The 144,179-nt window shown below is 46.9% G+C and overlaps 2 protein-coding genes across 4 annotated transcripts; both read right to left on the bottom strand.

Moving 5' to 3' along the window:
- Nucleotides 1-24,346: 24,346 nt before the first annotated feature.
- Nucleotides 24,347-62,848, bottom strand: LOC115461805 (C-type lectin domain family 2 member E-like). Of its 3 annotated transcripts, none has more exons than XM_030191849.1 (7): nucleotides 62,654-62,848; nucleotides 58,278-58,313; nucleotides 52,034-52,132; nucleotides 46,987-47,052; nucleotides 42,946-43,097; nucleotides 25,970-26,067; nucleotides 24,347-24,824 (listed from the first exon to the last, which is right to left on the bottom strand). In XM_030191849.1, the coding sequence occupies exons 1-7, from the start codon at nucleotides 62,766-62,768 to the stop codon at nucleotides 24,626-24,628; spliced, it is 765 nt and encodes a 254-aa protein (XP_030047709.1). In that variant the 5' UTR covers nucleotides 62,769-62,848; the 3' UTR covers nucleotides 24,347-24,625. The 3 variants fall into 3 exon arrangements, with proteins under 3 accessions (XP_030047709.1, XP_030047708.1, XP_030047710.1); XM_030191848.1 differs by having other exon boundaries at nucleotides 58,278-58,319; XM_030191850.1 differs by lacking the exon at nucleotides 58,278-58,313.
- A 5,259-nt stretch (nucleotides 62,849-68,107) lies between these two features.
- Nucleotides 68,108-115,960, bottom strand: LOC115461778 (killer cell lectin-like receptor subfamily F member 1). Its single transcript, XM_030191824.1, has 4 exons — nucleotides 115,954-115,960; nucleotides 115,686-115,834; nucleotides 95,531-95,628; nucleotides 68,108-68,396 (listed from the first exon to the last, which is right to left on the bottom strand). Exons 1-4 carry the CDS (start codon nucleotides 115,958-115,960, stop codon nucleotides 68,231-68,233), a joined length of 420 nt encoding a protein of 139 aa, XP_030047684.1. The 3' UTR covers nucleotides 68,108-68,230.
- Between the last annotated feature and the right edge of the window lie 28,219 nt (nucleotides 115,961-144,179).

Consider the following 144,179-nt stretch of genomic DNA (forward strand, 5'->3'; position numbering starts at 1 on the left):
AAAGGGGGCCTTGACGCATGTGAAAACCATGTACCGACGCAGTGGCGTAGCAAGGGCGGGGCGGTGGACTCCGCTGGGGGGTGTTGGCTCCGCTGGTTCCCTGCTCCCTCTGCCCCAGAACAGGTTACTTCCTGTTCCGGGGCAGAGGGAGCACAGAACGAACGTAGCGGACAGGCGCGCGGCACCCCCCCCCCCCCCAGCGGCGTGCACCCGGGGCAGACCGCACCCCCAGGAACGCCACTGCCTCGGCGCATCACCCAAGCCCCCCCCCCCGAGTGCATTCTTGCCTGCCGTGTGTACGGCGCTTGGGGGGGGGGGGGGGTCGGTACCGCTGGTTCACTGCTCCCTCTGCCCCGGAACAGGAAGTAACCTGTTCTGGGGCAGAGGGAGCAGGGAACCAGTGGAGCCAACACCTCCCAGCGGAGTCCACCGCCCCGCCCTTGCTACGTCACTGCGTCGGTACATGGTTTTCACATGCGTCAAGGCCCCCTTTTACTGCAGTGGGTAAAAGGCAAGTCTCTCTTTCCTACAGGAAATGGCTGTGCAGCAAGTAAAGCTCTCGCTTGCCCCGAAGCCATTTTGCGGGGGGAGCCCTTGCCGCCACCCATTGAGGTGGCGGTAAGGGCTCCTGTGCTAACCCAGCGATAACCGGTCATCACATGACACTGCCCGATTACCACCATGTACACTCCAGTGGTACAAAAATAAACATTTTGTAGCGCTGGATATGATGGCGCGCTAGGGGTAGGAAGTACCGCCAGGCCGCCTGGCAGTACTTCCTGTTTAGCGAGTGGTAAGCCCACTTTGGACTTTCTGCCACTTAGTAAAAGGGGCCCTCGAGTGACTTGTGGTGAAATGTTTGTGCAGTGAATATCCTCTGGTACTGTCATATATTTCAGTGCTGCGCCCCTCAGGCTGGAGATCAGGAAGATTTCTCCTCCCCTCCTCTTCTGGAGGAGGGGTTCCTAGAGGATGAGGAGTGGGCTCAGAATGCTCTTGAGGAGGGGTCTGAGCTACCTCTGGGGGAGGACCCCTCCATGGTCAGGGTTTTTCGTAGGCACCTAACATTATGTGCATATGTTGGGGCTTAAGATAGTATTCTGTAAAGGCACCTGTTTACACAGATACCATAATAGGTTTTCTGTTCAAAACTCCCCATTGTGGCACTTAGAGAATTGCCCTTTTAGAGATTGTCCCATCTGTCTACTTATATCTCTGCTATATGAGGGGAGCTCACTAAACTCAAACAGGAATAGACTTTAGTTAAAATACGTATGGATTTACTTATTCTGGTTTATTGTTAAGATTTATTTGCTGCCTTGGTGAAGAAATTCAACCAAGGTGCTTGTGACATAGTAGCAGGCGCTCCTAGAAACACTCCCTCACTGAGGTTACAGCTCAGCCACCTTTCAGCAGATGGTGCTAATCTGCTAAAACTCAAGCTGTCAGAGGGGTAGGGCTCAGACAGAAAGGGTGTTAAATCCCTGAGTCAGTGAAAGAGAGAGATCCTGAAGCAAGAGGCTTTCCATGGTAAGATCCTGAGGCAACAGGTCTCTGGAAGGGAAAGTCCTGAGGGAAGGAGGATAACCAGTGGGACACTATCATACCAGGGTATAAATTATATCGCAGTGATGGGGTAGGACAGCGATGAATGTCAGGATGAACAGACAGATGCAGTAATGTTATCAGAGATTAGGGAGGCAAACAAACTGGGCAACACAAAAATAATGGGCAATTTCAATTATCTTGATATTGACTGGGTAAATGTAACATTGGGGCATGCTAGGGAGGTAAAATTCCTTGACAAAATCAAGGACTGATTTATGGAGCACCTGGTTCATGAACAAACAAGAGGGGGAACAGCTGTAGACTTAGTCCTTAGTAGAGCACATGATCTGGTACAGGAGGCAGTAGTGCTGGGGCCCCTTGATAACAGTGATCATAACATGATCAAATTTAATATAATCTCTGAACTAAGTACACACAGGAAATCCAATACGTTAGCATTTAACTTTCAAAAGGGTGACTGTGAAAATGAGAGGAACGGTGTGAAAAAAAAAGGAGGAGCAGATGGGCTCAGATAGGAGAAGGGGGCTGGAGCTGGAACTGGGGTCTGAGAAGAGGCAGGTGGGAGAATGGGTCTGAGGCTGAAAAGGGGGGTCGTAGCACTATAGAAATGATAAGTAGTAGTAGTAAGTCTGTACTGTAATGAGTTGAGTGGAACGGGTAGACAAATCGCTTGTTTACTCCTTCCAAAAATATTAGCACTAGGGTGCATGTAATGTAATGAAGCTGTAAAGTAGTAAATTTAAAACAAATTGGTGAAAATATTTCTTCACCCAATGTGTAATTAAACTCTGGATTCCATTGCTAGAGAACGTGGTAAATGCAGTTAGCATAGCGGGGTTTAAATAAAGGTTTGGATGGCTTCCTAAAAGAAAAGTTCATAGACCATTATTAAGATGGACTTGGAGAAAATCCACTACTTATTTCTAGCAGCATAAAATGTATTGTATTGTTTTGGGATATTGTCAGGTACTTGTAACCTGGATTGGCCACTGTTGGAAATAGGATGCTGGGCTTGATGGACCTTCAGTATGTCCCAGTATGGCAACACTTGTGTAGTTATGTAGGAGGTCTACTTGTCCTCCTTTTTGGCAGAAGGTTGAGCTCTTGGGGATTGAAAGCTCCACTAGTTGAACAGGGTACCTAGTGGTGTATCTCATCTGCATTTGTCAAAATTAATTGATTTTGACAAGTGACACACCCACTTTTGGTTTCTCAGGCAATCAGAAGTGAGGACACGCCCAAACCCTTGCTCCTGTGATGTCACCACCCAAGCCATGCCCACTCCTCATCCCTTGTGATGATGTCACCGGATATGACGTCTTCACCCACCCCACCCAAACACTGCCCCTTTTGCATAGCCACACCCTTTCTCTGATTTGCATAGCCCTGCCCCCTTTTTGGCTACTCTAGCCTCAAACCCCTGTAATGATTGGCTACATCTTTGTGTGACAGGAAAAAGGATCCTTGGAGACAAAGTCAGACAGAATATTACTTAAATGCTGCGCAATTTGGAACTTGATCTTCCTTCTCGTCTGACCTATATAATGTTTTTGGCACGGACGTTTAACACAATGGATGAGCTGAGATGAATCGCATGTTGTTCTATACGTTAAGTAAAAACAAACAACTTGTTACTAGATGGTATAGGAACTGCCCAAAACATGGCAACCAGACTTATTTTTGGCAAATTGAAATTCGAAAGTGCATCACCTCTTCGAGTGAAGCTTCACTGGCTCCCCATCAAAGAAAGAATACATTTTAAAGGTCCACACAATGATCCACAAGATCATACACGGTGAATCCCCCAGCTACATGAGTGATTTGATCGACCTCCCTGCCAGAAACAGATCTATTTCCTCACAAACTTATCTCAACCTACACCTTCCCAACTGCAGAGGAATTAAATACAAGACCTACTATGCATCTAGTTTCTCCTTTTTAGGCAGCCAGCTTTGGAATGCACTACCAAGCTCTATCCGATTAATTAACGACTACTTGCCCTTTAGATAAATGCTGAAAGCTCATTTCTTTAAGCAAACCTACTCTAATGTCCCAACCTAGTCTTATCAACCTCCACTCCCAATTCTGTTCTGACACTGATAATGACCTCATCATTGGTTTTACTTACCCCATCTCCCCATTCCCCCTCTACTCATCCCAACCTTCTCTTCTCCATCTCTCCTTTACTATATCCCTCCTTACCCCATTTCCCCCAACCTATACTATCCTATCCTGTTTACCCTCCCTTAACCTAATTATACATTATCAAGCTTCAATTTTATCATGTTTCATTACAGTTTGAAATTTCTCTCCTTATAAGACTTTGTATTTCGAATTACTATGTAAGCCACATTGAACCTGCATTGTGTGGGAAAGTGCGGGGTACAAATGTAATAAATAAAAAATAAAAACTTGAGTGGTGCACCAAGCATATTTCCAATAGGTACAGTGTCCACAAGCATAATGACCCAACTCCTCTCGTGTTGTATCCTGCTCGAGTGCCCATATATGAGGTCATCAGCATTTCTGCTAAATTCCTGTTCCGCCGATATGCAAATTGAAGTGGTCTATGTAATACAGGAAAGTATTGCATCATCTCCCAATGCTTATGTATTATCCTTCTTATTTTTTTTTTATTTTTAATGCATTTAAATTTTTACAAGTCATGTACAAACTTGAACCAGCAATACGGAACTTAAAATTGTAATCACAATTATATTTTTGTAAGAAAAACATTTTCCCCCCCTCTTTAGACCACTAAAGGGAAGGCCACATGAAAGAAAATACATGGAGAAATGCTAAGGAAAACTTTAAGAATAATATAGCTTAGCACCCATCTATCCAAACTAAATATACCCGATTAATTGGTTCTAGCCAGCAGCCAATTTCTTCATTTTTATAAATTCACTAAGATGTTCAGGCTGAAAAAAAATGTATTTTATCCCCAAAAATTTAATCACACATTTACAAGGATAGTTGAGATAAAATGATGCTCCCAGAGCCAAAGTTTCAGCCCTAAGAGTTAGAAAAGCTCTCCTTCTTTCCTGGGTTGATCTAGTTACGTCTGGGAACATCCAAATCTTTTTACCCAGGAAGAGTATCTTTGAGTTTCTAAAGTATAGGCGTTTAATTGCCTCCAGATCTTGCTCAAATACAAACGTCACCATCAAAGTCAACCTTTCAGATTCTTCAGATATAGAGGCCTCTAAGAAATCAGTCAAATTCAGAGTATCTTTATTTATTCTTGGTAAGTCAGGAACCTCCGGAAGTTGTTGTAAATCTTTCTTTGGTAGAATATAGTAGATTTTACTTATTGGCGGAAACGTTTCTGGGGAATAATGTAAGATCTCCATTAAATATTTCTTAAATGCGTCCAGAGGACTGACTCCCATAGATTTTGGAAAGTTCAAAAAACGTAGAGTTAATCTATGCTGAAAATTTTCAATTTGTTCTATTTTCCGGTGAATAAAGGTTCTATCTTTGACTGTAGTTATGTTGAACTCCTGGAGAGTTTTCAATTCTGATTTTAAATCTTTAACCTGCGAACCAAATTCTTGTTTTATATTTTCCATATTTATAGAAAGTGAATCCACTTTACTTACAAGAGATGAAACTTCTTTTGTTGAATTGACCACTGACATGTTCAAACGCTGGAGAGTTTCCCAGATTCTCTCCAGCGTCACCGTCCCAGATCTGGTGATTGAAGCACTTGGCTGAGGAAGGGGAACATTCTCTTCCTTCCCTCCGTCGGTCTTCGCCACCTCCACTCCTCGCTCCGAGGGCCCCTGCAAAACCACTTCCGGTCCCGGGAACCCTCTCTGAGGGTAGCGTCCTTCGGGCTGGGGCGGTGGTTCGAGTTCCGGAGGAGATAAGGTAACATCAAGTCCAAGGCTCCATTGGTCTCCTCCCAATGGGGCTGCTGGACTGTCTCCGGATATCGGGGTAGATGTAGTCGTGGTGTATCGCTCCATTGTTTGTTGCCTAGCGGGCGGTCTGGGCAGCGAGGGCTCGCCCCTGACCGATCCTTTGCGCTTTGTATGCGGCATCGCTTATAAGAAGAAAAAATTTGGCAAACTAAACTCTGGAGTTCTCAACCCACAAACTTGCGTGCCGCCATCTTGTCACATGACCTCTGTATTATCCTTCTTAGATCAAAAACTTTAGTTGAATGTGGAAGGACACATGTAGCTTTTGTCAATTGTGCTTTTTGAGTATCACACAACAGCCATGTACGATGTGCCTATAGCGCTCACTTATAAGCTGTTTTTATGACATGGATCAGATATCCTCAATCTCTAAACTTTTGAGACATAAATGTAGCTTGATATTTATATTCAGTCACTGATGAACACAATCTCCTTAGTCGCAAAAATTTTACCACTGGGATATTGTCTAGCAAATGACGTGGATGATAGCTACGATAATGTAGGAATGAATTACAATCCGTAGGCTTACAAAAAATGGTAGATCCAAATGCACCTGATCAAAATACACTTTAATATCCAAACACAATATCAATTTCCTCTCATACTGAGCTTCTGACTGAATATTAGGATCACAAGTATTTATCCACATCAAAAATTGTTGCAATCTTTCCAACCCAGCTGGCCAAACAAAAGAAATGTCATCAAAGAAATCAAAATATCTTCAAAAAACTCCAAGAGATAAATGTATGGGTTTTTTTTTTCAAAATCCATGTACAAACAAGCCACTGAAGGGGCTACTGTAGAGCCTATAGCCGTATACTAGGAACTTGGTATTGAAACTTTCTCTGTTGGTACTCCCCTGCTCTCTGCAACCCTCGCTCGCGTGGTTTCCTTGTTCCCCTATCACCTGCCCTCTCACAATATACAGTACTATAAAACATGTAAGAAAAAAAAAAACTAGGGGCCCCTTTTACCAAGCTGCGGGAAAAGGGGACTGGCGTCCGCTCGTGTTTTACACTCACACCGAGACCCCCTTTTACTGCAGCTGGTAAAAGGGAAGTCTCACCTTCCTGCAGGAAATGGTCGTGTGGCAAGTAAAGCACTTGCCATGCGGCCATTTCGGGGAGGGGAGCCCTTACTACCACCCATTGAGGAGGATAGAATATATTATTGATGACTGAATATATGTTCATTGGAATCAAACCTTTCTGCATTTTGGACTTGTGGATTTTTTTAATGTTTGGTGATTGGATTCACTTGGAAGTACTGCAGAAAAAAAGCATTGCACATATTGGACTGAGGAATGTGATACCTCTTGAGAATGATGCTCCGTAGTGCCTTAAGATAAGAGTTTTGTACTATTCTGCTCTTGGTATATATGAACATAAATGCTAGATGCCATTGGTTGGTAGGGCAGGAGTAAGGTGCTATGATGTGGGAAATGTGTTATTACAGCTACTCAAGACTCCGGTCTGTGTAATGCACTATAAAAACTGAGCACCCATCACACTTATATTTTTTGTATTTTATTATTGTTTACTAGTAAAAAAAGGCCCGTTTCTGTTTTAAAGGAAACGGGCGCTAGCAAGGTTTTCCTCGGAGTGTGTATGTTTGAGAGAGTGTGTGTGAGAGTGAGTGTGTGAGTGTGTGTGTGTAACAGAGAGAGAGTGAGACTGGGTGCGAGTGTGTGTGAGAATGAGAGTATGTGCCAGGGTCCCCCCCCAGTCTGTGTCCCAGTTGCAGGGGGGTCCCCCCTCCCTCCCAGTTCCAGGGGGGTCCCCCTCCCTCCCTTTTTCCCAGTTGCAGGGTCCCCCCTCCCTCCCAGTTAAAGGACCTCCCGGTCTCCCTTCCTCCCAGTTGCAGGGTCTCTCTGCCTCCCTCCCAGTTGCAGGGTCTGCCTGCCTCCCTCCTTCCCTCCCTCCCAGTTGCAGGGTCTGTCTCCCTCTCTCCCTCCCAGTTGCAGGGTCTCTCTCCCTCCCTCCCTCCCAGTTGCAGGGCCTCCCTCCCAGTTGCAGGGTCTGTCTGTATCCCTCCTCCTTTTGTCCTCCAAGTTTTAAGGCACAGTCTTTCCAGTTGAAACAGCTTTAGACTTGTTTCAGATGGAACAACAATTTAAAAACGACAATGTGAAGCAGCAGCTCCTAGGTTTGCTGGGTTTTTTGAGTGCATACGAATGACGGCTGCGTAGGGTAGTGGAAACAGAGATTAACCAAAGGGCTTCGTTGCTTACCTTACACTTACTTTGCTCACTTCCACTCCTGTGTCTGAAACGTCCTGCAGCATCTCATAGGTTTGCTTGTTGTTTTTTTGAGTGAACGGGGATAACAGCTGCACTGGATTCGGACCCGCTGCCCTTTCCCTCCCCCGTCTTCCGAGTCGGCAGTGGACCCCAACCCCCGCCCTGAGCCCTCACTCGCCTCCTCGACATTGTACAGTCGCCGCAGCCGCTTGCTCGCCGTCCTCCCTCTTCGTCCTCTCCGACAGTCCAAATCCGGACTTGAAGAGGAGAGGGAGGGTGGCGGCGGTGTTTTGAGGGCAGTTAGTGTGCGCGGGTGGTTTGGGAGGTTGGCAGCCAGTCTTGAGCGATTCCTAGGCAGGGGGAGGAGTAGGGAAACACGCTCCGTGTGTTTCCCTACTCCTCCCCCTGCCTGGGTCGCTGTTTGCTGCTGGCTGGGTCGTGCTTTGTTGCTGTGCGTCGGGCTGGTGACTTCACCTGAGGCGCAGCCAATCAGTGGGATTCCTGACGTCATCTTGATCTACAGCACCTAGCAGACCACGGCGGAAGCCAGGATCCCAGGCAGCTTCCGAACGTTGGAGGTGAGAATTATTATATAGGATTATTTTCTCTTTATATAGATTTGTTTGAGTTTTTGTGTTTCTTGTTTTTTGTATTTAATAATCATTTTTGAGGTTTCTGGAGTTGTTTAGTTTCTCTAATATAGAAGCCGATTAATTAAGTAACCCAGCATTTGGCTATAGAGTTAGAATTCAATGCCAAGAAGTGCAGAGAGATACACTTAGGGTACAGAAACCCAAAAGAGAGATACCGAATAGGAGGGGAGAGATTAGTATGCTCAACTAAGGAGAGAGACCTTGGGGTGTTGGTGTCTGAGGATCTAAAGGTGAAGAAACAAGGCGACAGCCATGGCCAGAAGGATGCTAGGCTACATAGAGAGGGGTATAACCAACAGAAGAAAGGAGGTGTTGATGCCCCTCTACAAGTCGTTGGTGAGGCCCCACTTGGAATATTGTGTTCAGTTTTGGCGGCCGTATCTTGCTAAAGATGTAAAAAGACTGGAAGCGGTTCAAAGAAAAGCTACAAAAATGATATGGGATTTGTGTTGTAAACCGTACGAGGAGAGACTTGCTGACCTGAACATGTATACCTTGGAGGAAAGGAGAAACAGGGGGGGGGGGGGCATGATACAGACATTCAAATATTTGAAAGGTATTAATCCACAAATGAACCTTTTGCGGAGACTGGAAGGCGGTAGAACTAGAGGACATGAATTGAGGTTGAAGGGGGCAGACTCAGGAGTAATGTCGGGAAGTATTTTTTCACGGAAAGGGTGGTAGATATGTGGAATGTCCTCCTGTGGGAGGTGGTGGAGATGAAAATGGTAATGGAATTCAAACACGTGTGGGATAAACACAAAGGAATCCTGTTTAGAAGGAATGGATCCACGGAATCTTAGCATAGATTGGGTGGCAACACTAGTAATTGGGAAGCAAAACCAGTGTTGGCAGACTTCTATGGTCTACGGGTATACATATAAAGTATCGCATACCATGTAAAATGAGTTTATCTTGTTGGGCAGACTAGATGGACTGTACAGGTCTTTATCTGCCGTCATTTACTGTGTTATGTTATCTATTTCTGTCTTTCTGTCCATTATACTATTTGTTGCAGTCCATGGGGGTATCATATCACATGTGGATGATATTCCGTTATTTTCCCCCTTAACAGATTCTGCTTCAGTTATGGCGCAGAAGCTGCAGTCTGTTTTTTTGATAATTTGCTTGCATGGTTAACTATAGATCGTTTGACATTAAATGCTGACAAAACTGAACTGTTGTATGTTACTATGGACTCGTCCTTTGAATTTCCGGACATTGTTCATTTGTCTGAGGAGTCTGTGAAGGTGTTGTCTCAAGTACAGACTCTGTGGATTTTGTTTGATTCTCATTTTTCTTTTAGGCCCCAGATTCAGCAGTTGATTCGCAGTTCCTACTTTAAACTGCATTTGAAGAGTAGGCTGTGGTGATTATTACCATGGATTTTGTTAGGGCGATAAGAGGCCATGGTTTTAAGCGGCCCGGACTTGTGTAACATCATTTACCTGGGCTTGCCAGCGGCCTGCGTTCAATCACTTCCAGCTTGTTTGGAATTCGGCAGTGCAATTGTTGTACAGGCTGCCAAAGTTTGAACGTATCTTCTCTATATATAAAAGGTACCACCAACGTTCTAAATGAAGCCTCCAGCCGGAAGTGTGAAGCGGCAGAGATATCCGGTTTCCCCATGAGTGTCTGCCCCGCCCTCGCTCTCTCTGTAACACAAACAGTAAAGGAAAACACAGCACAGCACGAAATCGAAATCGCTCTCTCTGTAACAGTGAATGGGGAGGGGAGAGAGGGCAGACGCCCTCACTCTCTCTGTAACACAAACACAGCACAGCAGCAAACTTAACACTGAAGGACTCGACTGGGAGGGGACAGAGAGCAGAGGGGACAGACAGCACAGGGGAAGGGAGAGAGGGCAGAGGGCAGGGGGACACACACACTTCCACATGCACACTCTGAAGAAAACCTTGCTAGCCCCCCCCCCCCCCCCGTTTCATTTGCATCAGAAACGGGGCTTTTTTACTAGTTTCTGTATATTTGAGAAGGTTGCAGTGGTTGCCAATCACATTTCGTGTGAAATTTAAATTGTTACTGATGATTCACTGCATGTTTTATCAAGATTCCTCTTTCTTTTTGAAATATGTGGTTTATAAATATGACAGTTGTGGTCAATGGTGACTTGGGACATAGTGGGGATGATAGCGAGAATCTGTATGAAAATGATAGTTCCTCCCCCCCCCCCCCCCCCCTAGCTCAGAAGGGAATATCAAGAGTTAAAGTTACTTTGAAAATAGAGCAGGACAGATGGATTTAACCGAGTTTACAGTGCTGTGCTGACAGCTGGCTCAAGCAATGAATGTCCTGTCCATACAGGGCTGGTCAAACCCGGTAAGTGGGGTAAGCGCCGCAGGGGGGAGCCTGCTTTCAAGGGCGCCGCTGCGGCGCCATACCGCACCGCTCTTGGTGCTTTAAATCTTTAATTTACCTCCATTCCAGCAGCGGCATCATTTGAAAGCCCTTCCCCGTCTCTAGCCTTCCCTCCCTTCTTGAGTTCATTCCGCAGTCCCGCCTTCTGATGTCATTTCCTCAAGGGCGGGACTTCGGAACGAACTCACGAAGGGAGGGAAGGCTAGAGACAGGGCAGGGCTTTCAAATGACGCCGCTGCTGGAACGGAGGTAAATTAAAGATTTAAAGCACCAAGGGCGGCGCATCGCTGGACAGGGGCAGGGTGGGAGAAGAGAGAAAGGTAGTTAGTGGGGTTCCTCAGGGGTCTGTGCTAGGACCGCTGCTTTTTAATATATTTATAAATGATTTAGAGATGGGAGTAACTAGCGAGGTAATTAAATTTGCTGATGACACAAAGTTATTCAAAGTTGTTAAATCGCGACAGGATTGTGAAAAATTACAAGAGGACCTTACAAGACTGGGAGACTGGGCGGCTAAATGGCAGATGACGTTTAATGTGAGCAAGTGCAAGGTGATGCATGTGGGAAAAAAGAACCCGAATTATAGCTACATCATGCAAGGTTCCACGTTAGGAGTTACGGACCAAGAAAGGGATCTGGGTGTCGTCGTCGATAACACGCTGAAACCTTCTGCTCAGTGTGCTGCTGCGGCTAGGAAAGCGAATAGAATGTTGGGTATTATTAGGAAAGGTATGGAAAACAGGTGTGAGGATGTTATAATGCCGTTGTATCGCTCCATGGTGCGACAGCACCTTGAGTATTGTGTTCAATTCTGGTCGCCGCATCTCAAGAAAGATATAGTAGAATTGGAAAAGGTGCAGCGAATTGCGACTAAAATGATAGCGGGGATGGGACGACTTCCCTATGAAGAAAGACTAAGGAGACTAGGGCTATTCAGCTTGGAGAAGAGACGACTGAGGGGAGACATGATAGAGGTATATAAAATAATGAGTGGAGTGGAACAGGTGGATGTGAAGCGTCTGTTCACGCTTTCCAAAAATACTAGGACTAGGGGGCATGCGATGAAACTACAGTGTAGTAAACTTAAAACAAATCGGAGAAAAGGTTTCTTCACCCAACGCGTAATTAAACTCTGGAATTCGTTGCCGGAGAACGTGGTGAAGGCGGTTAGTTTAGCAGAGTTTAAAAAGGGGTTAGACGGTTTCCTAAAGGACAAGTCCATAAACCGTTACTAAATGGACTTGGGAAAAATCCACAATTCCAGGAATAACATGTATAGAATGTTTGTACGTTTGGGAAGCTTGCCAGGTGCCCTTGGCCTGGATTGGCCGCTGTCGTGGACAGGATGCTGGGCTCGATGGACCCTTGGTCTTTTCCCAGTATGGCATTACTTATGTACTTATGGAGTCAAGGGGAAAGAGGATAGTAAATTGTCCTGTACAATCATTGATTATGTTGTGTTGCTGGTTGTGGAGATCTATGGAACAAGCTGCCTTGTGGTTTGAAAAATGAATGCCATTTACTGACATTTAAAAGTCATTTGAAGGCTCACATCTGAGGTGGAGGCTTGGAGGCCTCCAGCAGCCACAAGAAACTCACATCTGAGGTGAAGGCTTGGAAGGCCTCCAGGAGTCAAACATCATAATCTGAGAAATAGATCTAGGTGGCTCTGAAGCCACTGTCTGATGCGGTACTGTAGGTGTGTCAGTGCAATAAGACTTGCAAGATACACAACAAGCTGCTTAAATTCTGAGGATACCTGTTTACAATATATTACTACAACTATACTACTACTACTACTACTATTTAGCATTTCTATAGCGCTACAAGGCGTATGCAGCGCTGCACAAACATAGAAGAAAGACAGTCCCTGCTCAAAGAGCTTACAATCTAATAGACAAAAAATAAAGTAAGCAAATCAAATCAATTAATGTGTACAGGAAGGAGGAGAGGAGGGTAGGTGGAGTTGTCCCAAGAGGGAGAAGTGGCTGTGATTGAACCTATGTATATCTTTGCACTGGCCTAGGTACAAGGGAAAAGGCTAAAAGGGTTTATAAGAGCCCTGTTTTCCAGCTTGGGTAGGAAGTGGAAGACTGCTTGATAGCACAAACTCTGGACGTATGAAAAGGGGTCGGGGTGAAGCTCCAGGAGCAGTGCCTGAAGTGGGTATTTGTGCTGAGTGGCTCAAACCTGTCCTAGGTGGATGGAGTCCATGTGTTAGAGGCCGGTAGTAAGGGTGGGGGTCCCTTCAGCCTCGGCATGCATGATACAACTATATGTCATTATATACAAGCTATAGGATCTCCATCCATAATATGCAAACGACAGAAATCTTTTTCTCACGTATTCATTAGAAGGAGGTGGAGCCAAGGACTCAATGAACCTGGGTTTCAGTCCCAGGTTAGTTTCCCATTCCCCAGGCAGGCCAGAGCCTGGTCTATGTAGGTTTTCCAAGATGTTAACTACTTATTTTCTCATAATGGTCAGTTTACATAGATAAATGTATGCCACTGGTTAGCAACTCAGTTCTTGGGACACACCCAGATGATTAGGTATTCTGGATATCTACAATGAATATGCATGAGAGAGATTTGCATACAATGGAGGCAATGCAAGCAAATAGATCTCATGCATATTTGCGATCAGGCAGGGAGCGTGGATGGGGAATCTGGGGGAGCAAGGAGGGGAAAGTCCCTTTTGTACCCTAAAACCCCACGGGAGTACAGAGCCAGAAGGTCCAGAACCAAAAGATCCAGGCCAGTCCGGGAAAGCAGCTTGCCTCCTTCCCCGTTGAGGTCCTTGGGATCAAAAGACTACAAGTCCCAGCAGCCCTTGAGGGTAGAACCAGGAAGTGCTACCCACACTACGAGGCCCAGAATCCTAGGGGAAAGGAGGAGGATCGGAGAGGGCTTGATGAGGATGATAGGAGACAGTTGGGTGGAGGTGATCAGGAGGATGGAAGGAGAGACTTGAGAAGAGCAGGCAGTGGAAGGTGGAGGAGGGTTGGAGAGGAGATTCCAGAGGGAGAGCCCATGGACATTTCTGCTCTAGCTCAGTCTAAGGTGGGCAGCTGAGACGGTTCATGGCAACATGGTTCTGTGACTTAATGAAAGGAGGGAAGAGGTGGCTACAGCAGCACTCTTAACAATAGCTGAAAGTCTCAACCAGGGTTGTGTGGGAGGTTGTCAGGTGTTTAGAGCTGAATGGGTGGGACCCTTTCATTGCCCAGGCTGCAATAGAAGGGAGTGAAGCCAGGGTTGAAACTGTTCCAGCTGATTGTGTGTACCAAGGACTGTGATAAAAAAAAAGTAAAGGGAAAAACTGTTTGCCCAGAGTTTGTGAATAAGGGGAACTTTGATTACACTACAAGGGTAACAGTACCTGAGGAGTGGGGAGGGGATACAAGCAACCTCTTCCCCATACGGGGAAGAGGAGAGAAAGAGGGCTGAAGTGGGTTCCTTTCAGCCTGAGAGTGACTTTTTCCGTGACAGTAAGGACGGACTTTGTAGAGTGCTCAGAGACCCAAGCAGCTAGATGAGCTGCAGTCCGAGTGGGGGGAAAGGGAAACGAGAGCTAGAAAGAGGTGGATACAGGAGCCCCAGCGGCTGCCTAGGTCTGAGCTGAGGGTGCCCATTTGGGGGGCGGAAACTAGACACCGAGGCCAGAAGGAACAAAAAGCACAAAGGACCGACCGTCTTTCTTCTTGTAAGAGGATTGCTCTGCTGGGTGATCCGGAGGGCGATATCCTGTGGATTACAAGCCTGTCTGTACCTCGTGGATTACAATATTCAGTGTGGACATCCTAAGAACCTGACTTAACATTAAGGGGTCAATATTGTCGCGCTCTGCGTCTGCTCAACCGTGCTCTCCTCTGTCCAGTCCAGGTGCATGACGCCCCTCTGGGTTTTCTATAGAACTTTTCACCAACTCAAAAATTATAGCAACTAACAAATGGGGAGTTTTTCTTTCCCTTTTATTCTGGAACAATCTTATTGCTTTCCACAGTTTAGTTCATAGAGACTGCCAGCTTACAGTCTCTAGACTTATCAAAGGGAGCTTAAAAAAAAAACAACCCTTCTGGCAGCAGCAAAATCCTCAGCTCCCCCAGTTCCTCTCATATTCAGTCTTTTAAAGAAAGTTCATTCAATGTAATTGTCCTCCTTCAGACTCGAGCTTTCTGTACCCTCCTCTCAGTAAATGGCTGAGAAAAGGGGACCTCCCCCACCCTTTAACGTACCAGCCACTGAATCTCTTGTATCCACCCCAAGATCAAACTTGAGTCCAGGGACACGCTTCTGTTATATTCCCAACAAGTTCAAGTGCTCCCAGTAAGCTGCTTCTCCACATATTGAATCAAATTAACCACTAGGGTTGCTAGCATTCCCTTAGAATTCCCACTCATTACCTTGGCTAGGGCAGAGGCATCCATGGGCTCCAGTTCACTCTCCACCCTTTGAAACTCTGAAATCCCCTCTGAGGGCAGCCACTCCATCGGAACTCCTTCGCCTCTGCTCTCCTGCAGCTGATAATCATTACCATCAGCTGGCATGGAAAGATGCTTCGTCCCACCCTTGGGAACCTGGGATTTGTAGTCAGGCTTATCAGCATTAAAAGAGTCATGTGACCACCTCCCGGGATCTTGTGAATCGTAGTGCGGACTACCCTCTCTAAAGGAGTCAGGAGATCTACCCCGGGGAAGCTGGGAGTTGTAGTCCCTCAAATGTTCCTGAAGATGGCTGCCCCTCCTCCTACTTCTTCTCCCAGAGTCCCTTCCTCTAGGTCTATTCCGGGGAAGCTGGGAGTTGTAGTCCCTCACTTGTTGTGATGAATATCTGTATTCCTTAGCATCCCTCCGGACCGGCCCAGGATTGGACTGATGGGTTGTGCTCGCCTTCCAGCAGGTTGGAGACTGAGAAAAAAACTCTGACTCTAGCGAGCCAATAGGAGCCCTGGTCACGTGACCCTAGCCTCAGTATTTTCTCAGTCTCCCAGCAGGTAGGAAGTGAGCCCATTAGTCTCTCTTTATTTTCTGACTTGTCTGAATTTTTTGTCTAGTTGGTACTTTATTCTGTACTTTATTCTGTGCCACAGGAATTGTTTGGAGGCTTGTTAGAATTTCAATTTTGCCTCAGGGGTGTTATACTCGGGTGTCCCGGGTCCCTCCCCCTTTTTTCCTCCCCACCTCCCTGCTAACGAGTAAAATTTTTCAGGGAAGGGCCCCCCGTTTGGCAAGCAAAGGGGTGTTGCCTTTGGGAGAGGCAACCAGATTTAAAATATAAAAAAAAAAAAAAAAAAAAAAAAAGAGAAAGCTAAGCAGAAGCAGTGCTTCCCCATAGACCTAACGAGCAGACAGCTCCGTTTAGTGTTTATTTTTCTTCTGTCTGTGTGCATGTTAACAGCTCCTTAAAAAAAAAAAAAAAAAAAAAAACGCTGAGAACTTTTCAATTTTTGTTTCTGGTTCTCCTATGGTTGACTTTCGTGGGTGTGTAGTTTTCTAAGCGCTATTTTTGTCTTCGGAGCGTCCTTTGCTTTAAAAGAATTTAGGCGCCAACCAACTCATCGCGTGCACGCGCGTTCCCGCGATGTCGGCAAAGCTTAAGCAGTGCGCTGTATGTCAGCGTCGGGGGGTTGGCTCCTCCGGCGCTTGCAAATTTTGTACGACGGTGATTGGAGCGTCGGGCTGTACGGTTCCTTCTGCTTCGGGGATTCAGTCTTCAGCTTCCGTTCCTTCGCCGTCACGGTACGCGCGCCGCCGCCATGTCAGAGATGCTGAATCGATGTGCTGTCCGCCAGTGTCAGGGGGTTTTCTTCCGGCTCCTGTAAGTACTGTACCGCTCTGGCGGGTGCGTCGAGGCCTTCTTTGCTTTCGTCGTTGGCGGTTCAAAGTTTATCGCCGTCGATGCCGGTGTCAGTTCTGAGGGGTCAGGCGCCGCCAGAGGCCGTTCCCGCGGTTTTGGCGCGAACGGCGGCCATTTTGAATTTTGCTCCATCTTCGCCATCGCGTGCACAGACTTCGGACATCAATGTCTCCAATCCGGATTCTGGTATTTTGGGAGCGCTGGTGCAATCTGGGCCTACTCAGGCAGGGGGTTTTCCTCCTGAGTTTGTGCTCCAGATGTACCAGGCCTTTTTTTTGATGCAGCAGCTGGGGCAGGGAATTTTGTCAAGCCTGCTCTTCCACCTCCAAAAAGATTTAGGGAAGGTGATTTGTCTGGAGATTTTTATGGCAATCAGGAGAGGTCCTATTTAATAGAGCAGAAAGAGCTTGTAGAAGATTTCTGGGATGGTCTCTCCTCCGCAGATACAACTTAAGCGCCATAGTGGCTCCATACATGTCTATTCACCTATTCTTAGGGCATAGGTTAAAGCATTTTTGTGCTTGCTTAAACAATGGTTATACAAAATATTACTTTTTCCATCAAGCCATATACTTTGCATGGCTTTACATGCAGCAGTTTTTCTACAAGAACTGCTTTCTTTTGGAAGGAAAGCCCTGTGTAAATTGACATGGCTCTTTAGGCCTATCATGCTGTATGTTATCTTTGCACACTGGGATGCAGCTGTTACAAGCATGTTTTTTCTGTTGGAACTTCACAGGCCCATGTCCTCCGAAGTAGTAAAGAGAGTCATTTTAGAATAATGCAGTTTATTGTTTTTCTTTTCAATGCATCTTTAAAAAAAAAAAAAAAGCTCCATTTCCCTTCTCCTCCTCCTTCCCCCTCCCCTCCCCCAGTTTATTATTTTACTGGACATTCCCACAGGAAAGCTTTAGGAACAGTAGGGAGAGTAGCACTGCTACTTTCAACAGCTATTTACAACGTCTTAGCGGGAATACTAGTCTACTATTTTTACATGTTCATAGATCTTTAAATACAAAGAAAATACAGAAACTGTTTTTTCATAAACCACTCGGTGCAAACCAATTGAGCATAGTTTTTGGGCAGTTCACTGGCTGTGCACAATGCTTCATTTGTGGACACATTTCCAACTTTACTTCAAGCTGAAGCCATCTTTTGTTCCCCTCTCCTTCTCAGAATGTCAAGATGCTCATAATTCTGTTTATTCAAACAGCAAAAGTATCCTTGGATCTGGTATAGGCAGTTGAGGGAAGTGATTGAAATACTCAGGGATTTTGTTGAGCAGTGTAACTGCAGCTTACTGTGGTCTATGCTATCAGCCTTCTAGATCTATGAAAATTAAAAGCAGTCTCCTGGTACAATTTTGCACATCTCTTCAACTCTGCATGCTGCCCAAGAAAAAAAAAAAAAAAAAAATGTACTCTGGTTCAAGACATTCTAGTCAGCTGCATTGTATTTTAGCCTACTTATTTTCAGTCAAGAATGATCCACAAGACTAGTAAACCTGTAGCACTTATAAGTGGTCTATTTAAAATGCCCTATGCCTCCACACAATTTGAGGCATTCAAAAAAAAAAAAAAAAATGTTACTTCTACTATATTAAGTGTAAGCATTGTGGATCATCATACTTTTGGTTTTCTCTGACCTTGCTACTGCAAGTACAACTTTTCAGGGCAATACGCACAGCGCTAGACGGTTAATGGGATGTAGGTGCTATGAGAACAGTAAGAGGAGTGTGCCCATCCCTTATGGAACCTTCACATTTAACCAATTTTGAAGCCGGTTTTGTCCACACAGATGTGCAGGTCAAAGCTTAGTTTGTTAAATCTCAGCTCTAAAAAATTTCATATTTGAAATCTTGTGAACAAATAGCAACTCATTATTTCTCTATTTCGTGGGATAATTGTATAAGAGGTACCCTGGGGGAAGGGGGTTCACTATATTGGGCTCCAGCATATCTCTGGTTGGACTGACGATTTATCAGTAAATGGCACCCAGTGGCTTGGTGGCCTGGGAAGATTAGACTAATAATTTCACAATGGATAGGACCTTGTTACAAGACAATATCAATTTGGTTTTGGGAAGGGACAAGTATTGTTTCCCCCATTTTGCATAGTCTGCCAGGCAACTGCAGATTGACTATTTCCATGTCCTCTTTCTTTCTTTCTTCAAGTGCATCTTCTTTACTGGCGTAGTATCCTGCTCTTTTGCCTTTCTGCTGGTTATAAGGCTGGTAGTTCTTGACAACGCCTCGGCAGTAGCCTATATCAATCGGCAGAGGGTAACAGGGTGCCGGTAAGAGGCGGAGTGTTTCCTGGTATGGGCAGAAGCTCATCTCACGGCCATATCAGCCTCGCATGTAGCAGGAGTTGACCAATATTCAAGCGGACTTCCCCAGTCGTCGCACGCTTGATCCAGGCGAATGCGCTCTCAGCAATCGATGCGTTTTTAGTTGCTAGTACGTCATTGGTGCACTCCAGTTTTCCATCTGTTTGCTTACAGACTCAACTCAAAGTTCCTCCGAATTTCTTTACGTGCTTCCTCCGTAGCCTCTATTAGGTCGTTTCCTTCAAAAGATAGAGAAACTTGGGAAGCCAGTGATTCTGGTGCTCCCAGATTGGCCTTCACGCTCTTGATACGCGAATCTGCAGCGGCTGAAGGTGATGTCTTCTCTTCGACTTCCGCTATACAAGTCCTTGCTGATTCAAGGGTCGGCTTTCCCCGGCTCGATTTTGTCTTACGGCTTGCTTATTGAACGAGCCCGTTTAGATCAGAGGGGTTTTTCTTTTTTATTTCCACAGTGCTTTGGTCTCGTCGTCGCTCCACCTCTCTCAGCTATTTTCGCTCCTGGAGAATTTTTGAGACTTGCTGTGCAGATGCTGGGGTTGCTCCTTTTCGAGTTTCCGTGGCTCAGATGTTTTTCTGCAGCGAGGATTTGAGGAACGATTGTCTCTTTCTTCACTTAAAAATGCAGGCGGCAGCTCTGTCCCGTTTCATAGGTCGGTTTTGGGGTAAGTCGGTGGTAGTCTCCCCAAAGTCGCCCATTTCTCATTTCTTAAAAGGAGTTAGCCTTTGGCCACTGGTTACATTGATCTTTCCAAGTTGGGACCTTAATCCAGTGTTTTCGGCTCTCACGGGGCCTCCGTTTGCACCATGGCAAACTTGTTTTTTGAAGGACTTAACCCTAAAGGCAGTGTTTTTTTGTGTCTATTGCGTCCTCTAGGAGAGTTTCGGAGGTGCAAGTTTTTTCCTGCAGGTCTCCATTTCTACAGTTTTCTAAAGAGCGAGTGGTCCTTCTCTCTCTCAGTTTCATCTGTCACAGTTGGTTTTCTTCTTGTTCTGGGATTGGTCTCAGGAAATCTGGACTGACCCTACTCGACTTTTCGCCCATTAGATTGTAAGCTCTTTGGAGCAGGGACTGCCCTTTTTTCTTAATCTGTACAGCGCTGCGTAACCCTAGTAGCGCTCTAGAAATGTTAAGTAGTAGTACACATGAGCAGTAGACATTGCATGCTTTGCATGGTAAGAGAGTGCTTAAACGATATCTCGCAGTCACTGAGGTTTTTCGCCGCTAGGGGTTTTTTTAAAGAGTTGATAACTTCAGCCTACCTCTCGGCAGGCAAGGCAGTCCCGGAGGCTAGTAATGCTCATTCCACTACAGCACAGGCAGCGTCTTCCACGGAGTATCCCTTGATGCCTCCCGCAGAGATTTGTAAGGCGGCGACTTGGTCCTCTCTCCATTCTTTTTTCTATACATTACAGACTTGATGTTCATTTTTGGCAGGAGATGGTCTTTGCATCGCGGGTACTCACTGCGGCCTTGCTGGGGTCCCACCCGTAGAACTACTGCTTTGTTACGTCCCATCAGTCCAATCCTGGGCCGGTCCGGAGGGATGCTAAGGAAGGAGAAATTAGACCTTACCTGCTAATTTGCTTTCCTTTAATCCCTCCGAACCGGCCCAGGCCCCTCCCTATTTCAGTTTTCTGTCTGGGTTTGCATGTTCTATTTATTTGTTTGTAGAGCTGTTTTTTGCATGTTCTATTTATTTGTTTGTAGAGCTGTTTTTTGCTAGTTAGACAAATATAAAAAAAAAAAAAAAAAGAATCATTGATCTTCTGTTATGGCCATACCGCTGCTCTGGTAAGGGTATGTGGTGAGCCATTACAATGAGGCCATACCGCTGCTCTGGTGAGGGTAGTCGGTGAGCCATTAAGATAAGGCCATACCGCTGCCCTGGTAAGGGTATGTGGTGAGCCATTACAATGAGGCCATACCGCTGCTCTGGTAAGGGTAGGTGGTGAGCCATTACAATGAGGCCATACCGCTGCTCTGGTAAGGGTATGTGGTGAGCCATTACAATGAGGCCATACCGCTGCTCTGGTGAGGGTAGTCGGTGAGCCATTAAGATAAGGCCATACCGCTGCCCTGGTAAGGGTATGTGGTGAGCCATTACAATGAGGCCATACCGCTGCTCTGGTAAGGGTAGGTGGTGAGCCATTACAATGAGGCCATACCGCTGCTCTGGTAAGGGTATGTGGTGAGCCATTACAATGAGGCCATACCGCTGCTCTGGTGAGGGTAGTCGGTGAGCCATTAAGATAAGGCCATACCGCTGCCCTTGTAAGGGTACGTGGTGAGCCATTACAATGAGGCCATACCGCTGCTCTGGTAAGGGTATGTGGTGAGCCATTACAATGAGGCCATACCGCTGCTCTGGTAAGGGTATGTGGTGAGCCATTACAATGAGGCCATACCGCTGCTCTGGTAAGGGTATGTGGTGAGCCATTACAATGAGGCCATACCGCTGCTCTGGTAAGGGTATGTGGTGAGCCATTAAGATAAGGCCATACCGCTGCCCTGGTAAGGGTACGTGGTGAGCCATTACAATGAGGCCATACCGCTGCTCTGGTAAGGGTACGTGGTGAGCCATTACAATGAGGCCATACCGCTGCTCTGGTAAGGGTATGTGGTGAGCCATTACGATGAGGCCATACCGCTGCTCTGGTAAGGGTATGTGGTGAGCCATTACAATGAGGCCATACCGCTGCTCTGGTAAGGGTATGTGGTGAGCCATTAAGATAAGGCCATACCGCTGCCCTGGTAAGGGTATGTGGTGAGCCATTACAATGAGGCCATACCGCTGCTCTGGTAAGGGTAGGTGGTGAGCCATTACAATGAGGCCATACCGCTGCTCTGGTAAGGGTATGTGGTGAGCCATTACAATGAGGCCATACCGCTGCTCTGGTGAGGGTAGTCGGTGAGCCATTAAGATAAGGCCATACCGCTGCCCTTGTAAGGGTACGTGGTGAGCCATTACAATGAGGCCATACCGCTGCTCTGGTAAGGGTATGTGGTGAGCCATTACAATGAGGCCATACCGCTGCTCTGGTAAGGGTATGTGGTGAGCCATTACAATGAGGCCATACCGCTGCTCTGGTAAGGGTATGTGGTGAGCCATTACAATGAGGCCATACCGCTGCTCTGGTAAGGGTATGTGGTGAGCCATTAAGATAAGGCCATACCGCTGCCCTGGTAAGGGTACGTGGTGAGCCATTACAATGAGGCCATACCGCTGCTCTGGTAAGGGTACGTGGTGAGCCATTACAATGAGGCCATACCGCTGCTCTGGTAAGGGTATGTGGTGAGCCATTACGATGAGGCCATACCGCTGCTCTGGTAAGGGTATGTGGTGAGCCATTAAGATAAGGCCATACCGCTGCCCTGGTAAGGGTACGTGGTGAGCCATTACAATGAGGCCATACCGCTGCTCTGGTAAGGGTACGTGGTGAGCCATTACAATGAGGCCATACCGCTGCTCTGGTAAGGGTATGTGGTGAGCCATTACGATGAGGCCATACCGCTGCTCTGGTAAGGGTATGTGGTGAGCCATTACGATGAGGCCATACCGCTGCTCTGGTAAGGGTATGTGGTGAGCCATTAAGATAAGGCCATACCGCTGCCCTGGTAAGGGTACGTGGTGAGCCAGTACAGTGAGGCCATACCGCTACTCTGGTGAGAGTTGTCGGTGAGCCTTCATTAGAGCACGTTTTTAATAGTGCTCCCTGGTTGCTGGAATTCCTTGGGGCACAGAATGTCTTGTTCTTCTTGCTGCTTTGTTATTCAAATACTGAGGCTAGGGTCACGTGACCAGGGCTCCTATTGGCTCGCTAGAGTCAGAGTTTTTTTCTCAGTCTCCAATCTGCTGGAAGGCGAGCACAACCCATCAGTCCAATCCTGGGCCGGTCCGGAGGGATTAAAGGAAAGCAAATTAGCAGGTAAGGTCTAATTTCTCCTTTCCAGAGACTTACCCCCATGTCTTCCCCTCTAGCTCTACCTTGCCCATCACAATATTCAAAGTGACAACCAGGCAGAAGCCTGGTTAAATCATGTTGGGCAGCCCAGGAGCCAATATTTAGTGGCACTTAACTAGCCAGTGCCACTGAATATCTGCTCTGACTGCCACCGTGCTCACCAGTTAAGGTAGGCTGGTCTGAGGGCAGACTTGGGAGAAACCAAGAATCATACATGCACTGATGATATTCAGTTTCAATGCCTGGATAGCTAACTGGGCATGCAGGGCAGCATATAAAGCAGGGGTAGCGCAGGGGCAAGATTTCCCGGGCCCAGCCCCGGCCATAGAAAAAACACTTTTTTCAGTGATGCCGCTGCAGTGATTGAGAGAAACTACTCTGACAGCCACAGGTCTTTCTTCCTGCCGGGTCCCGCCTATGTGGAAACAGGAAGTTACTTCACAGAAGGTGGGCCACAACAGGAAGAAGGACCTATGGCTGGCAGAGCAGTCTCTCTCAATCGCTACTGCTGCTGCCTGCCAGCCAATGACTACTTTTTTGACGGTGCAGTGAGTAGGGTTACCATATGGCTCCAGAAAAAGGAGGACGGATTGAGCCAGCCGGGTTTTACTTCCATTGCTTTCAATGGAAGTAATTGAACCAGCCGGGTTTTACTTCCATTGCTTTCAATGGAAAGCAATTGAAGTAAAACCCGGCTGGCTCAATCCGTCCTCCTTTTTCTGGAGCCATATGGTAACCCTAGCAGTGAGGCCCTTATGACTGTTTGCCCCGTGCCTAATTTTGTTTCTCGGTGGCCTTGATATAAAGAAGTCCCCCTCTTGTCTCTTACCCCGCTAGTTCACCCTGTTAGATGCTTTTCCCCCTGCTTACTCCTTGTATACTTTTCTAAGCTTCCTATTCTGTATTTTATTTAATGTTTGTAAGCCACATTGTGCCTGCATGAGTGGGAAAATGTGGGATATAAGTGAACAATAAATAAAATAAATAAATAAATAAAGAAGTCCTAATTGTGTCCAGTTAGCTAAGTGGGTAGAGCACAGAATATCTGTCGTACCCACATAACTTCTGGGCGTCCCAAGGACCTGGATCTTCAGTGCCAGTGCCGTCTTGCCAAGGAAAAGGGCACTCAGAGATGGGATTGGCCTAGTGGTTAGGGTGGTGGACTTTGGTCCTGGCGAACTGAGGAACTGAGTTCGATTCCCACTTCAGGCACAGGCAGCTCCTTGTGACTCTGGGCAAGTCACTTAACCCTCCATTGCCCCATGTAAGCCGCATTGAGCCTGCCATGAGTGGGAAAGCGCGGGGTACAAATGTAACAAAAAAAAAATATATATATATATATATATCTTGCTTCAGTGCTGTCCCCTATATATATATTTTTTATTATTATTAATTTTTTCAAATTATTTACCCCTTCAGCCAAACAATAATTAGGATGGGTAAGGTCCAGAAATATCAGTCACTTCAAAACAAAAGTTCAGGAAATAGAATTAAATCTAAATTCACTACTCTTTAAAATACTTAATTGTTTAAAAGTTTCAGCGGGGGTAATAGCATCAGGATGGTGGACGTGAACAGGACAGTCATTTTCCTAAACTTCAAGCAACTTGGAGTCTTGACAAGATGACTCTGGATCCTGAGTGCAGAGAGATGATATGATGTTCCTGCCTGTCCTAGATTCCGTAGCTTCATTCACATTGCTTCTTTAGGGAGGCCAACCTGTTTCACACCATTAACTGATACGGCTGGTGCATTACAATCCAGTTCAAACTGCAGCTTGATAATTGGTTTCTCGCAGATCCAGCGATGCTGAATTCCACATTGCTGAGGAGACAGTCCGGCAGGAGTCACTTCTGCACAGGTCCAGCCAGAAAAGTCTCTAACGGAAGATCTGGAGTAAAATTTGGAAAATGAATAATAGGACTGTAGTGCCCTGCAATCAGGTTACTTCAGAGACTGCACAAGCTCATGCTGTAAAGCCTCTCCATCACTCCCATCTAAAAGACAGATATGTGCTGTAAACTCTTTCTCCTTCTTTCTTCCCTCTTGTCAGAGGTAGATATGAATCGCTTGTTTACTGTTTGCAAAAAGGACTAGGGGGCATGCAATGAAGCTACAAAGTAGTAAATTTAAAACAAATTGGAGAAAATATTTCTTCACTCAGTGTGTAATTAGACTCTGGAATTTGTTACCAGAGAATGTAGTAAAAGCAGTTAGCTTAGCGGGGTTTAAAAAAAGGTTTGGATACTTTCCTAAAAGAAAAGTCCATAAGCCATTATTAAAATGGACTTGGGGAACATCCACTGCTTATTTCTGGGATAAGCAGCATAAAATGTATTGCACTGTTTTGGGATCTTGCCAGGTATTAGTGACCTGGATTGGCCACTGTTGGGAACAGGATGCTGGGCTTGATGGACCTTTGGTCTTTCCCAGTATGGCAACACTTATGTACTTGGGATTCTGAATGGAATCTTGCTACTCTTTGGGGTTCTATGTGGAATGTTGCTACTCTTTGAGATTCTGAATTGAATCTTGTCACTCTTTAGGATTCCAGAATCTTGCTACTCTTTGGGGTTCTACATGGAATGTTGCTACTCTTTGAGATCTTGCCAGGTATTAGTGACCTGGATTGGCCACTGTTGGGAACAGGATAATGGGCTTGATGAACCTTCGGTCTGTCCCAGTATGGCAACACTTATGTACTTGGGATTCTGAATGGAATCTTGCTACTCTTTGGGGTTCTATGTGGAATGTTGCTACTCTTTGAGATTCTGAATTGAATCTTGTCACTCTTTAGGATTCCAGAATCTTGCTACTCTTTGGGGTTCTACATGGAATGTTGCTACTCTTTGGGATCTTGCCAGGTATTAGTGACCTGGATTGGCCACTGTTGGGAACAGGATAATGGGCTTGATGAACCTTCGGTCTGTCCCAGTATGGCAACACTTATGAGACAGCAATATGACAAATAAAATATACTTTTTAAAGGTAAAGACCTGAAAAATTATTGCATCGTCTCTTCTCATATAGTCTCACCTTATCTGTGTACCATCCAGCCATAGCCATGTGTTGCCCATCTTTTTTATACCAATCCACCAATTGTTATTTTGTGAGGAATTCATGAGCATCTGAAACTAGAAAGAACATTGCAATGATAAATCTAAAAAAAATGAATTATTATTATTAACATTTGTATAGCGCTACCAGACGCACGCAGCGCTGAACATCCAACATAGAGAGACAGTCCCTGCTCAAAAGAGCTTACAATCACTCTTTATATCCCAAGGAACAAGAGCCATCAGCCCTGTTTACATGGTTAATTGAAATGTAACATACTAACATAGTAGATGATGGCAGAAAAAGACCTGCACGGTCCATCCAGTCTGCCCAACAAGACAACTCATATGTGTAAACCTTACCTTGATTTGTACCTGCCTTGTTCAGGGCACAGACCGTACAAGTCTGCGCAGCAGTACTTCCCGCCTCCCAACCACCAGTCCCACCTCCCACCACCGGCCCTGGCACAGACCGTACAAGTCTGCCCTCCACCATCCTCACCTCCCAACCACCAACCCCTCTTCCCCCCACCTGCTCCGCCACCCAATTTCGGCTAGGCTTCTGAGGATCCATTCCTTCTGCACAGGATTCCTTTATGCATATCCCACGCATGTTTGAATTCCGTTACCGTTTTCATCTCCACCACCTCCCGCGGGAGGGCATTCCAAGCATCCACCACTCTCTCCGTGAAGAAATACTTCCTGACATTTTTCTTGAGTCTGCCCCCCCTTCAATCTCATTTCATGTCCTCTCGTTCTACCGCCTTCGCATCTCCGGAAAAGGTTCGTTTGCAGATTAATACCTTTCAAATATTTGAACGTCTGTATCATATCACCCCTGTTCCTCCTTTCCTCCAGGGTATACATGTTCAGGTCAGCAAGTCTCTCCTCATACGTCTTGGAACGCAAATCCCGTACCATTCTCGTAGCTTCTCCGCCCCAATTTGTTGCAAAATGATATTAAGAAACACAGGGCTTCCCAACTATACTGTCATAACCCCCAAACAGTTGGGTTTGCAGCATATCCACAATTACTATGGGTGATATAAGTTTACATATATTGAGTCTCCCATAGATGCTAAATAAATCCATCTTATGCATAATCATTGGAGATACCCTGAAAACCAGACTGGCTGCAGGGGCCGTGAGTACAGTTTGGGAGACCCTGAGGACTAGATTGAGAACCATATCATAATGGATATTAAATATATAGGTGCAAGCTACAGTGGGGGAAATAAGTATTTGATCCCTTGCTGATTTTGTAAGTTTGCCCACTGACAAAGACATGAGCAGCCCATAATTGAAGGGTAGGTTATTGGTAACAGTGAGAGATAGCACATCACAAATTAAATCCGGAAAATCACATTGTGGAAAATATATGAATTTATTTGCATTCTGCAGAGGGAAATAAGTATTTGATCCCCCACCAACCAGTAAGAGATCTGGCCCCTACAGACCAGGTAGATGCTCCAAATCAACTCGTTACCTGCATGACAGACAGCTGTCGGCAATGGTCACCTGTATGAAAGACACCTGTCCACAGACTCAGTGAATCAGTCAGACTCTAACCTCTACAAAATGGCCAAGAGCAAGGAGCTGTCTAAGGATGTCAGGGACAAGATCATACACCTGCACAAGGCTGGAATGGGCTACAAAACCATCAGTAAGACGCTGGGCGAGAAGGAGACAACTGTTGGTGCCATAGTAAGAAAATGGAAGAAGTACAAAATGACTGTCAATCGACAAAGATCTGGGGCTCCACGCAAAATCTCACCTCGTGGGGTATCCTTGATCATGAGGAAGGTTAGAAATCAGCCTACAACTACAAGGGGGGAACTTGTCAATGATCTCAAGGCAGCTGGGACCACTGTCACCACGAAAACCATTGGTAACACATTACGACATAACGGATTGCAATCCTGCAGTGCCCGCAAGGTCCCCCTGCTCCGGAAGGCACATGTGACGGCCCGTCTGAAGTTTGCCAGTGAACACCTGGATGATGCCGAGAGTGATTGGGAGAAGGTGCTGTGGTCAGATGAGACAAAAATTGAGCTCTTTGGCATGAACTCAACTCGCCGTGTTTGGAGGAAGAGAAATGCTGCCTATGACCCAAAGAACACCGTCCCCACTGTCAAGCATGGAGGTGGAAATGTTATGTTTTGGGGGTGTTTCTCTGCTAAGGGCACAGGACTACTTCACCGCATCAATGGGAGAATGGATGGGGCCATGTACCGTACAATTCTGAGTGACAACCTCCTTCCCTCCGCCAGGGCCTTAAAAATGGGTCGTGGCTGGGTCTTCCAGCACGACAATGACCCAAAACATACAGCCAAGGCAACAAAGGAGTGGCTCAGGAAGAAGCACATTAGGGTCATGGAGTGGCCTAGCCAGTCACCAGACCTTAATCCCATTGAAAACTTATGGAGGGAGCTGAAGCTGCGAGTTGCCAAGCGACAGCCCAGAACTCTTAATGATTTAGAGATGATCTGCAAAGAGGAGTGGACCAAAATTCCTCCTGACATGTGTGCAAACCTCATCATCAACTACAGAAGACGTCTGACCGCTGTGCTTGCCAACAAGGGTTTTGCCACCAAGTATTAGGTCTTGTTTGCCAGAGGGATTAAATACTTATTTCCCTCTGCAGAATGCAAATAAATTCATATACTTTCCACAATGTGATTTTCCGGATTTAATTTGTGATGTGCTATCTCTCACTGTTACCAATAACCTACCCTTCAATTATGGGCTGCTCATGTCTTTGTCAGTGGGCAAACTTACAAAATCAGCAAGGGATCAAATACTTATTTCCACCACTGTATGTCTGGGATTTGCAACGCCCAATGTGTGCTAATGGGCAGCATTGAGACATCTTTAACATAAAGGGGCGTAATCGAACGGCGCAGGCGATCTATTTTGGCGGAGGCGCAACAGCGGGCCTGAATCGTATTATCGAAAAAGATGGGCGGCCATCTTTTGTTTCGATAATACAGTTGGCACCGGCCAAATGCCTTGGATTTAGCCGGATTTGAGATGGCCGCTTTTGTTTTTCAGCGATAATGGAAACTAAAAGCGGCCATCTGAACCCTGGCTAAATCCAACGCATTTGGTCGTGGGAGGAGCCAGCATTTGTAGTGCACTGGTCCCCCTCACATGCCAGGACACCAACTGGGCACCCTAAGGGGCACTTCTAAAAATGTTTTAAAAAATATATAAATACCTCCCAGGTGCACAGCTCCCTTACCTTGGGTGCTGAGCCCCCCAAATCCCCCCAAAACCCACTCCCCACAACTCTACACCATTACCATAGCCCTTATGGGTGAAGGGGGGCACCTGCATGTGGGTACAGTGGGTTTTGGAGGGGTTTGGAGGGCTCAACACTTACCACCACAAGTGTAACAGGTAGGGGGGGGGGGATGGACCTGGGTCTGCCTGCCTGAAGTGCACTGTACCCATTAAAAACTGCTCCAGGGACCTGCATACTGCTGTCATGGAGCTGGGTATGACATGTGAGGCTGGCATAGGGGGTCGCAAAAAAATATTTGAAATGGTTTTTTTGGGGTGGGAGGGGGTTGGTGACCACTGGAGGAGTAAGGGGAGGTGATCCCCGATTCCCTCCGGTGGTCATCTGGATAGTTTGGGCACCTTTTTGAGGCTTGGTCGTGAAAATTAGTGGACCGAATAAAAGCGGCGAAATACTCGTCTTCCCCGCTTTTATTTTTTCCATTATCAGCTAAAGGTGGCCATCTCGTAACCATGCCCATGTCCCGCCTTTGCTACACCGCCGACACGCCCCCTTGACCTTTCGCCGGCTCCGAGACGGGAAAGCGGCGATGAGGTTGAAAAAGCAGCTTTCGATTATACCAATTTGGCCGCTTTTACGAGATCGCCGGCCATCTCCCGATTTATGGCCGGCGATCACTTTCGAAAATAAGCAGGATAGTAACATAGTAGATGACAGCAGAGAAAGACCTTTATGGTCCATCCAGTCTGCCCAACAAGATAAACTCATATGTTACTACTACTACTACTACTACTATTTAGCATTTCTATAGCGCTACAAGGCGTACGCAGCGCTGCACAAACATAGAAGAAAGACAGTCCCTGCTCAAAGAGCTTACAATCTAATAGACAAAAAATAAATAAAGTAAGCAAATCAAATCAATTAATGTGAACGGGAAGGAAGAGAGGAGGGTAGGTGGAGGCGAGTGGTTACAAGTGGTTATGAGTCAAAAGCAATGTTAAAGAGGTGGGCTTTCAGTCTAGATTTAAAGGTGGCCAAGGATGGGACAAGACGTAGGGGCTCAGGAAGTTTATTCCAGGCGTAGGGTGCAGCGAGACAGAAGGCGCGAAGTCTGGAGTTGGCAGTAGTGGAGAAGGGAACAGATAAGAAGGATTTATCCATGGAGCGGAGTGCACGGGAAGGGGTGTAGGGAAGGACGAGTGTGGAGAGATACTGGGGAGCAGCAGAGTGAATACATTTATAGGTTAGTAGAAGAAGTTTGAACAGGATACGAAAACGGATAGGGAGCCAGTGAAGGGTCTTGAGGAGAGGGGTAGTATGAGTAAAGCGACCCTGGCGGAAGACTAGACGGGCAGCAGAGTTTTGAACGGACTGGAGAGGGGAGAGGTGACTGAGTGGGAGGCCAGCAAGAAGCAGATTGCAGTAGTCTAAACGAGAGGTGACAAGGGTGTGGATGAGGGTTTTGGTAGATGTGCTACTTTATGTGTATACCTGACCTTGGTTTGTATCTGCCATTTTCAGGGCACAGACCATAGAAGTCTGCCCAGCACTAGCCCCGCCTCCCAACCACTAGCCCCGCCTCCCAACCACCAGCCCCGCCTCCCAACCACCAGCCCCGCCTCCCAACCACCAGCCCCGCCTCCCAACCACTAGCCCCGCCTCCCAACCACTAGCCCCGCCTCCCAACCACCAGCCCCGCCTCCCACCACCGGCTCTGCCACCCAATATAAGAGGTTGGAGCAAAGGTCTGTTGTACCCAGCATCTGTCTGTGGCAGTGGCCAGTCTATGTCAGTAGGAAGAACTGGGACATCCATTTCCTGTCTTCACTCCCAGAAGGAAGAGACAGCGATCCTTAAGTCTGTTTGGTTAAGAATTGTTTTTGGTAATTCTACACACATGCTGAGAGACGAATATTTCAGCACCATTTGGTAAAATTATAAAGAAAGTGATAGTATACTACTTACAATATCAACACAATATGCAATAAAACATTTTAATAGCATAGGTGGCAGGGAAAATGGTAGAGCACATCCGAGGACATGGATTACTGAGACCGAGTCAGCACGGCTTTTGTGTGAGGAAATCTTGCCTGACCAATTCTTTGAAGGAGTAAACAAACGTGGACAAAGGGGAGCCGGTTGATATTGTGTATCTGGATTTTCAAAAGGCGTTTGACAAGGTACCTCATGAAAGGCTACAGAGGAAATTGGAGGGTCATGGGATAGGAGGAAAAGTCCTATTGTGGATTAAAAACTGGTTGAAGGATAGGAAACAGAGAGTGGGGTTAAATGGGCAGTATTCACAATGGAGAAGGGTAGTTAGTGGGGTTCCTCAGGGGTCCGTGCTAGGACCGCTGCTTTTTAATATAGTTATAAATGATTTAGAGATGGGAGTAACTAGCGAGGTAATTAAATTTGCTGATGACACAAAGTTATTCAAAGTCGTTAAATCGCGACAGGATTGTGAAAAATTACAAGAGGACCTTACGAGACTGGGAGACTGGGCGGCTAAATGGCAGATGATGTTTAATGTGAGCATGTGCAAGGTGATGCATGTGGGAAAAAAGAACCCGAATTATAGCTACGTCATGCAAGGTTCCACGTTAGGAGTTACGGACCAAGAAAGGGATCTGGGTGTCGTCGTCGATAACACACTGAAACCTTCTGCTCAGTGTGCTGCTGCGGCTAAGAAAGTGAATAGAATGTTGGGTATTATCAGGAAAGGTATGGAAAACAGGTGTGAGGATGTTATAATGCCGTTGTATCGCTCCATGGTGCGACAGCACCTTGAGTATTGTGTTCAATTCTGGTCGCCGCATCTCAAGAAAGATATAGTAGAATTGGAAAAGGTGCAGCGAATTGCGACTAAAATGATAGCGGGGATGGGACGACTTCCCTATGAAGAAAGACTAAGGAGACTAGGGCTATTCAGCTTGGAGAAGAGACGACTGAGGGGAGACATGATAGAGGTATATAAAATAATGAGTGGAGTGGAACAGGTGGATGTGAAGCGTCTGTTCACGCTTTCCAAAAATACTAGGACTAGGGGGCATGCGATGAAACTACAGTGTAGTAAATTTTAAACAAATCGGAGAAAATTTTTCTTCACCCAACGTGTAATTAAACTCTGGAATTCGTTGCCGGAGAAAGTGGTGAAGGCAGTTAGCTTAGCAGAGTTTAAAAAGGGGTTGGACGGTTTCCTAAAGGACAAGTCCATAAACCGCTACTAAACGGACTTGGAATAATCCAAAATTCCAGGAATAACATGTATAGAATGTTTGTACGTTTGGGAAGCTTGCCAGGTGCCCTTGGCCTGGATTGGCTGCTGTCGTGGACAAGATGCTGGGCTCGATGGACCCTTGGTCTTTTCCCAGTATGGCATTACTTATGTACTTATGTAGGTTATAAGCAAAGGTGAAATATATAGATAGGTAAGAGAGTGTCGGAAAATAAGGTGACTAATTTAAAGAAAGTTACACATGAAGTCTCTCTGGTGATTAAATGTTATCTGAGCTAGGGTAGGAGTGGATAAACATGTCCTGCTCCAGTATGTGAAGCCCATGTCACTCCTTGTGTATGTGAGTGAGACTAAGAAGTTAGTTACTTTCATTAAAGGCCTGGTTGAAGAGCCTTTAACGAGGAGGTTGAAGAGGTTGCTATTTTGCACTGATTTTTACCAAGCTGCAATATACAGCCTGGAGCATGGTGATTCTGGAAACTCCACGAGGCCCATTTTAGTAGGGATACACATTCATCTGAAATTAGAGAATGACATGGGGACGGGGACCCGCAGTAACTGTGAAGATGGGGGCGGGGACAGAGCCCGTGAGGACGGGGACAAGCTTTGTCCCCATCTCACTTTCTACTTTGAAGCCTGTTAATGAACTGGACTGTTATTTACGTTTGATTGATGCAGAAGGCAATATTTTTAGTTTTTTGGAAAAACAAGCAAACATGCTGGCCACAACTAGGAAAATTTGTATGGGGGATCCTGTATATCCTGCTACCAACACATCTTCTCAGAAGACATCTTCTATTGCAGGAAGGACTGTGGAAGACAGGAGAGCTAGATTGAATCCTGAGATTGTTGATGACTTCTTATTCATCCATAGGTTAAAAAATCATAACAGTGCTTCATAGAGCATATTTCTCCCCTCTAGGGGATACAGAACGGGTTGTATTTTGTACCCCTGGACATTTTAACAGGGTGGAATAGGATTCCTTGGGGAAGTAGAAATCAGCTGCTGTTGGCAGGGCCGGTCTTAGGCAGAGGCGGCCGCATAGGGCCCCGCGCCTAAAGCCTTGCCTCTGCCTCGCCTCTCCGACCACGCTCGCCTGCCCTCCTCCCATGTCCCGCGACGCGAGTCTCCTCGTTCCCCTGCTGCTGCTCCTCCTCCCTCCAGCCACCCGAGACCCCTCCCCGACCCGCCAAACGACCCTCTTCTGCCACCCGACCCGCCCGCACCTCACCTGACCCGACCCAGCATTTTAAAAAAACCTCCAAGCGGCGGTGCCTTGTGTCTGAGAGGAGAAAACTCGCTTCGTAGTTGGCCAGCCTTCCCTCAAGTCCCGCCCTTGCGGAAGTTACATCAGAGGGCGGGACTTGAGGGAAGGCCGGCCAACGACGAAGCGAGTTTTCTCCTCTCAGACGCGAGGCACCGCCGCTTGGAGGTTTTTTAAAAATGCTGGGTCAGGTGAGGTGCGGGTGGGTCGGGTGGCAGAAGAGGGTCGTTTGGCGGGTCGGGGAGGGGGGGCTCAGACGGGAGGGGTCTCGGGTGGCTGGAGGGAGGGGGAGCAGCAGGGGAACAAGGAGACTCGCGTCGCGGGACATGGGTGGAGGGCAGGGGGGACGGGGGGGTTACTGGACATAGGTGGATGGCAGTTGGCAGGGGGGACAGGAGAGTCGCTGGACATGGGGTGGATGGAGGAGAGAGAAGAAATGCTGGACATGGATGGAGGCGAGGGAAGAGTGAGGAAGGAGATGAGGTGAGGGAAAAGGAAGAGAGGAGAAAAAGTGCACATGGATATAGAAAATAGGCAGAAGCTGGATCCACTGGACAGTCAAGTCTGCGGAGGACCCAGCTTTTACTTATGGATATAGAGCAAGAAATGAAGAAGAAAGGCGGAAAGTAAAGAAATAAATGAAAAGGAAGCCCTGGAAACGGAGTTAAGAGGACAGATAGCAGCAGAATCAGATACTGGGCCAGCATGATCAGAAAAACAAAGTCACCAGACAACAAAGGTAGAAAAAACTATTTTATTCAGGATTTATTAATTGGAATATGTCAGTTTTTGTAAAATGTGCATCTGTGATATTTTTCATGTAAGTTTTAATTTTTGTAGTATTGCTACATGCTGAGTCTGACTTCTTGAGGTAACTTTCCAGTTCAGTATTTTGCATTCATGTGTTTTTCGGGTGTGATCAAGGAAGGTGCAGTATTCTGCTAGCGTATAGTTTGAATCCCTTTTTGTTTTGTTTTTTCACTAAGTTGTGCACTGGTGTTTTAGAGCCAGGTGTAATTACAGTTGCCTTTCCACGCCACGCATAAGTTTGTAGCTCGTCCTGTCCTTGGAATTAGTGCTGTTTATGGTTTGTTAAGGTTATGAGTGTGTTTTTGCACACGTTTGTGTATAGTGTTTTGCAGTGGAGAGATTGTGTGTTGGCCTTACTAAGGTGGCACCAAACATCGGAAAGGGTGTAGAGCCTAAATCATGACACACTACCTCTAAAAGGGTGTTTTGTGGCTCTACATGAGAATTGTGATATTATGATCCCTTGCTAGCTTCATATTGTTGATAATCTGCATTTTCCGTATGGCTGGTATATTGGTGTATAAGGTATTAATTGTGACTTTTTTTTTTTTTTTACTTTTTTTTTTCTGTGTGTTGTCAGACAATTATGGATGACAGAGTCGGAGTCTTCTTGAGTCAGAGAGTTGTGGTATATATTTTAAAACAATTTTAATACCTTGGTGGTCTATATGTTTTTATATTGTACATTATATTTTACATATCACTTAATTTTATTGTATATCTTTTCATTTCATTTTTATTTTATTGCATATATGGGTTACAGAGTAATAGGGGAATTTGAAAGTACTGAATCTTTTCTTAATATTTTCCTTTATTCTCCTTTGTTATGAGAATTGGAACTACTAATTGTAGTGGACTTGAACTGAATAATTTCTGGGGAGGGGGGGTTTCATGATAGCATTGTGCTTATTATTTCAATCAGTTTTTTGTACAAGTTTAGCTTTATTTGTCTTTATTTGAAATTTCATAAATAAAAAAAATGTTCTAAAAATGGAATAATCTTATCAATGGGGTGGAGCTAGGGTGGGGGCGGGGCTACGGTGGGGGTGGGGCTATGGTGGGGTGGGGCCCCACCAAATTGGTCTGCATAGGGCCCCGCACTTGCTAAGACCGGCCCAGGCTGTTGGAGTTGGAAGGGTAGAGGGTGGTAGTGGTGGGAGGGTTATTATAGCTGCTCATTGTTATTATTGTTTTCTGTTTGTAATTTATACACAACAGTTGCACAGCATATTGTTCCTTTTTATACTTTAATAAAAAGATTTAGATATAAAAGCATGTGTCTGAGGCTTCTGCAGATGATTACAGAGCCCATGGGGGTGGGCAAGGGCCAGAACCTGGGGGGACGGGGCAGGAACGGAGACAGGGCTGACGGATGGGGTGGGGATGGAGACAGAACCCACGGGGATGGGGTGGGGATGGGGACAAATTTTATCCCCATGTCATTCTCTATCTGAAATGATATTTTCCATGTCATTTTTCTGGAAACAGGAAAAAATATAAAACTGGTGTTCTCCGTGGTTCAGTGTTAGCACCAGTCCTGTTTAATCTATGTCTTAGCCCTTTTAGAGTTACTTTAGGTGGTCGTCTATAGTGCAGTGGCGTAGCTACGTGGGGCCTGAGGGGGCCGGGGCCCCCGCAGATTCACCCCAGGACCCCCCTCCCGGCGAACCCGCCCCCGCCGCCGCCTACCTTTACTTTTGCTGGCGGGGGATCCCACTCCCCGCCAGCCGACGTCTTCTCAGACCTTCCTGCTCTTCAATTTGTTTGCTGACGTCCTGCACGTAATTGTACGTGCAGGACGTCAGACTCAGAGAACAGTTCTGTTCTCTCTGTTCTCTGAGTCTGACGTCCTGCACCTACAACGTGCAGGACGTCAGCAAACAAATTGAAGAGCAGGAAGCGACTGAGAAGAAGACGTCGGCTGGCGGGGAGTGGGATCCCCCGCCAGCAAAAGTAAAGGTAGGCTGCAGCGGCAGCGGGTTCGCGGCGGGAGGGGGGGCGGCAATGTCGGCGGTGGGGGGGGCGGCGCCGGGGGGAGGGCTAAAATGTGCCCCTCCCCCCGGGCTCTGGACCCCTCTCCCACGGAAGGCTGGCTACGCCCCTGCTATAGTGCGCTCTGGAGCATGACAGCTGGCCGGGAGCACAGTACTGTAATTTTAGGGGCGTAGGCCACAGTTGGGGGTTTCCCCTGGAGGCTAAATAAGGCCGTTCTCCACATGTTCACAGTCACTCAGATATCAAATAAATACAAAGCACACAATAATAGGCAGATTTCAAACAATCAGGGACACGTATAGCAAAGGCAGTTTAAAAGAATCCAGGGAGTAGGGAAGGGAATTAGATTTAGAAAAGGTACAGAGAAGCGTGACGAAAATGATAAAGGGGATGGGACGACTTCCTTATGAGGAAAGGCTAAAGCGGCTAGGGCTCTTCAGCTTGGAGAAAAGAAGGCTGAGGGGAGATGAAATAAATAAATAAATAAATATGATAGAGGTCTATAAAATAATGTGTGGAGTGGAATGGGTAGACGTGAATCGCTTGTTTACTGTTTCCAAAAATACTAGGACCAGGGTGCAAGCAATGAAGCTACAAAGCAGTAAATTTAAAATGAATCAGAGAAAATATTTCTTCAGTCAGCATGTAAGGGTAAACAAACATGTGGACAAAGGTGAGTCGGTTGATATTGTGTATCTAGATTTTCAGAAGGCATTTGATAAGGTCCCTCAAGAAAGACTACAGAGGAAATTAGAGGGACATGGGATCGGAGGTAGTGTCTTACTGTCGATTAAAAACTGGTTGAAAGATAGGAAACAGAGAGTAGGATTAAAAGGTCAATATTCATAATGGAGAAGGGTAGTTAGCGGAGTCCCTCAGGGATCGGTGCTGGGACCTCTGATTTTTAACATATTCATAAATGACTTAGAGATGGGGGTAACTAGTGAGGTAATCAAATTTGCCGATGACAGAAAGTTATTCAAAGTAGTCAAATCGCGGGAAGATTGTGAAAAACTACAAGAGGACCTTACGAGGTTGGGAGACTGGGCGTCTAAATGGCAGATGACATTTAGTGTGAACAAGTGCAAAGTGATGCATGTGGGAAAGAGGAACCCAAACTATAACTACGTCATGCAAGGTTCAGCATTGGGAGTCACGGACCGAGAAAGGGATCTAGGTGTCGTTGTTGATGATACGTTGAAAACTTCTGCTCAATGTGCTGCTGCGGCTAGGAAAGCAAATAGAATGTTGGGTATCATTAGGAAAGGGATTGAAAACAAAAATAAGGATATTATTCCGCCGTTGTATCGCTCAATGGTGCGACCGCACCTCAAGTATTGTGTTCAGTTCTGGTCGCCGCACCTCAAAAAAGACATAGTGGAATTGGAAAAGGTGCAGAGAAGGGCGACAAAGATGATACAGGGGATGGGACGACTTCCCTATCAGGATAGGCTGAAGAGGCTGGGGCTCTTCAGCTTGGAGAAAAGGCAGCTGAGGGGAGATATGATAGAGGTTTATAAAATAATGAGTGGAATGGAACGGGTCGATGTGGAGCGTCTATGCTTTCCAAAAATACTAGGACAAGGGGGCATGCGATGAAGCTGCAAAGTGGTAAATTTAAAACGAGTCGGAGGAAATGTTTCTTCACTCAACGCGTAATTAAACTCTGGAATTCGCTGCCGGAAAGGTGGTTAAGCCTTTTAACTTAGCGGACTTCAAAAAAGGGTTGGACGGCTTCCTGGAGGAAAAAGCCATAGAATGTTATTGAATGGACGAGGGAATAATACAGTATTTCTAGGATGGGCGGGACAAATTGCTTGTTCTTTTGGCCGCTGTCGGTGACAGGGTGCTGGGCTTGATGGACCCTTGGCCTGTCCCAGCATGGCGATGCTTATGTACTTATGTACTTATGTGATTAAACTCTGGAATTTGTTTCCAGAGAATGTAGTAAAAGCAGTTAGCTTAGCAGAGTTTTAAAAAGGTTTGTATAACTTCTTAAAGGAAAAGACTTGGGGAAAATCCACTGCTTATTTCTAGGATAATCAAAACAAAAAAAGTAGAGGGTTCTCAGAGAAAAACCACTTCGTGTTAACTAAGGAAGAGTCTCATACAATCACCACGGTCAGTTTCACTTCACTCACTCGGTGAACCCCTGCCCGTGTATATTTTAATCACAGACTCTACTCTCACCCTTCCTACATGTACGAAACCTTTTGTACTGGTATCATTAGCGATATTTATCTATTCTTAACATTACAATAACTATTCGCGTAGGTGGCTGCATGGCACTTATCTGTGTCTGCCGGTGTGCTCATATACCCCGACAGGTGCCTGTTTCGCTCTTCAAGCTTTGTCAAGGAGGAGTCAAAGCACCGGACTGTTTTACTGCTTCCTAATTGCCTCAAGCGGAAAACCGTATTTTCGAAACAAGATGGATGTCCATCTTTCGTTTCAAAAATACCAAGGACGGCCTTGGATTTGAACATCCCAAGCTGAAGAGTAGTAAATCACCGGGACCTGATGGTATTCATCCCAGAGTATTAATAGAACTAAAAAATGAACTTGCGGAGCTACTGTTAGAAATATGCAATCTGTCCCTAAAATCGAGTGTAGTACCGGAAGACTGGAGGGTAGCCAATGTTACTCCGATTTTTAAGAAGGGTTCCAGAGGAGATCCGGGAAATTATAGACCGGTGAGTCTGACGTCGGTGCCGGGCAAGATGGTGGAGGCTATTATTAAGAATAAAATTGCAGAGCATGTACAAAAACATGGACTGATGAGACAAAGTCAGCACGGATTTAGTGAAGGGAAGTCTTGCCTCACCAATCTAATACATTTTTTTGAGGGGGTAAGCAAACATGTGGACAATGGGGAGCCGGTTGATATTGTATATCTGGATTTTCAGAAGGCGTTTGACAAAGTGCCGCACGAAAGACTCCTGAAGAAATTGCAGAGTCATGGAATCGGAGGTAGGGTATTATTATGGATTAAGAACTGGTTGAAAGATAGGAAGCAGAGAGTAGGATTGCGTGGCCAGTATTCTCAGTGGAGGAGGGTAGTTAGTGGGGTCCCGCAGGGGTCTGTGCTGGGTCCGTTGCTTTTTAATGTATTTATAAATGACCTAGAGATGGGAATAACTAGTGAGGTAATTAAATTCGCCGATGACACAAAATTATTCAGGGTCGTCAAGTCGCAGGAGGAATGTGAACAATTACAGGAGGACCTTGCGAGACTGGGAGAATGGGCGTGCAAGTGGCAGATGAAGTTCAATGTTGAGAAGTGCAAAGTGATGCATGTGGGTAAGAGGAACCCGAATTATAGCTACGTCTTGCAAGGTTCCGCGTTAGGAGTTACGGATCAAGAAAGGGATCTGGGTGTCGTCGTCGATGATACGCTGAAACCTTCTGCTCAGTGTGCTGCTGCGGCTAGGAAAGCGAATAGAATGTTGGGTGTTATTAGGAAGGGTATGGAGTCCAGGTGTGCGGATGTTATAATGCCGTTGTATCGCTCCATGGTGCGACCGCACCTGGAGTATTGTGTTCAGTACTGGTCTCCGTATCTCAAAAAAGATATAGTAGAATTGGAAAAGGTACAGCGAAGGGCGACGAAAATGATAGTGGGGATGGGACGACTTTCCTATGAAGAGAGGCTGAGAAGGCTAGGGCTTTTCAGCTTGGAGAAGAGACGGCTGAGGGAAGATATGATAGAAGTGTATAAAATAATGAGTGGAATGGATCGGGTGGATGTGAAGCGACTGTTCACGCTATCCAAAAATACTAGGACTAGAGGGCATGAGTTGAAGCTACAGTGTGGTAAATTTAAAACGAATCGGAGAAAATTTTTCTTCACCCAACGTGTAATTAGACTCTGGAATTCGTTGCCGGAGAACGTGGTACGGGCAGTTAGCTTGACGGAGTTTAAAAAGGGGTTAGATAGATTCCTAAAGGACAAGTCCATAGACCGCTATTAAATGGACTTGGAAAAATTCCGCATTTTTAGGTATAACTTGTCTGGAATGTTTTTACGTTTGGGGAGCGTGCCAGGTGCCCTTGACCTGGATTGGCCACTGTCGGTGACAGGATGCTGGGCTAGATGGACCTTTGGTCTTTCCCAGTATGGCACTACTTATGTACTTATGTACTTATGGACATCTTTGACTTTCGGTGATTTTCGAAACCGAAAACGTCCATAACAAAAACGTTCAAATGCAAGCCATTTGAATGTGGGAGGAGCCAGCATTTCTAGTGCACTGGTCCTCCTGACATGCCAGTTCACCAACCGGGCATCATAGGGGGCATTGCAGTGGACTTCAGAAATTGCTCCCAGGTACATAGCTCCCTTACCGTGTGTGCTGAGCCCCCAACCCACTACCCCCAACCACTACCATAGCCCTTACGGGTGAAGGGGGCACCTAGATGTGGGTACAGTGGGTTTCTGGTGGGTTTTGGAGGGCTCGCTCTTTCCTCCACAAACATAACAGGTAGGGGGGTATGGGTTTTGGATCCGCCTGTCTGAAGTGCACTGCACCCACTAAAACTGCTCCAGGGCCTGCATGCGCTGTCATGGACCTGAGTATGGCATCTGAGGCTGGCACGTAATATTTTTAAAGATGTTTTTTCAGGGTGGGAGGGGGTTAGTGACCACTGGGGGAGTAACGGGAGGTCATCCCCTATTCCCTCCGGTAGTCATCTGGTCATTTCAGGCACCTTTTTGTGCCTTATTTGTAATAAAAACATGTCCAGGTGAAAACGTCCAAGTTACGTCCCTGCTTTTTTCGATTATGGCTCAAAGACGTCCAAGTCTTAGGCACTCCCAAGTCCCGCCTCCGACACGTCTCCTTGAAATTTGGACGTCCTTGCGGCGGACTGCAGTTGGAGACGTCCAAAATCGGGTTTCCATTATACCGATTTGGACGTTTCTGGGAGATGGACGTCTATGTTTCGATTTATGTCAAAAGATGGACGGCCTTCTCTTTTGAAAATGAGTCTGATCGTAACCTATGGACCTTTGTAAGTCTAAGTGGTTTGAAAATGAGCCCAACATTCCATGTTGAACCCCAAAGAACAGCAAGATTCTGGAATCCTAAAGAGTGATGAGATTCCATGTAGAATCTCAGTGTAGCAACATTTCATTCTACAAATCCCAGGGCAAGCAGTTGCTTTCCATGTCTGTCTCAATATCAGACTATGGACTTTTCCTCCAGAAACTTGTCCAAACCTTTTTTAAACCCAGATACGCTAACCGCTGTTACCACCTCCTCCGGCAAAGAGTTCCAGAGCTTAGCTATTTGTTGAGTGAAAAAATATTTCCTCCTATTTGTTTTAAAAGTATCTCCATGTAACTTTATCAAGTGTCCCCTAGTCTTTGTACTTTTGGAACGAGTAGAAAATCGATTTACTTCTGTTCGTTCTACACTAACCATATCTCCCCTCCTCCGTCTCTTTTCCAAGCTGAAGAACCCTAACCTCTTTAGTCTTTCCTCATATGAGAGAATCTTAAGTCCAGTGTGAGCCAAAGATGCTTTACTGCTGTAACACTTAAGGTTGGCTTCTGTTTGACCATATTATTTTTGACTCTTCCCTGGGGTTTTGTACTTTTGTTAGTAAAAATTGATTTGATTTGCTTACTTTATTTATTTTTTGTCTATTAGATTGTAAGCTCTTTGAGCAGGGACTGTCTTTCTTCTATGTTTGTACAGCGCTGCGTATGCCTTGTAGCGCTATAGAAATGCTAAATAGTAGTAGTAGTAGTAGTGGCATACGTAGCTCTATTCTCGGGAGGATGACCTGTAGATATAGGTAGGTTTGAACAGGATGTGTAAAAGGAATGATGCCACTGTTCTTAACCAGTTATAATAAGACTAGTAAAAAAGGCCTGTTTCTGACAGAAATGAAACGGGCGCTAGCAAGGTTTTCCTCGGCTCCCCTGCAGCCACCCATGTCCAGCGACCCTCCTCTCCCCCTGTGCCCACTGCAGCCACCCATATCCAGCGAACCTCCTCTCTCCCCTGCCCCCCCTCCTGCCACCCATGTCCTGCGACCCTCCTCTCTCCCCTGCCCCCCCTCCAGCCACCCATGTCCAGCGACCCCCTGCCCTCCCTCCAGCCACCCATGTCCAGCAACCCTCCTATGGACATGGATCAGCTGTGAGACATGTTTCCCCCCCCCCCCCCCCCCCAGGTTCTGAAGTTGACATCATAATGGCTACGGTGATGTCAGCCTGATCTACAGAGCCTAGCAGACCAACTCGGAATGAGCCACGGTCCCAGGCAGCAAGTCAGAACATTGGAGATGAAAATTATTATAAAGGATGAAAGAAGGTAAAGGTGGTGAGAGATCAGGAATTGTACATAATCACAGTACACTCCCTCCTCCCCACAGCACAACACATGTGATGTCACTTTTACCAGATCCGTTAAGTTCTTGAGCATTGCCAGGTGCGAGTCTCTGTTAATACAGTCGTACATGCTGTCAATCCAGTTTTTAGTTTCATTAGATGCAAAGTAACACTTCCCTTTCCAGGGTCTCCATCCCTCTGGGCAGTATTCATACCACGGACCTGTGTGTAAAAGAGGACAGGAAGAGAAGAGGTGCTCATGTGTCTCAGTGGTAGAGTCACAGCTTCAAATCCTACCATCCACCACCAATCAAAGACATAACATTGCCTCCCTCTGGTGAAACAGTTTCATGAGGGATTCTGTGTTCACATCCCATATTTTCCTTTAGCCCTTTACTATGGGGCCGTTTTACTAAGGCGCGTAGGCACCTACACGCACCCAACGCGCGTCAATTTTGAGTTACAACCTGGCTACCGCATGGCCCTTGCGGTAATTTCATTTTTGACACCACACGCCTGCTACGCGCCCCGGAAAATATTTTTATTTTCTGGCTCACAGGTGGTAATCGCCATTTTATATGCGTAGCCCATTATCGCCCGGTTACCGTGTGAGACCTTACCGCTAGGTCAATGGCTGGTGGTAAGGTGTCAGACCCCAAATGGATGTGTGGCAATTTTCATTTTGCAAATGGGGTCAGGCACTTATTCAAATGGGTTTCTGGGATGGAGTTTCAAAAAGATGGATTCAGAACTCCGCAGCATCCTCTCCCAGGTGCCCTGTATACCGATAAAGGCAGAAAACAGTCATGAAAAACAGTCTGTGTTTAGTTTAAATCTTTGGAAATTGCAGAGTTGGCAAAAGAATTGACACAGTACGGAGAGCAGAAGACTCAGTAATGAAACATGGTATATGCCAGCTAAATATTTGAGCGGTTGAATTGGCAAGGCCCTGTCGTTATTTCAATCCATATTTTAATGAGTTATTTTTAATTAATGATTTTAAATATGCTTTTTTTGTAGTCTCTGGATTGTCTATAAGTTGCCCAAAGTTCGGTGGGCAATTTTGGGTGCAGATCACAGATCCACCTGTAAACTAAGTGACTATTGGCAGTCAGTAGTTACATGCAGATCTTCCCTACACCCCTATTCTATAATCTATGCACCTAACGTATCTCATGCACATCTCCAAAGGGGTTATGGCCTGGGTGGGTCAGGGGGGTTCCCAGAATTTAGGCGCACGGTTCATACTTGCCTAACTGGCAAGTAGTTGGGTGCAAACGTTTGCATCAGCCTTTGGCTGCCGTAAGTGTTTGCGTTCAAGGTTAGCTGTGAAATTGCAGGCTAAGCTAATATTCTATAAAGATAGTTCCAGGCGGAAGGCACCAGGATGATGTGTGCTAACTTTGGATGACCTTTACTGATTCCCCCCTCCCCCCACACACCCTTAGTATAATAGGGCCACGAACAAAAGATAAAGACTTGTAAAGTGTAACTGGTAGGGTTTAAGATGAGAGCCAGCACAACGCAAGAGATTGCTTCTCTATCCTCATCCCCTTTCACTGTCATTTCAGCTTATTTGTCACTTATAAGGGTGGGGGCATTACCTCTCCTCTCCTGTCTTCCCCTTTACCTCTCCTTGTGACCTCTATCTGTTGACCAAACTGCTGTTATCTGTGCCTTTCTCCACTGCTAGATCCATATTGCATGCTTTCCATCTTGCTTAGGGTTACCATACGTCCAGTTTTACCCAGACATGTCCTCTTTTTGAGGACACGGCCGGGCATCGGGCAGGTTTTGCCAGCCTGCCCGTTTGTCCGGATTTGTGGACCAATGGACAGGCTGGCAGGCGGGCATCCTATCCTCCCCTCCTCTCCTTTACCTTAGTGTGGTGTCCTGGTGGTCGAATGACCTCTTCGGGGCAGGAAAGAGCCCCCTCTTTCTTGCCCAGCACGTCTGCAGACTGACTTGCTACTAGCACCATTTCAAAATGGCTGCCGAGAGTTCAAGTGGCGGCCTCACGAGACTTCCGCAGAAGTCTTGCAAGGTCACTCCTTGAACTCTCGGCAGCCATTTTGAATCGGCACTGGGAGCAAGAGAGGTCTACAGCCTGGCAGGACAGAGGGTGCTCTTTCCTGCCCTGAAGAAGCCACTAGACCACCAGGGCACTACAATAAGGTACAGGAGGGGGAGGGCAGGGGGATTGAATGGAGTCATATGGGTGGAGGGAGGCTGGAAAAATTGGAAGGGAGTATACATAGGGGGAGAGACAGGGAATCTGGTTTTCTTTGGGGGGGGGGGAGGTCAAAGTGACAGGGGGCGGGGCAGGGTGTGACAGGGGGTGGGGCATGTTCCTCTTTTTCCTTAAGGCAAATATGGTAACTCTAGTCTTGCTGTACCATGTACCTGGACCAGCTTTCCTGACGTGATAATTCTTTATCTGTCTCCGAGATAAGAGTATAAGAAAAGTCAGGCTGAGTCAGACCAAAATCCATCTGTCTCTGATAGGGGCCGGTTCTGGTCACAAGTACCTGGCAGATCCCTAAAAGTGGATCTGTTTCTTCTTGTTCATTCCTAGGGAGGAGCAGTGCCTCTCCCAAATCTACCTGACTCCCCTGGAACTATTTCCATCTTGATACTGGAGAGGGTCTTCAGACTGAACATAAATTAAGAGTTCTAAGCTGGTACTGGAAGATCCAGTTAATGCTTTGGTCAGTATATAAATATTGAAAATAACTAAATAAATAGCATTTGTTTCTCGGTTATGGCAACTGAGGGAGGCATTATACTGAGACATTCAATACTACTACTACTACTTGTCATTTCTAAAGCGCTACTAGATGTACGCAGCGCTGTACACTTGAACATGAAGAGACAATCCCTGCTCGACAGAGCTTACAATCTAATTAGGACAGACAGACAGCATTGAGTTTCTGGGGTTACGGAGCTGGTGAAAACACTGCTGATCACTTAACCAGCTATGAAGAAATGCGTAAAACTAGCATTGCATTTTATGCGGTTATCTGAACTGGTTAAGTGCTGAGTCCACTGCTGAAACACCTCCAAAATAACTGGTTTTGGTTTAGGTGCTAACAGGGCATTTTTAACATTACTATCCAGTTAAATGCTGCTCAAAATACCCAGTTTGCCCTGGACAAGTGATTTAAACAGTCAGGAGGCTCCCCTGGCCATTTAAAACCTTTTGAATATCGGGCCTTTTGTTTTTATCCCCATCTTTTTAATTGTAAACTACATTGGCGAAGCACCGGGATACATGACAGACTTGATCGACCTACCAACCAGAAACACATCCGCATCAACACGAAAATACCTAAATCTGCACTACCCAAGCTGCAAAGGACTAAAATACAAATCAACTTACGCATCCAGTTTTTCCTACATCAGCACACAACTGTGGAACGCACTACCAAAAGCCTTGAAAACTACGTACGATCACCTACACTTCAGAAAAAAACTAAAAACGCACCTGTTTAAAAAGGCATATCCTCCCCACCCAACATAAATGCCTGAACTCTGCGACACTACAACACTACAGTTCGTAATGGTCATCAAACAACTCTCCCGTTCTTGTCTTTCTTTATGTGGTCCTGCCACATGAACCTTATCCTACCACAACATAACCTTGTATTTGTTTACGCCGGAGTCCACAAACACCTCTCCGGTACTATGTAAGCCACATTGAGCCTGCAAATAGGTGGGGAAATGTGGGGTACAAATGTAACAAATAAATTAATGAATTGGTTTAAAAGGATAGATGATGTATCCAAGAAATTTGGAATTCTCTTCCTAAATCTATCAAGTTTACAGAAGATTACCTAACTTTTAGAAGTCTTCTAAAAACACATTTCAGTCTGACCTTTCTGAATACAAAGAAATGTATTTGAATTTTACCCACACCCTTTCTTAATCTGATTTCCCATCTAGTCCTGCCTAATTATGCTCTCACCTATCCATCCTTAATTATTTGTTTGTCCTTGAAATAGTGTAAATCCCTGGCTACTTACTAAACATGTATTCATTTGCTTCTTGAACTGACTATAAGGCTCTGATTCTGTTCACGTTTCATGGCTGTCATTGCTCTGCAGAACAGTACCTTCATTATGGAGAGAACATCCATTGCTTTCTTCCGAAAGAGTATCTTTTTCTGATAATTCAGCATCTGTACAGGAAGAGAGAAAAGAGAGAGGGGTGGCTTGATATCAGAACCAGAGCTACAGGCACAAGGGACATAAGTACATAAGTATTGCCATACTGGGACAGACCAAATGTCCATCAAGCCCAGCATCCTGTTTCCAACAGTGGCCAATCCAGGTCACAAATACCTGGCAAGATCCAAAAAAAGTACAAAACATTTTATACTACTTATTCCAGAAATAGTGGATTTTCCCCAAGTCCATTTAATAACGGTCTATGGACTTTTCCTTTAGGAAGCCGTCCAAACTTTTTTTAAACTCCGCTAGGCTAACCGCCTTTACCACATTCTCTGCCAACGAATTCCAGTGTTTAATTACACGTTGAGGGAAGAAAATTTTTCTCCGATTCGTTTTAAATTTACTACATTGTAGCTTCATCGCATGCCCCCTAGTCCTAGTATTTTTGGAAAGCATAAACAGACACTTCACATCTACCCATTCAACTCCACTCATTATTTTATAGATGTCTGTCATATCTCCCCTCAGCCGCCTTTTCTCCAAGCTGAAGAGCCCTAGCCACTTTAGCCTTTCCTCATAGGGAAGTCGTCCCATCCCCTTTATCATTTCGTCGCCCTTCTCTGCACCTTTTCTAATTGCACTATATCTTTTTTGAGATGCGGTGACCAGAATTGAACACAATATTCGAGGTGCGGTCTTACCATGGAGAGATACAAAGGCATTATAACATCCTCATTTTTGTTTTCCATTCCTTTCCTAATAATACCTAACATTCTATTTGCTTTCTTAGCCGCAGCAGCACACTGAGCAGAAGGTTTCAACGTATCATCAACAACGACACCTGGATCCCTTTCTTGGTCCGTGACTCCCAACGTGGAGCTTTGCATGACGTAGCTATAATTCGGGTTCCTCTTTCCCACATGCATCACTTTGCACTTGCTCACATTAAACGTCATCTGCCATTTAGACGCCCAGTCTCCCAGTCTCGTACGGTCCTCTTGTAATTTTTCACAATCCTCCTGCGATTTAACGACTGTGAATAACTTTGTGTCATCAGCAAATTTAATTACCTCACCAGTTACTCCCATCTCTAGGTCATTTATAAATATGTTAAAAAGCAGTGATCCCAGCACAGAGCCCTGGGGAACCCCACTAACTATCCTTCTCCATTGAGAATACTGACCATTTAACCCTGTAAAGGGCTAAAATATAAATCCACATACGCGACCAGCTTCTCATACATCAGCACGCAGCTATGGAACGCACTACCGAAGGCCATAAAAACAATGCAAGAACTAACCATCTTCTGAAGGCTAATGAAAACAGATCTCTTCAAGAAGGCATACCATAAACATCCATCTTAAATACTAATTAATAACACTACACACGAGCTATACAAAACCGAACTCTTATCACATGACAGACACCACCACTCTAAACCCTATGTAAAACAAGATCTCTCTACAGTCGATGACCTAATGCAGATTATAATGCAATTTATCACTCTGAAACCTCCAGGCAATACCATAATTATTCTTCTCTACCATGTATATACGCACATGGTATATATATATACCATGATCTATTCCATATATGTTATGTTCCATGTATGTTTTCATGTATGTATGCACCATACGCAACAACCTTTGCAATATGTTATGTTCCATGTATGTTATCATGTATGTATGCACCATATGCAATAACCTTTGCTATTCTACTACCCGAAATGGCATCTGCCTTTATGGCAAATGTAAGCCACATTGAACCTGCAAATTGGTGGGAAAATGTGGGATACAAATGCTACAAATAATAACAATAATAATACTCTCTCTCTCTCTCCACTGCAACTGTCCCTGACACCTTCAAGCACGCCGTAGTCACACCTCTCCTCAAAAAAACATCACTTGACCCTACCAGTCCCTCCAACTACCGCCCCATCTCCCTCCTACCCTTCCTCTCCAAAATATTTGAGCGTGCTGTTCACATCCGCTGCCTTGATTTTCTCTCCTCTCATGCCATCCTCGATCCGCTTCAATCCGGTTTTCGCCCTGTACACTCGACAGAAATGGCACTCTCTGAAGTCTGTAATGACCTGTTCCTTACCAAATCCAGAGGCCACTACTCCATCCTCATCCTCCTCGATCTATCCGCTGCTTTTGATACCATCAATCATGATTTACTTCTTGCCACACTGTCCTCATTTGGGTTCCAGGGTTCTGTCCTCTCCTGGTTCTCCTCCTATCTCTCCCACCGCACCTTCAGAGTACACTCTCATGGATCTTCCTCCACCCCCATCCCGCTGTCTGTTGGAGTTCCCCAGGGATCTGTCCTTGGACCCCTTCTTTTTTCAATCTACACCTCTTCCCTGGGCTCACTGATCTCATCTCATGGTTTCCAGTATCATCTTTATGCTGATGACACCCAGCTATATCTCTCCACACCAGACATCACCGCGGAGACCCAGGCCAAGGTATCGGCCTGCTTATCCGACATTGCTGCATGGATGTCCAACCGCTACCTGAAACTGAACATGTCCAAGACCGAGCTTATCATCTTTCCACCAAAGCCCACTTCTCCTCTTCCTCCACTCTCTATCTCAGTTGATGGCACCCTCATCCTCTTCATTTCATCTGCCCGCAACCTCGGAGTCATCTTCGACTCCTCCCTCTCCTTCTCTGCGCATATCCAGCAGATAGCCAAGACCTGTCGCTTCTTTCTCTTTAACATCAGCAAAATTCGCCCTTTCCTCTCTGAGCACACCACCCGTACTCTCATCCACGCTCTCATTACCTCTCGCCTTGACTACTGCAACCTACTTCTTACTGGCCTCCCACTTAGCCATCTATCCCCCCTTCAATCTGTTCAGAACTCTGCTGCACGTCTTATATTCCGCCTGAACCGATATACTCATATCACCCCTCTTCTCAGGTCACTTCACTGGCTTCCAATCAGATACCGCATAGTTCAAGCTTCTCCTTCTTACCTACAAATGCACTCAGTCTGCAGCCCCTCATTACCTCTCTACCCTCATTTCCCCTTACGTTCCCGCCCGTAACCTCCGCTCACAGGACAAATCCCTCCTCTCAGTACCCTTCTCCACCACCGCCAACTCCAGGCTCCGCTCATTCTGCCTCGCATCACCCTATGCTTGGAATAAACTTCCTGAGCCCTTACGCCAAGCCCCCTCCCTACCCATCTTCAAATCCTTGCTCAAAGCCCACCTCTTCAATGTTGCTTTCGGCACCTAACCTTTATACCTTTCAGGAAATCTAGACTGCCCCAATTTGACTGCCCCTATTTGACTGACTGTACATTTGTCCTTTAGATTGTAAGCTCCTTTGAGCAGGGACTGTCCTTCTATGTTAAATTGTACAGCGCTGCGTAACCCTAGTAGCGCTTTAGAAATGTCAAGTAGTAGTAGTAGTAGTGTTTTCTACCTTATAACCAGTTTTTAGTCCACAATAGGACACTACCTCCTATCCTATGACTCTCCAATTTTCTCTGGAGTCTTTCATGAGGTACTTTGTCAAACGCCTTCTGAAAATCCAGATACACAATATCAACCGGCTCGCCTTTATCCACATGTTTGTTCACCCCTTCAAAGATATGCAATAGATTGGTGACGCAAGATTTCCCTTCACTAAATCCATGTTGGCTTTGTCTCATTAATCAATTCTTTTGAATATGCTCTGTAATTTTGTTCTTTATAATAGTCTCCAGGAGATTTCAATTTGTCAAGTTGCCTCATTACATCCTCTAGGTCTATAGAGATTTCATTCAGTTTCTCCGACTTGTCATCTTTGAATACCATTTCTGGCATCGGTATCTCTCCCAGATAGCGGAGAGATTAATTTAATCTCTCCGCTATGGCTTTGCCTTCCCTGATCGCCCCTTGTACTCCTTGGTCATCTAGTGGTCCAACCGATTCTTTTGCCGGTTTCATGCTTTGAATATACCTAAAAAAATTTTTACTATGTGTTTTTGCCTCCAACACAATCTTTTTTTCGAAGTCCCTCTTAGCCTTCCTTATCAGCGCTTTGCATTTGACTTGCCATTCCTTATGCTGTTTCTTATTATTTTCAGTTGGTTCCTTCTTCCATTTTCTGAAGGATTTTCTTTTAGCTCTAATAGCTTTCTTCACTTCACTTTTTAACCATGCCAGCTGTCGTTTGGTCTTCTGTCCTCCATTTTTAATATGCAGAATATATTTGGCCTGGGCTTCCAGGATGTTGTTTTTGAACAGCATCAACGCCTGATGTACATTTTTTACCTTCGAAGCCGCTCTAGTCCTAGAGGTGACAGGTATCCCTCTGTCTACCCCCATCTATTCTAAACCTAGAGGTGACAGGCTCGGCATATCTACTATAACTACTACTATAAATCACTTCTATAGCGCTACCAGTCATACGCAGCGCTTTACAATTGAACATGAAGAAGACAGTCCCTGCTCAAAAGAGCTTACAATCTAAATCTCAGTCCATCCCCTGAACCCTCCAGTCCTGGAGGTAACGGGCTCTGTATCCCTGTATACAGCCCATGACCTCTCCAGTCCTAGAGGTAACAGGCTCTTTATCCATCCCATGAACTCTCGTCCTAGAGGTAACAGACTGTGTATCCATCCCATGAACCCTACAGTTGACAAGGTCTGTATCTATCTGTCTGTCCCCTGAACCCTCCAGTCCTACTTGTGACAAGCTCTGTATCCCTGTATCCATCCCTTGAACTCTCCAGTCCTAGAGGTAACAGACTGTGTATCTATCCCATGAACCCTACAGTTGACAAAGTCTGTATCTGTCTATCCCTTTAGCCCTCCAGTCCTACATGCGACAGGCTATATATCCTTGTGTCCATCCCGTGACCCCTCCAATCCTACAGATCGACAAGCTCTGTATCCCTGTGTCCATCCCCTGAGCTGTCCAGTCCTAGAGGCGACTGTCATTTTTCTCTTGCTATGTGAGATGAAATCAAAGGAAAATGCTCTTTACTTACAGAGAACCCCAAGTGTTACTGACAGGATCAGGAGGAAAATGCACAGGATTACAAGAAGAATTATTGCACAAGTGAAAATTGATGATCTACGTTGTATAGCTGAAAAGAGAGAAGAGATTGAAGAAAATTATTTTGTTTGATTTAGTGGGATTTATTAACCATCTTTTGAAGAGATTCACCCAAGGCAGGGTACAGCTTGACGTAAAACTTAGCATAACAATACAAAATATAAGCATAAATACAATCTGAGGGGTAAACTTGGAGACAGCAGATTGAATCCTATTAGTAGGACTAACATGATCCAGTATCAGAAATAGCAATCATAGAAGTGGAGTGGAGGAGTGGCCCAGTGGTTAGAGCAGCAGTCTTGACATCCAGAGGCACCTGGTTCAAAACCCACCACTAAACCCTCCATTGCTTCAAGTGCAAAATTAGATTATGAGCCCTCCAGGGATGGGGAAGTACCCAGTGCATTTGAATGTAACTCACCTTGAGCTACTACTGAAAAAAGGTGTAAACAAAATCTAAATATAACAGAGACATGAGAAATGTAATCAGAAGATGAATGGAAGAACATAGATATGATAATAATGATGTTAGCACAGTACAAATGGAACCCCTTAACAGGCACTAGAACATTCAAATAACGTAGAGTTGGTGTTGACTCAAGGGATTGAGGGGCCCTAGTACATAAGTAATGCCATACTGGGAAAAGACCAAGGGTCCATCGAGCCCAGCATCCTGTCCACGACAGCGGCCAATCCAGGCCAAGGGCACCTGGCAAGCTTCCCAAACGTACAAACATTCTATACATGTTATTCCTGGAATTGTGGATGTTTCCCAAGTCCATTTAGTAGCAGTTTATGGACTTGTCCTTTAGGAAACCGTCCAACCCCTTTTTAAACTCTGCTAAGCTAACCGCCTTCACCACTTTCTCCGGCAACAAATTCCAGAGTTTAATTTTACTTTGGGTGAAGAAAAACTTTCTCCGATTTGTTTTAAATTTACTACACTGTAGTTTCATCGCATGCCCCCTAGTCCTAGTATTTTTGGAAAGCGTGAACAGATGCTTCACATCCACCTGTTCCACTCCACTCATTATTTTATATACCTCTATCATGTCTCCCCTCAGCCGTCTCTTCTCCAAGCTGAATAGCCCTAGCCTCCTTAATCTTTCTTCATAGGGAAGTCGTCCCATCCCCGCTATCATTTTAGTCGCCCTTCGCTGCACCTTTTCCAATTCTACTATATCTTTCTTGAGATGCGGCGACCAGAATTGAACACAATACTCGGTGCGGTCGCACCATGGAGCTATACAACGGCATTATAACATCCTCACACCTGTCTTCCATACCTTTCCTAATAATACCCAACATTCTATTCGCTTTCCTAACCGCAGCAGCACACTGAGCAGAAGGTTTCAGCGTGTTATCGACGACGACACCCAGATCCCTTTCTTGGTCTGTAACTCCTAACGTGGAACCTTGCATGACGTAGCTATAATTCGGGTTCTTTTTTCCCACATGCATCACCTTGCACTTGCTCACATTAAACGTCATCTGCCATTTAGTCGCCCAGTCTCCCAGTCTCGTAAGGTCCTCTTGTAATTTTTCACAATCCTGTCGCGATTTAACAACTTTGAATAACTTTGTGTCATCAGCAAATTTAATTACCTCGCTAGTTACTCCCATCTCTAAATCATTTATAAATATATTAAAAAGCAGCGGGTCCTAGCACAGACCCCTGAGGAACCCCACTAACTACCCTTCTCCATTGAGAATACTGCCCATTTAACCCAACTCTCTGTTTCCTATCCTTCAACCAGTTTTTAATCCACAATAGGACCCTCCAATTTCCTCTGTAGCCTTTCATGAGGTACCTTGTCAAACGCCTTTTGAAAATCCAGATACACAATATCAACTGGTTCCCCTTTGTCCACAGTTGCTCTGGTTTCAGCTTCAGCTCTACCTGCTCTTTTACAGCAGAGATCTCATGATCCTTTCACCACTGTCTCCTCCGGCACCAGCAAGAGATAGTACCTGTGCTTGCATTAAAACCTGCAGCAATGCGAGGGGCTGTGCTGACAGGAGAGCATAATGGTAACAGCAAAACAGGCTCTTGCAGATGTGAGAGATGAGCTGCTGATGCAGTAAACGGTCCACTCGTCATCCTAAATTTATTACCTCAAAACCACAAAGTCACATGTCACACTCTGAGATCTCCTTGCCCTGCTGACGTGCAGTATGTATATTCCTGAAAGCTGTGATCACTCATTCCTAATGAAACTCCAAGCAAGCACAAATCCCCATGGTGCTACATAGGCATCACTAACACTAACTTGTGCAAGACAAATACATTTATTGTATGGAGAAGCGCTACCCTTCTCCTTCATAAATTATCCAGATGTTATAAACACCATACACAATACCACTGCCCGTCCAGCTTCTCTCCTTCATCCATTATCCAGATGTTACAAACACTTTACACAGCAGCACTCCCCTCCAGCCTCGCTCCTTCATAAATTATCCAGATGTTATAAACACCATACACAATACCACTGCCCCTCCAGCTTCTCTCCTTCATCCATTATCCAGATGTTGCAAACACTTTACACAGCAGCACTCCCCTCCAGCCTCGCTCCTTCATAAATTATCCAGATGTTATAAACACCATACACAATACCACTGCCCGTCCAGCTTCTCTCCTTCATCCATTATCCAGATGTTACAAACACTTTACACAGCAGCACTCCCCTCCAGCCTCGCTCCTTCATAAATTATCCAGATGTTATAAACACCATACACAATACCACTGCCCCTCCAGCTTCTCTCCTTCATCCATTATCCAGATGTTGCAAACACTTTACACAGCAGCACTCCCCTCCAGCCTCGCTCCTTCATAAATTATCCAGATGTTATAAACACCATACACAATACCACTGCCCCTCCAGCTTCTCTCCTTCATCCATTATCCAGATGTTGCAAACACTTTACACAGCAGCACTCCCCTCCAGCCTCGCTCCTTCATAAATTATCCAGATGTTATAAACACCATACACAATACCACTGCCCCTCCAGCTTCTCTCCTTCATCCATTATCCAGATGTTGCAAACACTTTACACAGCAGCACTCCCCTCCAGCCTCGCTCCTTCATAAATTATCCAGATGTTATAAACACCATACACAATACCACTGCCCCTCCAGCTTCTCTCCTTCATCCATTATCCAGATGTTACAAACACTTTACACAGCAGCACTCCCCTCCAGCCTCGCTCCTTCATAAATTATCCAGATGTTATAAACACCATACACAATACCACTGCCCCTCCAGCCTCTCTCCTTCATCCATTATCCAGATGTTGTAAACACCATACACAATACCACTGCCCCTCCAGCCTCTCTCCTTCATCCATTATCCAGATGTTGTAAACACCTTACCCAGCAGCACTGCCCCTCCAGATTCTCTCCTTCATCCATTATCCAGATGTTACAAACACTTTACACAGCAGCACCCCCCTCCAGCCTCTTTCCATCCATTATCCAGATGTTACAAACACTTTACACAGCAGCACTCCCCTCCAGCCTCTCTCCTTCATAAATTATCCACATGTTATAAACAGCATACACAACAGCACTGCTCCAGTCTCTCTACTTTATCCATTATCCAGATGTTTTTTAAACAATTTTTTTATTTATAACCATTTAAATTTTTACAAGCGATAAAACAACTTGCCGGAAATACAGAGAAAGTAATATATAGGAATTATTTCAGTCAGGTAATTCTATTCTCTTCCTTAGGACCACTAAATAGGGAGAGTGAAACAAGACAAGGAGATAATTGAACAGTAAACAGAATAAAAGTGGCATTAACCTGGTTATCCCCAGATATTACTCGTCTAATTCATTATTCCACATTGATCATCTGGTTGGCTTCTTCAAGGCCAATACAGTGGGTGAATAGTCAAATCATTTCATTGAAAACATACTTATTGTCCAATATTAGTTAGAAGTAATACATCTAATTACATTCTTTCTCTTTTAAAAACCAGAAGTTATTTAACAATACATATACTTAAGTCTCTAATGGAGGAGTGGCCTAGTGGTTAGGGTGGTGGACTTTGGTCCTGAGGAACTGAGTTTGATTCCTGGCACAGGCAGCTCCTTGTGACTCTGGGCAAGTCACTTAACCCTCCATTGCCTGCTGCATTGAGCCTGCAATGAGTGGGAAAGCGCAGGGTACAAATGTAACTAAAATAAATAAAATAAAATCCCACTGATTAAAGTAATCCCAGTTTTCACAGGCTTCAATCCTTTTTAAAGTAATAATTGAGGAAATATTTCTTATCCAGATGTTTTAAACACCATACACAACAGCACCGCCCCTCCAGCCTCTCTACTTTATCCATTATCCAGATGTTACAAACACACTATACAGCAGCACTGCCCCTCAGCCTCTCGCCTTTATCCAATATCCAGATGTTGTTATGCAATAGCACTGCCTCTCCAGCCTCTCCTCTCTCCATTATCCAGATGTTACAAACACATACAGCAGCACTGCCCTTCCAGCCTCTCTCATTTATCCATTATCCAGATGTTGTAAACACCTTGCGCAGCAGCACTGCCCTTCCAGCCTCTCTCCTTTATCCAATATCCAGATGTTGTTACGCAACAGTACTGCCTCTCCAGCCTCTCTATCCATTATCCAGATGCTACACACACATTATACAGCAGCACTGCCCTTCCAGCCCCTCTTTTATCCAGTACCCAGATGTTGTAAACACCTTACGCAGCAGCACTGTCCCTTCAACGTCTCTCCATCCATTATCCAGATGTTGTAAACACCTTGCGCAGCAGCACTGCCCCTCCAGCCTCTCTCCTTTATTCAATATCCAGATGTTACAAACATTTTACACAGCAGCACTGCCCCTCCAGCCTCTCTCCTTCATCCATTATCCAGATGTTACAAACACACTATACAGCAGCACTGCCCCTCAGCCTCTCGCCTTTATCCAATATCCAGATGTTGTTATGCAATAGCACTGCCTCTCCAGCCTCTCCTCTCTCCATTATCCAGATGTTACAAACACATACAGCAGCACTGCCCTTCCAGCCTCTCTCATTTATCCATTATCCAGATGTTGTAAACACCTTGCGCAGCAGCACTGCCCTTCCAGCCTCTCTCCTTTATCCAATATCCAGATGTTGTTACGCAACAGTACTGCCTCTCCAGCCTCTCTATCCATTATCCAGATGTTACACACACATTATACAGCAGCACTGCCCTTCCAGCCTCTCTTTTATCCAGTACCCAGATGTTGTAAACACCTTACGCAGCAGCACTGTCCCTTCAACGTCTCTCCATCCATTATCCAGATGTTGTAAACACCTTGCGCAGCAGCACTGCCCCTCCAGCCTCTCTCCTTTATTCAATATCCAGACGTTACAAACATTTTACACAGCAGCACTGCCCCTCCAGCCTCTCTCCTTCATCCATTATCCAGATGTTACAAACACACTATACAGCAGCACTGCCCTCAGCCTCTCGCCTTTATCCAATATCCAGATGTTGTTATGCAATAGCACTGCCTCTCCAGCCTCTCCTCTCTCCATTATCCAGATGTTACAAACACATACAGCAGCACTGCCCTTCCAGCCTCTCTCATTTATCCATTATCCAGATGTTGTAAACACCTTACGCAGCAGCACTGTCCCTTCAACGTCTCTCCTTCATCCGTTATGCAGATGTTGTAAACACCTTGCGCAGCAGCACTGCCCCTCCAGCCTCTCTCCTTCATCCATTATCCAGATGTTACAAACACACTATACAGCAGCACTGCCCCTCAGCCTCTCGCCTTTATCCAATATCCAGATGTTGTAAACACCTTGCGCAGCAGCACTGCCCCTCCAGCCTCTCTCCTTTATTCAATATCCAGATGTTGTAAACACCTTGCGCAGCAGCACTGCCCCTCCAGCCTCTCTCCTCCATCCATTATCCAGATGTTACAAACACATTATACAGTAGCACTGCACCTTCAGTTTCTGTCTTTCATGAATTATAATGATGTTATACTACTACTACTACTACTTATACAACATTACAGCTGTCCACTCCCTCCCTTTTTTTTCTCCTATTGCCCACAGGTATTTTCCAGATCTAATGAGCATACTTTACACAGCTGTAGTCCTATTATAGCAGAGTTAATAAGCCTAAGTGAAAGGTTTAGAGAAGTTGTTTAAATTTTACCTGTTCTTTTGTCCAGTTGCTCATCATTATGGAAGTCTGTTTCTGAAAAAAAGATGTTAATTAGAAAACGGTATTTACGGTTTTGCATGCTAGTGTAGTAGATACCTCGGATATGATGGTTACAGCTCTGTGATAACATAGTAACATAGTAGATGACAGCAGATAAAGACCTGTACCGTCCATCCAGTCTTACCAACAGATATTCTCATTACATACTTATACCTGATCTTGATTTGTCCTTCCCTTTTCAGGGCACAGACTGTAGACGTCTGCCCGGCACTGTCCTTGTTCTAAAATTTGTCATCGAAGCCCCTGAAAAGCTCCACTCCAGCTGATCCAAATCTATTCAGCCGCAATCAGGGCACAGACAGCAGAAGTCTGCCCTGATTGATAAGTCAAGGTTACCTTCGCAAGGTTGGGTTCTCGTCCCTGGATCAATTTCTAGCATGCTGGCCTGAGCCCCAGTTTCTGGTGGAGACTCTGTGCCAGTCCTGGCCTGTGTCATTTATGGGGCAATTCAAGAAAGGAAGCTAAATGTAAGGTTCCAAAAATCGGGGTGCTCATTGGGCCATCTAATCTGTTACAGAAAGCTAGCATTACATCCACAGGAAGGTCAGGCCTGTGGCTGTTGTAATGTTGGCAGTAAACGTGGCCGTTGTGTGCATAAAATCAAGCATTCTATAAATCACGCACAAGGTTAGTCGGAACCCCCCTGACGTGGCCATTCCCATCCCACGTTAATGCACCCTTTAGAGACGTTAGAGGCCCACTTTACAGAATAGGGGTGTTAGTTTCATGCACAGCTGCTAATTAGTGCTTGTTAAAGTCAATTATTGATACTTGTCTACAATTAAGTGCCTAATTAGCACCAATTATCTAAGTATGTTACTCACGTAACCCTATTCTATAAGTGAGTGCACAATTTTGTACCTACCTTTAGATGCCATTTATACAATTTGGGGGTTAATGTATTTATTTCTGTGAACTCTTCTAGAGTGCTTTTGCAGTGGATCAATCAAGTATGATATATATATCCTAATAAATAAATAAATACAACTAACACTTTTTTTAAAGAAATTCACTCAAGGCCGTGTAAAACAAAATCAACTTGGTCTCCAACCATCAAAACACATAAGTACATAAGTATTGCCATACTGAGACAGACCGAAAGTCCATCAAGCCCAGCATCCTGTTTCCAACAGTGGCCAATCCAGGTCACAAGTACCTGACAAGATCCCAAAACAGTACAATACATTTTATGCTGCATATTCTAGAAATAATCAGTGGATTTTCCCCAAGTCTATTTAATAATGGTCCGTGAACTTTTCCTTTAGGAAGCCGTCCAAACCTTTTTTAAACCTTGCTAAGCTAACTGCTTTTACTACATTCTCTGACAGCGAATTCCAGATTTTAATTACATGTTGAGTGAAGACATATTTTCTCAAATTTGTTTTAAATTTACTACTTTCTAGCTTCATTGCGTGCCCCGCTAGACCTAGTATTTTTGGAAAAAGTAAACAAGCAATTCACATCAACCCATTCCACTCCATCCATTATTTTATAGACCTCTATCATATTTCCCCTCAGCCATCTTTTCTCCAAGCTGAAGAGCCCTAGATGCTTCAGCCTTTCCTCATAGGGAAGTCGTTCCATCCCCTTTATCATTTTCGTCGCCCTTCTCTGCACCTTTTCTAATTCCACTATATCTTTTTTGAGATGTGGCGACCAGCATTGAACGCAGTTGTCGTAAGGCAGTTGTTCATATGTCTTATCACAACACTGTGGAGAAGGGTGGGAGTGGAGAATGGGACTTCCCAAGGTATTAATTAGCTGAATGACATCTGCATAATTATGACTAATACAACTAAATGATTGAATGATTCTCCCTAAAGCTTAAATATAATTTAGAAAGCAAGAGAGACAGGGAGAAGGACCCTTCCCTAGATACTGAAAGGGTCCCTAGTATACATATACATTGTACCCTCCTTCACAGAAGACAGGATTACAGCTCCCAGCATGCATTATAATTAGGGGTGGACAACAATTAAAAATTTTAATCACGCTTACTCATGCGATGTATTTTGGGGCACATGCTTTTCAATTTTTTTTTTATGTTGACACAAACACCCTTTTGAACAAATGCTCAGTGTGGCTAATTATTCTCCACAACATGCTAATCAAATAGGGGTGGGCAACAATTAAAAATTTTAATCAAAATTAATTGTGGTATTAAAAGTTTTAATCACATGATTAGTTGCACCTCTGGGCTGGATGGCTTGGTACTGGTTAATTTCCACTGCATGGAAATTTTTTAAACCTGTTGGATATAATGAAAAGTTGCAGACACACACTTCCTTCCCACAGCACAAAGGAATCCTGTGCCGAAGGAATGGATCCTCAGGAGCTTAGTCAAGATCAGGAGGCGGGGCTGGTGGTTGGGAGGCGGGGGTAGTGCTGGGCAGACTTATACGGTCTGTGCCAGGGCTGGCGGTTGGGAGGCGGGGATAGTGCTCGGCAGACTTATACGGTCTGTGCCAGAGCCGGTGGTGGGAGGCAGGGATAGTGCTGGGCAGACTTATACGGTCTGTGCCAGAACCGGTGGTGGGAGGCGGGGCTGGTGGTTGGGAGGCGGGGATAGTGCTGGCCAGACTTATACGGTCTGTGCCAGAACCGGTGGTTGGGAGACAGGGCTGGTGGTTGGGAGGCAGGGATAGTGCTCGGCAGACTTATACGGTCTGTGCCAGAACCAGTGGTGGGAGGCGGGGCTGGTGGTTGGGAGGCGGGGATAGTGCTGGCCAGACTTATACGGTCTGTGCCAGAACCGGTGGTTGGGAGACAGGGCTGGTGGTTGGGAGGTGGGGATAGTGCTGGGCAGACTTATACGGTCTGTGCCAGAGCCAGTGGTGGGAAGCGGGACTGGTGGTTGGGAGGCGGGGGTAGTGCTGGGCAGACTTATACGGTCTGTGCCAGAGCCGGTGGTGGGAGGCGGGGCTGGTGGTTGGGAGGCGGGGATAGTGCTGGCCAGACTTATACGGTCTGTGCCAGAACCGGTGGTTGGGAGACAGGGCTGGTGGTTGGGAGGCAGGGATAGTGCTCGGCAGACTTATACGGTCTGTGTCAGAGCCGGTGGTTGGGAGGCGGGGCTGGTGGTTGGGAGGCGGGGATAGTGCTGGGCAGACTTGTACGGTCTGTGCCAGAGCCGGTGGTTGGGAGGCGGGGCTGGTGGTTGGGAGGCGAGGATAGAGCTGGGCAGACTTGTACGGTCTGTGCCAGAGCCGGTGGTTGGGAGGCGGGGCTGGTGGTTGGGAGGCAAGGATAGAGCTGGGCAGACTTATACGGTCTGTGCCAGAGCCAGTGGTTGGGAGGCGGGGCTGGTGGTTGGGAGGTGGGGATAGTGCTGGGCAGACTTATACAGTCTGTGCCCTGAAGAGCACAGGTACAAATCAAAGTAGAGTATACACAAAAAGTAGCAAATATGAGTTATCTTGTTGGGCAGACTGGATGGACCGTGCAGGTCTTTTTCTGCCGTCATCTACTATGTTACTATGTTACATTGCTCCCCTTCCCCTCCATACAGGTACCCACCTTTCTCCTCTCCTGCTGCATCCTTCCCCTTCATCTCCCCTTCTGCTGTTAAATCTGTTACCCCTGACACACAGACACCCATTTCTCTCTTCTCCTGTTGCTGACCACCCCAGTGCACAAGTCCAGCATCCCCCCACCCCCACACATTTATCTGGCTCTTCATCGGCTACTTGTAACTGACACTGATGAATTCCCTCTGCTCTGTTATGCCAAGGTGAAATAGGACAGGCAGGGGAGAGAAAGTAATGCTGGACACCAGACAACAGTTAAAAATTTTGATCATGATTAAAAAATTTAACCGTTGGTAAAATAAAAAAAAAAATGAATCGCATTAATAGTGCACTAAATGTCCATCCCTAATTATAATGGAGTCCCTAAAGCTCAGGATGGACTGAGGGTCTCCAGATCACCGATCTCTGACCATGGCAATTGTAATCATTGTGATCTGCTTATCAGCATGTCCACACACACACACACGCAGACAGGTCTGGGTCTGATAATCTTTGATCCATATATGTCTTACTGTTCTTAAAGGTTTGTGTTTGAAAGTACAAATGTTTATTTTATGTTTTTTATGTATGTATATTTTAACCGCTGAGAACTTTTGGATTATGCAGTATAGAAATGTTTTAATAAATACGCAGTCAATACACACAGTTGGTACACACACACACACATACAAAGATACATGCACACAGTTAGTACACACACAGATACACGTCAGTACACAGACACACACACATAGAATCGGTAGATCCTTCTGTATAACACACAATGGTTATTTTTGTTACCTGGCACCTTCTGAGGATTAGCTGTTGGACATTTCCCTGTATCTCGGAGAGTGGAGGGGAAGCTCAGCTCTGCATATGTTACCTCTCCAGCCATTATGAGTGCTTTGGAAGACATCCCTTTCTGGGTGCAAACTTTAGAAGTGAACTTGACAGAGGAAACTCATCACACTAGTCTCTGTCGCATGTCGCATGAGAAAGCAGCCGTTCCTCTCCTGAAACCTAACCAACAGTACAGCACATTCTTGCAAAACTCAAATAGGGAAGGAAGAACCCATTCGACTACATTTACAGTCAAAGGACTGTGGGTTTTTTTTTTTTTCTCAAACCTACAACAAACATGTAGGAAGTCTGAGGTCTGGTAAACTGGAGAGATGAGGGACAAATTTCCCCAGATGCAGAGCTGTCCCCTGCCTTTGTTCCTTGCACAAATAGTGTTGTCTCCAGATAGAGGTGTATTCAGGGAAGAAAGTAACCTGAAGGGACATTTCCATAAGTCCTACCCAGCCCCAGAATGGCCTTTGCATTTTCCACTGGTGACACTGGCGTGCACCTTTCTGCACTATAACCAGGCTTATAGCGGGAGTCATAGGAAGGGATTTTGCAGCTCAGGTCATTTCCATATTTTCTCTAGTCCTCCCTGTAAACTGTAAGGTAAAAATAAACACCAGAAGACTCAGGTTGAAAGCCCCACCCTGTTCAATCTCTAAATCACTGATCTTCCCTCAGTACTGGAGAGATCCTCAGACCTAGAGCAGAAACTCGATGATCAGAAGCAAGCATGTGCCTGTACTAGCACTCATGTTTGCTCCCATCCCATGATAAGAACCAGCAAGCGCGTGAAACAATGAGCTCGCCGGCTATGACTGCAAGCAGCATGCAAATGCATGCAAAACAGGGCATTACCTATTCCTTCCCTATGCTCAGTGCACAGCGCACCAAGCATTGTGACTGCTCCTGCAGCAAACTCTACGCCAGCTCGGAGCTCGCATTTGGGTTTGCGGAGGAATGGGGAGCCCTGTCCAGCATGCATTTCCATGCTTACAGCCCCCCTAACCTCCCCGGACAATATTTCCTGGTGGCCCATTGTCTTCTCCAGACCCTTCCCCCCCTGACACAAGGGCACAAGGGGGCTGGAGGTCTGGTGGACCCCTTACCCTCCTGATACCAAAGAACTGTCCCTGGTGGACCAGTGAGCAACCCTACCCCCACCCTGGTGGCCTAGTGCCTCCCAACCCCCCCCCCCCCCAGTTACTTTAGAAGGGAGAAGGAAGTAGCATTCCCTCCTCCTAGGGTGCCACCTTCAAAAAGGTGGTGCCCTGCCCAGTGAATGTTGGGATACACTGGGTGGGACTTCAATACCATGTAAGGGAAAAATTTGCAGCAGGATTAAGTACCCAACTAAGATATATGTTATTTGAGAGGAGGTTATAACTGCATCCTGTTGACAATGCCCTCATCCTCCCCGTCTCTTCAGCCCGCAATCTCGGAGTCATTTTCGACTCCTCCCTCTCCTTCTCTGCCCATATCCAGCAGACAGCTAAGACCTGTCGCTTCTTCCGCTATAATATTAGCAAAATTCGCCCATTTCTTTCTGAACAGACCACCCGAACTCTCGTCCACTCACTCGTTACCTCTCGTCTTGACTATTGCAACCTTCTCCTCGCTGGCCTCCCGCTTAGCCACCTATCTCCGCCGCACGTCTTATCTACCGCGTGAACCGATACTCTCATATCACCCCTCTCCTCAAGTCGCTTCACTGGCTCCCGATCCACTACCGTATACAATTCAAGCTTCTCCTACTGACCTTCAAGTGCACTCAATCTGCAGCCCCCCATTACCTCTCTACCCTCCTCTCCCCGTATGTTCCCACCCGTAACCTCCGCTCTCAGGACAAATCACTCCTATCTGTACCCTTCTCCACCACCGCTAACTCCAGACTCCGCCCCTTCTGCCTCGCCTCACCTTATGCCTGGAACAGACTTCCTGAGCCCATACGCCGTGCGCCCTCCCTGCCCATTTTCAAGTCCTTACTCAAAGCCCATCTCTTCTCCCTTGCTTTTGGCGCCTAACCTTCCCCATTCCAGATACCTACACTGACTACATAGTTTTACTACCTTTAGATTGTAAGCTCGCTTGAGCAGGGACTGTCCTTCCCCTTGCCTAAACTTGTACAGTGCTGCGTAACCCTGGCAGCGCTATAGAAATGCTAAGTAGTAGTAGTAGTAGTAGCATCCTCTTCAGGGTAATCATCTCTAATGGTGCATCATGGACCCCTGATAGATGTCTGTTTTGTGACTCATCTGGGTGTGACTGTCCTTAACTCCTTTGATTGCAGTTTTGGTGACATAATTTTGAGACGTGTCAGTTTCCAGTCAGTTGGGAGTACGCATGCTTTTCAGAATTTCACTTTATGTTGAAATGGGAAGGAAACTTCCTGGCAGCTCTTTGCACAGGCTAAGACTGTCATTAAAGAATAACACAACAGCATTATGACCTGCTCCGATGTCACAGGAGGTGCAAGTACAGGTCACAGAAAACAAGGGTCTGCCATCCATTCTGAGGAGACATATGGCTAATTTATCAGTGTCTGAGGATGAACTAGGCTCTTTTCTTATTCTGAGGAGCAAAGCAGAAAAAATGAATCCTTTTGAAGGCTAGAGAGATTGGCCTTGCCAGAGGGTCTTCAGAAACATTTTATTTTTCATCAACATTATAGAATCACAATTATATACAAAGCAATTTACAATAAACTTAACAAATTAAAGAAAAAAAAAGAAAGAATCCTCATCGTATTTAGAAACTTCCAAATATGTTCACAAAAAAGCCATGTTTTTAAAGCTTTACGAAAGTGAACATAGCTGTTAATACTACCAATTTCTATCAGTACGGAGTTCCAAAAAAAAAAAAAAGTCCAGCATCACAAAAAAAGCATGTTTTCTTGTTGAAGTAAGTCTAACTAAGGTTAATGGGGGGAGCTGAAGAGCAGGACGTTGAGCTGTGTTGAGATGAATACAGCAAGCACTGAGACACTTGACATGTCCTATCAAAAAAATACTTAGGAGAACTCATTTGAAAAGCCTTGTACACAAAGCACAGTATTTTGAAAGTAATCCTTGCTGAAACAGGTAGCCAGTGCAGTTGAGCCTGGACATCAGAAATGTGGTCAGTCTTTTTCTTTCCAGATACTAAATGTGCCACTGTATTTTGAACCAGCTGTAGTCTTAAACCATGAAAAATGAGTTACAATAATTCAATCTGCAGGTACTCAGGGCATACACAACCTCTATCAAATTAAATTTATTTTAAAAGGGTTTTAACTGCCCTATCATCTGTAATTGATAATAACATTAATTTTTGTATATCTTAATTTGCAAATTGGAATCTTAATTGATTGTCACAATGAAATCCTAAAGTAACAATATCATCAACAAATGAAAATAATTTACCCCAAAACATTGGTTTCAACGTAAGTGAATTAGATTCACGTGATAACCATATTGCTGAAGATTTTTCTATATTCTAAATCAGCTCATGATCACTTTTGCCACTTATGTAACACTAGCCGTTATGCCCGTTAAAACGGGCGAGATTTCCAGCTACCCTCCTCGCCAGGTCGCCGCCGCCCCTCCCCCCCTGAGGTCGCAGCTACCGTTCCCCCCCCCCGGAGTCGTCGCCACCGCCCCCCCCCCTTCCACCCGGCCCGGGCCCTCTCTTCACGATTCAACTTACAGCGCTGAAACCGCAGCAGGCAGATCAGCTGAGCTGCCATCGGCCTTCCTTCTCTGCCTGTATCCCGCCCTCGTGTGACGTAACGTCGGCGAGGGCGGGACAGAGGCATGGAAGGAAGGCCGACAGCAGCTCAGCTGATCTGCCTGCTGCGTTTTCGGTGCTGTAAGTTGAATTGCGAAGAGAGGGCCCGGGCTGGGTGTAGGGGGGGGCAGCGGCGGTGACTCTGGGTGAGGGGAGGAGCGGTAGCGACCTTGGCGGTTCCCTCTCTCCCCTTCGCGCAGTTTCCCTCTCTGTCCCGCCCCCGTCATCACGTATTGACGTGGGGGCGGGACAGAGGGAAAGTCTCTACTGCGCATTTGCGGGTGAGTACGGTCACTCGCAATTTATATGTTTGATGGGGGCCCTTTTACTAAGGTGTGCTGAAAAATGGCCTGCACTAGTGTAGGCGTGTGTATTGGACGCACGCAGGTCCATTTTTCAGCACGCCCCCTAAAAATGGAGGTGCAGCAAAATAAAAATCAGCACGCGTCCATTTTGAGCCTGAGACCTTACCACCACCCGTTGACTTAGCGCTAAAGGCCTCATGCGTTAACCAGGCGATAATTGTCAGTGCGCGTACACTGCCGATTACCGCCAGGTTAGTGCCACATGGTAGAAAATAGAAATTATTTTCTGCCATGCATTTTGGACGTGCGTCAAAATTAGAATTACCACCCAGAGCACACGGTAGCCGGGTGATAGTTCTAATTTGACGTGCGTAGTATGCACATAGGCACCTACGCATCTTAGTAATTTAATTAATTTATGGTTGAGATCAGAAACCAAACTGCTTATCCTTCATAAAGATGATCAAGTGAATATTGTCAGCAAAAAAACTAAAACTTTATATTTCCAACAGTAAATAATACAGATTAACAAGTAACCTAGATATGGATAGTTGTTTTCACCTGTGAGCTCCAGGGTTACTTTTTGCTGTAAAGTGCAGTGGCGTTCCTAGTGTGGCTGACACCCGGGGCGGATCGCCGATGCGCCCCCCCCCCCCCCCGAGTGCAGCGCGACCCCCCCATCCCCGGCGAAAGGACACCCCCGGGTGCATTTTCTCCAGTAGTTCCCTTCTCCACTACTGCCAACTCCAGACTTCGTGCCTTCTGTCTCGCTGCACCCTACGCCTGGAATAAACTTCCTGAGCCCCGCAACACTTTATTCCACCTACTACTACTATTTAGCATTTCTATAGCGCTACAAGGCGTACGCAGCGCTGCACAAACATAGAAGAAAGACAGTCCCTGCTCAAAGAGCTTACAATCTAATAGACAAAAAATAAATAAAGTAAGCAAATCAAATCAATTAATGTGTACAGGAAGGAGGAGAGGACGGTAGGTGGAGGCGAGTGGTTACAAGTGGTTACGAGTCAAAAGCAATGTTAAAGAGGTGGGCTTTCAGTCTAGATTTAAAGGTGGCCAAGGATGGGGCAAGACGTAGGGGCTCAGGAAGTTTATTCCAGGCGTAGGGTGCAGCGAGACAGAAGGCGCGAAGTCTGGAGTTGGCAGTAGTGGAGAAGGGAACAGATAAGAAGGATTTATCCATGGAGCGGAGTGCACGGTACCCCATCCTAGCCCTGCCCACCTCACCCTGGCCCCACCCTGACCCGACCTTCTTTATCCTCCTCAAACGCCTGAGCCAAAATTGTATGACGTACAGGTGCAAGGAGAGAAATAGTTTTCTTGGACTTTTCAGATCAAAGTTTTCCATCTTTAATTGCATCTCACGCAGCTCCCTTAGTGCTGGCTGTTTTGAAGCTCTCCAGCGAAGGGCTTTCTCATTCTGGGCTTCTGCTGGTTCTGGTGTTTAAAGAGCGAACGGTGGTAACAGGCCAGGCTGATGTCGCTGAAGTTCATATGCCTTCTTTTCACAGATCCACTGAAAGGACTTTAAACAGACCTCTTGCCATAGCTCCCCTGAAGACACTCGTGCGCAGCTGAAACTACTCCAAGATCCATGTATATTTAAAAATCTGTAGACAAAAATGAGAAATATGTGAAGCCACAGTGGAATACAGTTGAGAACAGAAACTTGCACGGAACTATTCTCCAAAGGACAAGGAAAGCCTCATTGGGTCAGGGAGAGCAGTGGTGAGCGAGAACTGCAGAGCCCACGAATTAAACACCTCCTTCCCTTGACAGTGACCCAACCAAGTAGTTAAAATTTCAGCAAAGGTCAGCAGCAAAAGGGTTAGGAGTTGCTTCTCAGATGGTGTTACTTCTAAATGCAGTCAGCAACATGTACCAACAGCAGGGCTCATGCACTGCCTTCTCATAAAATGCAGCAGGGATTAAAAAACGTTTGCTAGGCTTTGTGGATGTAAAGTATTTTTTTTATTTACAAATTTCAAACATATACTTCTGGAAGGTTATTTTATAACAGGGCAGCTAGGTTATCAAAGAATTTAGGTGTCCAGTTGCTGTGTGTATTTTATAAAGATAAGAACATAAGAATAGTCATACTGGGTCAGACCAATGATCCAAGTTGCCCAGTATCCTGCTTCCTGCAGTGACCAATCCAGGTCACAAGTACCTGACAGAATCCCAATCCCAGGACAAGCAGTGGCTTCCCCATGTCTGTCTTAATAGCGGAATATGGACTTTTTCTCCAGGAACTTGTCTAAACCTTTTTTCCTCAGCAACCCTCCAGACCGGTCAAGACGCTTGGGTTATGCATGCCTACCAGCAGAGGGAGACTGAGAACACTAACTTCAAACTGAGTACATATAACCTGTGCTAGCCCTCTATCTCCAGTATTTTCTCAGTCTCAGCAGAGGGTAGACATGCAGCCTGTGCAGCTTGTCCGGTCTGGTAGGAGTTAGGTTCCGTTTTGTGAGACTAGTTAATTTTTCCTGATTTTCTGGGGATAAGTTGGTGAAAGAACAGTTAATCCCTGTGCCTGGAACGCTGTAGTGTGCAAGGGGTTGGTAGGTCCGGTGGGGCCTGCCATTGTCCCCTCTGGGGTGTCACACCCGGGTGGCCGGGTCCCTCCCCCCGACTGGCTCTCCCGTTTTGGCCAGCGTTGTGCCTCGGCTGCAGTGTTAATCCTGCAGCCTTGAGTGCCATTCAGATTATAGCAGCAGGGCTCAAATAAAGTTTAAAAAAAAAAAAAAACCCACCTCGTGTGGAGAGCTGCAGGAGCTGCACTCCGGTGTCTCCGGAGTTGTTCAGCCGGCCTGGGAGAGCTGAGTCAGTAATCTAGCGCCGGTGAGTGTTGTTTTGCTGTCTTTTAACTTCGCCGGTTGTAATCAGCTGTTTTGTTGTTAGGCGCGAGTATGTCGGGGAAGTTACTTCGTTGCCGGCTGTGCGCGCGTCGGGGTGTTGACGCGGCTGGCGGTCCCTGCCGGTTTTGTGGAGAGCCCAAGGCCCCATCCCTCGCGCCACCGGTGTTAGCTGCGGAGGTCCCTTCTGCGGGTTCGCAGGGGAGTTGTGCAGCTCAGGTTGGCGCTTCAGCGGCGGTCCCGATTTTGGCGGGAACCGCCGCCATCTTGGATTCGGGTCTCTTGGGCGCTGAGACGGTCGTGGGGCCGCAGCCTCTCCCGATTTCGAGTCCCGCTGGGGGGGAGGCCTCAGGCAGCATGGGGTTCCCTCCAGAGTTTGTTTGGAGTTTGTTTCAGGCTTGGAAGGCGGGCCCATCGGGTGCGGAGTCCCTTAGCCCTAGGTTGGGGGGGGGCTGCCGCTAAAAGACCACGAGTGGAGTGCTCTGAAGATGTAGAGGTCTTTTCTCCTCCGGATTCGGAGGGCGATTTTAGCCCCCTGGAAGAGGAGGAGGGGTCGGTGGCAGGGCAGGATGGGGACCTGTCTTTGCCTGGGGAAGACCCCTCAGTGGTTAGGATTTTTCACAGGGATGAATTATCGGACCTCATTGAGCAGGTGTCTGCCACTTTAAGGTTTGATCCTGCGGCAGCTCCCATTGGGGATGGGAAGCAGGTGGATCCTTTGGTCAAGGGGATCAGGCGGGTCTCTCGCTCTTTCCCTATGAATGCGGACTTGAGAGATATGATCACGCAGGAGTGGCATTCGCCGGAGGCTCAGTGTAAGGTAGCTCGAGCTGTGACCAAACTCTATCCTCTTCCTCAGGAGGACAGAGAGTCTCTCAGGCCCCCGACTGTGGATGCCGTGGTTACGGCAGTGACTAAGGCTACTGCTATTCCTGTGGATGGGGGGGCCGCGTTGCGGGACCCCCAGGATAGGAAATTGGAGACCTTCCTAAAGCGGAGTTTTGATCTGTCTGCCTTGGCGCTGCAAGCGTCTGTTTGTGGAGGTCTAGTGGCTCGGGCTTGTTTTCGCTGGGCTGAGAGGCTCCTGGATAGCCCACAGGCTGATAGGGCTTCTCTGGTTCAAGATCTGGCCAAGTTGGAGATGGGGTCGTCGTTCTTGGCGGATGCGCTGTACGATTTGTTGAGGGCCTCGGCTAAGAACATGACCTTTGCGGTGGCGGCTCGGCGGGCCCTGTGGTTACGGGGCTGGGTGGCCGATGCCGCCTCCAAGACTAAACTTTGTTCCCTTCCTTTTAGAGGCTCCTTGCTTTTCGGGGAGGAATTGGATAAGTTGGTGAAGGGTCTTGGTGATGCTAAGGCCCCTCGGCTTCCTGAGCTTCGTCCCAAGGTGTCTAAGGGGGCAGCAGGGCGGGGGCGTTTTCAGGAGGCTCGGCGGTATCGGCCCGGTAGGTCTTCTGGGGGGACTAGGGGTCGGTTTTTCCAGAGAACCCAGTCCTTTCGAGGTGGCCGTCGCGGGGGGCGAGGCGCCTCTTCGGGAGCGTCCGGTACGTCCCGGGTGTCTCAATGATGGTTTGGGGACCCAGCCTCTGGTTCGCGTGGGGGCTCGCTTACGCTTGTTTTACCAGAGGTGGGTCCAGATCACGTCAGACCAGTGGGTACTGCAGAGAGTGCGAGACGGGTACGCCCTAGAATTCGACAGTCCCCTCTCCGATTTCTTTCTCGTGTCTCCCTGTCATTCAAGATGCAAGGCAAGAGCAGTACGGGCCACTCTGTCGCGTCTAATCGGTTTAGGGGCGGTGGTTCCTGTCCCCAGGTTAGAAAGAGGTACGGGCTGTTACTCCATCTACTTCGTGGTGCCCAAGAAGGAAGAGGGTGCCTTCCGGCCCATTTTAGACCTCAAGAAGGTCAATGCGGCCCTAAAGGTTCCCTCCTTTCGGATGGAGACATTACGCTCAGTTATTGTAGCGGTGCAAGAAGGAGAGTTTCTGACGTCTCTAGACCTGACAGAGGCTTACTTACACATTCCCATTCTAGAGGCGCACCAGCGTTTTCTTCGCTTTGTGGTCTTAGGGAGGCATTTTCAGTTTTGTGCGCTGCCATTCGGCCTGGCGACGGCGCCTCGCACCTTCTCCAAGGTGATGGTGGTGGTGGCGGCGGTGCTGCGCTTGCAGGGTATTTTGGTTCATCCGTATCTGGACGACTGGTTGATTCGGGCCAAATCAAGGTCAGAGAGCGAGGAGGCCACCGGCCGGGTGGTGACCTTCTTACAGTCGCTCGGTTGGGTGGTCAATCTGGCAAAGTGTCACCTGGTGCCTTCCCAGTCTCTGGAGTATCTGGGAGTTTGCTTCGACACGAAGAAGGGCCGGGTGTTTTTGACAGCTCCTCGCATCTCCAAGCTGCAGGGGCAGATCCGGCGGCTCTGAGCGCAGAGAGCGCCTTCGGCTCGGGCGTATCTTCAGGTGTTGGGTCTGATGGCAGCAACAATAGAGGTGGTTCCTTGGGCCAGGGCCCATATGAGAGAATTACAGAGAGCTTTGTTGTCTCGTTGGTCCCCTCAGTCTCAGGACCTGGAGGAGAGTTTTCCTCTGTCGGGGGTTGTCCGTCGCAGCCTTCGCTGGTGGCTCCACTCTCCGAATCTGGCGAAGGGCATGCCGCTGGACTCTCCCGATTGGACGGTGCTGACCACGGATGCGAGTCTCTCGGGCTGGGGAGCGCATTGCCTGGGTCAGGTAGCCCAGGGACGTTGGACGTTGGAGGAAGCATCTTGGTCCATCAATCGCCTGGAGACTCGAGCAATTCGGTTGGCTCTTCGGTCCTTTCACAGTCTGTTAGAAGGCAAGGCAGTCAGGGTGCTTTCCGACAATGCCACGGCCGTCGCATATGTAAATCGGCAGGGGGGAACGAAGAGCCAAGCGCTAGCTGTGGAGGCGGCGGAGTTAATGTTGTGGGCAGAAGCTCATCTTCAGGGTCTCTCGGCGGGCCACGTGGCAGGGGTGGACAACGTGAGCGCGGATTTTCTAAGCAGGCACACGTTAGACCCCGGGGAGTGGTCCCTCCATCCCTCAGTGTTCAATCGACTGGTGTTGGAATGGGGTCGGCCGGTGCTGGATCTCATGGCATCGGCCGACAACGCTCAGGTCGCTCGCTTCTTCAGTCGTCGAAGAGATCCTCGGGCCGAGGGCATCGACGCGCTAGTGCTCCCGTGGCCGACTCAACAGTTGCTCTATGTATTTCCGCCGTGGCCGCTGGTGGGCCGTGTGGTGCAGCGGATCGGGCGCCATGCAGGTCTAGTGGTTCTGATTGCGCCCAATTGGCCTCGACGTCCGTGGTACGGAGACCTGGTTCGGTTGTTAGTGCAGGCGCCGATCCCGTTGGGGCCCAGGGTGAGATTGGTTCAGGGGCCGATCGAGATGGCCGACCCTGCTCCATTCTCGCTTACGGCCTGGCTCTTGAGAGGCTCAGATTGAGGAAGAAAGGTTTTTCGGCCAGGGTAATTGATACCATGTTGCGTTCTCGTAAGTAGTCTACTTCTTTGGCTTATGTGCGGGTGTGGCGCATTTTTGAGAACTGGTGTCAAGAGCGGGATTATGTTCCTCTACGTGTTTCGGTCGCGGAAGTTTTGGAGTTCCTGCAGGACGGTCTTGACAGGGGGCTCTCGCTCTCTTCCCTGAAAGTGCAGGTTTCAGCGTTGTCTTGTTTCCGTGGAAAGATTCAGGGGATTTCCTTGGCGGCTTCGCCGGACATGGGGCGGTTCTTGAAAGCTGTCAAGTTGCTTCGTCCGCCTCGTCGGCCGACGGTTCCGCCTTGGGATTTGAATTTGGTCTTGGAGGCTCTGGTAGGCCCTCCGTTTGAACCGTTGGCTTCCATCTCGTGTAAAGATCTTACTTTAAAGACAGTGTTTCTGGTGGCCATTACTTCGGCGCGTAGAATTTCGGAGCTACAGGCTTTGTCTTGTAGAGAGCCTTTTCTCTCCTTGGCTAAGGAGAAAGTGACTTTGCGGACAGTTCCTTCGTTTGTTCCTAAGGTGGTATCCTCCTTTCATGTAAATCAGGTGATTTCGTTACCAGTGTTGGGGGATAGGTCGGGTGATCTCTCTCAACGTCGTTTGGCTAAGTTGGATGTTCGACGCATTTTGCGGTCGTATTTGAGCAGAACGCAGGACTTCCGAGCGTCGGATCGTTTGTTCATTTTGTTTGGAGGTCCCAGAAAGGGGGAAGCGGCTTCCAAGGCTACTCTGGCTAGATGGTTGAAGGAGACTATTGCCTCGGCGTATTTGTTGAAGCGTCGGGCAGTTCCCTCGGTACTGAAGGCACACTCTACTCGGGGGGTAGCCGCCTCTTGGGCGGAGAGTAGTTTTATTCCTCCGCAGGACATTTGTAAGGCGGCGGCGTGGTCGTCCATTCATTCTTTTGTAAAGCATTATAGGATTGATGTGCAGGCAAAAGAGGATGCTCGGTTTGGAGCGGCTGTGTTGTCTTCTGCTTTTAGTGGGTCCCACCCTTAATGTGTCTACTGCTTTGGTACTTCCCAAGCGTCTTGACCGGTCTGGAGGGTTGCTGAGGAAGGTGAAATTAGGCCTTACCTGCTAATTTTCTTTCCTCTAGACCCTCCAGACCGGTCAAGAGCCCACCCTGTCTCTTATCAGAAGTATTTTTCAGCCGTGTCAATTATCAGAAGTATTTTTCAGCCGTGTCAATTATCAGAAGTATTTTGAGCCGTGTTCTGCTATGTCTGTTCATTTTATATTCAGTTTGGTCGGAGAACTTTCTTTGACTCTAATATTATGCAGAGTGGGACACCTGGGCGTTTCATCTGTTTAAGCACACTGTTGGTGTTTAACTATTAGTTTTCCAGGTACAGGGGTTTTTATTAGTTTCAGAGTTACTGTTACAGGGATTTGTTTCTCTGCTTTGCTAAGTGGATACTGGAGATAGAGGGCTAGCACAGGTTATATGTACTCAGTTTGAAGTTAGTGTTCTCAGTCTCCCTCTGCTGGTAGACATGCATAACCCAAGCGTCTTGACCGGTCTGGAGGGTCTAGAGGAAAGAAAATTAGCAGGTAAGGCCTAATTTCACCTTTTTTAACCCAGATACACTGGCTGCTGATGCCACACTGGCTATGAGTTCCAGAGCTTAACTATTCGTTGAGTGAAAAAAATATTTCCTCCTAAGAATTTCCATGTAATTTCATTGAGTGTCCCTGGTCAGGATTGCTGCAGTATGTATCCTATGGTTCTAGGTTAGTTCCCACAATTCCCACCACACCACGGAGGACAAGTCCCACCCATAACCCAAAAAATACAAAACACACTAAGACCAGTAATCTCTCTCCCTTTTCTCTTCCAGGTTGTTTTGGGGGCCAGTACCCCCTTCACGTCCCCCCCACAACATTATCTTTTACATATCCCTTTCCAGACATGCAATTTGTGTTGGGGGAGGGGAGGGGAGGGGAATGCCCCCCACCCCCGTCAAACTAGGTTTCAACTAAATTCATGTTTAATTTCATATTAGAAGGTATATTTCTCAAAAAAATGATAGAGAAAGCTAAAAACCTCACCCATACAGCTGTTTCATACAGCTTATAAGCTACTGATAATTAGTCCCTCTTTACAGTACACATCAAAGGCCAAAGAAGGAGATAATTACCTACCAGATCATAGACATCCAGAAAGAGCTGGCTTCTAACGCAGTAGATAAGCTGCCACTAGTGACCCAGCATTGGTACTATTCTCTTCTGATTAGGCATGGCAAAAATGTTTATTTCCATTTCATCATGATCAATCCATAGACTGGTGGGTTGTGTCCATCTACCAGCAGGTGGAGATAGAGAGCAATCCTTTTGCCTCCCTATATGTGGTCATGTGCTGCCGGAAACTCCTCAGTATGTTCTCTATCTCAGCAGGTGGTGGTCACACACAGCAGCAGCTCTGGCTAGGTCTCCAAGCCTAATTTTTAGGTTTTGTTGAGTGCCTGGGGTTGAGGGCTCTTCTTGAGCAAGTGCAAACCTGGTGGTGCCAGGTCCCTCCTTTTCTCCCCCCTCCCGCTGGCTCCGTTAAAAAAAAAAAAAGAAAATTTTTGGACGTCCTTAAGGGCGTTTATCTCGACGTTTATTTAAACGTTTATTGCAGCTCCTCACTGGGACACCAGTTCGTTACAGCTCGGAGCGGAAAGCAGGTAATTTTTACCTTTTTGTAGCGGGCAGGGGGTTCCCCGATTGTTCTCCACGTGGCCTATGGCGTCGGAGGGCGAGGGCGCAAGGAATCGCTCCCCGGATCGCATGTGCGCTTCTAGAGGGGATGCGGGGGTCGTAAAGCCTGATTCGCCCTTGTTGGGTGGCAGTTTGGAGGCCGATGAGTGTCCCGGTCCTTCTTTCAGTGTGGCGGTTTTTCCCGCCATAAACGCCCATCCCCCGCTGCTCGCCTCCGCCATCTTGGCCGGCCACGCTGCTCGGACGGCTTCTTCTTGGGCCGCCCTTGAGGTGGGAGACGTTAATGCCATGAACGCCCTTAATTTGGGCGATGGCAAAAAAGCGGCTAAAGTTAAGCGCTGTTCTTCCCGCGCAGCTCCTTCGCGGAGTGTCGCGCCGGACGCCATCTTGGATGCGCAGCATGTCTCTCCCCCGCTCTTGCGAGCGCCGGTTGAGGGGGCGTCTAGGGCTGTGGCCCAGACTGCGGAAGTGCACAGTCTGGGGGGTTTCTCCCCCGAGTTTATTTTGCTGCTGCATCAGGCCTTCCTTATGCAAAACGCTGCCCCTGCTCCCTCATTTGATAAAGAGGTTGAGGCCCCCGGAAGTAAACGCCCTCGGGTGGATTCCCAGGCCTTGGAGGACTTTGTCTCCTCCGATGTAGATGAGGGCAGCGTATCTGAGTTCTCCCAACAGTCCTTTGGGGATTCCTTGGTGGAGACGGATTCCCGCTCGGATGGAGCGGATGACCCCTCTGCAGCGCGAATCTTTCGCTCAGAGGATTTGCCCAACCTGTTATTGCAGGCCATGAGCATTTTGAAGATTTCCTCTCCGGAGGACGTCTCTCCCTCAGCCCCTGTTGGCTCCGCCATTATGCTGGGGACGAAGCGCCTGCCTAGAACCTTCCACATGCATGATGCCATGCACACCTTGATTTCAGCTCAATGGGATGTCCCGGAAGCGAGCCTCAAAGTGGCTAGGGCTATGTCCCGCCTATATCCTTTGCCTGAAGGTGAACGTGAGGCCTTTCTGTGGCCTACCGTGGATTCTTTAATCACTGCGGTGACTAAGAAAACGGCGTTGCCGGTGGAAGGTGGCACGGCCCTAAAGGACGCCCAAGACAGAAGATTGGAGGCGGCCTTAAGGTCGTCCTTTGAGGCGGCTGCTTTAAGTTTGCAGGCCTCAGTGTGCGGCTCCTATGTGGCTAGGGCGTGCCTGACTAGGGTGCAGCGGGCTTCCCCCTCGGATCCTTCCTTGAGGGCTGATTGGCCGGCCCTGGAATCGGGCTTGGCCTATTTGGCAGACTTGCTGTATGATGTCTTGAGAGCCTCGGCTAAAGGTATGGCTCAGACAATCTCTGCACGGCGGTGGCTTTGGCTGAAGTATTGGTCTGCTGACCACGCCTCTAAGTCCCGCCTGGCTAAATTGCCTTTTAAAGGCAAGCTGCTCTTTGGGATCGAGCTGGATAAAATCGTGACCGATCTCGGCACGTCTAAGGGCAAGAGGTTACCAGAGGTCAGGGCTCGGGCCCGTACTCGCCCCGGTACCTCCAGAGGACGGTTTCAGGAAGCCCGTCGGTACCGCCCGGGAAGGTCGGGCTCTTCTGCCCCCTCTTCCTTCAAGAGGAACTTCTCCCCCAAGCAGCATTCCTTTCGCAGAGACCGCCGTCCCGGAGGTGCGCCCTCCGGTCCTCCCCCAGGGTCTCGTACCCAATGACGGGGCCTTGGTCCACGCCCCAGTGCAGATTGGAGGACGGCTGTCCTCGTTTCTGGGCGAGTGGACCAGAGTAACTTCAGACGCTTGGGTGCTGGAAGTCATCAGAGACGGCTACAAGCTAGAGTTCTGCCGACCCTTAAGAGACGGGTTTGTACTCTCTCCCTGAAAGTCTCCGGTCAAAGCTGTGGCAGTGCAGCAGACTTTGGACAATCTGATCCGCCTGGGCGCGGTCATTCCGGTGCCAGTAAATCAGCTTGGCAAGGGACGTTACTCCATTTACTTTGTGGTACCAAAGAAAGGAGGTTCTGTCCGGCCTATCCTCGACCTCAAAGGGGTCAATCGGGCCTTGAAAGTTCGGCACTTTCGCATGGAGACTCTCCGCTCTGTTATAGCGGCAGTGAAGGCAGGGGAGTTCCTGGCATCCTTGGACATCAAGGAAGCGTACTTGCATATTCCCATCTGGCCTCATCAACGCTTTCTGCGTTTTGCAGTCCTGGGCCGACACTTCCAGTTCAGAGCCCTCCCGTTCGGGTTGGCTACTGCTCCGCGGACCTTCTCCAAAGTAATGGTGGTCATCGCGGCCTTCCTGAGAAAGGAAGGAGTCCAAGTCCATCCTTATCTGGACGACTGGTTGATCCGAGCCCCCTCTTATGCAGAGTGCGGCAAAGCTGTGTACCGGGTGATTCCTCTTTTGGGCTCCCTGGGATGGATCATCAACTGGGAGAAAAGCCAGCTGCGCCCGACTCAGTCCCTGGAGTATCTGGGAGTTCGTTTCGACACCCAAGTGGGCAGAGTGTTCCTGCCGGACAATCGGATTGTCAAACTTCAGGCTCAGGTGGACCAGTTCCTAGTAGCCTCTCCTCTTCGGGCTTGGGACTATGTGCAGCTGTTGGGCTCTATGACGGCCACGATGGAAGTAGTGCCCTGGGCCAGGGCTCATATGAGACCACTCCAACACTCTCTGCTGCAGCGCTGGACTCCAGTGTTGGAGGATTATGCTGTGCGCCTTCCCTTGGACCCAGCAGTGCGCAAGGCGCTGAGCTGGTGGCTGAAGACAGACAAGTTGTCTGCAGGAATGCCTCTTGTGACCCCGGAGTGGATTGTGGTCACGACGGACGCCTCTTTGTTGGGCTGGGGAGCCCACTGCTTGGGAAGGACAGCGCAGGGGCTCTGGTCTCCTGCAGAGGCAAAGTAGTCTATCAACCTCCTGGAACTCAGAGCCATTCGGTTGGCGCTTTTGGAGTTCCTCCCGGTACTGGCGCTGAAGCCAGTACGGGTCCTGTCGGACAATGCCACGGCTGTGGCCTATGTCAACCGCCAGGGAGGTACCAAGAGCGCCCCTCTAGCCAAGGAGGCTATGAATCTTTGCCAGTGGGCGGAAGCGAACCTGGAACAGCTGTCAGCGGCCCACATTGCCGGAGTCATGAATGTCAAGGCGGACTTTCTCAGTCGCCATACCTTGGATCCCGGAGAGTGGCAGCTATCGGCTCAGGCGTTCTTGGACATCACGAAGTGCTGGGGCCAGCCGAGCCTAGATCTGATGGCATCATCGGTCAATTGCCAAGTGCCGCGCTTTTTCAGCAGAGGACGGGACCCTCGATCTCTGGGAGTAGATGCTCTCCTCCAACAGTGGCCGACACAGGAGCTTCTCTATGTGTTCCCGCCCTGGCCCATGTTGGGCAGGGTGCTAGACTGGGTGGCAAAGCATCCGGGCCGGGTAATCCTGGTGGGTCCGGACTGGCCCAGACGTCCCTGGTATGCGGACTTGATCAGGCTCTCAGTGGACGAACCTCTGCGACTGCCAGCGGAGCAGGGCCTGTTGCATCAGGGTCCCGTGGTGATGGAGGATCCCTCCCCCTTTGGTCTTACGGCCTGGCTATTGAGCGGCAGCGTCTGAGGAAGAAGGGCTTCTCAGACAAGGTCATCGCCACTATGCTGAGAGCGAGGAAGCGCTCTACTTCTACTGCTTACGCCAGGGTTTGGCGTACCTTTGCAGCGTGGTGTGAAGCAGGCTCACTTTCTCCCTTCACTGCTCCAATTTCTTCAGTGTTGGCGTTCCTGCAAGAAGGTCTGGAGAAAGCCTGTCGCTCAGTTCCCTTAAAGTCCAGGTTGCGGCTCTGGCTTGTTTCAGGGGTCGCCTGAAGGGTGCTTCCTGGCTTCGCAGCCAGATGTGGTGCGTTTTCTCAAGGGAGTTAATCACCTGCGCCCTCCTCTGCACTCAGTGGTGCCTGCGTGGAATCTCAATCTTGCAGAAGCCGCCTTTTGAACCCTTGTCAAGGGCATCTCTGAAAGACCTGACGTTGAAAGCAGTCTTTTTGGTGGCTATCACTTCAGCCAGAAGAGTTTCCGAGCTCCAGGCACTCTCATGTCGAGAGCCTTTTCTGCAGTTCACTGAGGCAGGAGTGTCTATTCGCACAGTGCCTTCCTTCCTGCCCAAGATTGTTTCTCGCTTCCATATGAATCAGCAGCTCTGTCTCCCATCCTTTCGTAGGGAGGACTACCCAGAGGAATACTCTGCTCTCAAATATCTGGATGTGACACGAGTCATCATCAGATACTTGGAAGTGACCAATGATTTCCGGAAGTCGGATCATCTGTTTGTCCTGTTTGCAGATCCTCGTAAGGGTCTGCAGGCTGCTAAGCCTACAGTGGCAAGATGGGTCAAGGAAGCCATTGCAGCGGCTTATGTGGCCGCAGGGAAGGTGCCGCCTATCCAGCTGAAGGCTCACTCCACGAGAGCTCAGGCGGCCTCGATGGCAGAGGCCGGGTCCGTCTCCTTGGAAGAGATTTGCAAGGCGGCAACTTGGGCGTCGGCCCATACCTTCTCCAGGCATTACCGCTTGACTGTGGCTGCTCGGGCGGAGGCCCGGTTTGGAGCTTCAGTGTTGCGGTCAGGGATTTCTATGTCCCGCCCTGGGTGAGTACTGCTTCGGTACATCCCACCAGTCTATGGATTGATCAGCATGATGAAATGGAAGGTAAAATTATGTATCATACCTGATAATTTTCTTTCCATTAATCATAGCTGATCAATCCATAGCCCCTCCCAGATATCTGTACTGTTTATATTCTGGTTGCATTTCAGCTGCAAGTTTAGTCTTCAGTTCAGGAGGACTTCGTGTTCAAGTTTTTTTAATTGGATTCTTCAAGAGTTGAGACGAGTTTGTGTTACAGTGAGCTGCTGCATTCCTCTCCCCTCCGTTTTACGGGGCTGGATTGAGACCTGAAATTCTGCCGGCGCTCCCTCCCGCTTCGGGCGGTTGTAGGGCAGCTTTGTACCCCTCCCGCTTCGGCGGTGTTAGGGTCAGTCAGCTCCTCCCGCGGTTGCGGTTGCAGGATAAGCCAGATCCCCCCGCATCGGCGGGTGTGGTGTCTCTCCCCCGCTCCGCGGGGATGAGCTGGACGGATTCCCCTCCCCCACTTGTGTGGGGATGAGCTGGGTTAATTCCCCTCCCCCGTTTCGGCGGTGGTGAGCTGGGCAGAGTGTCCCTTTGTGGGTGTAATTCTCTAAGTGCTGAGTCCTGCGGATGGAGCTTGGATATCGACATACTGCGGAGTTTCCGGCAGCACATGACCACATATAGGGAGGCAAAAGGATTGCTCTCTATCTCCACCTGCTGGTAGATGGACACAACCCAGCAGTCTATGGATTGATCAGCTATGATTAATGGAAAGAAAATGATCAGGTATGATACATAATTTTACCTTCATTTTTTGTTCATTTTGGGCTCCCCCCCCCATCCAATCTTTGTAGATGTTTCTCAGTTTGTTTTACACATTAGTGATAATAAACATTTTTAGCTTGTGTTAGAACTTTTTAGTAGGTGGAAATCAATCATACATGCATTACGGTAATTGCTATGCTAAGTGCATTTCTTAAGGTACATTATCAATGTTGTGATTCTGCCGGTCTGGCAGGGGAGAGGTGTGGACTTCCTTCCTGATTGGCTGTCAGGGTTTGAGCTGACGTCAGTGGGTAGTACTTAAGCCTACATGTTTCTGCTTCCCCTGCTTTGGCGTTACGTTTCTTTGTGGCTAAAGCCTTTGCAGTTCTCTGTCAGAACGTTGTTCTGTGCTCTGGTTTTGTATCTGTGTTCCCTGTTCAGGGCTTTCTGTTACCTTCCATTTGTTTGGGATATCTTGTGGCAGCGCGCGTGCGCGTGTGTGTGTGTGTCTGTGTCTGTGTGTATTCAGCTTGCTACTACTACTACTACTACTACTACTTAACATTTCTAAAGCGCTACTAGTGTTACGCAGCGCTGTACAATTTAACAGAGGGACAGTCCCTGCTCAAAGAGCTTACAATCTAAAAGACAAGTGAACAGTTAGTCCGATAGGGACAGTCAAATTGGGGCAGTCTGGATTTACTGAACGGTAAGGGTTAGGTGCCGAACGCAGCATTGAAGAGGTGGGCTTTAAGCAAAGACTTGAAGATGGGCAGGGAGGGGGCTTGGCGTATGGGCTCAGGAAGGTTGTTCCAAGCATAGGGTGAGGCGAGGCAGAATGAGCGGAGCCTGGAGTTGGCGGTGGTGGAGAAGGGTACTGAGAGGAGGGATTTGTCCTGTGAACGGAGGTTTCGGGCGGGAACGTAAGGGGAAATGAAGGTAGAGAGGTAATGAGGGGCTGCAGACTGAGTGCATTTGTAGGTAAGAAGGAGAAGCTTGAATTGATTGCGGTATCTGATTGGAAGCCAGTGAAGTGACCTGAGGAGGGGGGTGATATGAGTATAATGGTTCTGGCGGAATATAAGACGTGCGGCAGAGTTCTGAACAGATTGAAGGGGGGGGATAGATGGCTAAGTGGGAGGCCGGTGAGGAGTAGGTTGCAGTAGTCAAGGCGAGAGGTAATGAGAGCGTGGACGAGAGTTCGGGTGGTGTGTTCAGAGAGGAAAGGGCGAATTTTGCTGATGTTAAAGAGGAAGAAGCGGCAGGTCTTGGCTATCTGCTGGATATGTGCAGAGAAGGAGAGAGAGGAGTGAAAGATGACTCCGAGGTTGCGGGCAGATGAGACGGGGAGGATGAGGGTGTTATCATCTGAGATAGAAAGTGGAGGAAGAGGAGAAGTGGGTTTTGGTGGAAAGCTCTTTTTTCGGCTCAGGAGACCTTTTTTCAGCGTTTACCGCTTCTCTTTTTTCAAGTTTTCAACTTCACCATTGTAGTTTTTTTTTAAAAAAATAAATAAATAAAAAAAGAGAGTAGTTTTTTCCTTATTTTATTAGTTTTTCTTCACTTGTTTAAGTTTCCTTTCTTTTTTGTTGCGGTCGCCTTTAGGCTGCTCGGCCGGGTCATTTTTCCCTTTTTTGTGCTTTTTTATTTGACACGATCGAGTCTTTTAATTTCGCAGCCGCTGTTTTTCCGTCCATGTCATCGAGGACTCCCAGCGGCTTCAAGCATTGTACTCGCTACAACCGGACCATCTCGGGTACCGACCCTCACACGTGGTGTCTCCAGTGCCTTGGACCCGAGCATTTGCCAGCTGCGTGCAAGCTGTGCTCTCTAATGAAGAAACGGACCCAAGTGTCTTGGGAGGCTCAATGTGAGAAGCTGTTTGCAGATCGGTTCAGTCCTTCAATGTCGGCATCAACATTGGTACCGAGGTCAGCGGCATCGACGTCGGAGTCAAGGGAAGTATCGACATCTAGAGCGCAGGTAATGCCTGCCGAACTACTGCATCACGCTGGGAGCAGCGAGGCATCGAGTGGGTCTCCACCTATCTCGAGGCCTACTGCTATGCAGACCCCCCGGGACCGACCTTTCGTGGACCCGGCCCCGAGGAGGTGTGAGGATTCCACGTCCTCTTCGGTACCGAGGAGTCTCGATGACGGGCGTCGAGCGAAGGCTAAGAAGCACCGTCATCGTTCTCCTTCCATGCACGGTACTGAGAGCTCCGGGGAGCCAAGAGAGTCGGCACCCGAGAAGCGTCGGCGCCGAGAGGATCGCTCACCCTCCATTCAGGAAGTGCCAATGCATCGGTCATCTGGCAGCCTGGTATCGACTCTCGAGCCCCCTCAGATTCTGCCACTGACTCCTACACCGGCCCCCCAGCCTTTTCCGATGGAAGCTCTTGATGAGCACATCAGGGCCCTTATTCCAGAGCTTCTGGAAGGGTTGCGTCAGTCGGGGGTGCTTGCGCCTTCTGTACCGACTGCGGAAGCAGCATCTGGGCCATCACCTGTGGTGAGGCTCCCATCCTCCGGCGTTGGCCGCCACCCGGGTCGATTCCCCCTCGACGTCGGTAGAGGAAGCTTTGCCAGAGTCCAGGCAGGGGTCGACTTCTCGACACCCCCCCACAAGGTCGTCATTCCTTGACGTCGAGACAGGCTCGGGTTCGGGCAGCTCTTAGCTTTTGTCCGATACCGAGGATGAGCGCTCTTGGGAAGAGGAGGAAGACCCCAAATACTTTTTGGAGGAAGAGTCATATGGGGTTCCCTCTGATCCTACTCCACCAGTTGAAAGAAGAATGTCTCCACCTGAGAGGCTTTCTTTCTCATCTTTTGTTCGGAAAATGTCTAAGGACATTCCATTCCCTATGGAGCTTGTGGAAGAGCCCAGGGCCGAGATGCTCGAGGTCTTGGATTATCCTTCTCCGCCTGCTGAGGTTGCAACGGCCCCCTTGCTTAATACGCTCAGGGAAGTACTTATGCGGAATTGGTCGTTCCCTCTTTCTAATCCAGTGGTCCCCAAAAAATCCGAGTCCCAGTACAGAGTCCATGGAGAGCCTGTAATGGTGAAGGCCAACTTCCTCACGATTCCATGGTGGTGGACTCTGCTCTCAGAAGAGCCAAGAGTACTAGAGACTATGCCTCGGTGCCTCCAGGCAGAGAGTCTAGGACCTTGGATTCTTTTGGGAGGAAAATGTATCAGGCCGCAATGCTCGCCGTCAAGATCCAAACTTACCAGCTCTACATGAGCATCCACTTGCAGAACTCGGTGTGGCAACTGTCCAGTTTGGTTGAAGCACTTCCTCCGGGGCTCGCCGAACCTTTTCACCAGGTGATCAAGCAGCAGAAGGCGTGTCGCAAATTCCTGGCCAGGGGGACTTATGACACTTTTGATGTGGCATCCCGAGTAGCTGCTGAAGGTATAGAGACGCGCAGACTCTCTGTCACGTCTGTGGCCGTGACCACCCTCTTACTTACCCTGTTTCTGGGAGTCAGTGGCTGTGCTGGCTTCTGCTTGTCTCTGTGTCTGTCTCTGTCTTAGTTTCTCTCTGGCTCTGTGTGCTGATTGCCCTACTGAATCTCACCTGTGTGGGCTTTGCCTCTTCCAAGATGGCTGCCGCTTCCTCCTCCTTGCCAGTATCCAAGATGGCTCCCGCTGTTCCTTCCTATGGGATGACTGCTTTGTGTGTCAAGCCTCTGTTTGGTAGCAAGGTGATTGCTGCAGCTGTGGCTCTGGTGTTGATGAGCTTTATTAGTGACTTGGAGACTACAGTCCTGGCCTTTGCATTGCCATTTCCTCCGCAGTGCCTTAGGTCCCGAGGTTAGTGTGCTGTTAGCACTGTTTGCTTTCCTTGTCTTGTGCTCTGTGGGTTTCCAGCCCTTCTGTGTTTATTGCTCTGTGGGTTTTCAGCCCTTCTGTGTTTATTGTTCTGTGGGCTTTCTGCCCTTCTGTGTTTATTGCTTTGTGGGTTTCCAGCCCTTCTGTGTTTATTGCTCTGTGGGTTTCCAGCCCTTCTGTGTTTATTGCTCTGTGAGTTTTCTGCCCTTCTGTGTTTATTGCTTTGTGGGTTTCCAGCCCTTCTGTGTTTATTGCTCTGTGAGTTTTCTGCCCTTCTGTGTTTATTGCTTTGTGGGTCTCCAGCCCTTCTGTGGTTATTGCTCTGTGGGTTTTTTGCCCATCTGTGTTTATTGCTCTGTGGGGTTTCTGCCCTTCTGTGCTTATTGCTTTGTGGGTTTCCAGCCCTTCTGCTCTGTGGGTTTCCAGCCCTTCTGTGACCATTGCTTTGAACCTGTCTACTGCCAGAACCCGGACATTCCCTGCCTGTCTGCCTTGCCATCGCCTAGGGGCCAGGGGGCACTACTGGACCTTCATTCCTGCTGTACCCGCTTGCAAGCTCCAGTTCCGGGTCTTCCCGTAAGTCCTATCGGCTGCCAGAACCTGAGGGCTCAACCCGAGGGGGAAGGCGGTCAAGTGTAGGTGAAGCCTAGGTCCAGTGGGTTCCAGTCCAGCGGGTTTCACTCCTGTTTGTTCCAGTCCAGTGGGGCCACTCCAGTGTGTCCAGTCCTGCGGGCTCCACTCCAGTGCGCACCCGTCCGGTGTGTTCCAGTTCTGAGTATTCCTGTGTAGAACTCCAGTCCGGGGTTTCAGTCCAGTCTTGTCTCATCTCTACCTTGTAGGTGATCTTGCCTGCCACTGCCGCTCCACGGTAGTGGCCCAAGGACTCACGAAACCAGTGCTCCCGGGGAAGAAGCCTGACAGTGTGCCAAGGTCCTCGTGCACGCGACAGAATGCAAAGGCCATGAGTCCGGCAAGATCATCCGCCCAGCGGGGACTACCGTCCATGTCCGAGTTCCTCACGAACCATCCGGAGGTAGTCCTTAATTTGTGGTCCGATCCCTATATCAACCCAATTTTTTCTGTGAATCGTTTTTTGACCCTCCGCGACTACCGGAAGAAACTTTTGTCTGATCCAACCCTGAGAGATACTTTGGAAGCGGCAGCTGAGCGAAAGCGTCTCCAGGGGTGTAGGGTCCGCCATAGCCCAGTTTCGGATATTGATCCTTTGACTCAGCTTTATGAATACCGCTACAGACTTCTCGAGGAGCCAGCCCTGCGGGATACTCCAGAAGCAGAGGCTGAACGAATACGCTGTGGAAGGCCCACGCTCGGGGCTTCCCAGCGGGTGGTACAGAACAATCGGGGTGCCCCTCGCAGTTCAGCTCCTGTGCGGGATGTCAAGTCCAGCCAAGCTCCTAAGCCGGTCCGAGGGGTACTTCCTACCAAGCCCCTGACCCCAGTTCAAGTAGCGCGGCCGCTTAAGAGCCTGAGTCCAGTCCAGGGGATGCTTCATACTGAACCTCCAATTCAAGTCCAGGTAACGATGCCACTTAAGGCTCCGAGTCCAGTCCGAGGGAGGCTTTCGATGGAGCCTCGGATTCCTGTTCGAGTGGTGCTCCAGGTCGAGCCTCCAGTCCTCGTTCAACTGGCACGCCCTCTGAAACCTCTGAGTCCAGTCCCTGGGGTGCTTCTGACGGAGCCTCAGATTCCTATGCAAGTGGCGCTCCAGGTCGAGCCTCCAGTCCTCGTTCAAGTGGCACGCCCTTTGAAGTCTCCGAGTCCAGTCCGAGGGAAGCCTTTGATGGAGCCTCAGATTCCTGTGCAAGTGGCGCTTCGGGTCAAGTCTCCGGTTCTTGTTCAAGTGACCCGTCCAGTCAAGCCACTGAGTCCAGTTCGAGGGGGGCTTCTAACCAAGCCTCCGATGCCAGTCCACAGGGTGGTTCAGGTGGCACCTCCGCTTCCAGTCTGGAGGGCACCTCCAATCAAGCTCCGAAGGCCAGTTCGAGTGGCGCTTCCGCTCGAGCCTCCGATCCCTGTCCAAAGGGTGTGTTCTGCCAAGCCTCAGTTAAAGTCCAGTTCGCGGGGCGCTCCCAGCCAAGCTCCTGAGTCCAGTTTGAGGGGCCCTGCCAGTCAAGCTTCTGATTCCAGTCCGGGTCCCAGTCCCGGTTCAACTTCTGTTCCAAGTTCCAGTTCCAGCCAAGATGCTGACCCTGCTCCTAGCTCCAGTTCCAGCCAAGATGCTGAGTCTGTTCCAAGTTCCAGTTCCAGCCAAGATGCTGACCCTGCTCCGAGCTCCAGTTCCAGCCAAAATGCTGAGTCAGTTCCAAGTTCCAGTTCCAGCCAAGATGCTGACCCTGCTCCGAGCTCCAGTTCCAGCCAAGATGCTGAGTCCGTTCCTAGTTCCACTTCCAGCCAAGATGCTGACCCTGCTCCGAGCTCCAGTTCCAGCCAAGATGCTGAGTCCGTTCCTAGTTCCACTTCCAGCCAAGATGCTGAGCCTGCTCTGAGTTCCAGTTCCAGTCAAGCTCCTGACGCACGCCTGGGTTCCAGTCCCGGTTTGCTTCTTGACTCTAGTCCGGGTCCCAGTCCCGGTTTGCTTCCTGAGTTCAGTCTGGGTTCCCTCAGAGAAGGGTTCCTTTTGAACATGGTTCCTCTTGATGCATCCAAGTTCCTGAGTTGGCCCAGCGGTGATTGGAAGGAGCCTCCTGTTGACAAGTTCCGCTCCTGTCTGCCAGTTTTGAACTTCTTTGTGACTTCCAGTCCAGTGATCCATGTCTGGGGGTTGACACCGATCAGAAGGTTTCACCACAGTTACCCCTGGACACTTGACCTCCTCAGGGAGACCGAGAGAGGGGTCTTGAGGAGGGGGTACTGTCACGTCTGTGGCCGTGACCACCCTCTTACTTACCCTGTTTCTGGGAGTCAGTGGCTGTGCTGGCTTCTGCTTGTCTCTGTGTCTGTCTCTGTCTTAGTTTCTCTCTGGCTCTGTGTGCTGATTGCCCTACTGAATCTCACCTGTGTGGGCTTTGCCTCTTCCAAGATGGCTGCCGCTTCCTCCTCCTTGCCAGTATCCAAGATGGCTCCCGCTGTTCCTTCCTATGGGATGACTGCTTTGTGTGTCAAGCCTCTGTTTGGTAGCAAGGTGATTGCTGCAGCTGTGGCTCTGGTGTTGATGAGCTTTATTAGTGACTTGGAGACTACAGTCCTGGCCTTTGCATTGCCATTTCCTCCGCAGTGCCTTAGGTCCCGAGGTTAGTGTGCTGTTAGCACTGTTTGCTTTCCTTGTCTTGTGCTCTGTGGGTTTCCAGCCCTTCTGTGTTTATTGCTCTGTGGGTTTTCAGCCCTTCTGTGTTTATTGTTCTGTGGGCTTTCTGCCCTTCTGTGTTTATTGCTTTGTGGGTTTCCAGCCCTTCTGTGTTTATTGCTCTGTGGGTTTCCAGCCCTTCTGTGTTTATTGCTCTGTGAGTTTTCTGCCCTTCTGTGTTTATTGCTTTGTGGGTTTCCAGCCCTTCTGTGTTTATTGCTTTGTGGGTCTCCAGCCCTTCTGTGGTTATTGCTCTGTGGGTTTTTTGCCCATCTGTGTTTATTGCTCTGTGGGGTTTCTGCCCTTCTGTGCTTATTGCTTTGTGGGTTTCCAGCCCTTCTGCTCTGTGGGTTTCCAGCCCTTCTGTGACCATTGCTTTGAACCTGTCTACTGCCAGAACCCGGACATTCCCTGCCTGTCTGCCTTGCCATCGCCCAGGGGCCAGGGGGCACTCCTGGACCTTCATTCCGGCGGTTCCTGTAAGTCCTACCGGCTGCCAGAACCTGAGGGCTCAACCCGAGGGGGAAGGCAGTCAAGTGTAGGTGAAGCCTAGGTCCAGGGGGTTCCAGTTCCGCGGGTTCCGCTCCAGTGTGTTCCAGTCCAGCGGGTTTCACTTCTGTATGTTCCTGTCCAGTGGGGCCACTCCTGGGTGTCCAGTCCAGCGGGCCCCACTCCAGTGCGCACCCGTCCGGTGCGTTCCAGTTCCGAGTGTCCCTGTGTAGAACTCCAGTCCGGAGTTCCGGTCCTGTCTTGTCTCATCTCTACCTTGTAGGTGATCTTGCCTGCCACTGCCGCTCCACGGTAGTGGTCCAAGGACTCACGAAACCAGTGCTCCCGGGGAAGAAGCCTGACGGTGTGCCAAGGTCCTCGTGCACGCGACACTCTCATAGCTGCGTGTCTCTGACCTGGATCATAAGACCCAGCAGCGAATGGAGGATGTTCCTTGCCGGGGGGATAATCTTTTTGGAGAAAAAGAAGAGGACATGGTTGATCAGATCAAAAAGCACCATGATGCTATGGATTCTCTCTCCTGCCGGGCGTCTTCTGCTACCACCTCCTGATCTAGGAGTTTTTTTGGAGGGAGGAGGCGTGCTCCGTATTCCTATAATAGGCATAGGTACACTCCTGCTTCTCGGCAGCCTGTCCAGGCTCAGTCCCAGCATGCTCGTTCCCGTCAACGGTGTGCGCCTAAGGCACCTAGGGCTCCCCAGCAAAAGCAAGGGACGGCTTTTGACTGGCTCCAGTGCAGCATAGCCTCAGAACAAGTGTCTGTGTCGGTCGGCTTGCCAGTCGGGGGAAGGTTGATATTTTTTCACCAAAGGTAGCCTCTTATAACCTCCGACAGGTGGGGTCTTCAAATAGTCCAGTTAGGATACACTCTCAATCTGGAATCCAGGCCTCCAAATTGCCCACCGGGAGTTCAGTCCTTCAGCTCCCAGCACAACAGGTACTTGTAGAGGAACTCTCCGCCCTTCTAAAGGCCAATGTGGTCGAACCTGTTCCACCAAGGGAAGAGGGGCTGGGATTCTATTCCAGGTACTTCCTTGAGCAAAAGAAAGCAGGGGGAATGCATCCCATCCTAGACCTAAGGGCCCTGAACAAATTCCTAGTTCGAGAAAAGTTCAGGATGGTTTCCCTGGGCACCCTTCTTCCCATGATTCAGGAAAACGATTGGCTATGCTCTCTGGACTTAAAGGATGCCTATACTCACATCTCGATACTCCCCACTCACAGGAAAGTATCTTCGATTTCGGTTGGGAACCTGGCACTTTCAGTACTGTGTACTGCCCTTTGGCCTCGCATCTGCGCCCAGGGTCTTCACAAAGTGCCTGGCAGTTGTCGCAGCATCGCTACCCAGACTGGGAGTGCTTGTGTTCCCTTATCTCGATGATTGGCTGGTAAGAGCACCTCGGAGGCAGGGGCTCTACAGTCTATACGGATGACTATTCAACTGCTAGAGCTACTGCGGTTTGTAATCAGTTATTCCAAGTCCCACCTTGTCCCGGTTCAGAAATACGAGTTCATTGGAGCTCTGTTGGACCCTCGGATGTCTCGAGCCTATCTCCCTCAGGCAAGGGCAGACAATCTCCTGGCCCTAGTTTCCCTGGCTCGAGCGTCTCAGCAGATCACAACCCGGCAGATGTTCAGACTTTTAGGGCACATGACTTCCACAGTTCATGTGACTCCCATGGCATGCCTATATATGCGATCAGCTCAATGTACCCTAGCTTTCCAGTGGTGCCAGGCCACAGGGGATCTAGAGAATGTAATCCATCTCTCCACCAACGTTTGCAGTTCTCTTCAGTGGTGGACCATTTGATCCAATCTGACCTTGGGACGTCCATTCCAAATTCCTCAGCTGCAGAAATTGCTGACGACGGATACATCCCTCCTGGGGTGGGGAGCTCATGTAGATGGACTTCACACTCAAGGAGCTTGGTTCTTTCAGGAAAAAGATCTTCAGATCAACCTCCTGGAATTGTGAGCAATCTGGAACGCTCTCAAGGCTTTCAGAGATTGGCTGTCCAACCAAATCATTCTAATTCAGACAGACAATCAGGTTGCTATGTATTACACCAACAAGTAGGGGGACACCGGATCTCGCCTTCTGTGTCAGGAAGCCGTCCGGATGTGGCTTTGGGCACACCATCACGGCATGTTTCTCCAGGCCACGTATCTGGTAGGCGTAAACAACAGTCTGGCTGACAGGTTGAGCAGGATCATGCAATCTCACGAGTGGTCACTAAACATGACCATTGTCCACAAGATCTTCCGAGAGTGGGGCAACCCCTCAGTTGATCTTTTTGCCACTCAGACCAATCACAAAGTCCCTCAATTCTGTTCCAGACTTCAGGCCCATGACAGACTCAGACTAGCATCAGATGCTTTTCTCCTACATTGGGGGACAACCCCTCAGTTGATCTTTTTGCCACTCAGACCAATCACAAAGTCCCTCAATTCTGTTCCAGACTTCAGGCCCATGACAGACTCAGACTAGCATCAGATGCTTTTCTCCTACATTGGGGGACAGGCCTTCTGTATGCGTATCCTCCCATACCTCTAGTAGGGAAGACTTTGCTGAAACTCAACCATGATTCTGATTGCGCCCTTTTGGCCCCATCCGATCTGGTTCCCTCTTCTTCTGGAATTGTCCTCCAAAGAACCGTGGAGATTGGAGTGTTTTCCGACCCTCATTACCCAGAATGAGGGGTTGCTTCTATATCCCAACTTCCAGTCTCTGGCTCTCACGGCCTGGGTGTTGAGAGCTTAGAAGTTGCTTCCTTAGGTCTTTCGGAGGGTGTTTCCCGAGTCTTGCTTGCTTCCAGGAAAGATTCCACGAAAAAGTGTTATTCTTTCAAATGGAGGAGGTTTGCCGTCTGGTGTGAAAGCAAGGCCCTAGATCCTTTTTCTTGTCCTACTCGGACCCTGCTTGAATACCTTCTACATTTATCAAAGTCTGGTCTGAAGACCAACTCTGTAAGGGTTCACCTTAGTGCAATTAGTGCTTATCATCAACGTGTAGAAGGTCAGCCTATCTCTGGACAGCCTTTAGTAGTCCGTTTCATGAGAGGTTTGCTTTTGTCAAAGCCCCCTGTCAAACCTCCACCAGTGTCATGGGATCTCAATGTCGTTCTCAGCCAGCTGATGAAAGCTCCTTTTGAGCCACTACATTCCTGCCATCTGAAGTACTTGATCTGGAAGGTCATTTTCTTGATGGCTGTTACTTCATCTCGTAGAGTCAGTGAGCTCCAGGTCCTGGTAGTGCATGCACCTTATATCAGGTTTCATCATAATAGAGTAGTCCTCTACACTCACCCTAAGTTCTTGCCAAAGGTGGTGTCGGAGTTCCATCTGAACCAGTCAATTGTCTTGCCAACATTTTTCCCCATCCACATACCCGCCCTGGTGAGGACAAGTTGCACACCTTGGACTGTAAGAGAGCATTGGCCTTCTATGTGGAGCGGACAAAGCCCTATAGACAGTCCACCCAGTTGTTTGTTTCTTTTGATACCAACAGGAGGGGAGTCACCATCGGAAAACGCACAATCTCCATTTGGTTAGCAGATTGCATTTCCTTCACTTATGCCCAAGCTGGGCTGACTCTAGAGGGCCATGTCACAGCTCATAATGTTAGAAACATGGCTGCGTCAGTGGCTCACTTAAAGTCAGCTTCTATTGAAGAGATTTGCAAGGCTGCAACGTGGTCATCAGTCTACACATTCACATCTCACTACTGCCTTCAGCAAGATACCAGACACGACAGTCAGTTTGGGCAGTTGGTGCTGCAGAATCTGTTCAGGGTTTAGAATCCAACTCCACCCTCCTAGGCCCATTTCTGTTCTGTTCCAGGCTGCACTCTCACTTAGTTGTGTTTCTTTTCAGGTCAATCTCTGTTATGTCCTCGCCGTTGCAAGGCCCAATTGACCAATGTTCATTGTTTTGAGTGAGCCTGGGGGCTAGGGATACCCCAGTTGTGAGTATAATCCAGCCTGCTTGTCCTCGGAGAACATGAAGATACATACCTGTAGCAGGTATTCTCCAAGGACAGCAGGCTGATTATTCTCACAAACCCACCCTCCTCCCCTTGGAGTTGTTTCAGTTCTCCTTTTGCTTTTTGTTCAACTGAGGAGGGCACGCTCGCGTCGCGAGTGGGAAGCCGTTCGCACATGCACGGAGTGTTCGGCCCACGTGACGGAGCGTTCTGGAAACTTCTTTGTTTTTGCTGTGCAAATTTTTTCCCAGTCTCCTGGGCCGTCGTGGACGATGACCCAGTTGTGAGAATAATCAGCCTGCTGTCCTCGGAGAATACCTGCTACAGGTATGTATCTTCATGTTTTTGAGTTACTGTGGCTGTTATGATCTATTCCTTTGCTTTGACTCCAGCTGCGTTTGCTGCCCCCAAGAAGCTGCTGCTCTAGGCAACTGCTTAGTCTTGCCTAATGCTTTGGCCAGCGAGGACTGATGATGATACTTGGAATCCATGAGACCTACTGCTGAGCACTGTTCCCTCTAAGCTGAGTGTGAGTCCTCCACCTACAGTTCTATCAGTGAGGGTGCTGTTTCACTTTTCAATAGTGAGGGACAGGAAAGCTCTGCAGGACTCCAGGGAACCTGCCTGTCCCTAGTAATTGAAAACATAATATTGAAGTACCACTTGGAGTTTACTACAAGAGGCTGAGATCCTGGGGGAACTGGGTTCGATTCCCACTGCAGCTGCTTGTGACTCTGGGCCAGTCACTTAATCCTCCATTGCCCCAGGTACAAATAAGTACCTGTATATACTATGTAAACCGCTTTGAATGTAGTTGCAAGAACCACAGAAAGGCGATATATCAAGTCCACATTTCCCTCCCTACTGGCAGCAATGAAGTTGAAGGAGTCCTGTTATAAATAGCCCCCAGATAACATTTACACTGGTATATGGAAACACAATATCTTTATTTATTTCCAACAGTCCCGCGTAGCTTAGATGGAAAACTGTTGCTGGAAACCAAAAATGGTTCATCCCTGTGACCTCTTGCAATACTCAGCTTTGAAAGGGACTGATGCGCTTTCATTTTTAATACATCCCCAGTATCCGGTGTAAGTACATGGTCCTTTCAGGATCTTGATTCACTTGGGATGGAAATACACGAAGACTTTCTACGAGGGAAATTTTTTTTTACAGGTTGACAAGCCAATGAAAAAGCAAAAGATAATGCAAAACATTTACCTCGCTGCATCCTCTGAGCCCAGTTTAAAAAAAAAAAAGGTTATCAATAGAAATCAAACAAAATAAAACATGGAAAAGAAAATAAGATATACCTTTTTTATTGGACATAACTTAATACATTTCTTGATTAGCTTTCGAAGGTTGCCCTTCTTCCTCAGATCGATCTGAGGAAGAAGGGCAACCTTCGAAAGCTAATCAAGAAATGTATTAAGTTATGTCCAATAAAAAAGGTATCATCTTATTTTCTTTTCCATGTTTTATTTTGTTTGATTTCTATTGATAACCTTAAGAGTGGACTAACACGGCTACCACACTCCTCTACTTAAAAAAAAAAGGAAAACTGAGGTGGTGATGATGCCAGTGTGGGAACCAGCATTGCTCTGAAAAGAGAATCCATCTGGAGGAAAAAGGCTTGGATTGCTCGGAAGGAGGTGGCGTGGGAACAAGATAAAATTAAAATAAACAGAAGTGGGAAAATGTTTTAAAATGTGGAAATATGATCAGCAAATGTCAAAAAATAAAATAGAACATCTCCATTCCTGGCAGACCTAGAAAAAATGATGGGGCATGAGGAGGCAGGGAGCGGGATGAACAGAAAAGGAGGCAACATAAGGGAATTGTGTAGAGCACTTGGCTTGAATTTGGGCTGGCAGTGTTGGAATCACAGGGAATAAGATGCTGTGGGACGTAGATGAGGGGAGAATTATCTTTAGCTATAGCACTGGACTCAAGCAATCCTACACCAGAGAGCTGCTAAGGCTGAAATCCCAACATTTAGAAGCTCTACAGACAGACTTGCACAACATGAAGAAAAATTATGCATCCAGATGAATGCACTTCAGCAAAACTTTATGGCTCTCCTTCTGACTGAACTTGCTCCAAAAGGTTCCTCATGTAAGCAGGGGCTTAGCCAGACACCCAATTTTGAGTGGGCCTGGGCCCAAGATGGGTGGGCAGAAGAACTCTGCCTTGTCCCACAAGTGATTTGGTCTCTCCCTCTCTCGCCTGCATGCCATATGGTCTCTCAAACATCCCCCCTCCCCTGCATAGCTTTTAAATAGCAGATTTTCACTGGCAGCGAGAAGCAACTCCTGCTCATGTTGGCCTCACAACCTTCCCTCTGATGCAACTTCCTGTTTCCAGGAATACATCAGAGGGAAGGCTGTGGGGCCGGTGCGAGCAGTATGTATCAGTCGCTGCAGGCAAAGATCTGCTATTGACAATTGTTGGGAGTTTTCAGCTGGTAGGGCTTGGGGATACGTGCCAGCCACATCATAGGTGTGTTGCTACTGGGTGGGCTTGAGCCCAAAGTGGGTGGGCCTCGGCCCACCCTTGGCTACGCCACTGCTTGTAAGGATTTAAATGTTGGCTAATATATGGGAATGTGAAAAAAACCTGAAGGGTTTTTGGCAAACTCAGAAAGTGAGACAAAAAAGGAAGCATAAACACCACATCACAACGTTTCCTTACTTGTCCAGTAATGTCCCATCTATCCACTGCCAGGATAAGCGCGTTTTTGTCAGACCAACAAAGTACCCAGTTCCATTGGAATTATCACGGATAAAACTCTAAAATAAATAAGGTGGGGAAAAAAAGGTTACAAAAAGACCCCATGAAGATATAGCAGAGTTGGAAAAGGTACAGAGAAGGGTAACCAAAATGATAAAGGGGATGGAATTACTTCTCTATGAGGACAGGCTAAAGAGGTGAGGGGGCTTGAGCTTGGAGAAGAGACATGCCATGAAGTTAAAAAAGTAGTACATTTAAAACAAATCATTTTTTCACTCAGTACATAACTGAGCTCTGGAATTTGTTGCTGGAGGATGTAAAGGAGCACAAGTACCTAAGCAACATGGAATCTTGCTACTTTTTGGGATGCTGCCAGGCTTGCTGGACCTTTGGTCTGACCCAGGATAGTAATTCTTCTGTATTTGTGTGGAAACTCATGGCCACCTAGTCTGTCCTGTGTCAGTATAGACACCATTTGCTCATCAGTCATTATCCTGTCTTGCCCTTGCTCCCACCATCTGGATTTACATAAGTACATAAGTATTGCCATACTGGGACAGACCAAAGGCCCATCAAGCCCAGTGTTACGTCCCTCACCTGTTCGACGCTCCTCCCGGCTAAGTCATTCTGCAGCTCCATCCAAAAGGGACAAGGTTCAGTCTTAAGGGTCTGTTTCAGTTTCCTAAGTCTGGCAGCCGTCATCCGGCTTGGAGCAAGAGCAGCAGCCATCTTGGCTAGCTCAGGAGGGGGCAGCCATCTTGTCTAAACGAGAACAGGAAGGAACTCCATATCTGGTCTTGGGAGGATCTCCTATGGGGGCTGCCATGTTGGATTCACCTGAGTTTGGTTTGCTCTGATTGCTTCACTATTTAAAGCACTGCCTCCAGGCCTTCTTTGCTTCGGCCTCAGTTGTTCTGAGGAGTTGCTGTCGGAGTGCTGTTTGCCAGCTATCGTCTGTTCCTGATGTCCTGTGTACCGGACTTTGGCTAGTTTCTTGGATTTTGCTTGTTTGCTGCCTGCCTTGACCCTGGACTGATTTTTGACTATTCTTGCCTATTCGGAGTTCTGGTGCTGGACTGTGTCTGTTTCCTGCCATCCTGGTCAGCGGCTGTGCAACCCCGCCGGTTCCAGAAGTCCTGGTGGCCACCTGCAGCTGAGAGCTCAACTCTTGGTGAACGGTGGTCGCTTCCCAGGTGAAGCTAGGGGTTGTCTGGCTGTCTGACCGAGTACGGCTTCACTCCATCTCAGCCGTGCTCAGTCGGGGCACAGGGGCTCACTACTACCGGGTCATAACACCCAGCATCCTGTTTCCAACAGTGGCCAATCCAAGTCACAAGTACCTGGCAAGATCCCAAAATTGTACAATACATTTTATGCTGCTTATCCCAGAAATAGTGGAGGAGTGGCCTAGTGGTTAGAGTGGTGGGCTTTGGTCCTGGGGAACTGGGTTTGATTCCCACTGCAGGCACAGGCAGCTCCTTGTGACTCTGGGCAAGTCACTTAACCCTCCATTGCCCCAGGTACAAATAAGTACCTGTATATAATATGTAAGCCACAATGAGCCTGCCATGAGTGGGAAAGCGCGGGCTACAAATGTAATAAAATAATGGTCTATGGACTTTTCCTTTAGGAAGCCGTCTAAACCTTTTTAAAACTCTGCTAAGCTAACCGCCTTTACCACATAATTCTGGTAACGAATTCCATATTTGAGGCCAGAGTCCTGTCATTGAGTTACTCTCTTCTGCACAAGCTTGAGCATGTGGACCAGCATGTTCTAAATTGCACAGGACTATACCATACACAAGGAAATATTTCTCATCACCTTGGATGCCACAGGCTCAATCAGAAAGAACTTCCAAGCGCACCTGGATAAGTTACATCTTATGAACTCTCTTTGGCACAATGCAAGTACTATAGCGAGCGTTAGCAGTAAATTTTAGAGACTGAGATCATACTCCACATGCCCTGGCTTAGGAGTGAGGTTCATTCCCACTTGGAGAAATTGCCCCCGAGGAAATTCTGTAACTTGGTGCTAAGAGTCCATTCTGGAATATTAGTGTAAGTTGGCGTCTATTTCGTCACGTTCAATAACACCATGTCAGTAGCGCAGAGGGCTAGATTCTATAAATGGCGCCTGAAAAATCCATGTGGACAAAAAATACATCTAGGCGTATTCTCTATAGACACTTAAATGTTATAGACTAGGAATAAACTTCTGCACGGTATATAGAATAAGCAGAGTGCCTCTCCATGCGACTAAATCTGGTTGCATCCATTTAGGCCATATTTTACTTGGCATAAATCCCGACGCCTAAATTAGGCTCAGAGTAGGTGTATTCCATAATAATGTGTATATATTGTATAAACACCCCGTCAATGACCATGCTCCCTTGTCAACTATGTAGCTTAGAATTTAGGTGACAAACAAATCGAACGGAAGAAAACAATAATAAATTACCAAAGTCCAACAATACCAATAATATTCCTTAGGTCAAATCCAATCAGTAAATACCTCCTATATATTTAATCAGTGTAACAATGTTATATATATATTTTTGAAATGTGCTCAGTCCGTACCCATTACACCCATTGCATCCCCAAGTGGAACATGTGGTAGTGTCACAGATGGAACCATCATAACACATTCTATGTTCCGCCTCCTTTAAAGTGTATGCACACACGCCTGCATCTGCTGATTATAATGCAAACCTCAATGCCAATACATCAAAACCAGATCACAATTACTACTACTACTACTTGACATTTCTATAGCGCTACTAGGGTTACGCAGCGCTGTACAATTTAACAAAAAGGGACAGTCCCTGCTCAAAGGAGCTTACAATCTAAAGGACGAAATGACAAGTTGGGGTAGTCTAGATTTCTTGAATAGTGGTTAGGTGCCAAAGGCGACATTGAAGAGATGGGCTTTTAGCAGGGATTTGAAGATGGGCAGGGAAGGGGCCTGGTGTTTGGGCTCAGGGAGATTATTCCACGCATGGGGTGAGGCGAGGCAGAAAGGGCGGAGCCTGGAGTTGGCGGTGGTGGAGAAGGGTACTGAGAGGAGAGATTTGACCTGTGAGCGGAGGTTGCAGGTAGGAACGTAAGGGGAGATGAGGGTAGAGAGGTAGGGGGGGGCTGCAGATCGAGTGCATTTGTAGGTTAGGAGGAGAAGCTTGAACTGTAGGCGGTACCTGATCGGAAGCCAGTGAAATGATTTGAGGAGGGGGAAGATGTGAGTATATCGGTCCAGGCAGAAGATAAGACATGCAGCAGAGTTCTGAACGAACTGAAGGGGGGATAGGTGGCAAAGTGGGAGGCCAGTGAGGAGTAGGTTGCAGTAGTCGAGGCGAGAGGTAATGAGAGAGTGGATGAGAGTTCGGGTGGTGTGCTCAGAGAGGAAAGGGCGAATTTTGCTAATGTTGTAAAGGAAGAAGCGACAGGTCTTGGCTATCTGCTGGATATGCACTTAAAATGCTCACACTCAGTTCATATACCACCACATTTGCTTATAAATGCATACACAGTTCGTTTATAACAGTATCTGATGGTAACTAAAGGCAGTTGCTATGACTACTGTGTTCCCACATACCACTATCACTGATATATGAAAAAAACCTTAACAGTAAAAAAAAAAAAAAAAATATATATATATATATATATATATATATATATATATAGTCACTTCCCTTGGGGACCCAAACGTGCTCGTGCGAGTTATTTAAAAACTCATTAGTGGTCCATTCCTACTTTTCATTCTCACTCCATCTAAATGATATCCCTTTAACTCTGGCTGAGTTTCGAATATCTTCTTCAGAAAGGGAACTGTGAACATAAAATACTCATTACCAATCATAATTTTCACCACGTACTAGGATACAGTTAATTATTTCTATCATTCTCTTACATAATTAGAACTACAGTTGAAGGTTTTGTAAGTATTGTTACACTGATTAAATATATAGGAGGTATTTACTGATTGGATTTGACCTAAGGAATATTATTAGAATTTAGGTGACCACGTTACAGAATACACTTAGGAACCCTTTTACTAAACTGCATAAGGGCCTATGCACGTGCCAAATCACCACTACTGCCCGGCTAACATGTGAGCCAGGTGGTAATTCCAAATTTGGCATACGCTTGTCATGAAACGCCTAGCCACCCGCCTGGGATTACCCCACGGCCACTTAGAGGGTCTATCCCCAGCACAGCTCGTCCACCTGCACCTGCCACTCATGCTCTACACTAGCACCCTCCTCCCACCGACTAGGTCACAACTGCCTCTGGGTGAGTCTCCTGCTCTCAAATTATCCCCAGTGATTTCTAGGTTATACTCCCAGTGGTCCCGCAGTTCCCAGAAAGCACTGACAGACCCAGCAATAAACCACCAGGATTATTTAACAGTCCAGACAAGCAGGGCATACAAGCAATTGTGTTTATTCTCATAAAAATATTGAACAATGGACAGAAAAAGTGTAATCAGCAAACAATAACAGGTAACTGAAAAATGGATCAATTATAACACTAAACATTTGTTTACTTTCTAAAAAGTACCTGGAATGATCAGGACATATAATTCACCAAGCCTCAGAAAGAGATCTGTCTCTCTTTTCTCCCTGGCTAAGACTGAACTCAAAACCAGTAACTGCTAGTTAGCTTCAAACCCCAGGCCAATCAGAGCCCAGAACACAACATTTCAAAGATATCCTGCATCTTACTTCCTGTTTGTGTTAAACTAAAGAAAAGAGCATTCATTTCTCTTTAACAGCTTTACAGCAAAGAAACACCACCTGCTGGCCAAATAGGAGAAATGCACTTCAGGACATAATTAAGGCTTAAAACACACTGTTTCTTCACAGCACTGAATTCCACAGTAGAAAATAATTTTCTATTTTCTACAGTGGGCGCACTTACCCAGTGGTAAACAGCAGTTGGCGCATGCTGCATGCTTACCCCGTGTGTAGCGTGTGAGACCTTACCACTAGGTGAACGGGTGGTGGTAAGGTCTCAGGCCGAAAATGGACGGGTGCTGGTTTCAAATTTAGAGCATGTCCATTTTCCGGCCCCTTAAAAAAGACCCTTTTTCCTAGACGCGGTGAAAAATGCCCCAGCGCGCCCAAAAGACTTACTTGCACTACTGCAGGCCACTTTTTACCATGGCTTAGTAAAAGGGCCCCTTAGCGAGTTGTGAACATAAATCATAATTAATGCCGATAACTGCTTGTTAACATCTAATTAATAGTGCTGATTAGCTAGTTAACCAATGAAGTTACACGCATTGTTATATAATATGCTTCGATTTCCGTGTGGAAATTAAGGCGCCATATATAGAATCCCGGGGATAACGTACAGCTTCTGTAAGTTACGTGCGTAAATGTTGGTCCCATCCATGCTCCTCCCCTGTAAATACCCCCTTGAATTTACGCACTATACAAGTTGGGTGCGTCATTTACAGACTAGCACTGCGTACACACGAAGGTAGACAGAGTATTCACTCAGAAAACATAGCTCCTGCTTTTCTGCGATGTAGGCACGCCTGGGGGTGGAGAATGGGCAGAATAGGGCAGGACTGGCACTTGTATGTGTATTTTATAACATGATTAAGATGATTTACTACTGTGTTTAATTTAGAGGTAGTTTTACGAAGGATTTTGTTGAGCACTATATAGCAGAATTAGAAAAGGTTCAAAGAAGAGCAACTAAAATGATAAAGGGGACGGAACTCTTCTCGTATGAGGAAAGGCTAATGGCTCTTCAGCTTTGAAAAAAGACGGATGAGGGGAGATATGATTGAGGTCTACAAAATCCTGAGTGGTGCAGAAGGAGTAGAAATAAATCGACATTTTACTCATTCCAAAAGTACAAAGACTAGGGGACACTCGAGGAAGTTACATGGAAATACTTTTAAAACAAATAGGAGGAAATATTTTTTTCACTCAGCGAATAGTTAAGCTCTGGAACTCTTTGCCTGAGGATGTAGTAACAGCAGTTAACATATCTGTCAAGATAGCAACGGAATAGGATGGGCCTACTGGAGCTCCATGCTCAGGTGAAAGCTGAGCCTGGTAAAGGCAGCAGACAGAGTTCCGGGAGCCTGAATGGGGTCGTCAAGAAGCACCCCAGAGCAGAGAGAGGCAAGCGAACCTCTCCCCATGGGGGACCGTGCGAGGATCGCAGGACAGCGGTCGCGAGACTGGCCCTGCCCTTCGCTTTCCAGCCCACCCACTGCAGGGAAGCTAAGGGAACCCCCCCCCTCGGGATAACGCATGGGGCTCGCCAGGCAAATGTCGCGCTCCCGGCTCAGACCCCCCCACCCGTCCACCCGCCGACAACAAGAGGAGGGGAGCCCGTGACCGATGGAACTGCTCCAAAAGCACTGGAGCCCAGGAGATGCGAGGATGCCCTCAGCGGGGGTCGCTGAAGTGAACAATCGAGGCGGCAAGAGTTGCAGGAGCAGCCCATAGGAGACGACTCGGAGACTGGCTCCGAGAGGCTCAGACCAGGACAAAGGCGGAAGATGAAGCTACTGTCCCCCCTGGTGAAAGCTGAGCCTGGTAAAGGCAGCAGATGGAGCTCTGGGAGTCCGAATGGGGTCGATGAGAAGCACCGCTACCACCCCCAGAGCAGGGAGAGGTTCCACCCCCAACTGCTCGTACATCTCCCAGGGCTGTGGAGTCTCTATGTCCGGGGCAACGCCTCTGACCATCGGACTGTTAGTAAATTGTCCTTTCTACTTCAGGATGATAAGACTTTACAATCAATAGGGTTCAGAGGTCGAGGGCAAAAACTAAGGCAGGGACTGGATAATTGCTGAAGGAGCTGCAGACACTTTCAGCGTGCCCTTTAAGGAGCCTCTGCACCAAATTTGACTATACCAGAGATGTCAGGCTTGCGAGGAAAGCAGATCTATGCAAGTTGGTCAAATCAGGAAGAAAAATCAATTCTGTAACTCTGATTGTATCTGGTCGCTGACTGATCTGCACATAAACAATCTTTTAGCTAAAGATGTGCTGCCAAAGTGTATACATTATAAAACACCGAGAAATGTATAAGATTCTATGGAAATCCAAAATCAGAATCCACGCAATAGCTCTCCTCGCTTACCACATTCCAAAGAGCATTTAAGCTAAGTACCTCACCTTTGTCGTTCTAGCACCTTTCCCTGATCAAGAGCAGCCCCCCTATTGGCTAACCTGCCAGTAATCAAAGACAACCAGCTGCACATGTGACACCTCCATGTTAACTACCTCAAAAGTTCCCCCTTCCCCACCACCTCCCACACTGCCAGAAATAGGAGCCTGAATATTCGCTGGGAACAAGGGCGGGAAGCAATTAGCTGCAATGAGATAGATCAAAGGAGGACCTTGACTTACAGCTACTCTCCCCCCTCCACCTCCTCAATTCCCTAACTAATCACCGAAACCGGACACAACACTGATCTCTACCTTTGAAAGGCAAGCTAAATTGTCACACAAAATCAAAACTCCAGATCCCAGAACAAAAAACAAAGTCTTACCACACAGCCAACCACTAGAACACGCTCATACTAGGAGCCACAGTGAATAGAAACCAAAATGAACACCCTCAAACTACTCCTAATAATCTACTCCTTAACACTGGTCCACTCTACACTAACCACCCCACTTGCAGGAAGTAGCATCATACGCATATTACACAATCACCAAAGATTGATCAGATATGCCACATCTCATCAAACTGACAACAACTTAAACAAAGGAGAAACACTAACATGTGGACAATCACAACGGAAGGGAAAGAAAGGTCCAAACAAGCCCGCCTTAACAAAGGAACGACAACTAATAAAAGTCCACACAACCCCAAACACAGAAGACCCATTCCAAACAATTCAAGTGGGCTACATCAACGCCAGATCCGCTGTGAACAAAACAGCAATACTAACAGACTGGATCACGTCTGAAAACCTTGACCTACTCTTCATCACCTAAACCTGGATCCATGACCAAAAGTACACAACTCTGGAATGCACTCCCAAAGGCCATGAAAACTACGTATGACCACCTCAACTTCTGGAAATCACTAAAGACTTATCTGTTCGAAAAGGCATATCCTAATGATCCAACTTAATCAGCTGAATCCAGCGACTCAAGTAAACCCAGGCTTGTTTTGAACTTAGTGAACTTTATATAACTTCCCTCTCTATGTTTCCTATTGTGTCTGTACATATCTATTTCATCTGTAATACATTGCTCTATATTTGTTTATTGACCGGAGGAGGCTTTTGCCTCACGGTGCTATGTAAGCCACATTGAGCCTGCAAATAGGTGGGAAAATGTGGGGTACAAATGTAACAAATAAATAAAAGGACCCTATAATCCTAGACCTGTGCCCTCCAGGATACAAAATCACACAGAGGACCAGAAAAGAAAAAAGAGGAGGAGGCATAGCACGAATCTGTCGGTCCCATTTTACCGCCAAAACCACTGCCGAGTCTATAACACCCCAACTCAAAATTGCCTCAATTAGAATCCACAATAAAATCCTACGTGATCATCTGACTTGTGCCTTGTTTTACAGACCTCCAGGCAACTGGAACAAAGTCCAGACTAACTTCATGGACTTCATTTCGAACACATTTGTAACCAACCCCAACATACTAGTACTAGGAGACATTAACCTTCACCTAGAAGACCCAAACTCTATCAACGCACGAGAATGTATGGAATTCCTCCGCTTATGGGACCTCAAATGCCACAAATGGAAGCAACCCACGCCAAAGGGCACACACTAGATCTCATCTCACATAAACTTTCAACAGACCAGAATTTAATAATAACAGATACCAAATGGACAGAAACACCATGGACTGACCACTACAAACTAAACTTGTCCCTACACTGGCGGAAGAAAGGCTTACAGCGAATACAAGAACTCTCATCTTATAGCACAAGAGGTCGAGTAGACACGAAAATATTCTGGCAACTGATATACAATAGGGAATGGACAACACAAACAGACTCAATATACTACCTCATAGAACGGGATAAAAGATGTAAAAGCATACTAGATGTAATAGCACCCTTACGAACAAGAATCTCACGCAAGCACAACTCGATACCCTGGTTTAACGATGAACTAAAAAAGCTAAAAACGTACCAGGAAACTTGAACGAGCATGGAGAAAAATAAATGATGAGCAATCACTCAACACATGAAAACAAATGCAGAGAAATTACAAATACGCAATAAGACAGGCCAAAAGAATACACTATAAGACCAAAATAGGGTCAGATTACAAGGACACAAAGAAATTATACCAACTTGTAAACAAACTCCTAGACACCAACTTGGTCACTACAACGAATACAGACACCCCATCTGCAGAGAAACGTGCTAAGTATTTCAATGATAAAATTGCAAATCTTCGTAACACATTACCTCAGAACAACACCAACATCGAAAACCTCCTTAATGAGTTGGACCCCACCACTGGTAAATACCCGGCCGACCGGACTTGGTTAAACTTCACCCTCCTTACCGTCGACATAGTCACCCAGGCGATTGGCAGGTTCTCCAACACTCACTGTAAACTAGATACCTGTCCCAGCTACCTAATGAAATTCACCCCGGACCGCTTCATAGCAGACCTCACAGCTCACCTGAACTACATGCTTCAACAAGGTCTCTTCCCCAAGGAAAATGGCAATATCCTACTCATCCCGATACCAAAAGATACCAAGAAAAAAACAAACGAAATTACTAACTACCGCCCAGTGGCATCGATCCCGTTGGTAGTCAAATTGATGGAAAGCATAGTAACCAAACACAGATTATATAAACAAATTCTCAATACTACAGGAACCACAGTTAGGTTTCCGCCCCCACTAGAGCACTGAAACAGTACTACTCACTGTCCTAGTCAAATTCAAACAGGAGATAGCAATAGGCAAAAACATCCTTCTCCTCCAATTCGACATGTCCAGTGCATTCGGCATGGTAAACCATAGATTCAAACGCCTATTGTAGTTCTCAAAGTTCTCTATTTTCCGATGAATTATCATTTTATCCTTAGTTAATAGGTCTGTTTTAACAGTCAAGGTAGTTATATCTTGTTGAACCTGCGTTTTGTTTAACACAACTTCTTGCTTCAACGTGTCGAAAGCTGTTGTTAGTAAATCCAATTTACTCACGATTAAGGATGTCTCCTGCGCAGCCTGAGTGACTGTAGAAGTCAAGGTTTGTATCGCTGCTCAAATAGATTCCAGTGTAGGCGCCATGGGGGAAACAATTTCTCTTCCGTTGTTACTTCTTGCCGTTCTGGGAGAGTCGCCACCGAACGAAGAGTCTGGAGCAACGCATTCCGAAAGCTCCTGGACTTCCAAACACTGCCAGGCTACAGCGGGACATGGCGGTGGATTCACATCCGGCGAGGACAGAGTTGTTTCCGTTCCCTGTGGGTTTGATGCTCCTTCACCTTCCCCCACTGCGGGTAGACTCGAGCCGGTTGAACGCGGTGTACTTGTGGCATACCGGTCCAGCGTTGTCTGCAATTGCGTTGTTCTTAAAGCTGTCGGCGGTAAGCTTTTACAATGCCCTTTCTTTTTGTATGAGGCATATTGAAGAAAATATCGGCAAAATCTTGAGGAATAAGTGAAAGGACTCAGACACGCTCCGGGAACCATCAAGCCTGATCCGCCATCTTGACACGCCCCCCCATATGTTTTTTTTAAATTATATTTTATTGTAAGATGTAAACCGTTCTGTTTTGTGAATGCAATTAGAAACGGTATAGCAAATAAATAAACGATAAATAGGTGGGAAAATGTGGAATACAAATGTAACAAATAAAATATCTGGGTTTAAAAAAGGTTTGGGCAAGTTCCTACAGGAAAAGTGTATAGTCTGCTATTGAAATAGACATGAGGGAAGCCACTGGTTGCCCTGGGATTGTAACCTGGCTTGGCCACTGTTTGGAAAACAGGATACTGGGCTAGATGGATTATTGGTCTGACCCAGTATGTCTACTCTTATCATAGGAGCCAACTTTTCAAAATTATTGGGGGTACTAAGCCCAATGGAAATGACCCCTCCCTGGACACATACAAGGAATTTTCTCAATATTGGGGGTGCTCAAGCACCCACAGAGTCGGCTCCAATGACTCATGATCTTTTGAATTCACAGTCACTGATTGCAGCCTGGAACAGGATTATCACATCTGACCAATTTGTGAAGCTTGTCTACTCCATGCCACAGCGATACAGACTTATCTGCAAGGCTAAAGACTGACCAATTAACTATTGAATACAGTAAAAGCAGAAACCGGCCTTTTCAAGGCTAAATTTAAAATCAAAAGCAATACTTATGTAGATATTAAAAATCTAGTGGTTATAACAAGCAAGCTGGAGTGTCAGCAATAGGGATTGTGAATAAGACCAAAAATACTACAATGCCTCTGTATCGCTCCATAGTGTGACCTCACCTTGAGTATTGTGTTCAGTTCTGGTCGCCGTATCTCAAAAAAGATATAGCGTTATTAGAAAAGGTTCAAAGAAGAGTGACCAAAATGATAAAGTGGCTGGAACTCCTCTCGTATGAGGAGAAGCTAAAGAGGTTAGGGCTTTTCAGCTTGGAAAAGAGATGGATGAGGGGAGATATGATTGAGGTCTACAAATTCCTGAGTGGTGTAGAACGAGTAGAAGTAAATCAATTTTTTTACTCGTTCCAAAAGTACAAATACTAGGGGACACTCGAGGAAGTTACATGGAAATACTTTTAAAACAAATAGGAGGAAATATTTTTTTACTCAACGAATAGTTAAGTTCTGGAACTCTTTGCCAGAGGACATGGTAACAGTGGTTAGCGTATCTTGGTTTAAAAAAAGGTCTGGACAAATTCCTGGAGGAAAAATCCATAGTCTGCTATTGAGACAGATATGGGAAGCAACTGCTTACCCTGGGATTTATAGTATGGAGTGTTGCTACTCTTTCATATTCTGCTTGGAATCTTGTGACTCTTTAGGATTCTGGAATCTTGCTATTCTTTGGGGTTCTGCATGGAATCTTACATAAGTATTGTCATACTGGGAAAGACCAAAGGTCCATCAAGCCCAGCATCCTGTTTCCAACAGTGGCCAATCCAGATCACAAATACCTGGCAAGATCCCAAAATGGTACAAAACATTTTATACTGCTTATCCCAGAATTAGTGGATTTTCCCCAAGTCCATTTAATAACGGTCTATGGACTTTTCCTTTAGGAAGCCGCCCAAACCTTTTTAAAACTCCGCTAAGCTAACCGCCTTTACCACATTCTCTGGCAACAAATTCCAGAGTTTAATTACACGTTGAGTGAAGAAAAATGTTCTGCGATTCATTTTAAATTTACTACTTTGTAGCTTCATTGCATGCCCCCTAGTCCTAGTATTTTTGGAAAGCGTGAACAGACGCTTCACATCTACTAGTTCAACTCCACTCATTATTTTATAGACCTCTATCATATCTCCCCTCAGCCGCCTTTTCTCCAAGCTGAAGAGCCCTAGCCGCTTTAGGCTTTCCTCATAGGGAAGTTGTCCCATCCCCTTTATCATTTTCGTCGCCCTTCTCTGCACCTTTTCTAATTCCACTATATCTTTTTTGAGATACGGCGACCAGAATTGAACACAATATTCGAGGTGCAGTCACACCATGGAGTGATACAAAAGCATTATAACATCCTCATTTTTGTTTTCCATTCCTTTCCTAATAATACCTAACATTCTATTTGCTTTCTTAGCCGCAGCAGCACACTCAGCAGAAGGTTTCAGCGTATCATCAAAGACGACACTTAGATCCCTTTCTTGGTCCTTGACTCCTAACGTGGAACCTTGCATGATGTAGCTACAATTTGGGTTCCTCTTTCCCACATTCATCTCTTTGCACTTGCTCACATTAAACGTCATCTGCCATTTAGACGCCCAGTCTCCTGGTCTCGTAAGGTCCTCTTGCAATTTTTCACAATCCTCCCACGATTTAACGACTTTGAATAACTTTGTGTCATCAGCAAATTTAATTACCTCACTAGTTACTCCCATCTCTAGGTCATTTATAAATATGTTAAAAAGCAGCGGCCCCAACACAGACCCCTGGGGAACCCCACTAACTACACTTCTCCACTGAGAATACTGACCATTTAACCCTACTCTCTGTTTTCTATCTTTTAACCAGTTTTTAATCCACAATAAAACACTACCTCCTATCCCATGACTCTCCAATTTCCTCTGAAGTCTTTCATGAGGTGCTTTGTCAAACGCCTTCTGAAAATCCAGATACACAATATCAACTGGCTCACCTTTATCCACATGTTTGTTCACCCCTTCAAAGAAATGTACTAGATTGGTGAGGCAAGATTTCCCTTCGCTAAATCCATGTTGAATTTGAGGGGCATAATCGAACGTGGATGCCTATCTCCATAGGCGACTCTCTCCGAGGACAGGTCCGCGAACGGGCGGGATAGACCGTATTTTCGAAAAAGATGGGCGTCCATCTTTTGTTTTGATAATACGGTTGGTGCCGGGCAAATGCATCGGTTTTGGGCGGATTTGAGATGGGCGGTATCGGTTTTCAGCGATAATGGAAACCGAAGCCGCCCAGCTCAAAAACAAACAACTCCAAGGCATTTGGTCGTGGGCGGGGCCAGGATTTGTAGTGCACTGGTTCCCCCTCACATGCCAGGACACCAACCGGGCACCCTAGGGGGCAGTGCAGTGAACTTCACAAATTGCTTCCAGGTGCATAGCTCCCTTACCTTGGGTGCTGAGCCCCCCAACCCCCCAAAACCCACTCCCCACAACTGTACACCACTACCATAGCACTAAGGGGTGAAGGGGGGCACCTACATGTGGGCACAGTGGGTTTCAGTTGGGTTTTGGAGGGCTCCCATTTACCAGCATAAGTGTAACAGGTAGAGGGGGATGGGCCTGGGTCCACCTGCCTGAAGTCCACTGCACCCACTAACAACTGCTCCAGGGACCTGCATACTGCTGTCATGGAGCTGGATATGACATTTCAGGCTGGCATACAGGCTGGCAAAAAAAAAGTTTTTAAAGTTCTTTTTTTTTTGGTGGGAGGGGGTTAGTGACCACTGGGGGAGTCAGGGGAGGTTATTCCCGATTCCCTCCAGTGGTCATCTGGGCAGTTGGGGCACTTTTTGGGGACTTGTTCGTGAAAAAAAGGGTCCAAAAAAAGCGGCCCAAATTCTCGCTACTGCCGCCGTTCTTTTTTCCATTATCGGCCGAGGGCGCCCATCTCTCCTCGGCCGATAAACACGCCCCAGTCCCGCCTTCATCATGCCTCCCACACGCCCCCATCAACTTTGGTCATTCCCGCGACAGACTGCAGTTGGAGGCGCCCAAAATCAGCTTTCGATTATACCGATTTGGGCGCCCATGAGAGAAAGGCGCCCATCTCCCGATTTGGGTCGAAATATGGGCGTCTTTCTCTTTCGAAAATAAGCCTGTTTGTCTCATTAATCCATGCTTTTGAATATGCTCTTTAATTTTGTTCTTAATAATAGTCTCTACCATTTTGCCCGGCATCGACATCAGACTCACTGGTCTATAATTTCCCGGATCTCCTCTGGAACCTTTTTTAAAAATCGGCGTTACATTGGCCACCCTCCAGTCTTCCGGTACCACACTCGATTTTAAGGATAAATTACATATTTCTAACAATAGCTCTGCAAGCTCATTTTTCAGTTCTATCAGTACTCTGGGATGAATACCATCCAGTCCAGGAGATTTGCTGCTCTTCAGTTTGTAGAACTGCCCCATTACATCCTCCAGGTTTACAGAGAATTCATTAAGTTTCTCCGACTCGTCAGTTTTGAATACGATTTCCGGCACCGGTATCACTCCCAAATCTTCCTCGGTGAAGACCGAAACAAAGAATGTATTTAATCTCTCCGCTACGCCTTTGTCTTCCCTGATTGCCCCTTTTACTCCTCGGTCATCTAGCGGTCCAACCGATTCTTTTGCTGGCTTCCTGCTTTTAATATACCTAAAAAAAATTTTACTATGTATTTTTGCCTCCAACGCAATCTTTTTTTCAACGTCCCTCTTAGCCTTCCTTATCAGCGCTTTGCATTTGACTTGACATTCCTTATGCCGTTTCTTATTATTTTCAGTCGGTTTCTTCTTCCATTTTCTGAAGGATTTTCTTTTAGCTCTAATAGTTTCCTTCACCTCACTTTTTAACCGTGCCGGCTGTCGTTTGGTCTTCCGTCCTCCTTTTTTAATACGCGGAATATATTTGGCCTGGGCTTCCAGGATGGTGTTTTTGAACAGCATCCATGCCTGATGTAAATTTTTGACCCTCGCAGTCGCTCCTCTAAGTTTTCTTTTAACCATTCTTATTATTTTATCATAGTCTCCTTTTTTTTAAAGTTAAACGCTAACGTATTTGATTTCCTATGTTGTGTTATGATTGGGGTCAGAACCCCTCTAAAACTTACTTCTTTCCTGGGGGTCAGCTTCTTAGCTGGCTTCTGTTTCTTTTGTCTGTTCTTTCTGAGCTGGCTCTGTCTCTCTGTGCTGGCAGCTTCCAGCAGCATGGGGCTAATTGTTTCACTTTACTACAGCTGTGTGTGTGGACGGAGTTAGCTCTAACTCTCTTTGGGTGTACTGGCTTCAAGTGCTTCACAGTGTTGCATTGGTGTGGGTTGGGCCTCGATGGGTTTCAGTGTGCTCTCTGGGTCAGTGTGCTGTTGCCTGGGTCTAGGGAGTGTGACATCATCAGGGAGGGCCTTGATAAGGAAATGGTGTTGTTTCCTTCAGGGCCTTTGCAACGGTTGTGTTTGCTTTAGGTAGGATGGTGCAGTGTGCACTTCTGACTTTGTGTCTAGTTTCCCTGCTTGCTTTTGCTAAGGTCCAGGTTAGTGTTAGTGCAGTGTGCACTGGTGTTTGTGTGTTTAGCTTTCCTGCTTTTTCCTTGTGGTTCCCCTGCTTTTCCCTCTTGGTTTTGGAAGCATTGCTGTGTGTAGGGCTTTGGAAGCTCTGTTACTGTTAGAAGTACTTCAGGGTTTGGTGTTGTTAGGAACACTACAGATTTTGCTGTTAGAAGTACTCCTGGTGTTTGTGCTATTGGGAGCATTGCAGTCTTTGCTGTTTGGGTTTTGGTGCTGTAGGAAGCACCTTGTTAGTTTGGTGTCTAGCTTGCTAGGGTAGGGCTTAGGAAACTCCTTGTTAGTTTTGTATCTAGCTTGCTAGAGCAGTGCTTAGGTAGCTTGTTAGTTTTGTGTTTAGCTTGTTAGTGTAGAGCTCTGCTTGTAACTTGGTGCTTAGTAGCACCTGTGTTAGCTTTGTGTTTTTTTCCCTGCTCTGTTAGTTTAGGGCTTAGGAAGTCCCTTTCTTGAGCAGGGCTTAGGAGCTCCTGTTTAGTATAGGGCTTAGGAAGTCCTTTTGACAGTTTACTGTTAGGAACACTCCTGCTGGTTTAGGGCTTGGGAGCACGTAGATCAGTTTAGGTTTAGGAGCACTTCTGTTTCCAGTCCTGGTCCCTGTGTCATCCGGTATCCAGTAAGTCCTGCCGGCTACTCGAACCCAGGAGCTCAACTCCTGGGGGGCTTAGTAGCTAAGTGCAGGTGAAGCTGTGTGGACCAGTCCGGTGTCCAGTCCTGTGTCCTCCAGTCCGGGGGATTCCAGTCCAGTGTTCCAGTCCGGGGGGGTTCCAGTCCTGTGTCCTCCAGTCCGGGGGATTCCAGTCCATGTGTTCCGGTTCGCTGGGCAGTGCCTGCAGTCCCTACTGGTGTGTTTGCCCAGTGTTGGTTGGTGGGTTTTGCCTGCTGCTGTCGCTCCTCGGCAGCAGCCCAAGGGCTCACGTTTGCTCCAGAGCCCGGCCCCGCAGGCTCTGAACCTGAGAACCTGACATGTTGGAATTGTAAATCACACAGATGGTTCTCGATGTGTGGTTTATCGAGTAATAATAAACCTGAAACTTCTGTATAAAAGAGCCTCACAAAAACTGCTGAACTCATGACTAAAGTGTAGCCAACCCTTTTACACCTGCTTGGGAGCTTATATAAATGTTAAAGTTCTCGTGTGGATATGTAGTTTATAACCTGTGCTTGTACTTCACAGTTCCACCCAAGCAGGAGCAGGATGTATTCCTTGGGTGAGCTTCTTAGGGTTGGTCTTCTTATGCTTTCTTAAGGGTAAAGGGTCATTGACTTAATGTACTGCCTTTCTGTGGGTACAAGCAAAGCAGTTTATATATATATTATTTGCAGGCACTTTTCCTGTCCCTCGTGGGTTCACAATCTAAGCTTGTACCTGGGGCAATGGAGGGTCAAGTGACTCACGCAAGGTCACAGTGGGAATTGAACCCAGTCCCCCAGGTTCTCAGCCCACTGCACTAACCATTAGGCAACTCCTGCACTCCTATGGACCCTTCTTATTACCCTTGGCTTTTTTTCTCTGTCTTGCCTGTTCTTCTGTTGGTCTTCTTTTCAGTGGTCACTGCTGCACCAATCTTGGTTTTTGGGGGTTATCACCCGATGTGTTCACCAGCTGCAGCTTGGAGGCACGAGGTTAGTTACCTCATCTACTGCCCAATTCAGTGTACTACTGTTAGCACATGGCCTTTGAAGACTCACTACACCATTAGCTCCCAGTATATCTTTTTTTCTCCTCAACTGTAGATCCCTTTACTCTAAGACCTTGGTGATTTTTGATACTATCTCTGGCCAGTGCTTTGATCTGTTCTGCTTTGCCTTTTCTTCTGTGTGTTTTTTCAGCACTATCTGTGCCTAGGGTATCAAGGTGAGGAAGAGAAGGAGTGTTGCACTTATATATGCTAACACTCTGTCCTTTATCTCCATATATTTCAGTTCTAATCCCAGCTCTGTTGCTGATTCTCTGTCTGACCTCAGGGGAACATAACAACAAAAGCATTGCTATACTGGAACAGACCAAAGGTCCATCAAGCTCAGTATCCTGTTTCCAACAGTGGCCAATCCAGGTCACAAGTAACTGGCAAGATCCCAAAACACTACAATACATTTTATGCTGCTTATCCCAGAAATAAGCAATGGATATTCCCAAGTCCATCACTTTATCTCTCTGTTCCTTAGTTGTAATCCTAGTTTCAAGTTTTATTTAGAATTTACTATCCCACGCTACGAGGGGCCTTCAGGGCAGCTTACAATCTAAAAACATAAGGCAGGAGTACAGTAGAGGGAGGCAGTGTCGTAGCTACAGGGGACCACGGAGGCCTGGGCCTCCCCAAACTGGCTCCAGGGCCCCCGGTTTGGCTGGTGGGGGGGGGGGGGGGGGGTCCCCATCCCCCGCCAGCTATGGTGTCTGTCCTGCACTGATCTTACATTGCTGGCACCCTGTCCTGTTTTCAGCGCTGTGCACGCTCGTTTTAATGAAACTGAGCATGCACGGTGCTGAAAGCAGGGCACGGTGCCAGCAATATAAGACCAGCACGGGACAAACGGTTTAGCTGGGGTTGGGGATCCCCACCAACCAAGATACCTTCCAGCAGCGGTGAGCAGTTGCGGGGGGGGGGGGGGGCTGAAGCGGCAGCGGGAGGGTGGCTATGCCCCAGGAGGGAAGTAGTAGTAGTAGGACAGAACAGCAAATAGTAGGGTAAGAGGACTGGCAGATAGTACAGCGTGTGGGGAAAAAACATGAGGAGTGGTTCAAATGTGATCAGTGCGCTCATCTTGGACCAGACTTGCTGATTAAAAATGAAAAAAAATCTAATAGATAGCATCGCTAAATAGAAAAGTGTTAAAGGTCAGCCTTAAACTTAGCTGATGAAGTCTGCAAGAGGAGGGAAACTGGGAGACCATTCCATAGCTGAGGACCCTGAACGGAGAGGTCTGAGGGTCTAGTATGTTGATGAACTATCTCACCAACTGCTTTTGATGAGCTGATCTGGGTGTGCTGCTGGGCCGCTGGAAATTGATTGCAGAAAGCTCGGAACCGTCTGGCGAGCTCATGGCATCAGCCTACTGTTATGACCCGGTAGTAGTGAGCCCTTGTGCCCCAACAGAGTACGGCAGAGATGGAGTGCTACCGCTCTCAGTCAGGCAGCCAGACAACCCCTAGCTTCACCTGGAAAGCGACCACCGTTCACCGGGAATTGAGCTCCCAGCTGCAGGCAGCCACCAGGACTTCTGGAACCAGCAGGGTTGCACAGCCGCTGACCAGGATGGCAGGAAACAGTCCAGAACCAGTACTCCGACAGGCAAAGAATAGTCAAAATCAGTCCAGGGTCAAGGCAGGCAGCAAACAAGCGTAATCCGAGAAAACTAACCAAGGTCCAGTGCACAGGTAAACAGGCACAGAAGAATAGTCAGTGACCAGCACTCCCACAGCAACTCCTCAGAACAATTGAGGCCGAAGCAATGAAGACCTGGAGGCAGTGCTTTAAATAGTGAAGCAATCTGAGCAAACCAAACTCAGGTGAATCCAACATGGCTACCCCCATAGGAGATCCTCCCAAGACCAAATATGGAGTTCCTTCCTGTTCTCGTTTATACAAGATGGCTGCCCCCTCCTGCTGCCCTTGCTCCAAGCCGGATGACGGCTGCCAGACTTAGGAAACTGAAACAGACCCTCCTAAGACTGAACCGGACGTTTTTTTTTTAAGCGAAGCTTTATAAAAAAAATCAAACAGGCTCCGATGCTTCAGGCTCTTTTTTGGACATCATTCAACCCCGGAATAATAAAAATGTCCTTTTTGCCCGTGCTTCACTCAGCTGAGAAGTCTCTGAGCCAATCACAGCATGTTTAGCTCAACTAAATGTGCTGGGATTGGCTCAGAGACTTTCAGGTTTTGTTTTTTTTACATTTTAATAATTTTTCCAATCCCGCCCAGCCCCAACGAGAGGTACAGACCTCTCGTTAGATTTTCCAGCGTTAAGGCAATCGGAAAAGGTTAGTTCATCTCATTACAATACAATAGGCTTTCTACACGATTTGCTCATCTGCATTCCGTTTTCGTTAGCTGCTACCGTCATCGGAAAAAAGTGTTTAGTGCATGCCAGGGTTTACTGCTTGCTCGTTTATGGCTCGTTATTGGCTCGTAAAGTTTAGTGCATCTGGCCCTCTGTGTCACAGAGTGCGCTATGTGGATGAAGAGACAGATGATACTTACCAGAGTGCTGTTATCTTTTATCACCAGCAGCTGGGCATCTTGTGACTCGCAGAACTTCTTGCTCTCCTCCCAGGACTTTTTTCTGCTTGAGAAGTAATAGCAGTTTCCATCATTCTGCAGCCATCCAGCTGTACAGAACATCCGCTGTCCTGAGTACAGAACCAGAATATGAGTGAGAAACAGAGGAAGCAGGAGATTTACTCACAAATGTTTGAGTTCCCTCTTCACCACGTATCAGGCTTTTGTTCCTGGCCTAGAGAACCGGTACCTGCCATAGTGCCGTGAGAAGCTCCCCACATGCACACATATAAGTCCTATTGCCTGAAAAATATGGACCTGGAAAGCTACTATAATATTAATATCATTAGATGGCCATATATCACAAGCACTGTCAGGACAGGTTTGGGAACTGCTGACCTACAGAGAGGAAATGAAGAAGTGGGGCCTGAGGTAGATTCCGGCCAAGACTTATCCAGACTCAGGGCCCCTTTTACTAAGCTGCGGCAAAAGGGGGCCGGCATTGCTGAGGCCCCTTTAACCGCAGCTGGTAAAAGGAAAGTCTCGCTGTCCTACAGGAAATGGCCGGGCAGAAAGTAAATCACTTGCCGTGCAGTTATTTTGGGGGGGGGGGGGGGGGGGGAGCCCTTATTGTCACCCATTGACCTGGAAGTGATGGCAAGCTAGGGGTGGGAAGTACAGCTGGGCTGCTGCAGTAGCCTGGTGGTACTTCTTGTCAGGGGCATAGCTAGGTGGGGCCACTGGGGCATGGGCCCCTGCAGATTTAGCCCTGGCCCCCCTGCTTTCACCCCCCCCCTGCACTTGGTCCCTCACCTATATGGTAACTTGTACAAAAGCTTTATCATCATATCTACGTTAGTTGAATGTTCTAATGTGTGCTTATTAGATGTTTCATTAGTATTATGCTGACATCATATTATATCTCTGTTATTTTTAATTTCAGTGCTGTTTAATGTGTATATTTTTGATCCTGTTTCATGGTAGTCCTATTATTAGGTTTCAATTTGCTGTTTCCAAGTTTGGGGGGCAGACTCAGGAGTAATGTCAGGAAGTATATTTTCACGGAAAGGGTGGTGGATACGTGGAATGTCCTCCCGCGGGAGGTGGTGGAGATGAAAACGGTAATGGAAATCAAACATGTGTGGGATAAACACAAAGGAATCCTGTTTAGAAGGAATGGATCCACAGAATCTTAGCGGAGATTGGGTGGCGACGCCGGTAATTGGGAAACAAAACGGGAGCTGGGCAGACTTCTACGGTCTATGCCCTGATCGTGACTGAATAGATAGGGATGGGCTTGAGTGTAAATTTTAAGGGGCTTCGATGTTAGCTTCAGAACTTAGTACAAGAATAGTGCTAGACAGACTTCTATGGTCTGTGCCTTGAGAATGACAAGGACAAATCAAACTCTGGTATACATGTAAAGTATCACATACCATGTAAAATGAGTTTATCTTGTTGGGCAGACTGGATGGACCGTACAGGTATTTATCTGCCATCATTTACTAAAACCAAAACACATAAAATCCACACCCAATATCCATTAATGCATCAATACATCCATTCCCGAACTCTCATCCCCCGTAACCTCACCTCACTCATTCCTTGACTCACAGAACTATTTCTACCATATGTCTTCGTATCTTAATACTGCCCTGTTGTCTCCTTCCAGTCTGTCCAGTCTGCCCAACAAGATAAACTCATACTTCCCTTTGTCTCCTTCCTATGTTTCAAGTTTTGTTCCATTGCTATATTCCTTAACGACACTTGTGTATCTGGATTGTCAAAAGGCGTTTGACAAGGTACCTCATGAAAGGCTACAGAGGAATTGGAGGGTCATGGGATAGGAGGAAATGTCCTGTTGTGGATTAAAAACTGGTTGAAGGATAGGAAACAGAGAGTGGGGTTAAATGGGCAGTATTCACAATGGAGAAGGGTAGTTAGTGGGGTTCCTCAGGGGTCCGTGCTAGGACCGCTGCTTTTTAATATATTTATAAATGATTTAGAGATGGGAGTAACTAGCGAGGTAATTAAATTTGCTGATGACACAAAGTTATTCAAAGTCGTAAAATCGTGACAGGATTGTGAAAAATTACAAGAGGACCTTACGAGACTGGGAGACTGGGCGGCTAAATGGCAGATGATGTTTAATGTGAGCAAGTGCAAGGTGATGCATGTGGGAAAAAAGAACCCGAATTATAGCTACGTCATGCAAGGTTCCACGTTAGGAGTTACGGACCAAGAAAGGGATCTGGGTGTCGTCGTCGATAACACACTGAAGCCTTCTGCTCAGTGTGCTGCTGCGGCTAAGAAAGCGAATAGAATGTTGGGTATTATCAGGAAAGGTATGGAAAACAGGTGTGAGGATGTTATAATGCCGTTGTATCGCTCCATGGTGCGACCGCACCTTGAGTATTGTGTTCAATTCTGGTCGCCGCATCTCAAGAAAGATATAGTAGAATTGGAAAAGGTGCAGCGAAGGGCGACTAAAATGATAGCGGGGATGGGACGACTTCCCTATGAAGAAAGACTAAGGAGGCTAGGGCTATACAGCTTGGAGAAGAGACGGCTGAGGGGAGACATGATAGAGGTATATAAAATAATGAGTGGAGTGGAACAGGTGGATGTGAAGCGTCTGTTCACGCTTTCCAAAAATACTAGGACTAGGGGGCATGCGATGAAACTACAGTGTAGTAAATTTAAAACAAATCGGAGAAAAGTTTTCTTCACCCAACGTGTAATTAAACTCTGGAATTCGTTGCCGGAGAAAGTGGTGAAGGCGGTTAGCTTAGCAGAGTTTAAAAAGGGGTTGGACGGTTTCCTAAAGGACAAGTCCATAAACCGCTACTAAACGGACTTGGAAAACTCCAAAATTCCAGGAATAACATGTATAGAATGTTTGTACGTTTGGGAAGCTTGCCAGGTGCCCTTGGCCTGGATTGGCCGCTGTCGTGGACAGGATGCTGGGCTCGATGGACCCTTGGTCTTTTCCCAGTATGGCATTACTTATGTACTTATGTACTTATGATTGTCTCGCATAACTCTTCACAATGTAATCCATAACCAAGTTGTAACGAATTGTATTTCCATCATTCATCTTATATTGTAAGCCACACTGAGCCCGCAAAGAGGTGGGAAAATGTGGGATACAAATGCAATAAAATATAAATAAATATAAATAAATGTTACTATCCAGCTTATTTTCAAAAGAGATCGCCGGCCATCTTCTGACAAAAATCGGGAGATGGCCGGCCATCTCCTGAACCCGGCCAAATCGGTGTAATCGAAAGCTGATTTTGGCCGGCGCCACCTGCATTCTGTAGCGGAGCCAGCCAAACTTCAAGGCAGGGTACAGAAGGCGGGACGGGGCGGGGCGGGGTGGGGTGTGGTTACGAGATGGCCGGCTTCGTCCTATAATGGAAAAAAGATGGTCAGCTCTGACGAGCATTTCACCGGTTGCACTTGGTCCATTTTTTTTTTTATTTGTACCCCGCGCTTTCCCACTCATGGCAGGCTCAATGCGGCTTAGGTACTTATTTGTACCTGGGGCAATGGAGGGTTAAGTGACTTGCCCAGAGTCACAAAGAGCTGCCTGTGCCTGCAGTGGGAATTGAACCCAGTTCCCCAGGACCAAAGTCCACCACTCTAACCACTAGGTCACTCCTCCACTCAGGACCAAGTATCAAAAAAGTGCCCCAATTGACCAGATGACCACCGGAGGGAATCTGGGATCACCTCCCCTTACTCCCCCAGTGGTCACCAAAACCCTCCCACCCAAAAAAAATAAAAAAAAAATTTTTTTTTGCTAGCTTGTATGCCAGCCTCAAATGTCATACCCAGCTCCCTGACAGCAGTATGCAGGTCCGTGAAGCAGTATTTAGTGGGTGCAGTGCACTTCAGGCAGGTGGACCCAGGCCCATCCCTCCCCTGCCTGTTACACTTGTGGTTATAAATGTTGAGCCCTCCAAACCCCCCCAAAACCCACTGTACCCACATGTAGGTGCCCCCCTTCATCCCTAAGGGCTATGGTAGTGGTGTAGATGTGTGGGGAGTGGGTTTTGGGGGTGGGATTTGGGGATCTCAGCACCCAAGGTAAGGGAGCTATGCACCTGGGACCAATTTTTGAAGTCCACTGCAGTGCCCCCTAGGATGCCCGGTTGTGTCCTGGCGTGTCAGGGGGGCCAGTGCACTATAAATGCTGGCTCCTCCCACGACCAAAGGGCTTGCATTTGGCTGGGTTTGAGATTGCCGGGTCCGGTTTCCATTATGGCTGGAAACCGAACCCGGCCATCTCTAAAGCCGGCCCAAATGCTGACATTTGGCCGCCTCCAATCGTATTATCGAAACAAAAGATAGCCAGCTATCTTTTTCGATAATACGGTTCTGCCACCGCTTTTCCGGCGCCAGCTACATAGATGGCTGGCCATCTATTTAGCCGGCGCCGTTCGATTATGCCCCTCCACGTTACCTCATTGATTGCATTTAAGTTTATATTTGGCCATTTTACTATTGTTATGCTGTTAATAAAATTGTAAGTTTTATGTTAAACTGCACCTGCTGTACGGTATCCAGCGAGTTCTCAGCCGGACAGAGTTCACAGGAACGACTTGATGCAGTGACAAATGGCAGACTGTGTGATGTCTGTGCTTGCCCCCAATGACTTACTGGAACTGACTGTTGCAAAGGAAGACAAAGGCTGTGGTGACGTCCACATGAGCAAACAAGATGTTGCTTGTTATGGCTGAGGCCTTTACATCATCTTTTTTTTTTTTTATTAATCTTTCCATTTAGGCAAAAGCAGAGGAAGCAAACAAAGAGGCATTTTTATGGAAAGATTGGAGAGCGGCCGGTGTAACACAAATGTTTAACAAGGATTCCAGGGGTGATCCAGGAAACTACCGACCACTGGTGAGAACACCGGAGATAATGTCAGAAACTATTATAAAGAACAAAGAGCAACTAGTGATTCCCGTGAGGCAAATGAGAGGAAGCCCATAGGAACGGAATGGGCTTCCTCTCATTTGCCGTTCAGAATCGCTAGTGCGGCTTTGTAAAAGAAGCCCAAGGTTAGGGGTTCTTTAACAAAAGCTGCTCTAGCGTTTTTACCTCGCACTACCTCAGCTGGCTCTAAATGCTGAGATGCCCGTAGAAATATAATGGGTGTCTCAGCGTTTAGCGCCAATTGAGACAAACATGGTTAAATGGAGCAGGGACCGCCCTTATTCGTTAATTTGAACAGCGCTGCGTAACCCTAGTAGCGCTCTAGAAATGTTAAGTAGTAGAAGTAGTAGTAATGGGACAGAGGCAACATGGATTCAGCCAAGGGGAACGCTGATTTCACCAATTTGCTGCATTGTTTGGAAGACATGAATAAACATGTGGATTAAAGTGAGCCGGCTGATGTAGTGCAAGGCTAAATTTGTGCCGGAATGGGGCGAAGAAGGCAGAAAGAGAGAAAAATGACAAATGGACAGGAGACTCTTGGAAAGAGAATTGAAAGAAGACAGGAAAACAGTAACCAGACACTGGGACAGCACAGCTTGAAAATTAAGTGTCCAGACAACAAAGATAGAATTTTTTTTTTAATTTAAAACATAGGATGGAGTAATATGGTAGCCATGTTAATCTACTTTAAAAGATAATAAACACAAATAAAATTAAAAACTGAAAATAAGGTGATACCTTTTTATTGGACTAAATAAATGTTTTGACTAGTTTTCCAGCTTTTGGAGGCCAAAACTTCCTTCTTCAGGTCAGGACTGCTGTTAAATTATACTGTCCTGACCTAAGGAAGGAAGTTTTGGTGTTCAAAAGCAAGTCAAAAATTTTATTAAGTTATTCTACTAAAAAAGTATCACCTTATTTTCTGTTTTGCTTTTCTTTAACATTTAATGCAGTGGTTGGAATTTGTCAGTTTTGAAATTCGTATCTCTTTATATTTTGCACAGCACAGGGGGATACGCATAACTGTTTCCGTTTCTCTGGTCTTGATTTGACATCAGCACTGCAGACCCCATAATGCATCAGGTTGAGTTTGTTTCAGAAATCCAGCATGAGCGTAAAATCTCCTTCCTTCGGCTCAGTCATTTGGCAGTTCTGGAAATATTTTCTAACGTCATTCATGTAACCTCTTGCAGCCTAATGTCACGGCCAGAATTATTTTTTTCCCACTGAGAAAAGTTAGCTGCTTGCTCTTGTGCATGGACTGTGTCTGAAAGTAATATAACATATCATGGTAATATAGTAGATGACGGCAGATAAAGACTTGTCCGGTCCATCCAGTCTGCCGAACAAGATAAACTCATTACATAAGGTATGATGGGATACTTCATATGTATACCTGACATTGATTTGTCCTTGCCATTTTTGGGGCATAGTCTTCCTATCCCTGCACCTGTATGCAATATGACCCTATTGAACTACTTGAATGAGTCTTTCTCCCTCGTTCCCTCTGTCCTATACCTGACAGTACGGTCCTCCATTCTTCTAAGAAGCCGTTGAGTCTCTGTAGTTCATCTGTGAGATTCTGGATATTCTCCTTTTTGCTGAACTGCCCCAGATTAATGAGTGCTAAAAGCAGGAGAAAAAAAGAAACTCCAGTCTTAATACCAGTTCTCATGCACTAACTGGAAATTATTTCACAGGGAAGCCCATATTTGAGACTCTCCTTAGAGGTTATCAAACAAAGGGAAAAAGGATGAAGCCACTATTTGCAGACATGATGGAGGAATTCTATAAGGAGCAGCCTAGTTTCAAGCAGCAAGAATGTGTTTACACATTTATTAAATATATTTCTAACCTGCACTTTCCACATTTCAACGTGGTGTACAATATACATACATTATAATTAAAAACAATACTAACATATATTACAAGACAGAAATAAATTCTTCTACCATCATGCGCTCAAAAACAAATTCCTAATACCTTCACCTTCTGCAAGTATGTGAATACACGTGTATAAGTGAATAGTTGCCAGCTAAGTGCTATTTTGTAAAATAATACTTCAATGCGATGGCACGTACTTCATGGGAGGGTATTAACAGGAGAACTTCGCCAGGAGCCGACGACCTGGTGAAATACTTCAACGAGAAAATCATAAAACTACAACTCAAGATACCAGCCAGCCCAATCGAATATACTACACTCCTAGAATGCCTAGACCCAGAACCAGGAATCTACCCAGCAGACAGGATCTGGACCGAATTCACTATACTACCAGAAGATCTCATCTCACAGACACTTAAAAGATTCGCCAAATCGCGCTGTAAATTAGATATATGCCCAAACAACCTCATGAAGTCGGCCCCCCAACAATTTATAAGGGACCTAACAAACCATGTGAATTTCATGCTACAAAATGGACACTTCCCAAAGGAGAAGGGAAATATCCTACTCACTCCCATACCCAAAGATACAAAGAAAAATACTAATGAACTAACGAACTACAGACCAGTAGCATCCATCCCTCTATTCACCAAATTAACAGAAGGCATGGTGACCAAACAACTCACAGAGTACCTAAACAAGTTCTCGATACTACACGATTCCCAGTCAGGATTCCGCTCTAATCATAGCACGGAAACCGTACTAGTCACGCTTATGACCAAACTCAAACAACTGATAGCAAACGGCAACAACATTCTACTGCTACAATTTGACATGTCAAGCGCTTTCGATATGGTTGACCATGGAATCTTACTACACATCCTCGAATACTTCGGAATTGGAGGCAACGTTCTCAAATGGTTCAAGGGTTTCCTAACCACCCGCTCATATCAAGTGACATCAAATTCGACTACATCAGCCACGTGGACACCTGAATGCGGAGTTCCACAGGGATCCCCCTTCTCACCGACCATATTCAACTTAATGATGACGCCCTTGGCTAAGCTACTATCGAATCAGAATCTAAACCCATATATATATGCTGATGATGTGACAATCTTTATCCCTTTCAAATACGATCTAAGAGAAATTTCCGATGAAATCAACCAAAGCCTACACGTAATGAACTCCTGGGCAGAAACTAAATTCCGACTGAAACTAAATGCTGAAAAAACCCAATGCTTAGTTCTCACCTCACAATACAACAAAAAGGATTTCAGCACCATCAACACACCCAACTTAAGTCTACCAGTCTCAGACACCCTGAAAATCCTTGGAGTCACCATTGATCGACATCTAACACTTGAGAACCACGCAAAAAACATAACTAAAAAGATGTTCCATTCAATGTGGAAACTAAAAAGAGTCAGACCATTTTTCCCAAGGAGTGTCTTCCGCTACCTGGTACAATCATTGGTACTTAGTCATCTGGACTATTGCAACTCACTCTATGCCGGCTGCAAAGAGCAAATACTCAAAAAACTCCAGACAGCCCAGAACACGGCAGCCAGACTTATATTCGGCAAACCAAAATACGAAAGCGCAACACCCCTTTGCGAAAAACTACACTGGCTCCCGCTCAAAGAACGTATCACGTTCAAACTCTGTACCTTGGTCCACAAAATCATCCATGGCGACGCCCCAGCCTACATGTCAGACCTAATAGAACTACCACCCAGAAATGCAAAAAAGTCCTCCCGCACATTCCTCAACCTTCACCCTCCCAATTGTAAAGGTGTGAAATACAAATCAATGCATGTATCAACCTTCTCTTATACAAGCACACAGCTCTGGAACACACTGCCACGAAATCTAAAAACGGTCTACAAAATGACCAATTTCCACAAACTCCTGAAAACTTATCTCTTTGACAAAATATATCACAATGGACAACACGCGTAACTCTACTTTCTTTCAGAGATCCAGGAACGTTCTCTAATGCCTTTTGCTCTCACTATCATGTACCTAATGCCCATAACATTAACACTATCAAGTATCTCACCATCATACACACAAAACATCTGCTAACACAATGTCTATTCTTTTCTACTTCCATCACTATGTATCTCTCCACCATGCACCAATACCTGTTGTAAAACCAAATGTATATTCTTTTCTTTGTTCAGCATCCATGATGAATTGTAAGCCACATTGAGCCTGCAAAAAGGTGGGATAATGTGGGATACAAATCCTATAAATAAATAAACTAAAAATACAGGGGTAAATCAAAATATAAATACCAGAGCCATAAACTATAACTCAAAACATGTTTGTTACTGGTAATACAGTACATAATATACAAACATTTATACAAACTACTATAAACCTTTACATTTAAAATCCACTAACAAAGTTATTCTTTTGCTTAGTATCTGGATCTGTGAATTGTGGACAAAGTTAAAGGGGAATGGATTACCTTGGTTAAAATTTGCGATTATTGTATTGTCTTTTTTCGAATATTACCATTACATTTATGTTGGGAATGTAAATGTAAAAAAATATATAAATAAAAGTTAACAAAAAAAATCCACTAACAAACTAGGAGATGAAATGAGGGAATCTGATACACTAAAGGTATTCTCATAAATCAATCCCTAAAACCTAACCACAGTCTATAGCATCAAATGTCACAACCCATGAAGAATATTCCCAAGTCAGTGAAGATCAAACTGTTAATGCTTCCAAATTTACTACTACTACTACTAATCATTTCTATAGCGCTACTAGACGTACACAGCGCTATACATTTGAACATGAAGAGACAGTCCCTGCTCGACAGAGCTTACTATCTAATTAGGACAGACAAACAGGACAAATAAGAGATAAGAGATATTAAAGTGAGGATGATAAAATAAGGGTTCTGAACAATAAGGGTTAGGAGTTAAAAGCAGCATCAAAAAGGTGGGCTTTTAGCCTACATTTGAAGACGGCCAGAGATGGAGCTTGACATACTGGCTCAGGAAGTTTATTCCAGGCATATGGTGCAGCAAGATAAAAGGAACGGAGCCTGGAGTTAGCGGTGGAGGAGAAGGGTGCAGATAAGAGAGATTTACCTAGTGAACGGAGTTCCCGGGGAGGAATGTAGGGAGAGATGAGAGTGGAGAGGTACTGAGGAGCTGCAGAGTGAATGTACTTATAGGTCAATAAGAGGAGTTTGAACTGTATGCGAAAATGGATAGGGAGCCAGTGAAGTGACTTGAGGAGAGGGCTAATATGAGCATAGCGACACTGACGGAATATAAGTTGTGCAGCAGAATTTTGAACAGATGGAAGAGGAGAGAGATGGCTAAGTGGGAGACCTGTGAGAAGCAAGTTGCAGTAGTCTAAGCGAGAGGCGATAAGAGTGTGGATGAGGGTTCTGGTAGTATACTCAGAAAGGAAAGGGCGAATTTTGGTGATATTATAGAGAAAGAAACAACAGGTTTTAGCAGTCTGCAGAATATGTGCAGAGAAGGAGAGGAGTCGAAGAAGACCCCAAGGTTACAAGCTGATGAGACAGGGAGGATGAGAGTGTTATCCACAGAAATAGAGAACGGGGGAAGAGGAGAGGTTGGTATAGGGGGAAAGATAAGAAGCTCAGTCTTGGTCATGTTTAGTTTCAGATGGCAGTGAGACATCCAAGCAGCAATCTCAGACAGGCAGGCTGAGACTTGGGCCTGGATTCCTGCTGAGATTTCTGGTGTGGAGAGGTAGACCTGGGAGTCAAAAGCATAAAGGTGATACTGAAAACCATGGGATCACATAAGAGTACCAAGAGAAGAAGTATAGATGGAGAAAAGAAGAGGTCCCAGGACAGATCCCTGGGGTACACCAACTAACAGTGGGATAAAAGTGGAGGAGAATCCACCAGAGTATACACTAAAAGTATGATAGGAGATATGAGAACAAAACCAGAAAAGAACAGAGCCCTGAAATCCAAGTAAGGACAGCATTTCAAGGAGTAGGCTGTGATCAACAGTGTCAAACGCAGCAGATAGATTGAGAAGGATGAGGAGAGTAGAGACCTTTGGATCTGGCCAGGAACAGGTCATTGGAGACTTTAGCAAGCACTGTTTCAGTAGAATGAAGAGGGTGAAAGCCAGATTGAAGTGGATCAAGAATAGCTTGAGATGAAAGAAAGTGAAGACAATGGCGATGAACGGCACATTCAAGTATCTTGGATACGAAAGGGAGGAGGGAGATGGGGCAATAGTTGGAAGGACAGGTAAGGTCCAATGAAAGTTTTTTTAAGGAGTGGTGTGACTACGGCATGTTTGAAGGCATCAGGAACAGTCGCAGTGGAAAGTGAAAGATTGAGGATATGACAGATAAAAGGGATGACAGTAGGAGAGATAGTGTTAAGTAGATGGGTGGGAATAGGATCAGAGGAACAGATAGTTTTGAGGGGGAAAGAAGATGTGCAGTTTCCTCTTCAGTGATTTCAGCAAAGGAAGAAAAGGAGGCAGGGGTTGGAGGGTTGAGAGAATGGACTAAGGGAAGGAGAGGTGGAGGTGACTTGGTTGAGAATTCAAGTTTAATCTTGTGAACCTTATCATGAAAGTACTCAGCCAGAGTGTGGGGAGAAAGTGAAGGGGGAGTTGGAGGTGAAGCCACTTTGAGGATAGAGTTCAGAGTGGCAAAGAGACGTCAAGGGTTTGAGCCAAGAGCATTTGTCAACTGGATGTAATAGTCCTGTTTGGTAAGTAGAAAAGCAGACTGGAAGGAGGTCAGCAAGAATATGAAATGTATGAAGTCAGCATGGGCACGGGAACGTAGGTAGCGGATTCTAGAGGTCAGCCAAGGCTGGGGTTTGGTACTCCTTACAGAACAGGAAATGGGAGGAGCAAGAGTATCCAGAGTAGAGGAGAGAAGAGTATTATAGGAAGAGACAGCCTCATTGACAGACTTGGATAACATATTGGTAGAGAAGAGTTTTGAAACACTGGAGGGCAGAGTAGAAGGGTCAATAGCCTGAACATTCCTAAATGTATTGGTTAAGATTGGATGGGACTGGGGAAAGTGTGAAAGTTATCAGAGGATGGTCAGAGAGGGGAAGAGCTGAGGCACAGAAACTGGAGAGTGAGCAGTTTGAGAAGAGGATAAGATCAAGACAGTTGCCATTCTGGTGAGTGGGAGTAATGGAGCACAGTTGAAGATTGAAAGAGGATATTAAAGCGAGAAACTGAGAAGCATAAGAGTCAGAGGGATCATTAGCATGAATGTTAAAATCCCCAAGAATGAGGGAAAGAGATGAAGGTTCAAGAAAGAAGAAAAGCCGGGCGTTAAAGTCAGTGAGAAAGGAAGAGGGGGATTTAACAGGGGGTTGATAAATGACTGCTACCCGGAGAGGTCGAGGAGCGAATAGATGGATCGAGTGGAATTTGAAGGAAGAAAAGCAGTGAGACTGGGGTGGAAGAAGAGGTTGAAATCTATAAGAGGGTGAAAGTAGTAGCCTGACACCACCTCTGCGGCCAATTGGGCGAGGAGTATGAGAGAAAAGATATCCTCCATGGCATAGGGCTGCGACTGAAACAGAGTCTTCAGGGCAAAGCCAAGTTTCAGTTAGGGCAAGCAGATGGAGAGTACGAGAGATAAAGAGGTCGTGGATGTAGGAAAGTTTTGTTACAGACACAGCGCGCATTCCACAGAGCACATGAGAAAGGCAGGCAAGAAGGGGGGGAGGAGAGGAACAGAAATTAGATTGGAGACATCACGGTGTGACCTGCACAAATAGGATGAGAGCTGATGTGGAGGACCAGGATTGGGATTGATATCCCCAACGGAGAGCAGGAGAAGGAGCAAGAGAGTACGGAGAAGAGTAGGAGAGGTATGACGACAGTGACAAAGGCGAGATGTACTCAGATAGAAAGGAGATGGATGAATGGAAGGAAGGAAATGCTGAAGGTTGAGAACTTAGAAGAAAGAAGAGGACAAAAGAGATGGTGAGATGATGAATACAGAGGGTGGACAATGTGTTCCTGCGGTGTTCAGTGGTTTCAGATGGAGAAACAGATTAAGAAGGGACAGTACCAAGAAGAGAAAGTGTACAGGAGCCATAAGTAGTAACTGGGAGAAAAAGAAATGTAAAGAGAAAATGGCCGGGCGCGCAGCACCTAGAGCGGAGGCCCTGAGTGGATCGGAGTGGACCTGGGAGTCACCCCAGAGAAGGCTGTGAGATATGCAGATGAGCTGCAAGTCCTCCACAGCACCTGAAAGGCAGCCGGTGAGAGAACTGGGCACCTCTCAGCCAAGGAAAGGCTTACCAGGGATTAGGCCGAAGCCAGCATTCCTCCCTCTGAGGGTCACGGGCAGTGGTGTGCTGGTAAATGTTTAACAACAGGCTCTCTGCCCGGTCCCCCTCTGCGCCCCCCGTCCCCCTCTGCGCCCCCTCCCCAAATTGCAGAGCTGGCTATAGCCAGGGAGAGAGCCTGGGGGGGGGGGGGTGGCAATGCATTACTCCAGGAAAAATAAATTAAATGATCCCAGGTTCCAATCTAATTCATGTTTAATGTGCGATAAAATGCCATAAATAAGTAAATAAAAATAAACTTTTAATGTTGAGCACCTGATTCTCAAAGTGAACATATTCCAAACACTATAATGAAAATAAAATGATTTTTTTCTACCTTTGTTGTCTGGTGACTGCTTTTCTTATCATGCTGGCCCAGTATCCGATTCTGCTGCTATCTGTCCTCTTAACTCCGTTTCCAGGGCTTCCTTTCCATTTATTTCTTTCCTTTCCTCCTTTCTTCTTCATTTCTGGTCCTCAGCTTCTGCCTATTTTCTTCATCCATGTGCAGTTTTTCTCCTCTCTTCCTTTTCCCTCATCTCATCTCCTTCCTCACTCTTCCCTCGCCTCCATCCATGTCCAGCATTTCTTCTCTCTCCCCTCCTCTCCCCTGCCCTCCATCCACCCATGTCCAGCAGTGACCCTCCTCTCCCCTGCCCTGCATGCACCCATACCCAGCGAACCTTCTCTCCCCTCCATCCACAAATTCCCAGCGACTCCCTTCTCTCCCCTGCCACTCCCTCCCGAGTCGTTCGGCGAATTCTCCTCCCTTCCTCTGGATTCGGTCCCTCACGTCACCAACCTGACTCTTCAAATTCTTCGGGGCAGGCAGTCTTGCCTGCCCGCTGCCAGCGCTGACTCTCCCCTGCTGGCGCTGCTGGTTTGCACTTCAAAATGGCCGCCAAGACTTACAAGGGCGGCCTCCAAGACTTCAGCAGAAGTCTCGCGAAGCCGCCTCTGGAAGTCTCGGCGGACATTTTTAAAGCGCGAACCGGCAGCGCCAGCGGGGGACAGTCAGCGCTGGCAGCGGGCAGGCAAGACTGCCTGCCCCGAAGAATTCGAAGAGTCAGGTTGGTGACGTGAGGGACTGGATCCGGAGGGAGGGAGGGAGGAGAGCCGGCTCGCGCATTTTAACAACCGGCTCGCAAGTCGGATGAAAAGTTAACAACTGGCTCTTGTGAGCCGGTGCGAGCCGGCTCCAGCACACCACTGGTCACAGGTCACTTGATCTTAGCCAAAAAGCACCTGGAAGCCCTAGGCACCTGGATATGACCCCATTTTCTTTCAAACTCTAAAGATTTCACCAGATCTTCAGTTATCAGCAATAAAATCCACAAAGTCTGTCCTCAATATAGATCCATATTTCGCTGCATGGTTTCCTCAGGAACAACATCTGAAGAATCAACTCAGTACTCTATGAACCTATAAATGATGGCAGCTTACAGGGACAGAATGGGGACTCCATCCAAATCAACATTAATGGTCAAAAAACGCTGATGAATGGTGTGCAAAAGCACGTCCTGTTGAAATACAATTGGCTCATTGCATTAGACAGCTTCCTCTCCTTTCAATTCAATCCCTTTCGAGTCACTGTATTCCAGGTAAAAAAAATAAAACGTTCACTGAAATGGGAATATTCTTGTGTGGACTGTGACATTTGATGGGAAAACCCAACAGACTGGTGTCCACAGGAGCTAGCTGTTAGCTACCCAGTTTGCACATCTGTGTACCCTTTAATAGGAGAGAACCTGTGGGGTGGAGGCATCATTTTGTGCCGGTAGCTTTGTTAGAGAAACTGAGGTGACACTCTGCGTCTCTCCTTGCTTCTCCAGATCCCATACCTGGAAGGTCATCACAGTGGCGTAGCAAGGGCGGGGCGGTGGGGGCGGTCCGCCCCGGGTGTCAACGGGTGGGGGGGGTGCTCCGTCCACCCCCCCTCGGTGCAGCACCTCTCACTCCCCCCGACAGTCCCCACCTGCCTACCAGCTGAGCTCCGGCCGTCACCTCCAATCTGCAGCGCTGCTGACTTTAAATGAAGAAAACCGTCTCGTCGTTGGCCCTTCACTCACTGAGTCCCGCCCTCGAGGAAATAGGAAGTTATATCAGAGGGCGGGACTCAGTAGTGAAGGGCCAACGATGAGACGGTTTTCTTCATTTAAAGTCAGCAGCGCTGCAGATTGGAGGTGCCGGCCGGAGCTCAGCTGGTAGGCAGGTGGGGACTGTCGGGGGGAGTGAGAGGCGCTGCGCCGGGGGGGGGGGGGGGTTAGGGTCCACACCAGGGGGGGTGCCGTTCCACGCCGGGGGGGTGCCGTGTTGCACTGCACCCGGGGGGGGGGGGTGTGCGCAGCGGCGATCCGCCCCGGGTGTCAGCCAAGCACGGAACGCCACTGGGTCATCATGATCATCCCATTCAACTCTCCGAGGCCTGCCAGTGTGCAGTGAGGTGGACACAGAGGCAGACAGAATAGGCAACATTACTGATCCAGAGACTTCAGCTGGAAACCAGCAAGCATTTCCCTCAATCTGTGATGCAATACTGACCACAGCTACAGAATGTTGTAGTACCATTCTGCGGATGACCTGTAGAGGGAGCAGTCAGACAAGCAGTGAAAGGCTGGACCCCTTACGTTCAGCAGATACTCACTGTGACTTCCTAGGCTGAGGGTGATTATAATGTTCCCCAAAGTCCCAACTCCCAGTGCAACAGCAACCAACAGCCATAAAGGGGGCTGATTGTTTATAGCTAAAAGAGAGAGAGAGGTAGGTAGGTTTAAAATAGAAATGCCCATATTTATCAGAAATGCATACTGTATTTATATTAAAATGGAAATCAAACAAAATAAAACATGGAAAAGAAAATAAGATGATACCTTTTTTTATTGGACATAACTTAATATATTTCTTGATTAGCTTTCGAAGGTTGCCCTTCTTCCTCAGATCGGAAATAAGCAAATGTGCTAGCTGACAGTGTATATAAGTGAAAACATTCAAGCATTACTATGACAGTCTGACAGGGTGGGAGGATGGGGGTGGGTAGGAGGTATGCATGGGGACATCAAAGCTTATCATTGATATTCTAACAGGATGGGTGTGGATAGGTGAGGGGTGGGGTGATCAACAGAGAAATACAAAAAGATCCATCATTTACAGCCAAGCCACAAGATACCACCGTATCTGCTCTGACCCAGGGGACAGAGACAGACACCTTAAAAGCCTGACTGCATGGAGAAAATAATATAATATATTAGTGCTAGTGATTGAACAAACTTTAAAAATATAAGAGCAAAAATGTCACAACACATAATGCTGCCTTACCGAAAAGTGATGGCAGGATCTGGGGACAAATTTTGGGTGTCTCTGCCTAAGGTGTGCTATCACCCTGAGATGCCCATAGGAATATAAAGGATGTCTCAGTGTTTAGCATCAGCTGATTTGTAGTGCGATCTAAAAACGCTAGTGCACCTTTGTCAGTGTGTGGTATTATTTCATAAGTACATAAGTATTGCCACACTGGGACAGACCAAAGGTCCATCAAGCACAGCATCCTGTTTCAAACAGTGGCCAATCCAGGTCAGAAGTACCTGGCAAGATCCCAAAACAGTACAATACATTTTATGCTGCTTATCTTAGAAATAAGCAGTGGATTTCCCCTAAGCCCATTTTAATAATGGTCTATGGACTTTTCCTTTAGGAAGCCATCCAAACCTTTTTTTAAACCCTGCTAAGCTAACCGCCTTTACCACATTCTCTGGCAACGAATTCCAGAGTTTAATTACACGTTGAGTGAAGAAAAATTTTCTCTGATTCATATTAAATTTACTACTTTGTAGCTTCATCGCATGCCTCCTAGTCCTAGTATTTTTGGAAAGAGTAAATAAACAATTCCCGTCTACCCGTTCCACTCCACTCATTATTTTATAGACCTCTACTTCAGAATAAGTTGTATTTGTTTTTTGGACCCAAAACAACTTTTGGAATTCCTTGAAGCTAGGGAAGAAGTTCGGGTAGTAGTTTGATATTTATTTCCCGTTTCTTTTCTTTTTTTAATTATATCTTGGAACCTATTTATATCGTGGACAAATTTTAAAAATGTAGTATCAGACTACCCCCCTTCTATGCCACTTTCCTTTTGTTTTGTTTTATTTCAATACAATTCCATGACAAGAAATCAAGAAAATAGATTTTCTCTTGTTACTACAATGAACGGGAAAGCGCGGGGTACAAATGTAATAAATAAATGAATTAATAGTCTGTATATGTGAAAGCAGCAACATATGGATGCATATGGAGTGATTTTACAACATACACATATATGAGCTGTCCCTTCTACACATAGGGGGAGCGACTAATTAGGGAGCCACCCCAGAAAGTCAGCCTTTCTCTCAAGAGAGGTGGGTTTGAATGTCAGAGAGGTGAGCACATGTCCCTCCCCCCCTCCCCGCACAGTGGCAGGTAAAGATCAATAGATCTAACCAGTTGGTCTCCCAGTACTCTTAAGTAAATATCTGCTGGAATTTTGCCATTCAGGACGCTACTACTACTACTACTATTTGACATTTCTAAAGCGCTACTAGGGTTACGCAGCGCTGTACAATATAACATAGAAGGACAGTTCCTGCTCGAAGAGCTTACAATCTAATGGACAAATGTACAGACAATCAAGTAGTGGTCTAGGTTCCTTGAGAGGTATCAGGTTAGGTGCCGAAGGCAACATTGAAGAGGTGGGCTTTGAGCAAGGATTTGAAGATGGGTAGGGAGGGGGCTTGGCGTAGGGCCTCAGGAAGTTGATTCCACGCATAGGGTGAGGCGAGGCAGAATGGGCGGAGCCTGGAGTTGGCGGTGGTGGAGAAGGGTACTGAGAGGAGGGATTTGTCCTGTGAGCGGAGGCCTTGTCTGCCTCTCCTGCTGGAGACTTGCTTTTGCCTCTTCCAAAGCGGCAGCATCCTTCTCACCTTCTGTCTCACCAAACAGTTCTCCCATTCATCACTGCATCATCCACCCCCCCCCCCCCAGGCCACAATCACAGCAGCAGCATGGCACAGGTTCAGAGGAATGGGAACAACCTCAGGAAGGTGGCTTTGATCACTAGCATCACAAGGCACAACGCCTTCTCCTTGGTAGAGTTCCAGCTGGAGAGGGACTGTGAGGCCGAGGGCATCATTTACCCTTCTAGTTCTTTCAACACGGGGAGGATCGAGCATCTCTTTGAGAATCCACAAGGAAACATGAAGCTGCACTATAGAGATAAGATGGAAAGTACCTGCCTGGTGGAGATGGATTAACAAGGTGAACCTACTGAAATTTACAACTTGGGAGCCCAGAGACTTGCCAAAGCTTTTACCCTGTGGCTCAACTTCCTCCTGTCATGTAATGCCGTGCTGTAGACAGTCATCTGTGGACTGCGAGACCTTTTTCAGTTGTATCTTTTATATTAACAGTTCCTTGCGATTTTGTCCCCAGCATTTACCAACTCACCCAGCACCACTGTTTAGAAATAATTTTGCTGCTGATTTTTCATATCTTTCCACTGTTTTATTTTGAATCTTTAATGAGGTTAGCCTTGCGTTTTGTGTTTTTGTCCGATTGTTTTATCTAAATTTAATTTAATTGTCTGTATTTTATTGTTACCCTCCAAGAATTGTAGGCTGGAGCTATTATTTTATATCATTAGCAAAATGCGCCCTTTCCTCTCTGAGCACACCACCCGAACTCTCATCCACTCTCTCATTACCTCTCACCTTGACTACTGCAACCTACTCCTCACTGGCCTCCCACTTAGCCATCTATCCCCCTTTCAATCCGTTCAGAACTCTGCTGCACATCTTATCTTCCGCTTGGACCGATATGCTCATATCACCCCTCTCCTCAAGTCACTTCACTGGCTTCCGATCAGGCATCGCATACAGTTCAAGCTTCTCCTTCTAACCTACAAATGCACTCGATCTGCAGCTCCTCCCTACCGCTCTACCCTCATCTCCCCTTACATTCCTACCTGTAACCTCCGCTCTCAAGACAAATCCCTCCTCTCAGTACCCTTCTCCACCACCGCCAACTCCAGGCTCCGCCCTTTCTGCCTCGCCTCACCCCATGCTTGGAGCAAACTCCCTGAGCCCGTACGCCAGCCCTCCTCCCTGCCCATCTTCAAATCATTGCTCAAAGCCCACCTCTTCAATGTTGCCTTCGGCACCTAACCACTATACCTCTAGTCAAGAAATCTAGACTGCCCCAACTTGACATTTCGTCCTTTAGATTGTAAGCTCCTTCGAGCAGGGACTGTCCTTCTTTGTTAAACTGTACAGCGCTGCGTAACCCTAGTAGCGTTCTAGAAATGTCAAGTAGTAGTAGTAGTAGTAGTAATCACCAGAAGTAAGGAGAGTTAGCCTATTTCATAAGCTGCTCATCCACTGGGAGTTTATAATACATTTTTTTTTTCTTAAACAGAACAGAGATTCTTACAGTAAGCAGCAACAAAACACATTTTGTTCATAACATAATATAGGGAAATGGGACTTGATATACTGCCTTTCTGTGGTTTTTGCAACTACATGCAAAGCGGTTTACATATATTCAGCTATTTATTTGCACCAGGGGCAATGGAGGGTTAAGTGACTTGCCTAGAGTCACAAGGAGCTACAGTGGGACTCAAACTCAGTTTCGCAGGAGCAAAGTCCATTGCACTAACCACTAGACCACTCCTCCACACAATAAAACATTGTGTTAACATTATGGACAATCCCCCTCTCTGTCTTCCCAAATCCACTGGGATTTTAGTTCACCCCCTTTCAATGGAGGTTTGAGGTGATTTACATTCATTGGTGGGATCTGTTCAGTAAATTATCCCAGTCATACCCTCTACTAACCGTGATGCGCTCAGTACACTGGCACATTGGCACTCTGATACATTCTGGAAGCTGCCAGGGTGTGCTCAGGGGCAGAGCTGTGCTGCATAGTGTAGAGGTTTTCTTAAAATCCCTAAACAAAAACCAAAATCGTAGAGAGAACATAACTATTGCCATACTGGCACAGAACAAAGGTCCATGAGGCCCAGCATCCTGTTTCCAACAGTGGCCAATCCAGGTCACAAGTACCTGGCAAGATCCCAAAACAGTACAATACATTTTATGCTGCTTATCTTAGAAATAAGCAGTGGATTTCCCCTAAGCCCATTTTAATAATGGTCTATGGAGTTTTCCTTTAGAAAGCCATCCAAACCTTTTTTAAACCCTGCTAACTGTTTTTACTACATTCTCTGGCAGCGAATTCCAGAGTTTAATTACACATTGAGTGTAGAAATAATTTCTACGATTCATTTTAAATTTACTACTTTGTATCTTCATTGTGTGCCCCCTTTTCCTACAAGTTTTGGAAAGAGTAAACAAGCGATTCACATCTACCTGTTACACTCCACTCATTATTTTATAGACCTCTATCATATCTCCCCTCAGCCGCCTTTTCTCCAAGCTGAAGAGTCCTAGCCGCTTTAGCCTTTCCTCACAGGGAAATCGTCCCATCCCCTTTATCATTTTTGTCGCCCTTCTCTGTACCTTTTCTAATTCCACTGTATCTTTTTTGAGATGCGGTGCCCAAACTTGTACACAGTATTCGAGGTTTAGTCGCACCATAGAGCGATACATGTTTGTTTTCCATTCTATTTGCTTTCTTAGCTGCTGCTGCACACTGAGCAGAGGGTTTCAAGGTATCATCAGGAAACTGATGGGCTAATTCAGGCTCCGGATGGTCCAACAGGCTCCTTCCTGTACTCCTGGATTTAAGGGGGGAGAGATTTGAGGAGTTTTTCAAGCAGCTCTGTCACTGCAACACTCTGCTGCTCCCTGCAGTGCCTGTAATCTCACACTGTGCCAGCTTTCTCCTCCCTGCTACCAGGGCTCTCTCTCTCCTTCTGCCGTAAAGCCCAAGTTAAAGATAAAATTCACTGACCTGAAGAAAAGAAGTAGCTTGTGCCTTCTCAGCATCTGTGCAGTTATCACCACAAAATCAAGGGGGACACATTTCCCTGGATTTTATATAGCGCCCCTAGTGTTCCATGCCGAAATCCCAGCGTGTTCTTTAACAATACGCATAACTTAATTGCCTTTAACAAGCTAATCAGCATTGATAACAGCACTTGACAAGCAATAATGAGCACTAATGGAGAATAATTAGAATTTACACGCACAACTCGCTAAGCGTATTCTGTACCGTTCTGCGCCTAACTTCTAACGTACACAGCAAAAAGGGGCGTGGTTATGGGCAGGGAAATGGGCGTTCTGAAATTTACGCACATAGTTAAAGAATATGGCCCCCACTGCGCCTAAAACAAAACGCTAGGATTTACGCCATGTTTTCATTGGTGTAAATGGATGCATGTAGTTTTAGGTGCTGGAATATCAACTAAGCGTATTCTATATACCACACCTAAATGTAGGTTTCACTTAATACACTGGGGCCTAGTGGTTAGAGTGCCAGTCTTGGCATCCAGAGGTGGCTAGTTCAAGTCCCACTGGTACTCCTTGTGACCTTGAGCAAGTTACTTAACCCTCCATTGTCTCAGGTACAAACTTAAATTTATGAGCCCTCCAGGGACAGAGAAATACCCAGTGTACCTGAATGTAACTCACCTTGAGCTACTACTGAAAAGGTGTGAGCAAAATCCAAATAAATAAATTATGACATCACAATATCAGCTCTGGTTATCAGAGACTGAAACTCTTCACACTAAGGGGAAAGTTATCAACGTGGACTACTGTTCAGATGTGTTATTTTACCATTAGCATGTGCTATTTTAGCACTGGTCCCATTTTATACAGTGAGACCTAGTTACTAATAGCCCGGTTTAACAGTAAAACCCCTTTAATTAAAGAAAAAAGAAATCTCTAGAAGTTGAAATCACTGCCATATGTAATTAAAAAGTGAGACAAGTACAGGACAATCAAGCCATTGTGACATCGCTGATGAGGTTGGCTGTTATTGGTGGAATGAGGCATTGTGTCATCACTGAGAGGCTGGCTCTTATTGGTGGAATGAGGCATTATGACATCACAATATCAGCTCTGGTTACCAGTGACTGAAACTCTAAACATTAAGGGAGGAAGTTATCAACGTGGATTACCGATAAAATGGGTTATTTTACCATTTACGTGTGCTATTTTAGCACTGGTCCCATTTTATACAATGAGACCTTGTTACTAATAACTGGGATTAACAGTAACATAACACTTGTTAATGGTAGTCCACATCGATAACTTCCCTCTTAATTAAAGAAAAAAGAAATGTCTCTAGAAGTTGAAATCACTGCTCTATGTAATAAGGCAAGTACAGGACAATTAAGCCATTGTGACATCACTGAGAGGTTGGCTCTTATTGGTGGAATAAAGCATTGTGACATCACTGAGAGGTTGGCTCTTACTGGTGGGATGAGGCATTATGACATCACAATATCAGCTCTGATTACCAGAGACTGAAAGTCTTCACACTAAGGGGAAAGTTATCAAGGTGGGCTACTGTTCAGATGTGTTATTTTACCATTAGCGTGTGCTATTTTAGCATTGGTCCCATTTTATACAGTGAGACCTAGTTACTAATAGCCCGGTTTAACAGTAAAACCCTTTTAATTAAAGAAAAAAGAAATCTCTAGAAGTTGAAATCACTGCCATATGTAATTAAAAAGTGAGCCAAGTACAGGACAATCAAGCCATTGTGACATCACTGATGAGGTTGGCTTTTATTGGTGGAATGAGCCAAAGGGACAGGGAAATATCTAGAGTACCTGAATGTAACTCACCTTGAGCTACTACTGAAAAAGGTGTGAGCAAAATCTAAATAAATAAATAAATATAGAATTCCCCCCATTAGGGCTACATTCAATAAAGAGCACCAAAAATGAGGCACCAGAATGATTCCCAGTATGCACATATTCTGCATAGGAATGTTCTTTATACAAAACTACCTTACTGTACATTTTAGACTAGATTCTATATATCACATCTAAAATAATCGGCGCCGAATAAAAATACACCTACATTTTTATGTGGTTATTCACCAAGCGCCCGTCCACATGGCTAAGTTTAGTCGTGGGCAGTTACGGCAAGTAAAACTTGGTGTAAAACACAAAATCTAAATTAGGTGCATGCCGGGTGTATTCTACTAGATTTGAGAAACGCCCATGACTCACCCATTTCATACCCATGGCTGTGCCCCCTTTTCAGCTATGCAACTTAGAATCTACACACATCACGTTACAGAATATGCTTAGACAAGTGTGCGCGTAAATTCTAACGCCAATTGCTGTCAATAATTGCTTGTTCATTGGCAATGATCGGTGCTAATTAGCTTATTAACTAATTAAGTTGCGTGCGTAAATCCAGAATACAGCCAGAGTTGCATGCACAACTTAAGTCGCGGAATATGGAATCTGGTGATTTGCATCTGACTTTGGGCGTAAGCATTGATACCTGCCAAAGCTGGTGTAAATGGTGGTCCTCAATTAATGGCTTTTAGGCAAGGAAATGCACCTAATTTCTGGGAACAGCCTTGATCCACCCATGACCCTCCCATGGCCACACCCTCTTTGGAGTTGCGCACTGTGAAATTTAGTCACGCGTGTTGTGCCCAGTGCTACTGTCCAGTATTATTGACCAGTTTGACCTCACAGTCAGTTAAACCTTCTCCTCCTCCCCCGAGTAGAAACCTTTACCACTAGACTCTCAATTCTTAGGCAAATCTTCTTTATTGCAATTCTCCCCATACCCAGTCATCTCAGAGGCAAGGAGAGGCCAGATCTCAGCAGTGCTGAGCAGTGGCATAGCTACGGGTGGGCCTGCCCACTCAATCTTGGCTCTGGCCCACCCAGCTGCAGCGCCACACTGCTCTCTTCCCCCCCCCTCTCCTCCACGGCATCCCAGCACCTGCACTCCGGTCTTTGAACCCCTTCCCTCCCCGGTGTCGGTACAGGTGTCCTTGGCGCCTGCAGCGATTCATTCTCACTGCTTGCACCGGCCCCGCAGGCTTCCATTTGCCACATACCGAAAGACAGGAAACAGGCAATGACATCAGCGAGGGCGGGACATGGCAGATGGAAGCCTGAGGGGCTGGCACAAGCAGCGAGAATGAATCACTGCAGGCACCGAGGATGCCTGTACCGATACTGGGGAGGGACGACGTTGAGAGACAGGAGCGCAGTTGCTGGGACGCTGCAGAGGAGAGGAAGAAGATGTGGGGAAGGTGAAAAAAATACCTCATGTTCTTAAAAAATATCTCCGGGAAGATACTTATGGTGTATGGTTGGGGGGGGGGGGGCACGTGCGCATGGAAGGGCCCATCCAACTAACCTTTGGACCCATCCAAAATACTGAGTCTACGCCTCTAGTGCTGAGAGGCAAAGCTGTAAACTCAAACAGGGAGAAATACATGGAAAATGCCTTTTACAGCAACCTAAGGGAGAGAGAGCGAGTGAGGAGAAAGAGAAGGTAAAAAACCTTGATGGAACCACAGTGGAACAAGAAAGGTCAGCTCTCAGAAAAGCTGCTAGCCCATGGCAAGCAAAACATAGGTGGTCATAGAAAAATAAGCATGTTTTGCTTAAACAATAAGCATAAAACAAAACATATCAGTTTCTAAAAATAAGCTCAATTTTATTTATTTTTGTTACATTTGTACCCCGCACTTTCCCACTCATGGCAGGCTCAATGCGGCTTACATGGGGCAATGGAGGGTTAAGTGACTTGCCCAGAGTCCCACTAGCAATATTCCATGTAGAAGTCGGCCCTTGCAGATCACCAATGTGGCCGCACAGGCTTCTGCTTCTGTGAGTCTGACGTCCTGCACGTACGTGCAGGACGTCAGACTCACAGAAACAGAAGCCTGCGCAGCCTTCTACATGGAATGCTGCTAGTGGAATAGCAACATTCCATGTAGAATGTCCAATAGAAGCAACATTCCATGTAGAATCTCCAATAGTAACAACAGAATCTCAGTAGTAGCAACATTCCATGTAGAATCTCCAATAGTAGCAACATTCCATGTAGAACCTCAAATAGTAGCAACATTCCATGTAGAATCTCCAATAGTATCTGTTTTATTTTTGTTACATTTGTACCCTGCGCTTTCCCACTCATGGCAGGCTCAATGCGGCTTACATGGGGCAATGGAGGGTTAAGTGACTTGCCCAGAGTCACAAGGAGCTGCCTGTGCCTGAAGTGGGAATCCAACTCAGTTCCTCAGTTCCCCAGGACCAAAGTCCACCACCCTAACCACTAGGCCACTCCTCCACTGTTGCTACTATTTGAGATTCTACATGGAATGTTGCTATTCCACTAGCAACATTCCATGTAGAAGTCGGCCCTTGCAGATCACCAATGTGGCCGCGCAGGCTTCTGCTTCTGTGAGTCTGACGTCCTGCACGTACGTGCAGGACGTCAGACTCACAGAAACAGAAGCCTGCGCAGCCTTCTACATGGAATGTTGCTAGTGGAATAGCAACATTCCATGTAGAATGTCCAATAGAAGCAACATTCCATGTAGAATCTCCAATAGTATCTATTTTATTTTTGTTACATTTGTACCCTGCGCTTTCCCACTCATGGCAGGCTCAATGCGGCTTACATGGGGCAATGGAGGGTTAAGTGACTTGCCCAGAGTCACAAGGAGCTGCCTGTGTCTGAAGTGGGAATCCAAGTCAGTTTCTCAGGACCAAAGTCCACCACCCTAACCACTAGGCCACTCCTCCACCACAATCTTGGCTCTGTGTTTTGGAGCAAGGTGGGATCTATTTATTTGGATTTTATTTGTCTTCTATTTATTTGGATTTTGCCCACACCTTTCTCAGTAGTAACTCAAGGTGAGTTATATTCAGGTACACTGGATATTTCCCTGTCCTTGGAGGGCTGCAACACCCGTGCACAAAAGCAAAATGAGTTCCAACAGCAAAAGCACCAGAATGCAGGCCCATCGCACCTGCGCAGAAAAAGCCCCGGTCCAGTTCCAAAAGTCAGTAACCACCATGAGTTTGGAAATTGGACCAGAGCTTCCGATGTGCAGACGCTGCGGGCCACGCCCCTGCACCCCGAACACCAGATCCCACCTTGCTCCAAAACACAGGTTTATTTATTTATAAAGTATGTCCCGGATGTCAGAAAGCAGCCCTAATCCAGGGGTGGTGCATGTTGTTATTAACTCCTTCCATAGCCAATCAGGAAACAAAAGAGGACAGGAAAAGGCAGAACTGAGAGCCACCTGACACACTTACTTGCAGTGGCATACCAAAGGGGGGGCAGTGGGGGCGGTCTGCCCCAGGTGCACGCCGCTGGGGGGGGGGTGCCGCGCACCTGTCGGCTCTTCGTTTTCATGCTCCCTTTGCCCAGGAACAGGTTTACTTCCTGTTCCGGGGCAGAGGGAGCATGAAAACGAAGAGCCGGCAGGCGCGCGGCACCCCCCCCAGCGGCGTGCACCCGGGGGGGGTTCTTTCGCCGGGGGATCAGGGGTTCTTTCGCCGGGGGGGGCGTCGCGCTGTTCCGGGGGAGGGGCGCTGCACCCGGAGGGGGCGGGGCGCATCGGCGATCCACCCCGGGTGTCAGCCCCCCTAGGAACGCCACTGCTTACTTGCAATCTTATCACGGTGACAATTGTGGGCAATCAGCGGTATATCAAGTCAAACAAAAGGAAAAAGAACAAGCCTAAAACAAGCTACCTGCAAATTCATTAAAAAAAAAAAAAACTTCAAGAAACAACAAGCCGAACTCGCAGGGAATAAGCTAGGTTGGCAACAGGGTTGCCAGCTGGGAAAAATTTTCCCAGCCTGAAACAGCCGTAAACCCGCCCAAAAACCGCCCGTAGCCAATCCCCGTCTTCCGCGTCACCGAACCCCGCCCCTGCATCACCTAACCACGCCCCGTGTCACTAACCCCGCCTTCCACGTCACTAATCCCGCCTCCCATGTCACTAACCCCGCCCCCTACGTCATCCCTGACTTCAGCCCCGCCCCTGAAAGGCTTCTATTGGTCCAATTTGGACTAATAGAAGCCCCGGAAAAGCTTCTATTGGACCGAATTGGACCAATAGAAGCCCCGGAAAAAACTGCCGAACTCGCACAGCGGCGACGGGAAAACCGCCCAAAAAACCGCATCCCGCGGCCGGCGAAATTTTCCCGCCGCCGCTGGCGAAAACCCGCCCAATTGGGCGGTAAAACCGCCCACCTGGCAACCTACAACACTGGCACAGACTGAGCCTGTCACCTAGCCTGCGGGGCAAAGAAAGAGGGCTGGCCTTAGCTCAGAGCTAACAACCAATAGAAACAAGCTCACAAGGAGCCAATCACAGGACACTGCAACTGTAGATGGGGAAGGGGAAGCGGGACCGCAGAGAGGGAGGCAAGATTCCCCCGGGCCCGGCCTCCAAGAGGGGCCTAGCGCCAGAGTCTCTCTCTCTCTCCTGCTCCTGACGGGACCCAGGTGATCGCGTCCAGACAGGAGCAGGAGAGAAAAAACTCTGGCGTCGGGCCCCCCCTTAGAGGTTGGGGAGGAGCAGACAAAGGGCTTCAAAGGCCAAGCCTTCCTCCAGCGCTGTTCTTTACTCCCTGCAGCTGCTTTTCCCCTTACGTCAAGCATGCTCGGCTTTGATGAAATTGAGCGTGCGCGACGTGAGGGGAAAAGCAGCCTCAGGGGCAGGGCAGGCAATGCGGCGCAGGAAGAACAGCGCTGGAGGAAGGCTTCTTCTGCTGGCGGGACCTGGGGACCCCCGCCTGCCATGGTATGTGGAATTGTAGCAGGGGGTGGCAGTGGCGGGGCTTAGTCTCTCGGCGACCCTGAGGAGAAGCCCCAGTAAACAGTCCTGTATATACAAATAATATTCCAATTAAATATACACAATAATGCCCTCTGCCCCCACGAATATGGGGGCAGCACGTTATAGAATAGGGCAGTGATGGCGAACCTATGGCACGCGTGCCAGAGAGGGCACGCAGAGCCCTCTCGGCACGCGTGCCATCGCCGGGGGCGTAGCCACGGGTGGGCCTGGACGGGCCCAGGCCCAGTCACTTTCCCTCCAGGCCCGCCCGCCCACCCAACATCCTCTCGCATGTCCTCCCTGCCGGCGCTGATTAACTCCGTCGAAGCGGCTGCGTCTTTGAAAGCCCTGCCCGTCTCTAGCCTTCCCTTCATGAGTTCGTTCCCTCAGAGTCAGTCCCGCCTTCTGACATCATTTCCGCGAGGGTGGGACTGACTCTGAGAGAATGAACTCACGAAGGGAAGGATAGAGACGGGCAGGGCTTTCAAAGATGCGGCCGCTTCAACGGAGGTAATAAAAAAGATTTACATGCAGGGCATGGA

This window comes from Microcaecilia unicolor, chromosome 2 (genome assembly GCF_901765095.1).
Source record: "Microcaecilia unicolor chromosome 2, aMicUni1.1, whole genome shotgun sequence".
Taxonomy (NCBI): domain Eukaryota; kingdom Metazoa; phylum Chordata; class Amphibia; order Gymnophiona; family Siphonopidae; genus Microcaecilia; species Microcaecilia unicolor.

Coding starts and splice junctions, on each gene's coding strand:
- LOC115461805 (XM_030191848.1), bottom strand. CDS start 62,768: ATGTCTTCCAAAGCACTCATAATGGCTGGAGAGGTAACATATGCAGAG. Junction 58,320..62,653: donor TAATCCTCAGAAGGTGCCAG/GTAACAAAAATA, acceptor TCTTTTTTTCAG/AAACAGACTTCCATAATGAT. Junction 24,825..25,969: donor CTGGATGGTACACAGATAAG/GTGAGACTATAT, acceptor ATTTTACTCCAG/ATCTTCCGTTAGAGACTTTT.
- LOC115461778 (XM_030191824.1), bottom strand. Junction 95,629..115,685: donor TAAAAGATAACAGCACTCTG/GTAAGTATCATC, acceptor TATTTATTTTAG/AGTTTTATCCGTGATAATTC. Junction 68,397..95,530: donor GATGGGACATTACTGGACAA/GTAAGGAAACGT, acceptor TTTTGTCTACAG/ATTTTTAAATATACATGGAT.